At 64.1% G+C, this 109,286-nt stretch overlaps 10 protein-coding genes and 1 long non-coding RNA gene across 21 annotated transcripts; 7 read left to right on the plus strand and 4 right to left on the minus strand.

The window, feature by feature from the left end:
• The first annotated feature begins 3,984 nt into the window (after positions 1-3,984).
• REM1 (RRAD and GEM like GTPase 1) lies at positions 3,985-6,887 on the plus strand. The gene is made up of 4 exons (XM_086760650.1): positions 3,985-4,432; positions 4,649-4,731; positions 5,603-5,807; positions 5,991-6,887. The coding sequence occupies exons 1-4, from the start codon at positions 4,117-4,119 to the stop codon at positions 6,266-6,268; spliced, it is 882 nt and encodes a 293-aa protein (XP_086616776.1). The 5' UTR covers positions 3,985-4,116; the 3' UTR covers positions 6,269-6,887.
• A 3,018-nt stretch (positions 6,888-9,905) lies between these two features.
• Positions 9,906-21,795, plus strand: HM13 (histocompatibility minor 13). Of its 2 annotated transcripts, XM_086760735.1 has the most exons (13): positions 9,906-10,135; positions 11,526-11,624; positions 13,148-13,230; positions 13,648-13,736; positions 14,303-14,388; positions 14,531-14,656; positions 16,109-16,166; positions 16,723-16,806; positions 17,066-17,102; positions 18,124-18,226; positions 18,785-18,870; positions 20,932-21,121; positions 21,412-21,795. In XM_086760735.1, exons 1-12 carry the CDS (start codon positions 9,941-9,943, stop codon positions 21,080-21,082), a joined length of 1,197 nt encoding a protein of 398 aa, XP_086616861.1. In that variant the 5' UTR covers positions 9,906-9,940; the 3' UTR covers positions 21,083-21,121; positions 21,412-21,795. The 2 variants fall into 2 exon arrangements, with proteins under 2 accessions (XP_086616861.1, XP_086616862.1); XM_086760736.1 differs by lacking the exon at positions 20,932-21,121.
• A 4,477-nt stretch (positions 21,796-26,272) lies between these two features.
• ID1 (inhibitor of DNA binding 1) lies at positions 26,273-27,032 on the plus strand. Its single transcript, XM_086760841.1, has 2 exons — positions 26,273-26,654; positions 26,766-27,032. The coding sequence occupies exons 1-2, from the start codon at positions 26,313-26,315 to the stop codon at positions 26,805-26,807; spliced, it is 384 nt and encodes a 127-aa protein (XP_086616967.1). The 5' UTR covers positions 26,273-26,312; the 3' UTR covers positions 26,808-27,032.
• A 3,168-nt stretch (positions 27,033-30,200) lies between these two features.
• On the plus strand, positions 30,201-34,032 carry LOC147598749 (bactericidal permeability-increasing protein-like). The gene is made up of 15 exons (XM_086761077.1): positions 30,201-30,348; positions 30,534-30,648; positions 30,732-30,860; positions 30,936-31,091; positions 31,200-31,263; positions 31,392-31,452; positions 31,650-31,741; positions 31,830-32,027; positions 32,150-32,209; positions 32,671-32,838; positions 33,085-33,152; positions 33,320-33,362; positions 33,523-33,586; positions 33,662-33,738; positions 33,818-34,032. The coding sequence occupies exons 1-15, from the start codon at positions 30,201-30,203 to the stop codon at positions 33,857-33,859; spliced, it is 1,485 nt and encodes a 494-aa protein (XP_086617203.1). The 3' UTR covers positions 33,860-34,032.
• Positions 34,033-34,521: 489 nt separating this feature from the next.
• On the minus strand, positions 34,522-53,215 carry BCL2L1 (BCL2 like 1). 6 transcript variants are annotated; one of them, XM_086760761.1, is made up of 3 exons: positions 53,036-53,215; positions 51,331-51,991; positions 34,522-36,280 (listed from the first exon to the last, which is right to left on the minus strand). In XM_086760761.1, the coding sequence occupies exons 2-3, from the start codon at positions 51,883-51,885 to the stop codon at positions 36,143-36,145; spliced, it is 693 nt and encodes a 230-aa protein (XP_086616887.1). In that variant the 5' UTR covers positions 51,886-51,991; positions 53,036-53,215; the 3' UTR covers positions 34,522-36,142. The 6 variants fall into 6 exon arrangements, with proteins under 6 accessions (XP_086616887.1, XP_086616885.1, XP_086616884.1 ...); XM_086760759.1 differs by having other exon boundaries at positions 51,331-51,996; XM_086760758.1 differs by lacking the exon at positions 53,036-53,215 and adding an exon at positions 52,729-52,868 and having other exon boundaries at positions 51,331-51,996.
• Positions 53,216-57,958: 4,743 nt separating this feature from the next.
• TPX2 (TPX2 microtubule nucleation factor) lies at positions 57,959-67,364 on the plus strand. Of its 3 annotated transcripts, none has more exons than XM_086761050.1 (16): positions 57,959-58,927; positions 59,203-59,328; positions 59,513-59,633; positions 60,186-60,317; positions 60,991-61,113; positions 61,548-61,681; positions 62,007-62,164; positions 62,600-62,771; positions 62,923-63,061; positions 63,600-63,816; positions 64,033-64,131; positions 64,843-65,019; positions 65,160-65,306; positions 65,870-65,981; positions 66,633-66,820; positions 67,213-67,364. In XM_086761050.1, exons 1-16 carry the CDS (start codon positions 58,825-58,827, stop codon positions 67,321-67,323), a joined length of 2,259 nt encoding a protein of 752 aa, XP_086617176.1. In that variant the 5' UTR covers positions 57,959-58,824; the 3' UTR covers positions 67,324-67,364. The 3 variants fall into 3 exon arrangements, with proteins under 3 accessions (XP_086617176.1, XP_086617177.1, XP_086617178.1); XM_086761051.1 differs by having other exon boundaries at positions 66,654-66,820; XM_086761052.1 differs by lacking the exon at positions 67,213-67,364 and having other exon boundaries at positions 66,635-66,796.
• Positions 67,365-73,921: 6,557 nt separating this feature from the next.
• MYLK2 (myosin light chain kinase 2) lies at positions 73,922-81,792 on the plus strand. Its single transcript, XM_086760948.1, has 12 exons — positions 73,922-74,036; positions 74,932-76,517; positions 76,616-76,905; positions 77,162-77,267; positions 77,486-77,579; positions 77,701-77,810; positions 78,213-78,354; positions 78,475-78,545; positions 78,726-78,854; positions 79,131-79,283; positions 79,603-79,735; positions 80,171-81,792. The coding sequence occupies exons 2-12, from the start codon at positions 74,989-74,991 to the stop codon at positions 80,249-80,251; spliced, it is 2,838 nt and encodes a 945-aa protein (XP_086617074.1). The 5' UTR covers positions 73,922-74,036; positions 74,932-74,988; the 3' UTR covers positions 80,252-81,792.
• A 3,119-nt stretch (positions 81,793-84,911) lies between these two features.
• FOXS1 (forkhead box S1) lies at positions 84,912-86,360 on the minus strand. The gene has a single exon (XM_086760752.1). It carries the CDS (start codon positions 86,257-86,259, stop codon positions 84,964-84,966), a length of 1,296 nt encoding a protein of 431 aa, XP_086616878.1. The 5' UTR covers positions 86,260-86,360; the 3' UTR covers positions 84,912-84,963.
• Positions 86,361-86,905: 545 nt separating this feature from the next.
• Positions 86,906-90,260, minus strand: LOC147598752 (interferon regulatory factor 4-like). The gene is made up of 8 exons (XM_086760952.1): positions 90,087-90,260; positions 89,073-89,272; positions 88,846-88,906; positions 88,562-88,664; positions 88,220-88,321; positions 87,743-88,138; positions 87,493-87,611; positions 86,906-87,378 (listed from the first exon to the last, which is right to left on the minus strand). The coding sequence occupies exons 1-8, from the start codon at positions 90,258-90,260 to the stop codon at positions 87,238-87,240; spliced, it is 1,296 nt and encodes a 431-aa protein (XP_086617078.1). The 3' UTR covers positions 86,906-87,237.
• Positions 90,261-93,337: 3,077 nt separating this feature from the next.
• On the minus strand, positions 93,338-99,440 carry DUSP15 (dual specificity phosphatase 15). Its single transcript, XM_086760951.1, has 7 exons — positions 98,982-99,440; positions 97,436-97,469; positions 95,536-95,618; positions 95,138-95,187; positions 94,980-95,054; positions 94,323-94,494; positions 93,338-94,160 (listed from the first exon to the last, which is right to left on the minus strand). The coding sequence occupies exons 1-7, from the start codon at positions 99,000-99,002 to the stop codon at positions 93,948-93,950; spliced, it is 648 nt and encodes a 215-aa protein (XP_086617077.1). The 5' UTR covers positions 99,003-99,440; the 3' UTR covers positions 93,338-93,947.
• Positions 99,441-100,326: 886 nt separating this feature from the next.
• On the plus strand, positions 100,327-107,021 carry LOC147598753 (uncharacterized). 3 transcript variants are annotated; one of them, XR_015260364.1, is made up of 5 exons: positions 100,327-100,942; positions 101,085-101,270; positions 103,120-103,217; positions 104,557-104,794; positions 106,855-107,021. It is a non-coding gene; the product is annotated as an uncharacterized LOC147598753 (long non-coding RNA). The 3 variants fall into 3 exon arrangements; XR_015260363.1 differs by having other exon boundaries at positions 103,120-103,176; XR_015260365.1 differs by having other exon boundaries at positions 100,327-100,451; positions 103,120-103,176.
• Positions 107,022-109,286: the final 2,265 nt, after the last annotated feature.

The raw sequence follows: 109,286 nt of genomic DNA on the forward strand, positions 1-109,286 counted from the left end.
TGCTACTGCAAAGTGCTCCCAGAAGTATCGTTCGTTCAGGTTCTCAAGAACCTGGAGGAGATTGGTGGGCTGAAGAGAAGCGTCCAGACACACCAGAGTGCCAGAGACCCGAGCTTTGCTGGCGTGCTTCTCCGCAGATGAAAGTCCGGCTGCTCAGCGGGCACGCACAGCCCTTTTCCTGTGGCTTTGGGCCGCAGAGTCTGTGGCCCTGAGTGCCGATAACCTTACCCCACCGTTTCCAGGCATCGCTGTTAAACCTGCACCCGGGCCGGGCTGTAAACCCACGGTTACGTTGGGTTCTGCTCGGGCAGGCGGCTGCAGGGGCTCCAGGTCTTGCCTAAGAGCAGCTGGGAACTAGCACAACTCAAATACCCGTCCTGGGTCACATCGCGTCCCTCTTCGGGGCTCCCCTTTGTGCAGCCTGCAAGTGGAGACCATCGGCGGCCGCGGGCCGGGACAGGCGGGACCGCAGGGCTCTTCAAGGCCCTCGTGCCTACCCTGGCTCTGGCGTTGTTGCTGTTTTCACTTCGTGGCTGGGAAACAAAACCGAGGGAAGGGGGCAGGCTGGCGAGGAGCACCCCTGTCAAGGCAGGGCCTGCCCTTCTGGAGTCGCCGCGCTGGTTGTGTGAGGTGGCACAAGCGCTCTGTGAGAACAAGGACGGGCAGCCGTTTCCCTAATGTGTGAAAACAAAATGTGTCAGCAGCATTGGCTGGCAGCAAAAGGGCAAAACTTTGTTGTCTTTCTCACCGCTCTTTCCCTACCACGGTTCTCCGGTAGCTCATCACTTCCGTAATCCCCGCTCCTGCTTACCAGTGTGCGCTGCACTCATCCTGGGTGTGAGAATGACAAAGCGTAAGACGGGTCCTCGCTTGGCGGTGATGGGGAGAAGGCCCTGCTAGCCCCATCACCGGAAGACCGGGCTCTCCCTCCTTTCCGGGGACAGACCCAGACGGGCCACGGCCGTGGGCTGCAGCATTCCAGCAGCCGGCTGTGACAAGCTGGTTTCCGCCATACCCGCGTCAGGCTGAAGCGTCACGCTGCCCCTTGTCCCGTGACAGCGGCATCCTGCCTGGGACAGGACAAACCACAAAACCCACAAATTATTTAGAGCTGCCGAGCTGCCTCAGCCATCTGTGCTGTCCAAACCTGAGAAAAAATGGGTGAAATGTGTTTAAATCCCGAGTAGCTGCACCCGAGCCCCGCAGTTGTGCGCAGAACGGCGTGCACACGCGCGTTTATTTACGGCAGCTGCCTATACAAATTGTTCCTGGCGCGGAGGCGTCTGTTAACGCAGTCATTCCTTTGCAGCGCGTCCCGCTGCTGCAGGTGCAGGCCAGCCCCGCAGCACCTGTGCTTTCCGGGAAAACATCCCTTGGGAAGAGCAGACGCTTGCCCAGCAAACCAGCGGTGCTGGACATCGCGCCCCAGGGCCTGGGTTTTAGCTGGAAGCCAGGCACGGCCGCAGCGCGCGGAGGCACGAGCTGAAGCAGAGGAAAGCCCGGAACGTCTCGGGAGACCACGGGGGAGGCGAGCGGCTGCGGGAGGGATTTGTGCAACTTGACTTTTTTTTCCGATTAAACAAAAAATGATTTAAAAAGGGAATTCATTAGCCTCGGCAGCTGGAGGGGCTGGGGTGGCTGCGAGTGGCTGGGAGAAGAGTTAAAAATAGCAGGAGGGGCCAAGTGGAAAGTTTCTGTAACATCACAAGTCAGGCATTTGGTGCTTACCCGCCCTGACAGGCGGGAGCCCGTGCCAGAGCCCTCTCCGCGTCCCTCAGCCCTTTCCCACTGACCTCCCTGCGACTTTTCACACGACTTCACCAGCCCTTCGTTTTTTCTAAGTAACCCTTTAGTTCCAGGCGCTGGATTTGCTTCTTGAAAGAGCAAAATCAGGCTCGAGCTACGCGCGGCCTGGATGTGTAAGGGTGCGTGGGCGCTCAGGGCTGCTCGGCCCCCGCGTGCTGCTGGCAGCGCGTGGAGCCCAGAGGGGCTGTAACCGCCTGCGCATCCCTTCCCATCTGCATTTCAGTTTTCCCTCTTGAAAACTCCTCTTCCTCCAAGGCAGCCCGGGTAGATTTCACCAGCGGCTTCCAGCCCTGCGCTGGGCGTGCTCTGGATGCACAGTTTGTCCCGGGATGAGACGGAGATGGATGAGAGCGGCTCTGAGCAAGCCCAGCTCACTGTGCTTGTCCTCTCTCTGCGAGAAAGCAGATGTACCTGGCCGCTCCGATGGGCTTCCTCCGCCTCTGTTTGTCCCTCGGGATTGACGGCAAGGGGTGGCTGATTTCATTCCGTCTCCCTCTCAGAGCCCCGGGGGTTACATCTGGCTCTGCCTCTCAGGGAAGGGCAGCGAGCGCTGAGCTTGCTTGTCTTGCGGCTCAGCCGCAAACACGGCCTAAGAAAGGGCCGTGGAGCAGGGCTCAGCTTGGAGCTGGTTTCTTCTGTAGACGGAGCGGTTCGTGGCCGGGGTAGACCCGGAAGGGCGAGCCAAAAAGCAAATCAGTGCTGGGGTGAGCTGGAGGTGGGGCTGGGCTCTGGTTCCTCCTGAGCAGGGGCTGTGCACAGCCCAAATTTGGTTTTAAAGGGGTTTTCCCCCTGCTCCCCCAGCTGCCTGCTTTGCCCTGTGTCCCAGAACCAGTGCCTGGGCCCTCCCCACTGGAAACCAGTCCTGGACCCCGGGGACACAGAGGTGGCACCGCTAACACAAGGGAGAGTTCCCTCTGCCCGGCCCGGGGCTGCCGTGTAGGGGGCAGGACAGCTCCCAGCTCCGGGTGGGCTGCACTGGGCAGTCGCCCACCTCCCGTCCTTGCCTCGCAGGAGCTTCTCCTCGCACCCAGCCAGCCGAAGCACAGCACCTTATTCCCCCTCTTGGCTCCTCTCTCGCTCGGGTGCACGCTGGATACCGAGGTGCTCCGCAGCCTCCCCGCTCGGCTGACGCTCGGCTGCCTGCAGGCTCCCGTCCCGTGGGTGCTTCTTCCCAGCCCAGCTGCCCTGGGGACCCCCCGATGTGGTTACAGGGTGCAGTAAAGGTGTCACTGTCACCCCCGGCTTGCGTGGGCTGTGCCGCGCTCATGGGCCGCCGTCCTTTGGAAGGAGCACGGGCTGAGCCCCGTGCCGGCGAGGCATCGCCAGCCCTCCCGCACTCGCAGCCTGTGCCATCCCCTTCGTGCCGGTGCGATAACGCCGGAGGGGTTGAAGCCAAAAGGGGCCTCCCCGTCGCTGTGAGGGGTGTCCTGGGTCTGGTCCTGATGCTACGGGGCTCTGCCAGCGCATCCCAGTGCAGGTTGGACTGGTGTCCCAGTGCGGGGTTGGACCAGTGCCCACGTGGGGCCGGTGCCTGGGCGATTTGGTGCCAGTGTCAGCGGTGCGGCAGCACCCACGCGGCTCTCGGCCAACTGACGGGTTCAGAGAAAACCAACTGCTCTTCTTGCCGGTGCCGAGAGAGTCTATGGCCGCGCTTTCCATCGCCGGCTCCTGGCCATGGCGTCTGCCGAGCAGGGGCCGAGGTCCCGGCAAAGCGCAGCCCCACCGGGCACCGGGCACCGGGCGCTGGGCACCGGGCAGGACCGGCCGGGCTCGGTTCGCTCCTTAATTGGCGAAGCGGCGGAGCCGTGCTCTGCCCCGCTCCACCGCGAGATGGAGCCGGGCCGGGGCGGGGGCCGCGGGGAGCACGGCCCGGGGGGACCGGGGGGACCGGGGGGGGGACCCTGCCCACGCAGGACGGGGAACGCGGCGGAGCCACCGCCCCGCGGCAGCGCATCCTCCCCCGCGCCGCTCCCCGGGACCGAGGGGACGCGCCCCGGGGGGATTCACCGTGCCCCCGGCACCGGGAGCCCCAGGGGACCGAGGGGACCGGACGGAGCGGCCGGGGCCGGGACCGGGGCCGGTGCGGGCGGGGATGTGTCCGGCGAGGGAGGGACCGGGGGCGGCGAGGGGCTCCACCTCCCGGGGTTTAAAACCCGGGCCGGGCTGCGGAGAACTCGTCCCGGGGAAAGCCGTGCCCGAGCTACCGACGGCTCGGCCGGGCACCGGGAGCGGCACCGGGAGCGGCGCGGCCAGGGGCTGCCGGGGCCCCTCGGGGCGGCCTCTCCCAGCCCCCTGCCCTCGGTGCCGCCGATGACCCTGAACACGCAACGCGGGAGCAGGAGCCCGCTGCGCAGGAGGGCCAGCACCCCTCTGCCGCGGCCCGGGGTGCTGGGTGTCACCCCCCGGGACGAGCCCTGCCACCCTCAGCTGGGTCACTCGGCGTCCGAGCCGGGTGCCAGGGCTGCGGCACCCCGGGACAGCTGGTCCTCCGAGTCCTCGGGCTCCTCCGGCCCCTCGGAGCCCCTCTTCCGCGTGGTGCTGCTGGGCGACCCCGGCGTGGGCAAGACCAGCTTGGTCAACCTCTTCGCCGGCGTCCAGGAGCGGGACCTGCTGGAACAGCACGGAGGTGGGTGCCTGGCAGGGGGAGCGCTGGTTGGGGGTCCCTCTGCAGCGGGGTTGCCCACCGCGGGGCCCGGAGGACGCGGCGGGGCGGCAGCGTGTGTCTGGGTCCCGTGTTGGGAAAATCCCCGCGTGCAAGGCGGGGGAGAGCCTGGCGCCAGGAGCGGGGCTCAGCTGCCCCCCGGCAGCGCGGTGCCAACCGGGCTCTCCCGGCGTCTCGCAGAGGCCGCGTACGAGCGCACGCTGACCGTGGATGGCGAGGAGACCACGCTGCTGGTGATGGACACCTGGGAGCCGGAGCAGCGGGTACAGTGGGGCCAGGGCTGGGACGCGTGCGGGGCACGTTGTACGGGCACAGCCGCTGTGCGTGGGCACGGGGTGCCCCTCGCACGTGGAGCGGAAGGGGCAGTGGGGAAGGAGCGTGGCGGCAGCCTGCTTCGAAATACGTGGAAATGGTTTGGGTGCGGGGCTGAAGGCATCAACTGGGCAAATCCCCGTGCGATGGTGCCACCAGCCAGCATGCGTGCTTTAGCAAGCAGAGCCGCGGCCCCGAGAGCCTGGCACGGGGCATTCCTTCCGCCCCGCGCGCGGAGGCATGGCCTGGGCAGAAATGCCAGCGCCGCCGCCGCGGCTGCCTCCCCCCGTGCCGGGGCCTAGCATTCCTGCGGGTGCCACCGGGACCGATCCCCAGGAGCGGGGATGGAGCGGGTGCCCGGGCTGTAAACATGGGCGCAGCATCCGCGTGGGCTGGGGCTGCGTTCTGCAGGTACGGCTGCGCTGGCTGGAGATGCCCCAGCACCACAACACCCTTTATTTCCATGGTCGCTTGATCCCATCCTGCCCAGCAGGGACCAGCGCCTGCTTCACCCACGACGCCGGCACCGCGCGGCCGACGCCGGTGCCGGGAGGTGCGGCCTCAGCCCCCGAGCCAAGCTGAGCCCACAGCCCCAGTTTGTTGTCAGCAGAGGAGGAAACTCTCAAACGCTCCCCAAAATCGGGAGCTTTTAATCTGCATTTTATTAACAAGGCCACATGTCTGCTCCCCACCATGTGGGGGCTGGTGGGGTGGGCTGGCAGGTCCCGTCGGTGCCAGGGTGCTCCGCCGTCCCCCGGGAGCGGTCGGGGCTGCCACTAGCCCCCGTGGCGCGGTGACATCTTGTTCCGGGTGTGGTGGCAGGGCGAGGAGAGCTGGCGCCGCAGCCATTGCCTGCAGGTGGGGAACGCCTATGTCATCGTCTACTCCATCACCGACCGCGGCAGCTTCGAGAGCGCCTCGGAGCTGCGCATCCAGCTGCGCCGCGCGCGGCAGGCCGAGGACATCCCCATCATCCTGGTGGGGAACAAAACCGACCTGGTGCGGTGCCGTGAGGTCTCCGTCGAAGGTGAGTGGTGCCGGGGGCGGGAATCTGGCCGGTGGGGACCCTGCGCCCAGGCTCCCTGCCCAGCCGCTTGCCCCACGTCTGTCCCCTTGTCCCTGGAGGCGCAGCCCGCATGTGGCAGCGCCCGGGGCGCCAGCACCCGTGGTGCCAGCGGGGCCGTGCCACCTCCCCGCCTTTCCCTTGCAGAGGGCCGCGCTTGCGCCGTGGTGTTCGACTGCAAGTTCATCGAGACGTCGGCGGCTCTGCAGCACAACGTGGCCGAGCTCTTCGAGGGGGTGGTGCGGCAGATCCGCCTGCGCCGTGGCAGCAAGGAGGCCCGTGCGCACCCCGCGCCGGGCCAAAAGCGCAAGGAGAGCCTCACCAAGAGAGCCCGGCGCTTCCTCGACAGGCTGGTGGCCAGGAACAGCAGCAAAGTGGCCCTCAAAGTCCGCTCCAAGTCCTGCCACGACCTGTCCGTGCTCTGAGAGCCATCTGCCCCCCGACCGTCTGCACGCGCCGGCTGGGGACTCGCGCGCCGGCTGGGGACTCTCCTCTCTGCCGGCAGCGTGGCCGGCGGCTCCGCCGAGAGCCCAGACAGGGCTGGAGCGATGCTGAGGACGTGGAGCTGTTTTAACCGGTGCTGAGCGATGCCTGGGGCGCTCTGGATCCGGCCGCGTCCCCTCCAGGAGAGGGGACAAGTGGGGCCGGGTGCCCTGGGCAGCGGGTGGGATCCCTGCGCGTGGGGTGGTGAGGTCCTGGCTGCTAGGAAGCCGGGGGTGAGGGGTGGCCGTGCCGCGGTGCAGGGCTGCCTGCAGGGCCAGAGGCTGCCGGGAGCGTGGCCGGTCCTGCTCGCGGTGCCAGTCCCCCCCACCCTGCGAAGGTCCCTGCCACCCTGGGGCCTGGCTGGGGAGTGGAGCTGGGGGAGCACCGGCAGCGTCGCCTGGCACCCCCGGCCTCTCCACGCCAGCACCGCGCCAGGGCTGCGTGCCATGCCTCCCCGGCACCACTGCTTCTCGAAGCAAGTTCTTTTCTGTACTGGTGCAACGGGGAAAACCCTCGATCTGCAGAATAAACGGCATCAGGGAGGTGCCGGTCTCTGCTGGGTCCCTGCCGTGGGGAGCGGAGCGCTGGGGCTGCGTGGCCAGATTCAAGTCCGGTTCCTCGCTCGCAGCCCGGGCCAGCCAAAACACCTCAGGGCAGGGAGAACCTTCACCCGCCCCTGGCAGAGATCTCTGTTCCTCACCCAGCGGTCACGGCGTCATCCCCGGTGATGACAGAAGCCCCCAACCTTCCCTGCCGCTCCTGGCTCCCGGCCGGCTCTGGAAAAGCCTCTGGAAGGGCTGAGCTCTGCTGGGGTCTCAAGCCCCCGCGCCCCACGGGAGCTGCAGCCTGGGCAGGGAGCCGGGCGCTCGGTGGCTCCCGGTACGCCGGGAAAGGGCAGGGAGGCAGGAGCCGGGCAGCGCGGCAGCGGCCGCAGCGCGGCACAGCCGGGAAGGGACGTGCTTGGCCGCAGCGAGCAGCGAGTGACCCCAGGCACCCCGCGGAGGCGATGCTGGAGCCGCGTGGGCTCAGCCGGTTGTTTTTGGGCCACGTTGCCGGCGAGCAGCTGGGACGCCGCGGGGTAACCTGCTCAGCGGCCCCGGGCCCGGCGCCAGGGAGGATCAGCGGTGCCCTGGCTCCCCGGGTCAGGTCGGGAGTTTCCGCTCGATCTGCGGCTCGAGCGTGGGGAGCCGCCGGCCGTGGCCGGTGCGGTGCAGCCGGAGAGGGGGTCACAGCACAAAGGGGACACTGGGATGGGGCAGCGCCCTGTCCCTGCGGGAAAACAGTCTCTCCACAGGTGCAAACCCCACAGGGGGCTTCTCCCTGCCAGCTCCGTCCCCGGGACCAGGGAAGCCCGCTCGGGCTTTTCTCCGTGCTGCTCGGTGCCTCCCCAACCCGTAGGCGACAGCAGCATTGCCGCTTTCCCCTCGCCGCTGCTCGGGCTCGGGCTGCTGTGCCGGGCTCTGCCCTGGAGCTCCCCGCACCCCGGTTCCTGGCGCCGCTGGACGCGGTGCCGCGGTTCACACGGCGCCCATCAGCGGGGCCCGGGGCTGCGCGCCGGGGCTGGGGGCTCGGGGCTGCCGCCGATCCCTCCCGCAGCCGCAGCCGGTGTTTCCCTGCGTCAGGAGGCGACGGGGGGGGCCACGGGATGGAAAGTTGGCAGCCGGCAGAGAGGGGAGTGGAAAGAATGAGCTCAAACCCAGAAAAATGCGGCCGCGCTGGAGGGTGGGAGGAGAGGCCAGGAGGCCACGGCGAGGTGCTGGGAAACCAGGGGAGGAAGGAAGGAGGAGAGCCCCGAGGGCTGCTGCCCGGCCAGCTTCCGACCCCAGGGCAACGCGGAGATGGACGGTGGTGGTCCGGCCGCTGCCCCCTCCTCCGCTAGCCCCCCATCTGCTGCCGGTCCCGAGGGGACGGGGCCCTCAGCCGGAGCAGCCACCCCAGCGTGCGGGGGGTTCATCTTCTCACGGGGAGCGGCCGAGAAAAGCGGAGGGGAGGAGAGCGGCCACTGCCCGGCCGTGGGCAGCTCGGGCCCTCAGTCCCTGCAGGACGGTGGTGGCCGGGGGCGTTTTCGGGTTCTGGTTTAACCAAAACGTGAGGAGTGGCTCAGCCCCCACCAGCCATCGCTTCGGGCTCGCCCCAGCCCCAGGACGACGCTCCCGCCCCTGTTAACCTGGGTTTGGTGCAAAAAGAGCTGAAATGGACACCCCGACTCCCTGCACCGCCACGGCAGCGCCGGGGCCCCGCTGCTCCCCAGGGGATCACACGCTCCTGCTTCCTGGGGGCACAGGAGAAAGCAAGGGGAGCTGCCGCTCCTGCTCCTCAGGCAGCAACCAAAACCGAAGGCAAAGATTCGGGAGGTTCCTGGAGAGGGACTTCGCAGCCCCCACCCAGGGCAGCTTTTTGGGTTTGTGTCGCGGAGCCCAAAGCAGGGCAGGAGTTGCTGCAGGGCTGCGGCGCAGGGGGCTGAGCAGGGAGGGGAAGCGTCGCCCTTTGTCGAGGGCTCCCAAGCCAAGGGGGCGATTAGGGGGCGGGTGGGCACCCAGAGGGGTCCGTAGGGCGCCGGGTGAGGGGGTCCGTAAGGGGGTCGGCAGCCGCGCCGTGGCGGGCGGCGCAGGCAGCGGGGTGGGCAGCAGCGGGGCGGGCGCGGGCGCGGTGCCTGCGTGGCTGCCTGCCGCTGCCCTGGGTGCCTGTCCTTCTCCTTTGTGGGAGAAGCAGCGGCAGGAGAGCAGAGCGCCCGGGCAGGCGGCCAGCCCCGCGCAGGCACAGCCGCGCTCCCGGGAGGCCTTGCCGCTGCCCTCCGCCTCAGCCACCCGGCGATGAATCACCTCCGGTCCTGAAATAGATCCTTCTTTTTTTTAAAAAAAAAAAAAGAGGAAAACATTCTAAAAGAAATCCCAAACTTGCTTTTTAATCCCCGCCGCGCTCCCTCGCGCTGCCCGCGGCTCAGACCCGAACGCGGGGCAGCACCGTTTGGGTTTGCCCAGCCTTTGTCTCCGCTGGTGTCCTTGCTCCTGAGCGGGCTCTGGTCCCCGCACCGGTGCAGGGGAACTGGCGAGGAGGAGGAGGAGGAGGAGGAGGAGGAGGAGGAGGAGGGGGCCGGGTGGCACGGCCAGGCTGGCAGCGGTGGGAACATCTGTGAGGAAAACAGCCGTTTCAGCCCCGTTTCTCCCGGCCCGGCGGCGGGGAGCGTTCGGTGCCATTCACGAGGCGTTTTTAGGGAGGGAGCGCCGGCCGGGTGCCGCTCACGGCCGGCTCGGGCTGCCCTCACGGCCCGCGGCCCACCCCGCCCGGGGCACGGGCACCGCGCCGGGGCATTCCCTTCCACCACGGCCGGGCCCCGCGGGGAGGGAGCCAGCCTGGAGACCCGCCCGGAGCCGGGGGTGCGGGGGCGGCCGGACCGCAGGGCCGAGCCCAGGGGCGGCCGTGGGGCCGGGATCGGGGCCGGGGCCGGGATCGGGCCCAGCCGCGCTCGGTCTCCTAGCAACGCCAGCCCGGTTTGCGGCGGGGCGGGGGGGCGTGGCCGGCGTCACCGACGCGTGACGCGTTTCCGGTCCGGTAAGAGGACGTGTCCCTGGCGCGCGCCGGGCCGGAAGCGGACCGCGGTGGGAGCAGCCGCCATGGAGGAGGCCGCGGCGCACAACGGCAGCGCCGCCGGGGCCGGGGCCGGTTCCCCGGCCGGTCCCTCCGCCGCCGCCGCCCGCCCACCCGCCACCCCCGAGGGCATGGCGCTGGCTTACGGCAGCCTGGTCCTCATGGCGCTGCTGCCCATCTTCTTCGGGGCGCTGCGCTCCGTCAGCTGCGCCAAGAGCAAGGTACCCCCGCCGCGCCCGGGCCGCCCCCCCGCCGGGGCCGCCGCCCCCTCTGCGCCCGGGGGCTCCCCGCAGCCCGGGGCCCGCCAGCGGGGGCTGCCCCCCGGCCCTCCCGGGACACCCTCCGGCCGCCCCCCCCCCCTCCATCCCATCCTGTCCCGGGAAGGGCGGAGAGACCCGGAGGTGGAGGCGGGGGAGTCCCGGGGGGAGGTCTGGCTTCCCTCGGGGGCTTCTCCAGCCCGGTCCTCGGCTGTCCCGAGAAATTCAAGTGCTGCAAAGCTCCTCGCCGCCCCGCGCACCCCCGCAAGAGATGCGGCGTCGGGGCGAGGGGCTCGTGTGTGGCTTCGCTCCCCCGCCCCGCACCCCGGGGTGCCGCGGCGCTGCCCTGCAGCCCGTCCCGCTGCACTCTGCGTCTCGGGCAGCGTCCCAGAGAGACTCGCACCCCAGCCCTTCGGCTCCCGAAGCTCAGGAGCAGGGGCTGGTTCGCACAGCCTGGTTTTTAAAGCCCCTTGTCTGCCCTTATGCCCTCCCTCGGGCGCTTCAGCTGATTTTCGTGGGGTTCCTGGCAGCCCAGGCAGCTGCGCTCTGCGAGCAGGGCCTGGCTGTGCTTCCGAGGGGAGATGTCTTCTCCCTCACGCCGCAGGGAGCTGGCGGCTCCTCGGGCGCTTGCTTCTGTGCCGCCGAGCGCCGCACGGCAGCAGCTGCGCCCGGGATAAGCTGTTGTCGCTTTGCGTGAGGGCTTCCGCTAGCGTGCCCTCTGCCCGGCGCTGGCCGCAGGTGCCTGCGCGAGGTTAAATCTGCGAGCGGCAGCCAGCTGGGCAGCCCTGCCGCTCCGCTGCGCTCCGCCGGACGTCCCTCCTGGGAAACGGCTGGTGCAAAGATGTGCAAATCTGCAAAACCCCTTCGCAGAGGGCAAAAGGGGTTTAGAAATCCAGGGCTTTTGAGCGCAAGGAGCGTCCCCAGAGCGAGGTGAGGGATGAAAAGGTGACGTCGCTCAGAGCGCGATGGGCATATGGCGCGCGCAGATGGGGAGGCTGACGGGGACGGCCGGGCCTGGGCGGCGAGGGAGCCCGGCTCCCTCTGGGCACGGGGAGAAGGGAACAAGGCCAGCGCAGCAGGCGGGGTGATTTATTTATTTATTTATTTATTTATTTTCCCTTCTCCAAGAGGAAAAAAGCAGTAAATTGTGGCAGCCCTTGGAAAGACGAGTGTGAGGTTTGCTTTTTCCATCTCAGGCTCTGCCTGCGACACAGCCCCACCTCTGGGAACAGCGGGGGGCCAACGGGTGCCCTGCCCCTCTGGAAGCCGCTGCGGAGCCCCGCTCGTTGTGTCCGTGCAGGTAGGAAGCCGGAGCAGGGGCTGATCCGCTCCTGTCCTCTCCTTCTCTCCCCAGAACTCCTCGGAGATGCCGGAGACCATTACCAGCCGGGACGCTGCTCGCTTTCCCATCGTTGCCAGTTGCACCCTCCTGGGGCTCTACCTCTTCTTTAAAGTAAGTGAGCGACGCCGGCGGGCGCTGGAGCTGGTGCCTGCCGAACTCCCCGCTGCTCAGGAGCTCCCGCGGCGGGACTGGCTCGATTTTTGGCGTGCTCTAGTTGGGTGCCCTTAGTGTTGGGACAGAAAGCGTTGAAGGCTGCACGGCTCAGGCTCCTCAGTGCCACCACGCAGGAGGATGACAGTTCTCACTCGAATTGTAACAGCCTGGGCTCGTTCAGAGCCTGTTTGTGCGTGGGGTGCTTCTGGGGAGCTGCCCAGGGGTGAGTTCACCCCTGAGCTCTGCCCGGGCTGAGAGCGGCGGGTGCCGGGGCCGCTGGACTGCTGGCGCTGCTGTCTGCGTGCTGCGCTTCTGAAGCCGCCTCGGCTGCAGGCCTGGGCGATCGCTGCCCCGTGGGCGAGCCCCTGTGTGTTCAGGTGAGGTCTTTTAGACGTGCAGAGCCGGCAAGCGCAGCGAGGCGTCCGTTCCCGGGTCACGGATAGCACATCCCAGCAGCAGGTGCTTTCGGCTCTGCGGAGGAGGGCTCCTGGCTTGGAGCGCCTTTGGCTGCCCGCGCACGCCCGGCGTGCGGCTGAGCTCCGGAGAGGCCTGGAGAGCTGTGGGGCCGCCAGCGCAGGCCGGTCCTGTCGGCACCAGCGGCTTCCGGCTTTCCTGGGCCGCCTGCGAGGCGGAAGCGTGCTCCTGGCTGCCCAGGTGAGGTTTAAGGTGCAGAGTTGGGAATATTTCAGTTCAAAGTCCCTTTAAACTGAAATGTTCAGCTGATGGCTGCACTGTGCAGCAGTGCCGCTGGAAGAGCCCCTTGCAGCCCACCCCTTCCCCGTGGCCCACGTCTCGGGGTACTCCTCTGCCTCCTCGGGTGCCTTTTCTGCTGCTTGCTCCTGGCTGGGACGGAGAAGCCAGGAAAAGAAGTGCTGAACGTGCATCGTGGCGCCCGCTGAAGTCACTGCGTGATCGACAGCTCTTGCTTTTGGTATCTGTACCCCGCCGTGGGCGCTCGTGTTCCAGCATCCCCCTTCCAGCAGAGCACGGAGGACCCCGGGGTGCCCCCGCGCAGGGCTGTAGGGTGTGATTCAGCGGTAAGGCAGCGGATGTGTTGGAGGGCAGGAGCTCTAATAATACCTCGTTTAATTAGGGCAGGACGCGCTCTGCCCGCTGCGGTAGCGAAGCGGGGGTGCTGCTGCTCCCCTCCGCCGGGGCAGCCCCCGGGAGCGGCGCGGTGCCTCGCTCGCTCTGCAGGGGACGCGCGGGGGACGCTCTGTCCTCCTTTCTGCAGCGCACGAGTTCTCTTTTGACCCGAGCTCTTGCAGACGTGCGACAGCTCGCGAGCCCGTTGTGCTTGCTCTGCGAGCAGGCGGCTATTTTCACCGTGTTTCCCAGCAGCGGTGCGGGAATTCGGGTGATTCCAGCTATTCCTCTCGTCTCCCCGGAGCACCGACGCAGCGGCTGCCGACCGCAACGCCAAGTGATGCGGATGGGGAGGACGCTGCGGCAACTGACCCCTCTCTGGATTTATCTTGCAGATATTCTCACAGGAGTACATCAATCTGCTGCTGTCCATGTATTTCTTTGTGCTGGGGATCCTGGCCCTGTCCCACACCATCAGGTACGGCGGAGGGAGGGGTGTGGCTGGGGCAGGGTTGTCTGGCTCCACGAGACGTTGAGTTCATCGCGAGGGTTCTGGAGCACCGTTGCCTTGCAGCAGAGCCAAATCCCACACCCGGACAGCGTGTGGGGGGCTGCGGGGGGCACGGGGAGCCTGCCGGGGTCTGGGCTGGGTCCTGACGTCTCATGAGGTGATGCTCAGTGCCTGTGGTGCTAGGCATTTTGGGGACTGTCACGTACGGGCAGGTCAGACCTCTGGGGGGGATGAGGTCCTGTGAAGCTGGGGCTCCTGCCGGTCCCCGATGTGGCGAAACCTGGGGTTTCCCTGTCTCGGGCGGGGGCGTGGGCCGGCATGCGCGCTGCGACACCGCGTCCTGCGAGGTTTCTGTCACACTGCTCTCTGCACCTCTCGTTTCAGCCCCATGATGAACAGGTTCTTCCCTGCAAATTTCCCCAACAAGCAGTACCAGCTCCTCTTCACGCAGGGCTCTGGGGAGAGCAAGGAGGGTACGTTGGCTCGCCGGTTTCTCTGGGGGCTGAGTGGTTTCTGCCTTTACTGCTCTGTTTCTTGCTCGCTTGCTGTTTTGGCTTTCAGCCCACCGAAACAACCTGCTCAGAGGCTTGCCTCTTGCTCCCCGCTGCGCTTCTGTAGCCAGGGCGAGCCCTGTGCGCCCCTGCAGAGCTGGGGCTGCCGCGTGCGTCGTCGTGCGCTGGCAGGCGCTCTCCTTTGCTGCCTTTTCCCAGAAACGGGTCCCGGAGTGCTGTGGGAATGGAGCCACGGCCGCTATTAAATGCGCCGCCCGCATTTAAGCTCCTTGGGTAGTGCAGTACTGACTTTTCTGTGCTGCCTTGACTGCTCTGATTCAGATCTTTGTGCGGGCGGAAGATGCTTTGATAAGTATCCTGCCCAGTAGCGTTACTGGTAAGGGAATACTTCTTCCAGTGATCCCACCAGGAGTTAACTGGTGCAGGAAGAGGGAGAAGCTCTGCCTCTCCCTGCCAGAATCCACTTTCCTTGTTGACAGAAGGGTCACAGGTGCTGCCCAGAGTCTGACTTCTCTGTTTCATTGCAGAAATAGTGAATTACGAGTTTGACACCAAGGATCTCGTGTGCCTGGCCCTGAGCAGCGTTGTGGGCGTCTGGTACCTGCTGAGGAAGGTAAGTGAGCCGCAGCCGGGTTGTGGGGAGGCCAGGGACTGGGCTGGATCAGGCCCGGGCCCCTTTCCATGGCATCTGCAGGCCGAGGCTGTGGCTCGGCACGTGGAGTGGGACCCACATCTCCTTTTCCTGCCGTTCCCAGCACTGGATTGCCAACAATCTCTTCGGGCTGGCGTTCTCCCTCAACGGGGTGGAGCTGCTGCACCTGAACAACGTCAGCACTGGCTGCATCTTGCTTGGGGGCCTCTTCATCTACGATGTCTTCTGGGTAAACAGGAGCGTTCCCTGGGGTGGATGCGGGTCGCAGCCGTGGGCGGAAGGCGTGTGTGTGGCGTAACGCCTCTTCGGGGGCAGCACGCTGGCTGCACGCACGCTTGCAGTCAGGATTTCCACTTTCTCAGCCCAAAGGGGTGTGGTGGGGATGATGGCAGACGGTGGCTCAGCAAATGTGTGTTGTTTTGGTCTCTGGCTTAGAGAGCCCAGGGCTGGCAGGGCTCTCATCGGGGCTGTTGTGGGGTACCCGGGTGGGCGGCACGCCCGGTTCTGGTGACCTGTATTCCTGGCTGGGGTCTTCCCAGTGCCTGACAGAGCTGCTGGGCGGGCTGGAGGACGAGGCTGCTCTGGGGTGCCCTGATCTTGCAGTATGGGCTGGTGTTCTGTTTGCTGCCTTCGTTAGCGTCCTCCTCCCTTGCACAGAGGAACAGATACTGGAATGCCTCCGGTCTCTTTCCTTCAGCCGGTGCAGCGCCCCGACATCTGCATTGTGAGGTTTTCCTTATTTCTGCAATGGGCCTGGACCCCAGTTTCTCCTTGCCATATCCGATTTCCCCAGCCCTTCCTGCTGCCTCCGCCTTCTGAGTTACTGGGTTCCAAATGTCTGAGAGCCTTGTGTGCCTTGAGCTCTGTCCAGCAGCTCCGCAGCTGCCCAACTAATCCTCTGTTTAAGCCTGGCTACTGTGTGTTCTGTGGTACTTGGCCGGTGCTGCTCGTTTCGTAGGCTCGTTAACGGTCTCGGCTCTGTGGTTTGCGAGCCTGTGTGCCACTTCCTGCGCTGCTCTCAGCTGCCGAGGATTCAGCCTGCTGCTCGCGTGCCGCTCGGGGTGCGAGTGTCTTCCCGGTGCTGGGCGCTTGGCTCTTAGCACGGGTTTAATCACCGCGAGGCCCAAGGAGGGAGAACTGCTCCGTGGATCAGTGACGTTGCCCCCTGCGTAGTCTTGGGGTGAATTTCCGTGTGACGCTTTTCCCCGGTCCCAGTGTGGAGTCCTGTCACTCCCTGGCGATGCCCAGAGCTCGCTGCCCCTCAGGGATTTAATCTGATGCCCGGTGCTTGCTCTGAGGTTTCTCTTTCGCCCCGGCTCTAGGGTCTCGCTCACGCGGTGCCAGGCAGCTCCTGGTTTGTGTGCCTGCTGCTGGTGGAGCCGAGGCTGGCAGCCTAGAGGTGGAAAAGAACAGAAATGGGGGTGGCTGCCCTGTGTTTGCAGCCCGCCCCCAAACGATGCCAGTGTTTAAAGCTGATAGCGTGGTACCAATCGATCACCTGAGAGCGCGACGCAGCTGCTCTGGCCATTGCTGCGGTCCCCGCTGGCGCCAGCCCGCAGCTCAGCAGCTCTCTGGCTGTTTTCTGAGGCCGCTCCGGGCCCCGAGGTGACGCCGTGGCCGAGCGCCTGTGTCCCCCTGTGCGGCTGGTGTGGTCACCCCAGACTCCTCTGCTTGCCCCTAGGTCTTTGGCACCAATGTGATGGTGACAGTTGCCAAATCGTTCGAGGCCCCGATAAAACGTGAGTAGATCTTCCCCGCGCGCTGGAGGCGGGGCTGGCTGTCCTGCTGCGGTCGCTGCCCCGCGTACCCTCTGCCTGCTAGTGACCCCCGAACCGCTGTGTGGTGCCACGGACCTGCCGGGAGCTGGGCCAGGTCTCTGGACAGGGGTGGTTTGCAGAGCCCTGAGCTGGCTGAGTTGGTCTGCACGCCCAGAGCGGGATATTTTGCCTGGTCATAAAAAAAAAAGGGGGAGGAAAAAAAAAAAACAACCCTAGAGACCCCCAAAACCAGCAGGATGGGAGAACTTGTGCTGTTGTGGAGCACGTAGTGGTTTGGGTTCTGGGAGCTGGGGCTGAAACCTGTGCGTGGGGCTGGCTTTGAACCCCTCAGTTTCCCTCCTGTCCTGGTGCCCAGAGGTTTTGCAGAAGAAGAGGAGCTGCAGGGGAGGGCGAGACCGCGGGCAGGGACGCGGGGGCCTTGCCCTGCTCCGGTCCCTTTTTGCCAGGCACGGGGGTGCTGAGGTGCGCTCAGCGCGGATGCTGCCCCCCTCACCGTGCCCCTCTCTGCTCCTCGCAGTGGTTTTCCCTCAGGACCTGCTGGAGAAGGGGCTGGAGGCCGACAACTTTGCCATGCTGGGTCTGGGAGACATCGTCATTCCAGGTGAGGACAGAGCGGGAGGATGTGACTGGCACCGCCTGTCCGAAGGGGCTGCGGGGAGCCCAGCAGGTGCCTGGCTCTGCCGTTAGCCGCGGGGGGCTGCGTGGGCTGGGGTCTCGCCCCGGGTGCCGTCCCGGTGCCGTGTGCCACGAGAGGGCACTGTCAGCCCGGGCACGGCCCGCGGAGCCGCTGCGGGTCCTGTCCTGCCTCGCTCAGCCTTCCGCGCCACCTCCGTCCCCTCACCGTCCCCTTCTCCCCGCAGGGATCTTCATCGCCTTGCTGCTGCGCTTTGACATCAGGTGAGTGGGCGGCAGCGAGGGTCTCTGGCGCGTCGGGTCTTGCAGCATATTTGAGCTGCTTTGGTGGAGGAAAACGGGAAGAGGAAGCCAGGAGTGCAGTCGCGTGCTCCCCCGCCCCGGGGCTTGGCGTGGGAACCCGGGAGAGCGGCTGCGGTGGTGGGGGGTGCGAGGGGAAGCTCGTGGCGGAGTAGAGGTGAGCAGGGCTGGCTTCGTGGATAAGCCCTGAGCGCTGCGGGTGAGTTTCTGAGCTCGTGGGCAGCGTGTAACAGCCCCCCAGAGCCTCCCCAGCACCGAGGAGGAGAGCAGCGAGGGGAAACAGCAACGGCGTGGGAAAGAGCTGGGGGTGCTGGCGCCTCTGGGGAGTGCTCGCGTGGATGCAGATTGGTGCCTGGCAGCGCTGGCTGCCTCTGGGTTGCCGTTGACGTCGGGGGAAGCGGCTCCTTCCTGCGCAGGGAAGCTGCACGAGGGGTGGCTGTCAGCAGTTGCCTCGCCGTGGAGGTCTCTGGCAGGGGAGCTGCTGGGAACGGGCTGCTTCATGCGACTGTGGTGGTGTGGCCCCGCTCCTGCTGCTGTTGCCCAGGCCCTCTGGTCTCTGCCAGCTCTTCCAGGTGTTTCCACCCACATCTTGCCTGCACCTGCTGGGAATCCCAGTTCCTGCAGCCTGCCCTGTGATAAACCAGCACATGCTGAGAGCAGTGTGCCAGGGACCAGCCCTGCCTCCCCCGAGAAGGTGGGACCCCTTTCCTGGGTCCCAGCACCGATTCCTACTGCCCCCCCAGTAGCCATCCAGCAGCAGGATGGCCTGCCTCCTTCCCTTCCTTCCCCAGCCCCTCACCTGGGTGTCACCCCATCCAGCCCTGCGGTGCTGGTGGCAGGCTCTGCGCTGGCCCGAGAGCACGGGCAGAGCACAGCTCCCTGTGCCCCAGCACGGTGGGAGATGCTGTGAGCGCTGGGCCAGCTCTGTTTTGGCCACTGGCACCCCACACCCGAGGTCACGGGGCTCTGCTCCCTTTCCCTACAGCCTGAAGAAGAACACGCACACGTATTTCTACACCAGCTTCGTGGCCTACATCTTCGGGCTGGGCCTGACCATCTTCATCATGCACATCTTCAAGCACGCCCAGGTGAGCGGCGCCGTGCTGCCTTGCACGGAGGCACGTCCCGAGCGGGACATGCCAGTTTGGCCACGAGCTTCCTGCACCGTGCCAGGAAAAAGGAGATGTGTTCCTTCTCTTGGCTTTGCTTTTCCAGTGCTGGCCTGTACCTTTCCCCGCCCAAAGCCTGCGTGCCTGGCTGGAGCCGAGTCCTGCTTGGGGCAGGGCTGGTTCAGGCAGCTGCGTTCCCAAGAGCAGCCCTGTGTTTGCGGCTTTTTGCAACCGAGCTGCCCCTGGAGACCCACCCTGCACGCTGCAGAGGGGTCCTGGGAGCCCACACGCCGTGGGTGCTGTCGCCGGTCTGTGTGGGGGCCCTCGGTGTGTTCGTGGCCCAGTGGGACCCCACAGCGAGGGGTTTGTGCTGCTGCAGCTGTGACTTGGCTCTCGAAGCAGCTTTCTGCAGCATTAACCCCCTGTGCAGCGCTGTGACATGCCACGGGCGCGGAGGGGACAGGGCCGGCTCACCTCGCGCTCCTCCCGAGGGCTGATTCCGTGTTTTGATTTAACAGTTGTGTTTCACCCCAACAGCCTGCGCTGCTGTACCTGGTCCCCGCCTGCATCGGATTCCCCCTTCTCGTGGCCTTGGCAAAGGGAGAAGTGACCGAAATGTTCAGGTGAGCGGTAGCTGGAGACGGGGCTGTTTTGCCCGCGGTGCTGGAGCGCGCGGAGCGTGCAGCTGTTCCCACGCCCGGGCACAGCTGGAGGGACGGGTTCATCCGGGCACGCTCTGGGCGTGCGTGCGCACGTGCGTGGGTGGAGGCAGCGGGTCTGTGTTGGTACACGCCGGCCCTGGCTCCAGCCGCCTCCCCGTAGCTCTGCGAGAGCCTTGGTGCCGTACCAGCAGGCAGGCAGCATCTGGTATCGCTTTACGCCCCGGTGACAAACCCTTCCCGTGTGCTGGCAGGCAGCGGAGGGTGGGACCGCACACCTGGTGCTGAGATACTTGGTCATTGTGTCCCAGGGCCCATGGGTGGGGGAGAAGGGAGCCGGATCCGGCTGAGAGAGCACCCAGGGCTGGTTGGAGCACATCCCAGCCTCCCTGCTCGGTGAAGGGTCCTGGTTTGCCGCAGTCTCCCCTGCCCCGGGGACCGTCGGTGCAGCGAAGGGGGTCTGTGCTGCGCTGTCGCGCTCCGGCCCTTCTCTCAGCCTGCCTCGCTGCAGGCGTTTGCCTGTGTGCTGGCAGCGGGCAGGTTTGGTCTCCTGCCTGGACTGTGCCACGTGGAGCACGGCGCAGCCCTTCTGGGAGCTGGTTCTCTGCCGCGCGCAGCCGGTTGTGCTCGGGGGTGGCCCGGTGCGGTTGTTTGTCTGAGGACAGCTGAAGCAGAGGACGGAAGGGAACATCTGTCCCAAAGCAGGGCCCTGCACCCCCAGGCTCCTCCTGCCCCTGCGGGCCTGCCCAAGCCCCCAGCCCGCTCAGAGGGAAACCAGCACGCAGCTGGGGCGCAGTGGGGAGCCGGCTGCCCTCCCCTGCGAGACGCAGGTATGCGTGTTCCCACCGGGCTGTCAGCTGGGCCGGCTCCCCAGCCCTGCCGCACCTGCCTGGCCTTTGATGTTGGCTTCTGACGATCGCTGCTGCAGGCACCGAGTGTCCTGGGATCGTCCTTCCTGTGCACCTGGGATCCTGCAGCCGCTCTCCCCACTGCCGTGACTCACCAGCTGACAGCAGCACCACCTCCTGCGCCAGGAAACCGGGGAGAGACGAGCTGAGAGGCCGGCCGCCTGGCAGCCAGGCGTGAGGCTAACTCCGCCGCAGAGCGTTAGCGCGAGCCGCTCTAGCTGCCAAGCGCTGCTGGGGCAAGTGCGGGAGGCTGAGGGGTTGCCCTGGGGTCTGGCCCCCCATGACATCGCTCCAGGCGCAGGCAGAGGAAGTGGGACCGGAAGAGGCCGGGGCTCCCACCTCAGAAACCCCACCAGCCGTAGCTCCCACCGTGCAGTTTCGGTGCGCCCTGCTCCTCCCCGTGCTGAGGGCAGTCCGGAGCTGGCAGCTTCCCCCGATCTCTGCCGAGCAGCTGCCAGCACACGGAGTCTCGCAGCGGCTGCAGGCTGCCCTGGGAGAGGGCAACGAGGGTCGGATGCGGGGGCGAGCACGGGCAGCGCTGCGGGGAGGGTGGGAGCGGGCAGGGCTGCGCTGCGGACCTGCGGAAGGGGTGCTGACAGAGCAGAGGTGGGCACGTCGGGATCGGTTTCATGGCTCCCAGCCTCACCGAGCCTCCCTGGGCAGGCAGTGACCGTCGCTCTGCTGCTGTCAGCTGCGGGGCGCCCGTCCTGCCGCTCATGCCCGCAGCAGGCGCAGCGTCCTCAAGCAGCAGGAAAGGGCCTGTCACCTCGGTCTGCTGCCTGGGCCGCTCTGCCGCTGCCTGCCCGCTGCCCAGGCTTGCTCTCTCCCGTGGGCTGCGCCCGGAGCTGCCTTTTCCCCGGGTCTCAGCTCTCGCTTTTCCACGCTGCAGCCCTGCCCCGTGGCCTGCAGGCGAGGGGAGTGCAGGCAGGAGCCTGCCAGCACGGCCTCGGGGCCGCCCCAGCCGGGGCTAGCGAGTGCCGGAGGGGATGGCAGGCGGCCCGCGCAGGGTGGCGGGTTTGCAGCAGTCTCACTCCAAAACTCTTCTGCTTTTTCTCTCTCTCTCTCCTTTCTGTCCTGTCTCCCCCCTTTCCCCTCCTGCTTCCTCTCTCTCCTGCAGCTATGAATCCTCTGCTGAAATCTTGCCGCACACACCGCGACTTACCCACTTCCCCACCGTGTCCGGCTCGCCGGCCAGCCTTGCTGATTCCATGCAGCAGAAACTGTCCTGTCCCCGCCGACGCCGGCAGCAAAGCCCTAGTGCCATGTAGCGATCGCACGCGGTGCCCTTTCTCTGTCGCTCTGGCCAGGTACGGGCTGGTCCAGGCTCTCCCCGTTCCCCGGGCAGAGGCCGTAGCTGTCGCCTGGCTGCTGTGGGCCGGCGTCTCTCCGTCTGTGAGGGGAGACCGGGAAGAGCAGAGAGGGTTTGACGTCTCTGCCACCGTCTCATCCGCGCCTGGGCTCTGCCCCACCAGCCTTCCTGCACTGGGGGGGGCCGTGGCTGGAGCAGACCCCCAGCCCGCGGCTCCGGGCTGAGCTGTCCCAGCCTGGCATGGGTCTGTTCCTGCTCACTCCTCCCTCTTGTCCTTCTTGTCCCCAGCTACGAGGAGAGCTCTGCCCCCAAGGAGGTGCCGGGGGCCTCCAAGGAAGAGACGACAGAAGCCTCCAAGAAGGAGAAGTGACCTTGCCCGCGGGCTTTGCCCGGCGCCGCTGGGCTGGGGCCCTTCTAGACCCTCCGCCAGTGACAGACGACAAAACAATTGTGCAAGAGCATCGTGTTGTGTGTGTGGGAGCAGCCGCCCGGGTCCGGTATCGATGTACGCCGCATAGCCACCCCCGGCCGGCCCCCCGGGGCCGTGCCGCCGCCCCCCCGCCTGTTCATCTCCCACGAGGGTACGGGGCGGGTGGGGGGCAAACCACAGGCCGGTTTTTAAATTTTGTATTGTGCATTTGCTTTCTCTCATATTAAACCATGTCGAAGGAAGGAGCGCTGGGTCGCGCTGACAGCCCTCGCCTCAGACGCCGCTCCGGTTGCAGCCCCCGGCCGGCACTGGGATGGCCGTCCCGGCTCTCCGGCGGCCTTGTTCTCCCTGTGGGGCCCGTGGCCGTTGTCTGGCTGTTTCCAAGGGACCGTCCCCTCCCCCCTCCCCCTCCTCTGGTGCTCGGCTTGTCCCCGGCCCGCCTCAGCCTGGCTGCCCCGCTGCAGCACCCGCATTCAGCCCCTGACCCCCCCGGCCTGCGCGGTGGTGGGTTTGAGCCGGGGTCTGGCCCCGGAGCGGGGTGGCTGAGCGGGGATTGGGGGGTGGGAACCCAGCGGGATGGGGGTGTGCTCTGCCTCGGCTGTGCAGGGAGAGCGGGCATGCGAGGGAAAGAGCTGGGTGACCCCAAACCCAGCCCAGGCGTGGGGCGAAGGCAGCGGGGCCCGCAGCCCCGGGGTGTCCTCCCTGCCCGCCCTCGGGGCAGGCGTGCGGAGGATCCTGGAGGACCCTGCACCCCTCCGGCCATGCCCACTGCCAGAATAAACAGAAAGCGTTGCCGGCTTGGCAGCCCCTCCACAAAAGCCATATTGAACCATTATTCCCCCCTTCGGCTGCGAGCACTAAAAGTGGCGCCTCGCGTTCTGCCATCTAATGACCCTTCTCGTCTCCCGCAGATGTTTTCGATGACTCGCAGCTCCTTTTCCAACAGCCCGGTCCGCAGAAACAAGAGGGGCCGCTTTAATTCCCATTAAATACCTCCAGCTAAGCAAACAGCGTGCGGCAGGGCCCGGGCACGGCGCGGCCGCCAGACGCGGCCCACGGAGTCGCTGAGTCTAGACTCCAGATGTGATTTCGCCAGCCTCCAGTGTCCCCTGGAAAACCGCGCTGGCTCTGCCGCGGGGCGCAGCACCCTGCCCCAGCCGGGGCCCCGCTCACGGCTGCGGTGATGGCGTGGGTCCCCCGGTGCGGGTCCGGCAGCTCATCCCGCCGGGCTCTGCATCCTCCCCGGCTTCGTGTCCTGGGAGCCTGATGCCACGGCGACCTCACACCCGTCCCTCTGCATCCTCCGGAGCTCCCGAGCGTGCAGGAGCGGGCTGAGGGGTCACACACAGCACCCCCAGCCCCAGCATCGCCCTCCTGCCTGCCTGCTGCCCCGCGGAGCTCGGGGATGCTCGTGCCAGCAGTACGTGCGGCGGGAGCGCGGCAGCGAGCCAGGAGCTTTCCCAGGGCCGCGGGGAGCGGAAGGCCTGGGGAGAGGAGAGCCGCGTCGCCCCTCACCCTGCCCGGCCGATAAGCCGGGGCCGGGCTGGGAGGAAGGAAGCTCGCGGAGCCCTGCAAGGAGCCGGCGCCTCAGCGGCCCCGGGCTCGCCCGCTGCACCTGGGCCCTGCAGCACCTCCGCTCCCGGCACCGCCACGCTGTGCGGCTCCACGCTGTCTGGGCTGCCGCTGGGCTGCCTTCCCTTCGCCTTCCACCTGGTCCCTCCGGTTCTGGGGGGCTGCGGAAACGCGAAGGTGCTGGCTCCCACAGGAGACCTCCGTTCACTCAGCTGGAGCCAGCCTGCCCGGGTTTGGGGGGATCCCCCTTGCTCGGGACCCTCGTGCTAAGCTCCTGCCAGGGACTGCAGCAGGGCGGGACGGGCTGAGCTGGGGGCACCACTCGTCCCCAGAGCCCTGCAGAGCCTCCCCAGTGCGGCTGCTGGGATGCACGCTGGGTGCTGCCGTCCCCGGGAACTGGTGGTGGGAGCTGGGGTCCCGCGGGGTGGTGAGTGCCGGCGGTGGCGCCTGGCCAGCGGCCACGAGAGGGGAGAGGATGCAGCCAAGAGCGGCCCCGGTCCCAGCCAGCGAGGAGGGGCAGGAAACTGGAATAAATCCCAGGAAGGGCTGCCTGGCTCCAGCTGGTCTGGGCTGCAGCGGATGGAGCCAGGGACGGGAAAGGAGAAGGCGGGACGGGAACGCGCAGGGGCTTCCTCAGGCTTCAGCCGTGCTCCAGCTGTGCAGCGAGTGCCGGCAGCCCCGGCTCAGCACTGTCCTGTGGGCACGGGGGGCTGGAGTCTCCGCGCAGCCTTCGGGGCAGGGGTGTGCCCATCGCCAGGGCCGACTCACAGGTGGCATGGGGCAAGGGGACCCGGATGGAGCCGAGCCAGGGCAGGAGCAGCCCGGCTTTGGGGGTCCCGGTCACTGGGGGGGCCCCCAGCCTGGCCCGTGGTGCCCGCGCTGCCTTTCCTCCAACTCGCAGCCCTGCAGAGCCCCGCGCACCCCAGCACGGGGCTGAGGCGCCGGCCGGCCCCCCTGTCCCTGTTACTGCCGTGGCCCCTCGCCAGCCCGGCACGGCCGTGCCCTGTGTGGTCCTGGCGGGGCGGGGGGCGACCGGGGGCTTTGATGTCTTCGGCTGCTGGGCAACCCCTGCTCGGCGCGAAGCAGCCGGGGCCGAGCCCAGCCAGCGCCATATGGCCGGGGCCGCTGTTACCGCGCCACACGGCCCGTTCCCAGAATTGAGATGGAAATGAAGCCATCTATCTTGCCGGACAACGCCGGCCGCGCTGACCGGCACGCCGCGCTGGGACCCCGTGCCCAACTGTGGCCGCGCTGGCAGCCCTGACCCCAGGGCCGGGGCGAGGGTGTCCCGCAGCTGGGGGTGTCCCAGGGACCGGGGCCAGCGGCAGCCAGGGCGGCCGTGCCACGCACGCCGCAACACCCGCCACAGTGGCGATGGTCGTCCCGGTCCCCATGCCGCCTGGGGTGGCCAGTGCTGGCGGCTGCGGGCAAGGCGCTCACTGGGGCGCGGGGGCCCGCTCGCCCCGGCCGCGGCGCATTGTTGGCGGCACAGCTGGCGGCACCCGGCCGGCCGGCGGCACTGAAAGGCATTCCTGCGCACAATGTCCTCGGCCTCCCCGCCGTGGCCCGGCCGCCGCTGCCAGATGGGGGCTAATTAGCAGCTTTGAGAGCCGCGGTGGGAACCAGGCAGCACCGGCCCCTCCGCCGAGCCCTGAATGGAGGGGGCGACCCCAGCGCCGTGCCCACCCTGGGAACCGCCACTGCGCCGGGATGGGGGGCACGAGGAGGAGGGACAGGGGGCTGGGGAGACAGAGGGATGCAGCCCCCCCAGCCAAGCTGGTGGGGGTAAAATCCATCCACGCTCTCCGGGATTGCTGCCCCACTCAGGGGAGGAAGAGGAGGGGAGGCCTTCGGCTCCCTGCGCGCCTGGGGAGGCTGCAGCAGCCCCCAGTGTGGCCGGGCACGGGACGGTCTGGCCCCCAGCCCACCCCCACGAAGGGCCGGGCCCTGTGGCCCCCTGCACCCACAGGAGGGCTGGCCAGCGTGACGCGCTTGGGGTGTCCGCGCTGTCCCCGTGGCCGTGCCACCAGCCCGGCCTGGCCACCCCGTCCCTGGCGAGCGGGGGGCAGCTGAGCACGGGATGAGGTCAGGGTGCCCCGGCCCTGAGGCAGCGGAGCAGCTGGGCCCGCGGGGCGCACGGGGGGCGGCGGGGGGCTGCTGCGGCACCCGGCCACGCACAGCGGGGTGCAAGGCGGGTGGCAGCGGGAGTGCGCGGGTGTGGGGGGTGTGTGGCTGTACGTGCGTGCGTGTGCTCGGGGCCGTGTTTGTGCACGTGTGTGCACGCACAGGTCTGTGCACGTGCGTGGATCTCCCAGCGCACGAGCGTGTGTCCGTACATCTGTGCGCACACGTATGTGCACACATGCACCCATGTCCGTGTGCGCCCGTACACGCGTGTGCGCCCACCCGTGAGCGTGCGCAGCGACTGCCGGGGCCGCAGCTCCTGCTCGGCCCCCCCCCCCCGCTCCCCGCGGCACCGGGGGGCCCTTGTCAGCGCCCACCCCCCACGGACCCCACCCTGGGGACCCCCTGCCCCCCCTCTAGCCCCGGCAGCCGCCGCCTCCGCGGGGGTTTCGGCCCGGGGCCGAGGTGCGAGCGGGGCCACCCTGGGGCGGAGGTGCCCGCGTCCCCGTGGGGGTCCCGCTGCCCCCCCCGCCCCCGTCGCCATGGGCACCGCCCGCGAGGCGCCGCGCTGACAGCGCGCGGGGTTTTATGAATGGATGACGTCACGGCCCTGGCGTCGAACGGTCTGAGCCGCCGATGGGGGGGGAGTGCGGGGGGGGGGGGCTGGGAGCCCGCAGGGGCATCGGGGCTGCGGAGGGGCCCGGGCGGGTTGAGGGGAGGCGGGGGCTGCAGGGAGCTCCACATCGGGAGCCCGTGGGGGGCAAATCAGCCGCGTTACCGGCGGGGGGGTGTCGGGGCAGGCCGGCACCCCGCACCCCGCCGCCCCCCATGTCCCCCGCCCCACCGCCCATTTAAGGCGCTGCCCTTCGGGTGAGCATGAATGGGGCGGGCGGGGCCGGCCCCGCCCCCGCGGCGCCGCCATTGGCCGCGCCTCCCTCCTAGGCCCCGCCCCCTCCGCCGGCCGCGCTCTATAATTGGCGCGGCGGGGCGCGCGCTCGGCCGTCCGCCCGCAGGGTCCTGTCGCCCACCTCTCGTCCCTCTTCCCCCCACCCCCGCCTTCGCCATGAAGGTCGCCGCCGCCGCCCCCTCGCCGCTGCCCGCCGGTGCCGGCGGGGCGCTGAAGGCGGTGCGGCCCGGGGAGGCCGCTCGCTGCGGGCCGGGCCTGGGCCTGGGCGCGTCCCCGTCCCCGGGGGCGGCGGAGCAGGCGGCCGCCGCGCTGCTGTACGACATGAAGGGCTGCTACTCGCGGCTGCGGGCGCTGGTGCCCACGCTGCCGAGGCACCGGCGGGTCTCCAAGGTGGAGCTGCTGCAGCACGTCATCGACTACATCTGGGACCTGCAGCTGGCCCTGCAGCGCGGGCCCCCCCGGCCCCCCCCCGCCGCCGCCGCCGCCGACCCCCCCGAGGTGAGTGCGGACCCCCCGGCACCGCACCCGCACCGCCGGGCCGCACCGCTCCCGCACCGGGGATGCTCCTGCCCCTCCGGGACGCCCTGACCCCCCCCTGCTTTCCCGCAGGCTCCCTGCATCCCCGCTGCCGACCGGATCCTGTGCCGCTGAGATCGCTCCGGAGCCGCCACGGACGCCCCCGGGACCCCCGCGGCACGGCTGGGGGGGCGGCCCCCGGGGGTCCCCCCGCGAGCTGGGCCGGGGGCGCCGCCCCCCCGCCGCGGGCCGTATCCTTCTCAGATTGCTGAGAGCATTCCCGTATTGTATATTACAATGATGCTGCGGAATATTGTTCTACAATAGCTGGAGTTTTGTTATTAAACAAATGTCCACCGGGCACGCCTCCGCTTCCTCCCCCTCCCGGGGGTCTGGGGGTGAGGGGGGTCTCGGCCCCCGGGAGCATGGAACTGGGGGAGCGCATCCGGACCGGTGCGGGGTGGGCGGGTGCGCTCTGGGGTCCTGGGGCTGGCCCCCCGTGGTGGTGCTGGGGAAGGGGGGGTGTGGGTGTCTCTCGAACTGGATCCAGTTCCCGCCCTCCCCCCCCCCCCCGGCAGCCTGCTGCCGTGTCCCCGTCCCATCGCTGTCCCTACACAGCCACTCCCGGGGCCGGGTGGCTCCCGTGGGGTCCGTGTCCCGCTCCCCCCGCCCCTCTCCCGGGCTGGGACAGGCGAACGAGGAGAGCCGCTCCGCACCCCGATGTCTGCGGTGGGGAGATGCGGTGGCGCTGGGATGCGTTTTCCCCTGGACGGGCACCTCGATGGGACGATGACACTGGGAGCTCTGGGAGCCAGGTGGGGGGGGCTCTGCTGGAGCAGGGGGGTCCCCGCTCTCCCCGGACAGCAGCCGGTTCGCAGCCCAGGCCCTGCCCTCGCCCCGTTTCGCAGCAGGGCTGCCCGCAGCGTTCCCGGGCGCGATGGTGGGGCCGGTCCCACGAGGGAGAGTGGGTCCTAGCCCCGAGGGGGGGCCCCTGCCTGCGGTTCCGGCTCACCCTGGCGCAACCCCCGCTCCCGAGCGGCTTTTTGGGAGAAGGAAATCCGTGTCGGGGGTTGTGCAACCCCGCGGGCTGGGGCTGCCCCGTGACTCACGAGGGACACGCTACACCCCGCTGCGCCCCGCGGCAGGTGTGTGCAGGCCTTCCCAGCGCCTGGCAGGGGCAAACTGGGGTGCCTGGGGGGGGCTGCTGCTGCCCCAGCCGCCCCCAGGGCCGCCCTGGCAGGACCCTTCCTGTCCCCCTGCGGCCGGGCGCCTCTGGGGCTGGAAGGGGTTCACCGGCCCCCGCTGCGGGTGTGCACACGCGTGCACCTCTGTGTGAGCCCTCGTGTGTTTGTGGGCGCAGTCACAGCTCTGTGCCAGCGCGTGCACGCCCGTGGCCCCCCCGCCAGGCTGGTCCCCTGGGCGAGCAGGGGCGGGGGGCCTGGGGAAGCCCTGCCAGCCTTGTCCTGGCCATGACACAGCAGGGAGGTGGGGGGGGGGTGTCCATGAGCTCTGGGTCACCGTGGGTGAACCCGTCCGTCAGCCCTGGTGTCCCTTCTGTCACTGGATGTGTCCCGTCCCCGCTGGTGTCCCCTCTGTCACCTCCCAGGTCCACTTCATCATCCCCACTGGTGTCCCCCCTGTGACCCCCCCCGCATCTGCTCCAAGATCCCCACTGGTGTCCCTCCCGTGATCCGTCACGTCCTCCCCATCATCCCCACTGGTGTGTGTGTCCCCATCACTTCCCTGTCCCCTCCATCCCATCCCGGTCCCGGTGCTCCCGGGGCAGTGGGTCCCTCTCCCGGTGCTTGCTCGCACTGCACGGCCCGGCCCGGGACTGCCCTCCTGCAGGGTCCCGCGGCCTGGGGGCTCTGCTCAGGCCGGGGGCGGTGCGGGGGTCCTGGGGCTCTTCCCCACCACGCAGTGGTCTCATCTCTGCTGTGCCCCCTGGTTCGCTGCTCCGGCTGGAGGTGTGGGGACAGGGGCTCCGTGCGTGTGACGTGTCCGTGCCCCAAGCCCCGTGTGCCCCACGGCCGAGCCCTCGCCACGCGGCCCCGCCATCGTCCCCGGCACAGGGGACGTGACGCGGCACTGCCGTAGGGCTGTCACCACCGGGGTGCTGGCACTGCCGGGACAGTCGGAGAGCAGGGGCAGGGGCTGCGCGGGGCAGACCCGGGCCTGGGCGAGGGCTCAGAGCGGGGCTGGCAGGGGTGAGCCGCCTGCCACGTGCCGGGGTGCCGGATCCACGGTACTGGGATGCGCTGGAGAGCCCCAGGGAGCACCCAGCCCCGCGGGCACCCGCGCCCCCACGGGGCTCTGGTTGTTTTCGTGGGACCTGATTCATCCCGGAAGGGATTAGGGACCGGGAAGCGGGTGACGTTCTGGTCCGACCAGCCCGGCTGCCCCGGGATGGACACTGGCGTCAGAGCCGGTACCCGCTGGCACGCACAGCCCCGGGGACATGGCGGAGCGGGGACCCACGGCGGGATCCATGGCGTGTGGCATCACGGACGCCTGCGGTGGTGAGGCTTGGCACGGGGCGGGGGTGCATGGGGATGGAGGGGCTGTGATGGGCACGGGGCTGTGCTGGGCACAGCGCCGGGGGATGGCGCTGGGGGCTGCGGCCATCGCTGCGGCCATGGCTGGTGGCGCTGGGGGTCCCAGGCCAGTGGGCAGCTGCTCTCGCAGGGTCCGTAAAGCTCATGACGTGGGGCTGTGAGGGTGACCGTGGGCCCTGTGCTGGGACAGGGCTCTGGCAGCCACGGAAGGATCCCTGCTCCCCCATTGCTGTCCCCAGGCCGGATCCGGGTGGGCACAGCCCAATGCACTGGCTCACCCGGACCGGGGACGGTCCCGCCAGCAGTGGGTTTGGGAGCGTGGGCAGCTTCTTCCCTGCGGCTGGGGCTTTTCGGAGGGGATTGCACAGTTCTGCTCTCGCTCTGACTGTCCCGACCTTCCCATCACTTTGTGGGCCGGGGGGCTGCCGCCGTGCTCCGGCCACCCTGACCCCCACCGGGGTGCGGGTGCCCCCACACAGGGTCCCCAGAGCCCTGCCCAAATCTGGAACGGCTGCTGATCCCTGGTGCAGGCGGGCTGAACCCTGTCTCCTCCATGGTGCCCCCTGCCCCGTCCTGTGTCCCTCCGCTCCTCCATCGCCCTGGGCTGGGTGCAGCCAAAGCCCCTCGGGACCCCGGCCCAGCCGAGCCCCTGCATCTCCCCACATGCCGGCCACGTCCATGGGGAGCCCCAGCCAGTGCCCCCAGCTCCCGTGCACCCCCGGGGTGGGGGGCTGGCGGTGAGGCGGCACGGGACCCTGCCTTCCTCCGCTCCCACGATGAGCGCGAGTGGGGAACGACGGGGGAACGGCTTCCCCTTTGAGTCACGCGTTGGGCAAGGCTGGGCTTTCGGTGGCTGGAGCGCCGCGGTGGCCCCTGCATGTGCGCAGGAGGCTGATGTCACCCCCAGCCTCCCTGTCCCCAATATAAGTCCTGGCCGGGACGGGGTCTCCGCAGCGCTGGGCGTCCCGCAGCCATGGCCTTTGCTCCAGCCCGCAGGTCCTGGCTCCATCGCCAAGGCACGGCTGGGCTTTGCCTCCTGCTCCTGCTGCCCACCTGCGCGCCCACCACCACCACCAGCCCTGGCATCGAGGCGCGGCTGACCCGGAGGATGCTGGAGTTCGGTGAGTCTGCGCCCCTGACCGGGCAGGGGGTGGGGGGCACCGGTGGGGCACCCCGGGGATGATGCCCAGACTGCCCAGGACGGGGGTTGGAGGAGTCGCCCTGGATCCGGCTGCTCGTCCCCTGCAGCACCCCGGGACCCCAGCCCCTTCCTCGGAGCCAGCCCCAAATCCCCACTCTGCCGCAGGCCGGCGGTTCGGGCTGGAGCTGCTCCGGTCACTGCTGGAGAAGGAGCACGAGCTGGACCTGAGGGGGTCCCACAGCAGCCCAGTCCTGGGGACGCTCACCTACTCCGTGCCCCGGTAAGAGCCCCCCGCGGCGCCCCATCCCCATCCTGGCCGTGCCCCGGGCACAGCCCTGAGCCCAGGCCGCCCGTGTCACGCAGGGTCCACGTCCACGAGCTGCAGATGAACGACTCCTCCCTGGACTTTGCGGCCGACGTGGGGCTGAGGCTCTCGGTGCGGCGTGCCCGCGTCCGGCTCAGCGCCGACTGGGAAGCCCGGCTGGGCGCCATGTGAGTCCTCACCCGCGTGGGGACGGGGAGCTGGGGGCCCACTGCCGTCCCCGTGCTCACCCGCTCTGTCCCCAGCCAGGACAGGGGCTCGGTCGAGGTCCGCATGCGCGACTTGGCCGTAGAGGCGGTGCTGGGGCTGAGCGCGGACGGCGGCGGCCGCCCCAGAGTGTGGAGCGCCGGCTGCGACGCCAGCGGCACCGACCTGCACGTGGAGTTTCACAGCGGACACAGGTGATGCCAGGACTCCCACCCGGTTTCCCTCCTGTCCCCGGCACACGGGTGGGCTTGGGGGGGCGGGGGTGCCGTGGGGTGATGGCAGGACCCCTCTCTGCCCCACAGCTGGCTCTACAACCTGCTGGCACCGCTGCTGCAGAGCGCCCTGCGGCGGGAGCTGAACAAGCAGGTGGGTGCTCAGGCCCTGCTCCGTGGGGTGTCAGTGTCCCTGTCTCCCCCCCCCCGCCCACAGCAAGCCCAGCGAGCGGCTCGGGGACCCCTGTCCGTGGGGTCGCTGAGCCCCCGCTCTGCTTCCAGCTCTGCCTCGAGCTCCGCAGGGGCGTCCTCAGGCTGGAGGCTGTCCTGAAGCAGATGAAAGGTGGGTGAGGGGACGCCGGGACCGGGGCAGGAGGGGGCCGCGCAGGGTGGTCCGGAGGGGCCGCGCAGGGGGCTGGTGCCTGGTCTGCAGGACCCCACTGCGGGACTGGATCCCGTCAGCCCCAGTGTCGGCAGAGCCGGGGCCGCGGGAGGGTCCGGTGGTCCGACTGCCCCCAGCCCACCCCCGTGTCCCCGCAGTGTCCACCCAGCTGGACCGCTTTGCCGCCATCGACCTCTCACTGCTGGGGCGGCCGGCCATCACGGCGGAGCACGGGGACGTCGCCCTCAAGGTAACGCCGTCCCGGGGGTCCGTGGGCCAGCTCCGGGAACAGGGCGTGGGGGAGCCGGGCTGAGCCTCGCGTCCGTCCGTCTGCGCAGGGCGAGTTCTTCAGGGTGGGCGAGTGCCCGCGGAGACCCTCGGCGCCGCCCGCGGTGCTGCCTGTGGCCTGGCCCCCGGCGCTGCCCGCGGCGCGTGAGCCCGCGCTGCTGCTGGCCGTCACCGAGTTCGTCGGCAACTCAGCCGCCTTCGCCTACTTCTCGGCCGGGGCCCTGCGCAGGAACATCTCCGGCACCATGGTAGGGACAGCCCCAGGAGCGGCTGTGGGGCAGAGCCGCCCCCCGCGGGGTCCCGGTGGGGTGTCCCCGCACCCGCCTGCGCTTCGTGGCCCCAGCACCCCAACCCCGCTGCTGCCTTCCAGCTCCCGCGGCGATTCCCGCTCCAGCTGAGGACCAAGAGCATGGGGGTCTTCTCCCCAAAGGTGGGCGCGGGTGGGACGGGACCTGGGGAGAATGGGAGGCGGGTGGGACGGGACATGGACTGGGGTGCAGGAGGGAGAAGGCACAAGATGGGACAGAGGAGGGGTGGGACACAGGTGGAATGGGATGCAGGAGGGATGGAACGGGATGCAGAGTGGGACACAGGGTGACGTGCAGACGGGTGGGACACAGGAGGGGTGGGATGCAGGGGAGATGGGACACGGGATGGGACACTGGCAGGGTGGGACATGGGCAGGATGAGAAGCGGGATGGGATGTGGTCGGGATAGGACACAGGCAGGACTGGACACGGGCAGGTGGCCCGAGGGCAGAGCAGGGCACGTTGCCCACCCTGCCTGCACCCAGCCCGGGGCAGCGATGGGCGCACGGCCCCCGGAAGGTGGGGGGCCGGCTGGGAGCCTGTGCTGGTGCCCGTGGTGCCAGCCCGGCCCTCGCCCCCCCAGCTGCAGGAGCGCTACCCCGACCGGCCCGTGGAGCTGCACCTCTGGGCCCGCCGGCAGCCCCTGCTGTCCTGCCGCCCCGACGCCCTGCGCGGGGCCCTCTTCGCCTCCGCCGAGGCCTTCGTGGTGCTGCCCAACGCCACCCGCGTCCCCGCCTTTCTGCTGAACATCGTGAGTGCCTGGTGCTGCCCGAGCACGGCGTCCGAGGCGTCTGTGACGCTGAGGCTGGGCTGGGTGATGCTGGGGGGGTGCTGGGGCGACACTGGGCGATGCTGGGGTGATGCTGGGGGGAATGCTGGGGGATCCTGGGTGACGATGGGTGATGCTGGGGGGATGCTGGGTGATACTGGGCGATGCTGGGGGGATGCTGGGTTGCAGGCACTGCCCTAGTCCTTCCACCATCCCTTCCTGCCGCAGGACGCCAACGTGACGGGGAAGCCAACCATTATGGGGAACAGGCTCGGGGGCAGCGTGAGCCTGACGGGGTGAGTCCCCAGCCCCATGCTGGGTCCCCCCCCCGCCCAGGAGCTCCCTCCGGTCTCCCCCTCCGCTGTTTGCTCCCCAAACCCCGTGTCCCTTGCTTGGACCCTGGCCCTGGCTCTCACCAGGACCCCATCCTGGCCCTGGCTCTCACCCTGCTCTGTCCCTCCAGGCTCAGCGTGACGGAGGTGATGTCGCACGTGGGCCCGGTGGAGGTGAGCGGCTGGGCACGCGATGGGGTGGCTGAGGGGGCCCCTGGGCTCTGCAGCACCCTGGGAGTGGGATCTGGGGGTCCCGGGGGGGCTGTGGGCCCCTGCACCCCTGGCGCCGCGGCCCCTGCCCCATGCCGGGCTCAGGGAGCTGCCTGTCCCGCAGGTGAAGAAGCTGGAGACAACGCTGAAGTTTGGGCTGTGGCTTTTCGGGGTGCCCTGGGCAAACAGTGAGTGCTGTCCCCATCCTGTCCCCTTCCCCTGTCCCCGCTTCGCCCCATCTCACGGCTCTGCTCTCCCCGCAGAGCGGCTCCGGGCCGGCGTCCCCCTGCCCGCCCTGCACGGCCTCAGCCTGCTCAACGCCCGGCTCGCACTGCAGGAGGTGGGTGCCACCGCCGGCCCCTCACCCCGACGCCCCTCGGGTCCCCCATGTCCCCCCCCCTCACCCCGAATCTCCACAGGGCTTCGTGCTCATCGCCACGGACCTGCAGTACGAGCCGTGAGAGCAGCCGCTGCGTGGGAACCCCTCGCCCCCCCCCCCCCCGCGTGCCGTGTCCCCTCCACGGAGGGTCCGCTGCCATCAGGGTCGGGGGACCCACTGACCCCCCACCTCCTGGGACTCCTGGGCACGATCCCATTCCCGGGGGGCTGCATGGGGTCCCCCGGGCCAGGGGCTCCTGCAGACCCAGAAGGGTGGGGGGCTCTGGGGGGGCTGTGGTCAGGGCTGGTGGCTCTGAAGGATTGGGGGTCACCCCCAACCCCACGCGTGTGCTGGCCAGGCGCGTCCCCGTCGTCCCCCCCCCCCCAACCCCCGCGCTCAGCAGCGGCTGCAGCTTCCCCCATCGCCCACGGGATGGAGCTCGTGTCCGCGGGCTCGCACCCCGTCCCGCAGCCCCCAGCCCGCTGCCTCCCCGCGCTCCGGGTGCCCGAGGGGACTGGGGGTCGCGGGGAAATCAGGGAGCATTCCAAACAACCCCCCCCCAGCGTTTGTGGGGCCGCGATCACCCGCGTGGGGTGCGAACCCTCTCGGAACACCCCCCCAACGCAGCGACAGGACCCCGTTTCCGCTCCGTCCCTCCCCGCCAAGCAGCTCCCACCCAAAATCTGCCCCAAAACCCCCGGCGTTGGCCAAAAAAAAAAAAAAAAACAAAACCACAGCAGCGGCTCGAAGGACAAGAGTTTATTAGTGGGCTCACCTCCACCTGCAAACCGAAGCGTTCAACGGGATAATGCTAATCCTCGCGCTCCACGCGTAGGATCCGCGCACGGCGCGCAAGGCGCCGTGCGCGGATCCTACGCGTGCAGCGCGAGTCCGTGCTCGGCAGCCGAACGGGATCCCCGCCTCGGGCTCCGCAGGGAGCACGGCCCCGCACATAAATACAGACAGACGAGATATAACAAAAATAGCGTTAAGAGTATTCACAAAGGAATTAAAAACTACTCGGATCTGTACAGCACAGCGCGGGCGGGTACGTACGCAGCCAGCCCCGCGTGGGCAGCGGGGTCTGCCGGCGGCGGGCTCCCAAGGACCGGGGGGGTTGGTTTTGTTTTATTTTTTTTTATCGGAAGCTAATTTCCACTCGAAGCCCGGAGGTTTCTGTGCCCTGGCAGCAGCGGGAGCGGCGTGGGGTGGGGGTGAGGGGAAGCCAAGCACCTCTGTCACTGCACGCACCCGTCACAGCCACGCCACGGGGACAGGGATCTGCCTGCGCTACGGGGACGGGCGGCAACCGCGGCCGGCGGCTCCCGCTGGCCCTAAAGCGGCTTCCCGGTGGCCGGGACGGCTCTCAGCCCTCGCTCCCCACGGATCAGCCGCTGCGGGGCTGCTTCCCAGGGCTCTGCCTTCGCTCCCCGCTGCCCCCTCCACCTCTCCGCTGCTGCCCTCGCTGGGGGCCGCAGCCCCGCTCTCTGCAGAGCCCTCCCGGGGCCGGGGCAGGGGCTGGGGCGAGCGCTCTGCCCCTCGCCTGCCGCCCTCCTTCGCCAGCCCGGAGGAGCAGGCGTGGGGAGGGATGCGCAAAGCCCCACAGCGACCTACGTTCAGAGGGAGGAGGAGGAAGAGGAAGAAGATCCCTTCAAGCTGGGGACAGCCCCAGGCCCGACACACCGGCCTCACCCGCGATCGGCCGCAGCTCCCGGCAGCTGATGCTCGGGGACAGACAAAAGGGGTTGGGGGGGGCTCACTTGAGGGCAGAGCTCCTCGCCCCCCACCTCTGCCTCTTCCTCCCGGCTCCCCCTGCGCCACGGGGACAAGCCCTGGCTGGAGCAAGCGGGGACGGGACAGGGACGCTGCAGGGAAGCTCCGTCCCGCTCGGCAGCCTGCCTCTTCCCGGGCCCTGAGCAGGCCGGAGCCAGGGGCACGGAGCCGGGACCCTCGCTCTGGCTGGGGAACCTTACCTTAGTGACACGGCTACACACACGCACGCACTCACACATGCAAAAATGAGTCTGTTTATTCGCTTCCACGTGATCTAGAGGACCTGCAGGGCTGGGACACCTTCTAGCCAGCGCTCCTCCCGGCTGCCTGGATCTCCCCAGCACGGGGAGCCGCTGGCTGAAGTGCTGCAGTGGTCTCAGCGCCTTTAAAACACAACGGAACGGTCAGGAAGAGGGGCTACGGGAAAAGAGCTGGCGGCACGAGGGAGAAAGCTCCGCGGAGCGGGGCGCTCGCCGGGGAGGCGGAGGGGCCGAGCCCCCGCGCCGGTGAGGGTGCTCGGGAGCGGAGTGTAGTGGATGTGGCGGTGAAGGCGCAGCCGTCCCGGCGACTGGGGGGGGACTCGGCGGCGGGGTCACTTGCGGCTCAGCAGGGATCCCAGCAGAAGCACTCCTGCCACCGTCGCCCCGGTCAGGAGCCATTTGTTGAAGGTCTCCTGGCCCTTCCTCACCTCGGCAGCAGCATCGTTCCCGTAGAGGTCCACAAACCGCTCCTGCGGGAAGAGAGGGACAGTGAGGAGCGGTGGGAGCGCAGCGCAGGGACGGGAAGGGGCAGGGAGGCTGCCGGGCTCCTGCCAGCAGGAAAGCGGAGCTGGGGGCAGGCGGATGACAGACGCCGTACGCTTCCTTGCTCTGAATCACTCACAGAGGGTGGCGGGGAAGCACAGGATCAGTCATGAGAGAGGTGGATGCCAGAAAGGATTTGCAAGGAGAGTACCACGCGGCAGGGCAGGAGCCGCGTCACGTGCACCAGGCTCGCTAAAATTAGCACTGGAGTGTGATAAAATCACCGCAGCAGGAAAACGCTGGGCTTCATTCCCCGGCTGCGGCCTGGGGGAGCAGCAGCAGGGTGGGGGACCAGGGCTGCTGCAAAAGCCCACGACACGCGTCACCCTGCCGCCTTCGGGTCCCGCGTGCAGCCTGCCACTCCCTCTGCCCCCCCTGCATCCCGGGTGACATTACTCCGCAGCAGGCTCTGGATTTTGTGAGTCCCTGCGGCGAAGGCAGCCACAGCGAGTCACAGAACTCCTGCCTTCCCTGGGGCTTTGGGAGAGCGGGCCAAGCACGAGGCCTGGCCAGGAATGCAGTCACTCCGGCCTGGCCCGTCCAAGCCGGCTGCCTCCGGCCCTCCAGCTCCTCTTGGGGGTGGCGGTGGACGAGAAGCTCAACAGGAAGCAGCAACGTGTGCCCAGAAAGCCAACCGCATCCTGGGCTGCATCGGCAGGTGAGGGAGGGGATTCTGCCCCTCTGCTCCGCTCTCTAGAGACCCACCTGCAGCGCGGAGCCCCCAACATCAGAAGGATGTGGAGAGGGTCCAGAGGAGGCCACGGAGGTGCTGAGAGGGCTGGAGCAGCTCTGCTGTGAGGCCAGGCTGGGAGAGCTGGGGCTGTTCAGCCTGGAGAAGATGAGGCTCCGGGGAGACCTGAGAGCGGCTCCCAGTGCCCAAAGGGGGCTGCAGGAAAGGTGGGGAGGGATTTTTGACCAGGGCAGGCAGTGACAGGACAAGGGCTTTAAACTGGCAGAGAGTCGATATAGATCAGGTACAAGGAAGAAGTTCTTCCCCGTGAGGATGGTGAGGCGCTGGCCCAGGTTGCCCAGAGCAGCTGTGGGTGCCCCATCCCCGGCAGCGTCCAAGGCCAGGCTGGATGGGGCCGCGGGCGACCTGGGCTGGTGGGAGGGGTCCCTGCCCAGGGCAGGGGGATGGACTGGGTGATCTTTGAGGTCCCTTCCCACGCACACCACTCTGTGATCTCCAGGGGCAGATTTGAATGGTGCCACCAGGCAGCAAACTGCCGCAGCCCCTCTCCCTCCAAGGGAGGGTGTGACACGGCTGAGGACAGATGGCCACGGCCCGACTGGGGGAGGGCAGGGAGAGACAGCACAGGGCTGAATCACGCCCCAAACCAGGCTCCCAGAGAGTGCCCCTGTCCCCCTGCAGCACCCCCATGGCACGATGCCACCCCTCCTGCTCCCCTGGGCACCCAGGGACCTCCGTGAGGACAGGCACTGGCCCCACAGGGAAGGACGGGTCCACGGGGGGGCTACAAAAAGCAGGGAACTGGCTCCCAGGTTTATCAGGGCCGAGCAGGAGGCCCGGGGCTAGAGGGAGCCAGAGCTGTGAGCGCCGGGCTCGGGATCGCTGGCAGCGCGGAGAGTCAGGCAGCTCAGCGTCAGCAGGGACCCGACGCTGTCGCACCTCCAGCCCATCTTCCCAGTAAGTCCCCTGCTTCCCGATAAGTGAACGCAGTTCCAGTAATCCGGCTGCTCTGGGAAAGCAGAGATAAGGCCAGCTGACGCCGTGCTTGTGTCATGCCTCAGCACGGCCTCCCCAGAGGCAGGGCAGCATCCCTGCCCGCCCGGCTCTGGCAGCGCTGCCTGCAAGCTGCCTCCCACGCCCGCCCTCGGCCTGCGAGGAGCTGCGACGGCTGCCACAGGAGCTGCGGGGGTGGGTTCGGCGCCCGGACCACGGCTGGGATCGAGGTTCTTTAGGCAGGTGCCTCTCCGTCCCTCTTGGAGATGTGGTGCCAGTCCCCTGGCTCCCCCGAAACAGCCCCAGCACGGCCCCAGCTTGCAGGGTAGCTCCTCACCTCGCCACACGCACGATCGAGCTCATACACAGCTTTTCACGGCACAGCGTGCAACAGACGCACGCTCGCTCCCAGGGAGCCAGACCGTCCCTCTCCTCGGTCACAAGCCTGCCCCCACGCAGGACCAGGTACCTGAACCACCACCCAGGCGAGCCGTGCACCTCAGCACCACCTCTGCCCCACCGAAGCTCCTCCCTGCCTTTCACAGCCCCTCGAGCGCGAGGAGGCACCAGCAGACCCAGCGCTGGGACAACTGGGACGTTGCTAACTCACCCCGGGGCGCGTCACCGCTGCCACCTCGCTCAGAGTCCTCTTCAGGGATGTGACAACCAGGGATGGGAGAACCCAAACCCAGGGAGGGGATATTTTCAATTAGAGCACAGGAAATGCTTCTGCTGATAGGTGGTGACAGCACGGCAAGCGGCCGCAAAGCAGGCGCAGGCTGGCAGGGATGGAGGGCCAGGGGAAGGGGGCAGAAGGCACAGGCTTGTCCGAAAACATCAGCTGTGGAGTGCCTCCAGCACCCCTGCAACACCCCTCCGCCCCAGGGCCCTTGCGCCCCGGGGAAGGTCTGTCCCTCGGACACACGTCCCAGCCGCGCGCTCACAGCGCCCGACGCCGCAGGAGCGCTCAGCGGGAGGAAGGTATTCCCGACGCATTCCCCAGAAAACGCCACTTTGCTCAGGGATCCAGTAAGGCCTGCCCCACTGAGAGCCCCACACATCTCCACAGGCTCCTCCTGACCCACGGCAGGGCATGTCCCCGCTGTCCCCAAGTCACCCAGGCTCTCCGCGGGGCCGGCACCAGGAGAGGGGCCCCCGGCTGGGGCAGGGAGCCAGGAGGGCTGGCAGTCGAGCCCCCGCGCCACCTTCTCGGTGGTGTGCGCGGCCCAGCCTGGGGAAACGCAGTTCCAAGAAGCGCGTTTGAAGCCCTCGCTTCTAAGAAAAGGAAGTGTTTGCTGAAGAAGAGATAAACGGCACACGGTGAGCCCGGAGCTATCGGCTGCTACAGGCGGAGAGGAGCTCGCCACCAGCCCCGTGCGGGCAGGGGGGGGGGACGCAAGCCCCTCTCCTCCTCCCCGGAACGGAGCAGCAGCTGCTGGAGATGCAGCTGCGGGCTGCAGGGACGCGGGAGGAGAGAGGCTTGCCCTTCCTCAGGGAAACCGTCCCCAGGAGCTGTGATAGCCGAGCCCCTGCACAACTGCAGTCCCAGCTGTGTCCCCTGGGAACGGCGATCCCAGGGCAGGGGGAGTGGGAAAGCAGGCAGGAGCATTCTCCCTTCCATCCCGGCAGCGCGTCGAGGGTTGGGGAAAGGCGGCTTGCTTGGTTCCCACACCGCCCCGGGCCTCGGCCGCCCTGCACCTGAAGCCCAGCGCTCCCAGTACCGATTCCGACCTCCCTGGCCTGCTGTTTGGGATCTCAGGCTTGCCCAGACACGTCCAGATATTTCTGGCCTCCCTCAGTCACCTTTATCTGAGAGGAAATATTTGGAATTCCTGAGTCGATCACAAGGACTGTGGTAGCAACAGCACGTCAGTGCCTCAGCCGCCCTCTCGCGCGGCCGTGGGCCCCTCGCCCCAGAGAGGACAGGCTGTTCCAGCGAACACCCGTCACATCCCCTTCCCCGGGTGACGGACATGGCTGAGAGGAGGATGCTCTGGGGCAGGCAATGAGGAAGCAGCGAGAGGTTGTGCCGACGCAAAAGGCAATCCCCCGGCTTCGCCGCTCCTCCCCGGCGCTGGTGAAGGACGCGATGTTTTCTTCCCGGAGCCTCAACCAGCACTTGCTGGGGGGGAGCTTCCCTCCAGCGGCACATGCCGCTTGCAGGGGACGGAGGACCTGGAGATCCAGCCTCCAGCGGTGCCCCACCACCCCGCAGAGTGGGGCTTCGGCTATGCCACAGGCTCTCGAGACATCCGCCGTGCCCCAAACCGCAACCCACCGCTGGGGGGGCTGCAGCAGCCGTTTAAACGCTGCCCAGTGCCGATACACCAGACTGCGGCAGAGAAAAGAGGCGCGGGCCCGACCCGCAGCGCTCTGTCTCGGGTGGGAGAACAGGTGAATCAGACACGAGGTCTGGCCGAGACAGCGCTCACGTCCTAGCCCGGAAGCGGGAAGGGGAAGACCCAAAGTTTCGGCCTCACGCTGGCAGCCAGCCCCAGAGGTTCAGCCGGTCCCATTCACCAGCACCGCCCAGGCAGCTCCCCGCCGAGCCCAGGGAAAGCCGCTGCTAGATCCCATTCAGGGCGAGCGGAGCAGAGCGGTTCCTCTTTCAAGACAAGGCCCAGCACTGGGGGAAGGCGGATTGGGTAAGCGACCCCGGACCGCGAGGGCAGGTGAAGGAAGCAGATGTGAGCCATGGATCCCCCTCTTGCGCGCAGGGGCAGTGGGAAGGGGAGGGTGGCGGCTGCCGGGAGGGCAGAGTTTGGTTGCTCAAAGCTCCCCTCGCACTGGGAGGTGATGGGTGTCGGGGTCACCAAGACGCCAGCACGAAGCTCTGAAAACCAGCAGAGAAGAGCCAGGCTCAACCAGAGCTGGGTTCAGGGTGAACCAGCGGCACTCGGTCCAACTTTGAGGGGCCTGGTCTGGCGGGAGGTGTCCCTGCCCAGGGCAGGGGCCCGGCACGAGATGGTCTTTAAGGGCCCTTCCCACCCAAACCGTTCTGCGATTCAACCACAGAATCCTCCAGCGGGACCCAGCCAGCCCGCCCTGGAGACAGACGCCTGCAGCAGCCAGGTCCGCACATCCAAAGCCTTTCTCGCCCGCGGATCTTAGTGTGTTTCTATCAAAAATCAGCTGCTTCTCCAGAACCTCCCGCAGGACAAGCCGGCACCGCAGAAAGGTTTGCTCTGCCCAGAGTCGCGCGCAAGGCAGCGGCGTGAGCCACGGCACCTGACTCCCAGTGCAGGCGTCCTCGTCACGAGGCAGTGTTTCACCTGAAAACAAGGCTGTTTCTGCGGGACCTGTGCCGTCACTACGGCCGTGTCACCGCCCAGAGGTCTAACACCGACCGCCGGCCAGGAGCGGAGTCATCGGGGTGAGCAGACGTTCGTTAATGAGATGCCAGGAAGAGTTTTGTGCTGAGCAGCGAGACAAGCGTGGAAAAAGAAAGGCAGCAGCTCGGCGCAGACCACAACAAAGCCCTGCACCGACAGCAGCCGGCTCCCAGAGCCCCTCTGGGCTGCCAGCTCCCCGCAGGGGACCGGCATATGGAACCTGGAGGTGAGGCGCAGGGGGAAAGGCAGCTGAGAGCTCTCAGAAAAAAAGAAAACACAAGTATCCCCAACGGCTGCGGCTAGAATCCTGTAAACACCGCTCGGCCGGTCCCTGCGCACTAGGAAAGTGGAAGAGAGCTCCTGGAGGTCTGGGCACTCCCCCAGGCACCGCATCCACGCGTGGCCCCCACCCCTTTCTGAGGCCCAGGCCCGAAAGCAGGGCAAGCAGGGACCCCCAGTACAGCTCTGCCTGCAGTACGGGCGCTGGAGGGGAACGCGAGCCCCCGGCTCAGGAGCGTGCCAAGGAAACCTGCCATCCAAGGCAGAGCTCTGGGAGCTTCTCCAGATCCCCATCGCGGAGCTGATTCTCCAGCTCTCCAGCTTCACCCCGCTGGTCCCTGTCAGCACCCTGGGCAGGCTCGGGGTGGGGTGGGGATGGGGCTCTGGGTACACGGGGAGGGGACGGGGCTCTGGGGACCGCAGGCTGGCAGGTGCAAAGGCTCCAGAGACCCCGCTCCAACTGTTATGCAAATGGTGACCTGCAGGGAAGCAGCTGCCCATCTCCATGGCAATGGCAGGGAACGCCACCCGCCCGCCGCCCCTCCCGCATCCCGGGGTGCTGCGGGCGCCGGGGTGCTGCCCCTGCCCAAGCTCTGCTTCCAGAGAAACCCCTGCCTCGGAGGGACGCAGCCATTAACCCCAAAGGGTTAATTAAATAAGGACATCCACACCAAGCCGGGCTGCGCTGCAGGCTGCCTCTGGGGCCTCAGCCCGAAGCCCAACAAACCTGCGGGGGCTTCAGCCAGGGCTAGCTCTTTTCTAACCAGAAACAAACCCTCACCAGCACATTCCAGCCCTAATCCTTGCCGCCGCAGCCTCCTGTCGAACTGGTTTCATCACCAGCTCCGGGGAACCTGCAATAACCCCACACCATTCAGCGTACGTTCAGCCTTTTCCGAATACACGGAAGGGGCTGCAGTGACAGCTGTACCCCCCGTCCCCGCCCCGAGAGACCGCTGCGTGCAGCACGAGCTGGAGAGCGGGGAACCGCGCTCTCCGTTCCAGAAATCTGCTGAAACATTCATGTGTACTAAAGCAGGGACGGTGTGAGTGACTAATCCACTTGCATCCATCTTTCATCAGCGTCTCTCCCAGAACGACGCGGGCTGAGGGCTCCCAAGGTGCCGGAGCCCCGGCCGGCGTCGGGCGCGCTCGGCAGCGGCACGGCTGGCGGGCGAGGAGGCTCCGGGACAAAGGCACAGCGAAGAACACATTGGCTGAGCCGGATCCACTCAAGGGATTAGCACCTGCTGGGAATGGGATTGTTTTCCAAAGGGCATTAAGCGGAATGGTGGGAGGAAAGACGGTCTCTCTGATGCCTCTCCGCAGCGGACAGATGGTGTCTGAGCCCCGGCAGCAGAGCAGCCCGCCCGCCTTTGTGTGAGGGGCGCGCTCGGGGGGCAGGGGAACGCTCCCGCTTCCATTTCACGGTTATCTGCTGCCTGCGGCGCCGCGGCCGCCTCGCTGCGCCGGACAAGCGCCCGGCAGGGTCCCCCGCCGCCGGGGGACGAAGCTCAGCCTTCACCTTGTCGCTGCCCTTCCCAGACGTCACAGCTCCTGTGCAATCGCGCCCTTGTGCAACTGGGGGGAAACCTGTGCCGAGGAGACGCGCCACGGGGCCGCGTCCCTTCCTCTCCGGGGGCCGAGTCGTGCGACGCCGATGGCTCTCCCTGGCCCTCGGCCGCACCGCGAGCCGTGCCCCAGACCCACTCTGCAGGGAAGGGCAGCGGTACCAGAGCCCAGGGGAGCAGGGCTGGGTGCGGGGACGGTCCCCAGGGGAGAGGGGTCCCAGGGAGGGGCCGCCTGGATCTCCCACCTCCAGCACCCCGGAGGAGCGCCAGCCAAGCCCCGCCGCTTCCCACTTCAGCCCCAGCCCCTCACGAGGCTGCTGTGATCCCTACACGGCACTTGAATGGAAAAGGGGAAAGGGTGGAGGTGCAGGAAGAGGAGGAAGATGTGCTCATTCTGTTTTCACTTCCTGTTAGCCCACATGAAATCTCAAATGATTCAGGCCACAAAGTCCCTTTCAGCAAAATCCTTGCTGACTTGAGGGCAGGAAGCAGAGTAGGGAGCTGATGCAGCAAACGCGGGGAGCGTGCCGTGGCGCAGGGAGACTTTCTGCTCTGCCCTGGGCTCCTCCATACGTGCTGTTGCATGAAATAACCACTGGCTGCTGCACTGGAAGCTTCTAAATGAGGTCAGTTGCTCTAATGAACGACATTAGCTCTCCAGCAGTTTAACATGGTGAGCCACACCATTACAGGATGGAAGCCCTTGCAACACAGCCACGACGGCCGATTTGCAGGTAGCAACACGGCATTTTCTCCGTACGTAAGTCATACATCACCCAGAAACCACCCAGGGCCACACACACGCCCAGTTCCCACATCCCAGCCCAGAGCCCGCGCCAGCTCGCCACACAGAGCAACGCCACGTTCTGCCGCCAGCCGTGCCCCCCACACGGCGCTCGCGGCGTCCCAGCCCGCCCCAGCCCACAGAGGGGCCCACGGGACCGGCATCGCTCGGAGAACTGACGGAGCGATGCCGACAGCCGTCCCGCTCCATCCGAGCGTGGCGTTACCAGCTCTCTGCCGGCCCAGGCCTCTTCTCCGGGCTTCCCAAAGAGCCCTTCACCCTCCAGCAGAGAAGAAAACCCTTCCGTGCTCCTCTGGGAAGCAGCCAGCTCCAGCAGCTCCCTCCGCGCAGCCGACAGGTCCCCGCACGGCCCTGCCCCTCGCGGTGTGAGCCCTGCCTGCCGCCAAGGTGTCACGTTTTGGAGTGTTTGACTTCAGGCTCAAGAGCACCTGGCTGGCAGCGGCACCGGCAGGGAGAACCTGCCTGCTCTTTGTTCTCAGCCCCGCGGAGCACAGACACCTGCCTCGGTTTCCCCCCAAGCTCAGGACGGGGCTGCAGGCCGGGGGAGCTCCGGGGCTGTCCCAAATCCCGAGCCGGGGCAGAAAGGCTGCGCCCGGCCCCACTCCCGCTGGAGGCTCCGCATCCCCAGGGCTCCTCTCCCCCAGCAGGATGCTGACGCCAGAAGCTAGCTACTAATTGGATCTACTTAAATCAGAAGCTACGACTGCAGACGCAGCTGAAACACAAGCCTGAGCAGGAAGGAGGATAATGCAATAAATCCCAGCAGCTCTCCCCACGGGAATCGCGCAGACCCCTGAAACTTCCCTCTCCGCAGACACAGCCCATTGCCCTTCCCCAGGGCGCGGGGGCTGCGGCAGCGCTCAGCGCCTCCTGAAGCGCCAGGCTCGCCCAGCTCCCCGCTCCCAGCCGCGGGAAGGCAGCCCAGTTAGCAGCACCGCGTTCAAGCGGCTCCCGCGGCCGTGGCAGCCTCTCCGGTTAACGCTCCCAACCCCGCTCCTCGCTCCCTCGCTACCCCGCGGGCAGCAGCTGAGCGTGCTGGGTTTCCCATTAAAGAGATCCTGAGAGACAGCACTGGGCTGGTACACGTGAGCACGCGGCCGAGAGAGGACGCGGGCGGCTGGAGAGACGCTGGCTGCGCCCCGGAGATGCAGCGGGCGTTCCCGCCCGCAGGCAGCCCTTCCCAGCACCGCGCAGCCCTCGGATTCTTTTCCTTTTTTGCTAACTAAATTAAACATGAGGATAAAATAAGCAAAATACTTAAAAATTATTTTAAAACTGAACCGAGCATTTCTACAGCACAAGTAGGTCACAGCTCCTCGGCATGTACATCACGGCAGCCGCGGCTCAGCCCTCGAGCCTCTCGGGTTCCAAACTGTCGTCTCTCTTACGAGGCTGCCTCCCGAAACCCACACCTGCTCCCCGGTGAGCCCAGCTGGAGCCATCTGCTAACGGCTCTGCCTCCCAGCAGCCCTCTGCTGCCTCGCTCCGCCGGGCTCTTCTGCTTCTGCGGCAAAGCAGAAAACCCTTCTCCCCACCTGAACGCGGCGAGGGCCGGCGCCCAGCAAAGCCCTCGCATCCCCCTCCTCTCGCACACCTCCAGAAAGCACGTCCCCTAACTTAAGCCCTTGGCATCCCAAGGATGACGGAGCGGGACCTCAGAGAGATCCTGCACCAAACGGCTCTCCGCAGTCCCTCCAGGTGGGAGCAGGGAGGAGGAACGGTTTCCCTGTCCAAGGCCAGGGCAGCGCACGAAGGAGTGCCCTGGCACGGAGCAACACCGCTTCCCTTTCATGCCTCCATTATCTCCGTTAATCTTTAGTTGCTCAGAACAATAGCGTTTGAGGGAAACATCCCTCTTGGGAGGACGGAGGAGGAGAGCGTGGCTGCGTTCCTGCAGGGCAAAGGCAGAGCCACCCCGCACGGCGTACCTCGGCTCCGAATCGGCCAGCGGCTACCGGGGTCGCCAGCGGGGAGAGAGCGGCCGCCTCCAGCCCCTCGCTGCTCCCACGGCAGGAGCCACCATTAATCCCTCGTCTCTCGGTTCAGCAGGTCTGCAACGCTCCTACAACCGACGCCCGCGCCTTCCCTCCCCCAGCTCCTCCTGGGAACGCTCCAGCTTCACAGCTAGCGGGGAAAGAGCTGCCAGAGAAATACTCCGTGTAACAGCGGGACGGGACCGCGCTTACCGCCGTCACCGCTTGGTAACAACCGGAGGAGAGAAGCCTACGCAAAGGCCTCGAAGCACCGCGCCGCCATCCGGCCCGCACCGGCGCGGGCTGCGGGCGTATCGCCGCTCCCAGGGGCAAACCACCCACACAAACGCCGCAGGAGCTCCACGGAAATCGGGTGCAGCACCCCAGACACGTACAGAAAGCTGCAGCTTCCATAGGGTAAAAAAAAAAAAAAAAAAAAAAAAAGAGTACATTGCTCCCGCTCAGCCCATCTGCTGTGGCTGGAGACCGAAATGGGGAGAGAACCCAGGCAGCGCTCAGGGGGACCCAGCTCCAGCTTCAGACAGGAGCAGGACGGTCAGGGAGGCTGACGTTACCGAGAGCAGCTGCGAACACAGAGCAGCAGGAAACAGTTTGTTAATTATTTCACGGGTCTTTTTAAAGCAATACTTCATTCTTTGGATTAAAGAACCTCAGAGCGCTTTACAAATCTGAGTTCCCAGTGCCTCCCCCGGGAGGAAAGGAAACGCTCTCCCCTTTGCCGAAAGAGCGCGGGGTTAAGTGAGCTGCTCTGAGCCAGGCCGGTGCCGGGCAGGAGCTTTGCCTTCCAGGTGCCTGCTCTGATCACGGATCTGAGGAACGCAGGCGGGCTGCGCCGCACGCGGAGGCGGCAAGGAAAACAGGCAGGGCCCCAGAGAAGGAGAACCGAGCAAACGGGGCAAAGAGCAAAGCTCAGAAAACTGGCCTCCGCGTCGCTCTCGGTCTAGCGGCAGGAATGCTGCTGCGGGCCGGGCAGGAAGCTGCAGTGGAAGTCATTCCAATGGCATTTCCTGGAGAGCACTGCAGAACAGCCTCCCAGGTCGCAGGCAGGGCCGAGGAGCTGCCAGGGATCCGCGCTCTGCGCCCAGATCCCCGGCCGCCAGCGAGGACACCGCTACCCGGGACAGCCGCGCCAGGCGGGACAGCGCGAGCCAGGACCCTGCGCGCAGCCACCGTCGGGCTCCCGCAGCCAGAGAACAGCCCGTACCGCGCAGGGGCGCGAGGGGACTCGGGCAGGGGAAGAGTATTTCTTCTCATCCCAAGCAGGTGACGACAATGGAGGCTTGGTCCCAGCTCCAAGGGGTCCAGACCTTAAAACGACCAACAGGGGACAAAGGGGAAAGCGACAGCCCAGCTAGGCTCCGCAGCCCGCTGCGCGGGACCCATCTCTAAGCCAGCGAAGCGTGGCCTCGGCTGCCCGCAGCCAGCTCTGCAGCGTGTCGGCCAGCATGTGAAACCGACGGCTGCCACCTCAAACGGGATGAGCAGGCGGGGTATCCCCAAACCCGACCTGTTAACGCTCGAAGCGGCAGAGCTCTGGCAAAGGGCGCTCGCTCCTTCCACGCGTGCCGTGCACACCTAGCAGCGCTCCTCTCCGAGTCTCAGGGCGCAACGGCAGCAGAATTCAACCTTGCCCTGATCTCACGCTGCCCAGAAAGCTCGGACTGACCAAGCGCGAGGACCCTGGGGCACCCGGGATCAGCCGCAGAACGCAGCGGCTGCGGGGAAGGCTTGTGCAGGATACCTGGGTGAGGGCACGGGGCCAAAAAGCGTTTCTGAAGAGCTGAGAATCGAAGGCCAGCCCTCAGCCTGAAACCATTGAGAAGGCTGGAGCAAGAGCACAGGGCGAAATCCCAGCTGCGCTCTGTCATATGACACAGGCTGAGTCATTTCCTATCATTCAAGAAAAAAATTAAAAGGATAGAAAATGAGTTTGCTACATTGACATCTTCTAAGGGTTTTCCCCAAACAGAACCACAAGCTTCCAGTCCACCGCAGAGCGACACAACACGTATGTTCCAGCACACGGAGTCCTGTGCAGCCCGGGCCAGCTGAGAGCCCGGGACGCGCAGAGGCAGCGTGGGGAGCAGTCCGTCCTCCTCCCGCCTCGCCCAGTTTGTCGGGATTCAGGTGTCACAGATGCTGTTCGCTTTCAGTCCCGGCCTGACACAGCCCCTTTGTGCTGGTCCCACCACCGCCCCGCAAACAGGAAACCCCTTCCCTCCGTGCCCACAGATCTCCCTCCAAGCCCCGCACAACGCCCTCTTTAAATCCCACTCTGAACGCAGACCCGGCCTCGAAAGAAAAGCTGCCACCCGCTGCAGGTCACGGCCAGGCAGGAACCGCTGCTCACTTTCCCTTCTCAAACAGATTAAGCGCGGTCAGTACACCTCTGCCTGCCAGGCTCTCTCCCGCTCTCCCTGCGCTTCCCCGTCCGGCATTCCCACTCACTGGATTTCTCCCCCCACTACTCCCAGTCCACACTGGGATCACTGTTTGAACTCCACAGCTAGCGGAGCCTGGTCCTGGCCGAAGCCACTGCCCTAGAAAGCCTCCTGTGTGGTTGCGAGGGCTCGCCGAGGCAGCAGCTCTCTCTGGCTGGGTATTAAATGCCCCCTCGGGTTGTCCTCGTCTGTTTGCTCCCTCAGTGCCAGATCAAGAGAGCAAACCAAGGCAGAGCCAGCAAACATGGGAAAATGCACCCACGTTCACACTGCGTAGCGAGATTACCATTTCCCCTTCGCCTCAAAAGACGGTTTCTCAAGAGAACTGCTGCAGCCCAGCACACAGCAGCCCCTCCAAAGGCAACCCGCACCCCGCAGCCACCCCACGCGTGCCTTTGTTCCACTGCTGGGGAATGAAACCCAGCTTCCTACGCACCGGGGCTGCGCGACACTTGCGACGGAGCCGCTGCGCTCCTTCCCTCTTTCAGAGGGGCTTTCCAGGAAGAGAAGCGCTGCAGCGCTCCAGCACGCAAACCACCTGGTCCCCGCCAAGCAGGCCTGCCGGAACTTGCATCCCGCTCCCCGGGCCCTGCCTGCCGCCCCTCTCGGGAGAGCTTTGTTTGCACGGGGCAGGCTCCAACAGCTCCGATTCACCGAACAGGCCCCCTGCGCAAACAGGGTGGCGGGAGAGGGACCGCTCCAACGCAGCGAGGGTGAGGTGGCACTCTCTTCTTGCAGGGAGAGCTGGCAGCAGGCCAGCAGTTTTCTCCCTGCAGCTGGAGTCGTGCGAGAGCAAAGCCGAGCGTCCCCACGCACGCCCCTACGTGTAAGGCACTCGGGAGCTCTCACGGCCCCGGCGCTGCCGCTGCGCCGTGCCCCCCCGAGAAGGGACGCGGTGAAACCTGAGCGCGGAGGAAAGCTACAGCCGAGACGTCAAACAAGCACCCACCGCGTCGGGGTTCGCAACAGGCTGGCAGCAGTCACGCTGCCCAGGCCTTTTTTTGGTGGCTGGTGGGGTAGGATCGCCCCCGCTGCGGCCTTTACCGCCCCGCCTGGCCCCGCTTCAGCCACGGGCACAGCCCGGGCAGCGAAGCCAGAAGCCCCGTTCAAGGTTAGAAGAAGGGGGAAAGGCTGCTGCTCCCTTGGGTGGGAAGCACGGCTAACGGCAATCTTCAAAGCAAGAGCTGGTGGGCGGGTCAGAGAGAGGAATCCTGACCCTTCCGCAATCTGTTGAACAAATATTTGCTCCAAACAACAAATTTACAGACAGACACAAAAAACCTGAAGAGTCTTAACCACGTTGGTTGGGGGTGGAGAACGGAGGGAGGAGGTATTTCATTCCCTGCAAGCAGGGACCAGTGATTTTCCACCAGTGATTTAATCTAAATCCCCCAGTGAGTTCATTTACAAAAAACCAGATTGCATTATCGCCTAGGTCTCCAGGATACAGCCCAATCCGTCACCAACAGCAACAGCCACACTAGCTTGGAAACCTCCATTTGATCGCTCCATTCCAAGCCTAATCTGTGGCTCTGAAAGCCAGAGGCAGAGGGAGGGGGAAGGACCCCAGCTTTTGGCCCGGGTTATCTGCCATGAGAGCGCTAATGGGCCAGACGCAGCCTGACTACGCCAGCAGATCCCGGGTTATTCATCGAAACCAAGCTCCTCTGCCCGAGCAGCCCCGCCCAGGCAGTGCCCCAGGGCGGCCGCATTCCTGGAATTCCTGCACCCTGGGTGAACCACGGCTCCCTCTCCCCGGGGTGCACCGGCTCCCCCTCTTCTCCGGGGTCCCTGGCGTTGCCGGCCAGGCGCGAGGCGCTGGGGAGCTCCGCGGGGCTGCGGGGCCTCTGCTCCGTTAGGAGGGCGCAGAGCACAGCGCTGGGCTCACAGGTTCCTGCCTTCTCCCGCTGGCGGGCTACGAGACGACCAGGGCTGAAAGGCCTCGGCTCACCAGCACGCCAAGGAGGCCATTCCCCGCCGTTTGGATGCTAACGCCTGCCAGCGTGAGCTCTTTCCAGTGGGCACCAGTAAAGGTTACACCAGCAGGGAATCACTAAGATGCAGAAGCATAAAGAAAACTCAGACATCTGTAGGTCATATACCTCCCGCCGGCAGTCCCAGGCAGCTCCGCACAGCCGGAGCCGGCATTTCAGGAATGCTTCCTGAAGAAATGCTTATTCATGTTAATACCTCACCACCAAACGCTCACGGGGTTTGCTGCCGGGAGCGTTGCTCCCTGCCAAGTACGAAGCAGCTGCGGGTTCAGCAGCTCCCCAGCACAGAGGTTGCCCCCAGCGCAGCCCTGGCTCCCAGCGCAGCAGCTCGGGCTGGCCCAGCAGCCCTGGCTCACCCACCCGGCGAGATCCGCTGCGGGATTCGCTGCACCGCGAGCACGGCGGAAAGCAAAGCCCCGTCTCCAGAATGAAGAAGTAGCTGTTGCCCTGGCAGACCACAGGCCGGCCTGCCGGAGCGCTGCGCTTGGAGAGGAGGAAGCTCCACTCCCTGCTGTTAAACGACACCAGGAACACGCCCGAGAGCAACGGCTCCGGCTTGAAGAACAAGCTTGGATGACACTAGATTTCCAAAGGCTCTTGGAAAACAGGTCTTTTACGTAACGTCCAGGGAGAAGGAGAAGAAACAGGGATGGAGAAGAACAGGTCTGAGCATGAACTGTGTCACGGCGGTGGACTGACCCTCCCAGGGCAGAGCAGAGGGAAAGGCCACACGCCCCTTTGTCTCCCTGCGAGGGCTAGGACACGCGCGAGCTCGAACACCGCAGGGAGCTGGCGCTCTGGTCTGACCGGCACCGCTGCCGGCCTGCGGCGAGGGAGGACGCGGGCAGCCAGCCCCACCGGGGAGAGGAGTTCTTACCCATCCGCCATTCTCCTGGATCCAGGGATCTAGGTGGTCGGTCAAGTACGTGGTCATCCAAGAGACAATGCGTCCCACCAGTACCCGCATCTCCTTGTCAACGCTCTCCACGCACAGGGCTCCTCCGAAGGAGAAGAAAGCCACGATGCGACCCCAGTTCACTCCGTCGCGGAAGAGTTCGTTCACTACCTGCTCAAAGCTCTGATAGGCCGTGCCGGGGGTGATGTGGAGCTGGGAAGTGAGGTCGCTGAAAGCCCGCCGGTACCTCAGCTCAAACTCGTCCCCCGCCTCTCTCAGCGCCTGCCTGACGTCGGCTGCTCGAACGATTTCATGGACCTCGAGGCTGCTCCGGTGCACGGCGGCTCCGTTCACTACGTGGCTGGCAGGCGGGTGCCAGGAGGGGCTCCCGTTGAGGACGCCGTCCATCTCGGCTTCCTCCCCTGCAAAGTCAGTCCTGTTCTCATCCTCCTCCTCCAGCTGGCTCCAGCTGTATCCCTTCTGCGAGAGCTTGTAGGAAACAAAGTCAATCACTAACTCCCGGTTGCTGCTGGACATTTTCACACCTGGGGTGCCCTCAATGAGTCCATGGTCCGGAGCACAAGCAGATCACCACTTAGCAGGTCCCGGCTCCACTCCTCTTCTTCACGACCGATGGGAACATCTGACCTTTGCACGGACAAGCACCACAAGAGGAGAGAGGCAAAGAAACGGTTAACGCCACAGCTTTTACCTGCAGCCGTGCCACAAACACCGACAGCTTATCGCCAGACTGAGATCATCCCGCAGCTTCATGCCGAGACTCGGGGCCACCGGATTGAAGCCGCACGGAGAACCGACTGCAACACCCCCCTCCCGGGAAACCAACCCCGAGCCCCAGGGCCCCCCCCCGCCCCGGCTCGCTCCGAGCACACCCGCCCCCCAGCCCCGGGATCTCACCGGCTGCAGGCACCGCCGGGCTGCGGGCCGGGCCGGGGCGGAGGCGGCTTTCGCTCTGCTGGATCTGCGGGCCGGCCCGGCCGCGCTCCGCCAGTCCCGGAGCGCCGCGGGGGCGGAGGCAGCACCGCCCCCCCCCCCCCCCCCGCCGCCGCAGCCCCGCCCGTTAAAGGGCCCGGCCCTCCCCGCCCCCCTCCGCCGGCGTTGCCCAACGGCGGAAGCGGGCGGGCAGCGTTGCCCAAGGGTTTCGGCGGGCCCGTTCGGGGCCCGGTTTAACGGCAGCAGCCGCCGCGCAGCCTCCCCCGCCCCGGGGCTCAGCCCGGTCGGGCGCGCCGCCGCGCACACCCACCACCCCCTCCCCCCCCGCCCGCCCGAAGCCCCTCGCTCCCCGCAGGCGGAGGGGAACCGGGGGGATAAAAGGCGGAAGACCGGCGAGTCCTCGGCGCCAGGGCCCTGCGTTCTTACGGGAGCGATTGCGGTCGCCCGCTCCGGTTAGCAAGGCGCTGCCGCCGGGCCGCGGGAGGGCCGCAGGGGGCGGCCTGCCCCCCCCCCCCCCCCCCGCCCCGGCCACCGTACGCCCCTCGCGGCCACCGTACCCGCGCGGGGCGGGCCGGCGAGCACGGGGCTCGCGCACGAGGGCGGACACAGCGCCCGCCCCTTAACAGCCAGCCAATCACCCGCCGGGAGAGCCCCGCGGGGCGGGGCCCGGAAGCGGGCTCTCCCATTGGCTAAGCCGCACGTCGCTCACGGCCTGCCCCACTCCGCCCCTCACCTCGGCGGCCGGTGGAGGGTCCGGGTCCTTCCCGCCCCTGCCCCGCGGGCCCGGCTGGCAGCGACGCCGGGGGTCGCCGGGAGCCCTGGCGGGCCTCGGCCCACTCAGCAGTCCCCGGGCTCCTTCCGCATCGCCCGTCAAGCGGCCGCCGCGCTCCTGGGCCGCGCCGGGGGGGTGCGGTAGGGTGGGAGGGGGCAGGAGGGGGCGGTGCGCATGCGTACGGCGCCGCGAGGCTGGGCGGCGAACGGCGCGCATGCGCGGAGGCGGGAGCGTCGGTTAGAAGGAGGGGAGGACGCCTGCGCGGAGCCGTTGGTGCCAGTGCGCAGGCGCGAAGGCGACGGGCGGAGATCTGGCGCCCCCTGTCGGCAGCGCTGGGGCCGTTGGCAGCTCCGGTGACCGGACACCTCCGGCCTCTGCCACGCCGGGACGGCCCAGCCTTGGTGCCGCGGCGGCTCGGGCTTAACGTGTGAATGATTTTGTGTCTCCTCAGGGAGCCCGCGCCCGCGGTGGGGCTGTGAGAAGGGAAGGCTGATACGGGCGGAGCGTCGGGGCGGCGGAAGGCAGTTGCGGGTCGGCCCTCCCGTCGGCAGAGCTCTCCCTGTTAGCGGGGCCTGCGCGCTCCTGCCCGGGCGGCGCGGCCCGCCTCGCTCCCCGCGCTCCTGGGCCCGGCGAGGTGCGGGTACCGGCTCTGCTCGGGGGACCCGCCTACCGGCAGCTGATAGGCCGTCTCTGTACGACACTCAAAGCGGCCCCTCACCTGATTGGTCGGGCGTGCCCCGCGCTACGCCTTGTGGGAGTTGTGGTTCGAGGCTGGCTTCTGTGAGAGGCGCTATGCGCGCGGGCACTACCTTTCCCGTCAGCCTTTGCGGGCAGGGCACGACTCTGGCGGGCGCGGTTTGCTCATCCGGGGTCTCGTAACGGCCCGCCCAATCGGCACGTACCGAGGGCGAGCCCTGGCCGTTGATTGGTCGGTTCGGACCGACGAGCCCTGTTTGAAATCCGTTAACGGCGGCGGGCCGAGGCGCCGTGTAGGGCGGCTGCGGCGCTGAGGTGAGCGGGAGCGGGCGGGGGCCACCGGGCATCAGCCGGTTCCCCACACCTCGGGGGCGGCTGTTGGCTTCGCTTCGCCTTCCCCACTTCCCCGGCAGCCGCCGTCCGGTAACGGCGGCCTGGGCCGTAGTCCTTCCCCGGGGTCCGGTCGGGTCCCTCCGGCTGTGCCGTGGGCCCGCTCCGAGCCCGGGCATCGGTAACACGGCCCCGGCTCCTCGCAGCACCGCGGGGCCGGGAAAGGGAGGCGGAAAGCGGCTGGAGGGCGGCGGGGTCGCATCCCCAGCCCCGCGGCGTGGGCCCGAGTCCCCGAGAGCTACCGGTAACCCGCTCGTGTCCGTGGGGCTGAGGGAGCCGGGGCCAGCCCGTGGCGAGGGGCTGCCTCCCTTGAAATGGCTTGGCAGGCTGAAATAAGCCTTGCGATGGGCTGGCCGCTTCCTGAGCGGAACAAAACCGCGAGCTGAGAGGTGAGCGGTCAGGCAGTCACCAAATCCGATGCGCGGTGTGCGCCTTTCGCGATGAAACGTCGCGCTTTTCTTAAGCTGGAGGAGCTTCAACTTAATCTAACAGCAAGTTGGGGTTCTACTGGCTAAAAATAACTTTCTTTTCCTTGAACAGCTATTCTTAGAATGTCCCATCTTCACATCTTCTAAAACTTGGGGGATCTCACTTACGGAGCGTGAGATGTCAGGGTTTATTTTGGGCTGTTGGACGGGGAGGTGGGCCTGGGCTGCGGCGAGCAGAGCAAAGGCTGCTCGGGAGAGGAGCTGCCGCTCAGCACTTCGCTGCCCCTTTGCTGAGGGCGGCAGGACGGGCTGCTCTGCGGAGCTCTCTGCGCTTGTCCCTCGCCTGTGCCGAGGTAAAGGCTGTGTCTCCCAGTTTGAGTATTATGAGGTGGAACAGCACCGTTGGCTCTCTTCTGTGCTGGGGATGATGCATTCAGTGCTGGTTCTGCGCTGCGGAAAGGCACGCGTGGGCTTTGAGTGAGGAGCACCGGAGAGGAAGGAGAAGCTGTGGATGCAGAATCTGTTAAAGGTGTTTCGTTAACTCAGGGAAAAGCAAGGCTGACTTCTGTTAGTGATTGCTGGCATCCTGCTGAAGGCATTCCCGTGACAGCTTCCTAGGAGGCTGTGGAGACAGGACCGTGTCTCTAGAGAGACAGCTTCCAGCCCTTTGCAATCGCCCCATTTCCATATGAACCCCTGAAAAGCCTCCGGGAACTCTGTCCGGATCCTCCTCCGTATAAAAGGGGAGGAAGGCTTTGGGTTGCAGGACAACAAAGAAGCTGCCAGGCTGAATTTAAAAAGTTCCCTGGTTAGTGCAGCGTCCTGCGTCTAAAGAGCAGTTGGTGTTGAGTGCGCAGCAGAAGGGTTACAGCAGCGTGTCGCTGTGCCGCTTCCTCGGCCTTGGGGAAGCTTCTCCTGCTCGTTCCTGATTGCCCATCGTGGGTTTTGAGGCATGTGGGTCAGCTGGCTTCACGTTTATCTGCTAAGATAATTTGGAATATCCTTTTTGTGTGTCTGCTGCTATTTTTCTCTGCTTCCTGATCCTGTTAGGATTTGGCGTGAGTATCAGCTGTAGCTTGTGAGGCTCCTGTGGGCGTTGTGATTAAGGTGCTGTCGCAGGTTGGCCAGGGGTTTATCTAATCGCATTGCAAGGCGGCAAGAAAGAGCGTGTCTTCTCTGCACCCTCCTTCCCTCCCTCGCTGCTGCCCCCAACCCAAACTGCCCCGTTCCCTCTCCTTCTGACCCCTGATTTCTCATCTTGAACTCTGCTTCCTCCCCCCGACACAAAGGCCGGCGCGGTGGGGGCGTCCGGTGTCGTGGGCAGCGGGTGCTGTTGCCGTATTGCCTGGTGACCCCCAGTCCGCACTGGGCTGCGGCTCTGGAGAGAAGAGGTTCTCTCTGGTTAGGCTGTACTTGTGAAACGCTCCCTGATGGCGTGCTTGGTGCGGAGTTTCACGTACTGCAGCTAGGCCGGTGCTCCGCAGGCCTTGTTGGAGTCACTTCTCTCCAGCCTGAATGTTTTTGGCAAGAAATAAATGACGACGCTGAGGAAAAGACGCTGAGCACCTCTGTGATGGGATCGTGTCAGCATTTTGAAGCTAATTTGGATTAGAGCGAGGTGTGAAGTTATTCCGAAATAGCCATCGCACTTGCTGTTGGATCAGTCTTATTCTGGGACAGGAATGCTTGTTCCAATTTAGTTTAATCCTCCTTCAATGCTAACTAATCTGAACCAGGCCAAGGCACTCTTCTGCGTCGTGCCAAAGTGTAGTTAGTCAGGAGAAACCTCGTTTGTGCAGGAACTCGTCGTCTGCTCCTCTGTGGATACAGTTGTGCTGCTCTGTGTGGAACTATGGCGCCGTGGCTGTGCAGCACGTTTAGGTCCGTGAGGGAATGGAACTAGAAAGAGAACAAAGGTTTTAGTTGGGCAGTCCCTTTTATCAGGGGAATGTGGGCTGTTTTTGAAAGCTGACCCCGCAGAGCAGGGACGAGGGTTCCCTGGCTTGCTGCGAATACGCGTGTTGACGCAGAGCTGAGGGGTGTGCGGGAGAGCAGGGTTAAGCTTCACATTTGTGCTGTGGTTGTGTGGTTACAGGCACACTGTAATCCTACGGCCTGGTGAATGCACACAGTGCCTGCTAATTAGGAAATGTCCCCATTAATGAGAAGAAAATTCTGCACCTCACTTCTGGTGGAAGAGAGAATTTTGCCTCCTGTCTTTAAAGAAAAGATTGAGATGATGGTGGTTCTGCCACCAAGATCGTGATCGGGTGTTTTGAAACGGCTCAAGGGAGAGGGCAGCAGGCTTGGCGCCGTCCTTGGCTGAGCCTTTCGATCGCAGCGGGCGTATCGCCGTGATCAATCACCGTAACGTTCCTCCCTGACGGGAGCTTGGTCCCAAGCTGCGTCGACGATGGAGGAGCGAGATGCCTTTCGGTGAACTGCTGCTCCACAGTAAATCCTGCGCTGCACGGGGCTCGGAGGGTCCGCAGGGATTGGAGAAGCGGGTGCCGTGAGCGCATCTGGCTGAAACGGGCCCTCTGGGGCTCAGTCACTGTTACTGCTGCCTTCCACTGGCTCCTTCAAGAAGCGTGGTGTAAAGCTGTGCCATTGGTGCACTCCCTGTCTTTTCGTGGCTGACTGTTTGCTTCCATCTGGGTGGGGAGAGAGAAGGGGTCGGTGATGGGCGCTGACACCGCGAAAAGTATGGACTTCACACAGGAAAAATTTGGAAACTGCAGCCGCGTGGCAGCGGACACAAGTAGCTGTGAAACATGACGCTCGGAGCTCCGACTGGATGGGCTGCCTGGGGAGGGTGAGGGGAGAATGCAGATGACGCACTTGATTTTTAAAAAAGTGGATAGTGCTGACAGAAACTCTATCTTGATGAAGGGCGGTAGGAAAGCATTCGATTCCCGCCGTGTCTTGAGCTCCGTTACAGTTGATCTTGGCTCTGGTTCTTCAGTTTGCCTTCTTTGGGTCCTGCCCTGACATCTCCGCGGCCGTGGAGCCAGGGATTCTCTAATAACATTCTTCCCTTTAACTGTCGCGGTTCTGCGCTGGCTTCTCGGAGCAGCCGTCCTCGGGGGGGAGGGCCGGCGACCTGAGCAGCAGTGGTACCTCCTGAGCGCCGCTTTGGTTTCCTCGTGAACGCGTTCCCGTTTACGGAGCGTGCTGGCCGGTTCAACTGTGTGTGGTCTGCCCCGCAGACGGTTTTGGGCTGAGGCGTTGAGAACGCGCTGCGTTAGAGTTGGCTGGACGCAAAAAAAAGCAAAGTTCAAGTGATTTCCTGGGGGAGCCTTTTATAACGCATCCGCGTGAGCTTTGCCTCGCAGCTGTGAGAGGCATCATGAAAGCGTGTAAACACCTCTGAAAAAGTTTATATTACAGTTTCAAGGTGTATAGCTTTGTTGCTGGCTTTATTCCTGTTCTGCTGAGTTTAACATCCCCGGCTGACACAGGGACTTCTGCTGTCAGTGCTGCGCTAATTGACTGCCGGGACTGTTCTTGACACAGCCGCGGTGCCGGGTTTGTTTGCAGCCTGGCCAGCAGCGGGGCAGCGCCGTGGAACACAGCGAGCATCCTGTGCTGCCCTTCTGCCTACTTTTTGCCCAGTAACAACGCTCTACAGAGCTCTCTTCCTGCTTTGGAAATGGATTTGCTCTGTAGAAGAGCGCGTTTGTGTCGTCACTTCTTGTCTGCGGCCCTTCAGAGGGAGACGGGCTGCGCCTTGCAGGGCTCTGGAGCCGGCCTCGTCGTCAGCCTCGTAAATCCGTGCCCTGGGAAGGGCGAGAGCTCTTCTTCGCAGTGTGTGGTGAGGGAGGGACAGGCCGATGAGCCGCTCTCTGAAAAAGCTTTCTACTTTACTTCCTTTAAAAAAATACAATTCTAGCACCGACAAGCGCAAAGAAAACTTCCAAAACTTCATCTTTTTGAGAGTTTTGAACATGCAAGTGTCAACAGACGTAAAATCTCCTTAACTTTGCCAACCAGCAGTAGAGTGAAAAAACCTGACTCGCTTATGAGGCGTTTTGTCCAAAGGCTGTGGATCATGAGAGGAAAACGTTGCGAAGGCTGTCCGCGCAGCTCTCCGCAAACCGTGCGCAGATAGAGAGGTGGAGAGCGATTTAGCTGCCGCCTGCGTTGGGCTCTGGTGTAACAGGTGACCAACACTTGTTGTCTAAAGGGCGGTAGCGGCGCAAGCGGAGGCCTCGTGGGGACGGCGGGGAGGTGAAGATGTCTCGCCCGGAATCTCGCTATTCCTTTGATGTCCCAAACCCTTGCCTCAACTTTGCGACTCTGAGCGATGATGATGTGCACAACGCAGACTCCTGGTTTGGTAAGTCGCTTCCGGCTCCTTCGTTTGTTTTCTCGTTGGGTGAGGGCTTGGCATGATGCTTATTTTGGGCCCAGCTTCTGCGCCGGTGGATTAATCGTGTTGCTAACCGCATCATTCATCGTGCACGGGTGGCTTTTTGTTTTGTTTTTGTGTATAAACTTTGATTGTCATCTGTAACTTGACAGATTACTTCGTTAACATTGTGGTGAGATTCTGAGGTATTGCTAAAAATTCCTAACGTGGCATGTCTGGTGAAAGTCTCTCTCTCCTCACAGACCAAAAAGCCAATCTGGAGAATGTCCCTCCTGCAGAAAATCTGGCTGAGGTCTTGCAGAACAGCCCTGCTTTTTCAAAGCCTGATATTATTCTGTCTTCTGTCACATCACAAGAAATAACAATGAGTAAGTTGGCATGGTGTGGGTGGGAGAGAATCAATTTTACCTGCTTTTCACTGGCAAAAGGGAAAGGCCTCTGTGGCTTTTGTGCGACCGTATTCATACATTGCTGTCTAGCAAGGTCTGCTGTGGTTTCTCTGTAGCGTTCCTCCGTGTGTGTATTTGAGCTGGCATTTGTCACTGTTCTCAGGTGAAAGCCACGGTGAAGAGGACGGTGAAGCAGAATGCGAGCAGGCCAGCGTGGTTCCTCAGAATATCGTTGGATCCCTGACGAGCTGGAGAGCTGCTGCTCCCGCTGAGGCCTCTCAAAGGTGAAACACTTGTATTCAGTTAGCGTGAAGAGCGATGACGGCGTAACTAAGCAGGCCCTTGCCCTCAGGATCCCAGTTCTAACAGGTCTTGGGCCATCCTGTGGGTCTGAAGTTCTCCAGCACAGAGATCGTGTGTTGGGACAGCTGATCTGCTTGCTAAGCTGGAGGGCTGGTCTCTAGGGGTGGAAATGTAATGCAGTGTCTGACATACTTGTCAAATGAGACTCGGTAGCACTCGGAGCTTCTGCAATGCGAGGATATCTGAACCTGAAGTGTTGTATAAAGTTTCTTTGTTTATATCTGCTTGAGCCGGGCAGAACTCGTTCTCGATATGAATGCAAGGGGCTCTTCGTGGTCCTGTATACCAAAGAATGTTAAGTGTATGGCTTGTTAAACAACAATTCCTGCTGCAGTTGGGTTGTTGTGTTAAACACACAATTGGCACGGGGCATGTTGGAGTTGGGTGAGGCACTGGTGTAAAAAGCGTTCTACAGATCGCGTGTCTTCTCAGGCCCGTGAGAAAACTGACGTCCACTTTCTGTTCTGCTCTAGAGCGGGTAGAAGACAGGCCACAAAGCAGAGGAAAACACAGCAACGCAAACAGCCAGCTAGGATCAAAGTGGAGAGAAATGCTGATGCCTTAGTTAATAAGGAAGAGGCTCCGCCCCTGAAAAAAATGAGAATGTACGTCATCAAAGTCCTTCTATTTGGGGCTGGGAAGGGGGATACAACTGTTTCTCTGGAAAGGATTTCCACTTGGCCGAGAGGGTTCTCACAGGAAGGTTAGGAGGAGGTGACTGAAACCTGATTCCTGTTACTGGTTTCATAAACAAGAAATGGCTGTGGGACCTGAAGGAAATGCTCTGTTTGCAGGTAGAGATGTGAATGAGATAAGCTTGAGTTTCTTAAGCTTCTTGCTCCATACTCAGTGTCTGTCAGCTAGCTTTAAATTTGGCTTAACTTGTTCATCAGGAAGTCATAAGCTATCAGTCACAGCTGAAATATTTCTCAAATTAGCTTAACTGCTACGATATCACACGGTGATAAGCTTGAGGCCAGGAAGTCAAAGTGTGATCTTCCCAATGCTGCTGCACCTAGATGAACTCAGTGCACCTGCCTCCTCAAGAAAAGCCTGAGTTCCAAAACCTCAGTAATTAACCTTCCCTTCTGCAGCCGTAGCATACCAGGGAAAACTAGGCGATCTATACCTGGGCCTGTGGTGAGGTAAGACCGGTCTGGCGTACCTTAGCGCGCACCGGGTGCTGGGAAGCTGTGCACAGTGGTGAGGGGTGCGGGTGACCTTTCCCTTAGAGCGCAGTTCATCTGAGTGCTTTGCCATAACAACGTGTTGCTTCAGTTCTAGCGGCAGAGAGAAGCTGACAGAAGTATCCACGCAGAGAGAGCCCCTGCAGAATCCTGACCTCTCCCCACGGAGAGGGAAGAGCAAGCTGACCATGCCCTCCACGCCAACAATGTTAAAGTACGTGGCTCGCTTGTGACTTGTCTTTGCTAATCGTGGTTGATTTAGGTGACAGCCCTGGCTAGAGTGGTTTCAGCTTCAGCTCAGCATGTGATGGTATCACATTCAGTAAACGCTGGATCAAGACAGCAATATTAGGATGAAATGTACTTCAATGGAACGTGGGCGAAGGAAAGCTTTTGTGTTTAGTTGGAGGAAAAGGCTGTTCTTGCTAATAAGGGATGAAGTGTGCATACAGCAAATGTGTGTGCAGGATAGCAGTTAGCCGCAAGCTTTCTTGGGCAAACAAAATCCAAACAGGTCTTTTTTTAAGAGTATACTTTTTTTATAAAGAGTGATGCTCCGCAATGAAGTCAGAGACAAACGTGCTCCTTGCACTGACACAATGCTGTGAGGCAGGAAGGCCTATCTCAGGCCTTAACATGCGTTTGCAGGAGGACCAATCTTCCTGGCAAGCTGAAGAGTACCGAGGAGCAGGAGCTGGAGAAGATGCAGCAGTTGCAGCGGGAGGTTATGGAGCTGCGGAAGAAGAACGAGGAGTCTCTGAAAGCAGCTATCGCTGGAGCAGGTGGGCTCTACCTCAACTACAAACTGGAACTGTACTGGGCTCAGCTGGAGAGTGCTGCATAAAGCTGTACAAGTACCTTTAAAAACAAACATTCCAGACTTTGTAATAAGGATTAGTATTAGGTGCCTTTTAATGTAGATCAGCCCCTAAACTGCCTGGAAACAGGTCTGTTTGCTTTGTATCATGTTTTGAGAGGTTATAGGTGAGTTCTCCAAACAGGTTATTAGAAAGTAAAAATAAATATAAAAAAAGGGGTTTTTTTTCTCCCTCCAAATCCTCCCCCACCCCAAAAGGCTTCTGGACCTTACATGCTCTTTTTCTTTAGGACAACCTGTGAAGAGAACCGTTGGTCAAGTAACAAAGCCAATTGACTTCCACTTCTGCACGGAGAATAGAATTAAACAGCATGGGGAAAGTCAGCCTGGGAACGAGTACAAGGAACTGGATTTTGCAGCAGTTCTGAGAAAGCATCCTCCGTCTCCGGTGAGAACCAGAGCAGTGCCAGCAGTCAGCTGGCTAATTCTTGGTATCACCTTCTTTCTCCTTTTGCAACACATGCTGCTGGTAATCCACAAAGAGGGTTACCATAGGAGAGGCGAGCGTTGTGCAAACGTAACTGTTAGCGCACTGCATACCTGCTTTGCTGCAGGACTCTAAAGGATCCTTTTGAAAAGGGTCCTTTAATCTCATGTCTTCTGATCGTTACGCTTCATGCTTTAGTCTTCCACTCCGGCCAGTTTCCCAATATGACCAGCTTGTGCGTATTCAGACAGCTAACACTTAATGTTACACGTAAGCCTTCCCTTCTATTTGATAAGGGGAAGAGCCAGATCCTGCGAATCGGTGGGGAAAGGAAATGGCATCGAAGCACCCTGTGTTAAACGGCCATAATGACTGTGGGGTTTTTTTTGTCTCCAGGAGCGAATGCCAAAGGGACCCACTGTCCCCAAGCCTTTCAATCTGTCCCAGGGAAACAAAAGAAAACTCGAAGAAACCACGTCAGAATATGTGTCCCTTGCTGAGCAGGTAGAAGCATTCCAAAAACGCACACCCTCTCGTTACCATTTGAGGAGCCGAAAATCTGATGAAGGTGAGTGGTTCTGGCTGACTCCGGCCGGGAGGCGGGCCGCAGATGAGGTGGTAGAGCCAGAACGATGCTTTGACTACGCTACTGAGCAAATGGCCCGTATCTGTTGCAAGCTTTGCCGTTAACTGCTGGTCTCTGTGACTTGCATTTATAGGCCCAGTTCCAGGAAAGCTGGTGAAGGCTCGGCCTACGAACCCTAAAACGCCAGTGCTTCTAACAAAGCAGCGCTTCAGACCTGCCACCTGCAAAACTACAGCAGAGATAGAAGCAGAGGAAATTGAGAAAATTCAACAGTAAGTAAAGGCTGGCTGTAGTCCTCCAAGAGAGAAGGCGTACGGCACTGGAAGCATTTTTCAGATGCCAAAATACCGCTTCTCAGGAATACCCTTTTTTGTGTAAAAGAATGAGTAGCATGAAAACACTGAGATTCTCTTAGCTTGTGCATAATCCTGTGGCTCTGATTGTGGGGGTGCGAAAAGCAACCAGTTCGTCTTGAAGAAAGTGCTCTTAGGAGAGCTGATCTTGTGTTCAGTACAGCTTATGACTAGTAAAGCAAACCCAGTTCAGCAGTACAGCCTGTGTACACTTCAAAACTCTCCGTGGACAAAGTTTTGGATTTCCAAGAAAGTGATCCATAAGGTTTTCCTTAATATCTTGCGGTTTCAAAAGCAACAGGAGTTGCTAACTAGAGCCGCACACTATGTAATGCCTGTGTGGCACAACTGCCTCTATAGCTGACTATTGCTCTCTTATGCTTTGAGAGAAGCCTTTTGCTAGGAGCTGCGCCTTGCCACGTACAAGATGTCAGTGACTGTCTCCATCTTTGTGCAGGTACAAATTCAAAGCACGAGAACTTGATCACAAAATCTTTGAGGGTGGACCACTCCTGCCTAAGAAACCCCCTGTGAAGGAGCTCACGCAACCCATTGGCTTTGAGTTAGAAATAGAAAAAAGGATTCAGGAGCGCGAGAGTAAGAAGCAGCAAGAGAAAGAGCACTTTGAATTCCATTCCAGGCCGTGTCCAACAAAAATCCTGGAGGACGTTGTGGTAAGAAATTTAGTACTACCCAGACCTGGTAATTAGGACTGAGGTGGCAATTAGCTTCAAAATGTCTGTAGCTGTGATGCATTGTGTATTTAATCATCCTCAGTGAACGCTGTGTCATTAGGTAAGAACTGCAGGGAGTACGTACCGTGCTATGGCGGGGTGTCTTGGTGCTGTTTCTTGGCGCGTAGGTAACTCCTTACTGTCTCTTCTCAACAGGGTGTCCCAGAGAAGAAAGTGCTTCCTGTTACAGTCCCCAAGTCTCCAGTCTTCACCTTGAAAAGCAGAACCCGAATGCCTGGCAGGGATGAAGAGAAGGTAACTGTTGTGAATGCGCTGTAGCCAACCCTTCTGGTCCCGCCACGGGGACTGCCTCGGCCGCTGTGCCGTACCTCTGCCAGCTGGCTGTGATGGTCTGGCTCAGGCAGCCCCTTCCCTCCGGTTCAGCAGTTCCTGCAGTGGGCATCTTTCTCTGTACCGTTCCCTTCTAATGATCCAGTTACTCATCTTACAGAAACGGAATTCTCATACAAAATGAAATAACTCAGTTTAAACGTGAGGGTGCTGACTGGAGTTTGAGCTGTTGCTGCTACGAACGAGGAAAGCAGACTGCTGAGGTTTCTGAAGGACATTGCCCTTCCCTGTCCTGTTATGGAGAGGGGCAGATGTTGCACATGACCTTTCTTCTCCCTGCAGTCGCTCTGGATCCTTGGAGGTGGGGAGCGGGACTCAGAATGCATCGTGTCCTTCCTCCTTTCCCTCTTGTCAAGGGAATGATACAGTCTAGTTTGGATGAGTACTAGAAAGGATAGTGGTTTGGAAAGATTAAGGTTCAGGATGCCGGTAAACTGGCACTTCTTGGATTACTAGTTTCTACAGTGTCCAGAGTGTCTGCTTGATGCTGTTGTGACCCTCACTGAAGGAAATCTGGTATTCATGGCTTTGTTTGGCAGGAGTTGTAGTGTTTCTACAAAAATAAAAAAAAACAACCTGATGTTGTATCAGATCCTAACACTAATCTTGCTTTAGGAAAAAGAGGTGGTCCCTGTGATCAAAGCCAACCCTATGCCACATTACGGAGTGCCTTTCAAACCTAAAATGCCAGAGCAGAGGCATGTGGAAGTTTGCCCCTTCTCTTTCGATGCCCGTGACAGAGAGCGGCAAATACAAAAAGAGAAAAAAATAGAAGAATTGCAGAAGGAAGAGGTAAGAACTAAAAGCTACTTTGGATTCTGCTCCTGAAGTAAAAGGTGTGGCAGGACTTGCCTCCTGCTTTGGCTGTTAAACTTCCAAAGCTTCGTGCCTTTGAGGAAAGGGCAAGAAATATCTCAAATTGTTTCTTTCAGGTGCCAAAGTTCAAAGCGCTACCTCTGCCTTACTTTGACCACGTTAAGCTGCCAGAAAAGAAGGTCAAAAACCCCACTCAGCCCGAGCCGTTCAATCTGCAGGTTGATGAACGGGGAGCTGCCAAGCTGCAGAGCTGGAAGCAGCAGGTGGGATGGAAGGGATAACGGGTGTGACCAGGCAGAAAGCAGCTGCTGCAGTTGTGATCAACTTCACAGAGCGTCCAGCTTGAGTTGAATCAGGGTCTGAGTCTGAGCAATGAATTATCCTGTCCTTGGCGTCAGACTTGTGCTGAGGGTTAAGGATTGGTAAATTTGGGGTGGGTTTTTTTTTCCTCCCTTCGTGGTAAGTGACGGGATTTACCCCAACTGCATGAACAGCTCTGGGGTATTTTCTAAGCTGGATCCCTTTGCCCATCTCTGTGCTTGGCATTTATTGACATATAAAATACTTTTTTTTTTTTTTTTTTTTTCTTTCCCTTCCCATCACGTGAAATCTGTAGTAGACACCTGAAATTTTCTTCAGGCTATTTTTGGCAACAGTAGCTGACAGCCAACAAGTGACACAACTTCTTGGCTTTAATATAATTTTCTATGCAAATGGTTTGAGCTAAGTCAAGCTGGCTTTTCTGGTGTTGGGAGTGCTGAAGCCTACGGGGGCAGGGAGATGGTCTTGTTATGCCTGGCCCTTGATGGGCTCTCTTCTCTCGCAGCTTGAAGAAGACAAGAAAAGGCAGAAGGAGGCAGCATGTTTTAAAGCTCGTCCCAACACAGTGGTGTACCAGGAGCCTTTTGTGCCTAAAAAGGAAAATAAACTGCTATCAGGTGGGGTTACAAGTACTTGCTAGGCAGGCTTGGCTCATAACTCAGAACTGATGCAATTAAATGATGTTTAGACTGGCTGTTGCCTCTTCTCTATCAGCACAGCCAATAGTGCCTTGCACTTAATCAACTAATTCCCTACCAGCTCGTGTCCCCAGGGAGCGGGGGAGTTTCCTCTCCACTGCCTCCTGTCCTGCGCTAACATGGCAGCTGTATCTAACAGCTCTGCTGCAATTGGCAGATGATTGATGTGCGCTAGCTCGGGATAAGGGTAAACAGCACACAGGGAGCTCCCTGCACAGACAGCTGGCGTTTCGCAGCAGCTGCCACTCTTTTCCTCCCATTTCTAATGAGACGAAGGCATCTACAGCTTGGGGTAGGCTAAGCTTTGTGGGGTGTAGGACCAGCCAAAACCTGTTTGTACTAACAATTGTGTGCTTGCTCCCTCCTATGAGAACACCCGTGACGGGGTAACCTCTGCATTAATGCTGCTCGCCCTTGGGCGTAAGGTGTTCTCTTTTCCCGAGGCCTGGAGGTATCTACTAACCTTGCGAAGCGAAGCGCTCCAGAGGGAGCCTTCTGTTTGACACTAGTGCTGCTTGGCTTACCTGACTGTCTTTGCACCAATGTTATCTCCTCTATTTCCAAACTTAGAGAGCCTTTCTGGTTCCATAGTTCCTGAAAGCTTTGAGCTGGCAACAGAAAAACGAGCTAAAGAGCGGCAAGAATTTGAAAAAAGATTGGCAGATATAGAAGCCATAAAGGAGAGGCATCAAGAGCAGGTCAGACAGCAACAAGAGGAGCGTGAAAAGGAAGAAGTCGCTAAGCTAAGACAAGAACTGGTGAGTGAGCTGTTTCTGAACAGGGGCTGCAGAGTAACCCAGCGGGATGTGTGGAGGTACTAACTGAGGTCGTGTCAATGCTGAGCTGCGTTCAGACTGAATTTTCAAGTTTCCCCGTGGCAGACTGAGTCCTCATTAACTTGACAGCCAGTCTGCTGCTGACATGGCTGACTTTTGGAGCTTGTACACGTGCAGTCGTTGGAGCAGGAGGATCTCTGTAAAATCCACAACCCCGGAGCGTGCCTTGCGTGTTCCTGGTGGCTCACCGCAGTGCCCTAGGCGGTGTGGCAGTCCTTCCAGACAGATGCCTGCCTTCATCCCAGCGATGGCTCACCTGCAACTATTTGCTTCATTTTGCCCATGATTTATTTATTTGTTTGTTTGTTTTACAGGTTCACAAGGCAAACCCAATACGCAAATACCGCAGCGTCGAAGTGAAGCCCAGTGATCAGCCACTGACCATGCCAAAGTCTCCCAACTTTTCGGATAGGTTCCGGTGCTGATATCCATCCACCTGGTAGGAGGAGGGAGATCCCATCCCTCTGCACTCGTTGTTTTTACGTGACTGCTCAGTCTTGACTCCTGCGCTTGGTTCCATTATTGTTCCGTTGAGTAGTTTAACTCTGCCTGAGGCACGTGTACAGGTGGTGCCATATGGCCTCGTTTCACATCTACACGTCTTGTTCTCTAAAGACTAAACTAGGTTTTGATAATTGTATACAAATACTGTGTACCTGAACTAAATAAAAATTCCTAATCAGATTGTTATCTTTTGCTAGCGGGCTGAGTCCTTTTCCCCCAGAGGAGTTTTTGCTGGAGGGCGCTTGGTGAACACACAGGGATGTGCGCGTCTGGAAGAGCTGGCTTGTCTTTGTACATCGAAGTACTGGTTTCAAGTGCCCGTTTCTTTGGCTTTTAGTATGTACCAAGCTTGAATTGTGTTGAGTAACGCAGCTTCTGCAAGGTCTGACATTTCGTCTCGATGTTTAGAGGAGTGCTAATATGAATCTTGCCCACCCTTTAAAGCAGTTCTCTGTGTATATAGGAGCATTAAACCTTCTGCTGGTTTGTAGCTGCAGTCATTCTATTTGGGGAACCACTTAACTGGCCAATGACTGGCTGTAAGCTGCCTCCCCGCTCCTGCCAGCGCCGTTCCCTTGGCCGAAGGCACCCCAGCTCCCAGCCAGCCTCACGCAGCTCGCGGGGCTAAATATAGACCGAGCGCTCTGATGGGCTGGAGGACAAAGCTTCCAGCACTGTGAAGAGGTGATGAAATTTAGATTAAAATTTGCTAAGGATGGTTTATTACCTTAGCATTGTGGTATGATTTCTTACCTCGGAAGATTGAGTTTAGGCCTTTCCTTGGATTCGTCTTAACCAGAAAGGTAACGCACAAAAAGCTGTGTGGGAGCAAGAAGAGGGCGGGGATGCACCTGCACCGGGATGATGCTCTCGGACGCCCCTACTGCCCGCTGGCGTGCCTGGGCCGCTGTTACCTGCTCTGCTAGCAGAGGGGATTGTGTGGTGCTGTTTCCTGAGCCGAAAGGGAACTTGCAGAGAAAGGCTGGTGTGGCTGGAGCCGTGCTTGAAGACGTTGGCAGAAAGGATGGGAGCAAGCAAGCCCTCTGGGCTGGCCTGGCGTCTCGCGGCTGTAAGGACGTGGAGGCTTTGCCTCTGCCGTGCTCATGGGCCTCTTACCTGTATCGCTTGCTGGAACCAGTGTGGGCTGCACGCTGGTGTTGTGCTGCTTTGAACACGGGAAATACGGGAAACTCGGACTTAACATGTGCGGGTAGGACAAACTGTTCCTGCTCGGGGGTTATGGCAAACGCTTGCTTTTGTTTCCTCTGAATGTGGGCGCCATTGGAGCAGTATTTGCGGAGTGTGTGGCCTTTTAATCAGATTTTAATTTGGATGAAGAGAAGGGAGTTCAAACCTGGTAGGTATCGGACTCGAACCGAGGCGTACAGTCCATTGTCCTTTCCAAAGCGAATCAAGCAATCACCAGTGGTTTACTCCTAATCTGAGAGGTGACAGAGGCAGAAAGTCCCAAGAGGTGAAGCCAGATAAATATTTATCATCCCTGAGGATGATCCCGGCAGGAATTCTAGCACATGCAGTGCTTGAGGGATGTTGCAGAACAGCAGCTGGAGCCTGCAGTGAGCAAGTATTTGGGTGTGCTGAGCTTCAGCGCTTCAGAAAGCGCCAGCCTCAACCTTGTGCTCCGCTTGGACTGAAAGAGAGGAAAAGTCCCCCTCACGGAAACGCAAGGGTTTTGTCTTTTCTTTCCTTTCTCCTGAGGGTCTTTATGCGGCTGTGGCAGTTGACCCAGTCGTACAGGATCCCTTCAGCTGCGTTTTGCTGACTGCCGACAGCCCCGTGTCGCCAAGCTGAGGGTGCCAGCGGGGCGCTCGGCACAGCCTGGCCCAAAGGCTGCTTGTCGCAGGCGCACAGCTTCCAGGAACAGCTGGAGCAAGAGGGAAGTCGTCTTGAAAACGAAGATCTGTGTGGACTGACCAAAGGCCTGCGGCTTTTCCCTCGGTCTGCCTTAACCTCATTTCTGTCGCAGTGGAGCTGTTCCCTGCGCTCTGCCAGACGGGGACATCGCAGGACCTCAAATGTGCACTCAAGGAAACTTCTGTGGCCTGGAGCGCAGGCTCCTTTGGAGCACGCAGCCTGTGGGCAGCAGGAGCAGCAAATATTTACGGTGAGTCAGAGGAAAGCCTGAAGGATGATGAGCTGGGAAAGAACGCAAAGGCAGGCGAGACAACGAGGCTGCTGAGCTGGAGCAGATATCGATCCCTGAGGATGCAGCAGCGCGGTTTCCGTGCTGGCCTTACATGGCCGCTGCTTCGGGCCTGAGGAAGGGTTTGTGTGCCTGACAGCTTGTCATTTTTTTCCCGACGGTATCGTTGGGTCTAATAAAAGACATTACCTCTTCCCACAAACGCGGCCTCTTCCGTTCCTCACACGCTGCAAGCTTGGTGAAAGGGAGCCCGGGGCGGCGGTGCCCTACGAGGGTGTCGGGTGTTTGGGGGAGATGTGGGGAGTCACCCAGTGGGTTCTCTCAGACTGGTGGGTGGCAGGGGGTTTGTGTCACCTGTCCCCTTCACGGGAGGTGGTGACGTGCTGGAAAAACTGCTCCAGTCTAGAAAATGTGTGAAAGATGGGCGTCCCGGGGGAGCTGAATGTCAGTGGGATGGGGTTTGGTTAAGGCTTTGACAGCAGGTGCTTCTCCCAGTCCCAGCAGATGAGAAGTGAGAGAATAAAGTCACAGGGCTGGAGCAGGAGCCCGGGATTAAAGAGTGCTGTCTCACGCCTGCCTTGAGAGTCAGGGCAGGCTGACGAACCGATGTGAAATCTGTGTTCCTGTTGTGTGGATCTCTGCAAAATCTTGTGTTCAAGAACTCAAACCCGGGCAGCAAGTGGGGCTGGAAGGAGGGGTGATCAAGGAGAGCTGGAGCCGGGTGGAAAAATCTTTGCTGCGCGTTTCTGGTTGACTTGTTAGCAAAGTAATCTGCTGCTCTCAGAGCTGGAGCTAAAAGGCAGCCAATGGTTCCCGGGGATCTTATGTGGAAGGGCAGCTGTGAACCGCAAGATCCTATTAGCTGGTGGGTGCGATTCTTACGGAAAGGCTTGAGGGTTCTCCCAACACCGGCAAGCCGGCACGGGCACCTGCGTCTGGGCAGGTTCTGGTGTTGCTGCTGGCAGCCACCTCACTGTCCTCCAGCTGCTGCGTCGCTCTGGAAGCTCTCTTGATGCTGTTGGGCTTTCTCCTTGTCTTTCCCCATCACCTTGACGGGACCTGTCACGACGCGCGGGCAGCTCGGCCGGGGAAGTCCTGGGTGCTGATGGAAGCCGTTAGGCTGCTGACCACGTGCCCGGTCGGTCCCCACCGGGACAGGCGGGCCGCCGGGCTTGTGTTACAGCGGCGTGGCCGGGATTCAGGTGGGGATGTTGTTCTCGCCTGCCCCGCTGCTCGATTTAGACGGGGTGTAGGGTTTCCTGGAGAACGGGCAGGGCTGGACGGTGCAGAGCCTCCCTTACCCGTGGAAAGCGTAAAGGTTAAAGTGTGCTGCCGAAGTTGTGACAACCGCGTCGCTAGGGAACCGGCGTGCTTGGTGCTTCGCCAGATACCCCAGGACAGGCTGTTTTCCAGCTGTAGCCAATGCAGACTCTGGCTTAAGCTCCTGAATGGGGATGAAAAAAAAAAACAACCCAGCCTGAGAAACCTTGGTGGTGGTTGGTTTGCTTCCGTGTTCTGCAGGGACCCGGAGCACCGTGCTGCTCGTTGCGGTGTGGGGTTTTGGATCGAGGCGTCTCAAGTCCTGGCGTGCAGCAGCTATCGCCCTTCAACGCTACAAATCATTTTTTTTTTTTTTTTTTTTGTGAGGGGACAGTTTTCAGCTTATTTCCCTTTGCCCACCAGTTAATTTTGACTGGTACAGTGCCCAAGCGTGGGACGCTCATCCTCTGCGCGCCTCCTTTGGAGAACAATTTCTCTGGCTCCCCAGCAGCGCAGTGCCCGCTCTCGGAGCTTTGCTTCCTCACCTTGGCCCAAGGCTTCGCACCGGGACACCGACCCTGACTCGCGTGAGTGTGTAAGGTTGCAGGCGCCCCAGGAAGGCTGGAGGGCTTCCAGGAAGGCGCTGCTGCTCTCCTTGGAGAATGTCATCCCAGCTTCCACTGGACCAGGGGGCTGTGGAGCGTGGCTGCGGTGCGCGGGCTCCCGCTCCCCTGCATGGTGAGGGATGGGCTCCTTCCACCCAGGGCTCGTCAGGAGGCGCAGAGCCGAAGGCCGGCGGAGCGGTGGCGGCGCGTGCCTCAAAGTGACATTGGTGGCCTCCAGGTACTTGTCAGCCCTTGGCCAGAGGAGAGGAGAGACAATTCCAAACTGTACGTTGGCGATGACAGTCGGTGGGCAGAGTCCCCGCTGCCCAAGCCGCGACGTCTCGCCAGTTCTTCCTGCCAGCGTGCTCTGCAGAGGCCGTGCTGGGGGGACTCCCGCTCTCCGTGGCAGCGGTGGCCGTGGTCCCTGAGACCTGTGGATGCCGGTGATGCTCCAGCCTCTGCACGTACGTGACTGCATCGGCACTGTGTGCCTGCTCCCACCTGACCCTCTCGGTTCTCGTCACGTTCCAGGCCCTGTCTCTGATCCCGGGAAGAGGGAGGCTCTCGGCAGAGCCGGGCTCGCTGGAGCCGTCAGTCTGAGCTGCGAGGGCCGGAGCGGGAGAGTGGCTCTTGCGTTGGGGAGGTGCTGGTTGGCATCTGGGATGCTGCTGCCTCCGTGCTAGCGCTGAGGGGCTGCCTGCCATGCTGGCAGGGCTGAGTGGCCTCCGCAGGAGCCCCAGCTGCTGGTTTTGCTTTTTCCTTTTCTTGAACCTCGCCTGTGTGGCAGGAGAGCAGCACCCCTGGGACAGGACGACGGCCGCATCCCCATCTTGGTGCCGTGTGTGAACCACGGCTCTTCTGGCAAACCTTGACCCCGGCACGTGGTGCACAGTTGGGTGGCTCCCTGAGAGCTGGGATTTGACAACATGGAGCTGCCTTGTCCCTTCCACTTCTCCCTTTGTGCCGGTGTTGCACCCTCCTGCGAGGTGCCACAAGTGAGTGCCCCTCCCGGGATGCTGCTGCCCGTGTTGGTGGCCGTGGCTCAGCTTGGCCGTGCGCGAGTCCCCTGTGGCAACAGCCGGGCGCGGGGTCTGGCAGCGCTTGAGCTCCACGTGGCTGCAGGATGGAGATCTCCGGAGGAGACACCCGGCCGTCAGCTGGCAGGGGCCGAGGCCGGAGGAGCCCGTGGTAACCTCAGCCTCCCGGGGGGATTCCAGCCGGCCCCGCTCGGCCCTTTGCTGCCCCGTCCCGCTCGCCGGCAGAGCCCCGTGGAGCAGCCGGGTGCCCGTGCCCAGCTGGGGTGGCGAGGAGCGATGGGGAAGGGGCCAGAAGGATGCCTGGAGTGGGCAGCTCTGGGGGCAGCAGCCGCACCACCAGCAGCCCCTGCTGCCTCTTTTGCTGCGGCCTCCCCTGTCCCCCCAAAGCAGCACCCGCTGCGGGCGAGGGCCCGAGCCCTCCCTCCTGCGCTGCGCTGGCGTTCCCGCTGCCCTGACATGATAAATGGATGTTCTGGGTTTTTAATAGCTGGTACCGTTGGAGTGCTTTCGCCTGGCACTGGTTGGTATTATTGGAGTGCTTTCGCTGGCCGGGGAGGGCTGGGTCCGGTTACTGGGGGTTCCTCCTGCACCCCCCTGCCCCCCTCTCAGTTACCAGGGCTTCGCTCCTTGGCCAGCGAGGTTTTCCTGCCCTTAAGGTTCAAGGATTTAAAATAAACGGGGCTCTGCTGAGTCGGAGAGCCAGGCAGAAACTTGGCACAGCCCTTGGGCACCAACCAGCCTCCGGACCCTGCCGTGCCCTTGCCCAGCTCCGCTCGCAGCCTCCACAGCCCCCGGCACGGCGCAGCCCCCCGTGCCCCTCTCCCCAGGGATTTTCCGTGCCCGGGTTCAGCCCTGTGCAGCCCCTCAGCCTGTGCCCCGGGGTGCAGCCCCCCGGCAGCACGCCTTGCGCCCTCGGCAGGGGCTGTGCTCAGCCTGACCCCTCCGGCCAAACCCCCAGCTCCTTCGTTTCTCCCCCGAGCCCCAAAACACTTCGTTTTGCAAAAACTGGCGTATTTTAACAGTTCCCGGAGGCGGCTGTCGCTTTTCCTCCAGGGCCCAGCAGCGGTGCCCGAGCCAGCCGTGCCCCCAGCTGCCACGCCGCGCTTGCGGAGAGCGGGGCCCTTCGCAACTGGTGCCAGTGGGCACTGTCACCGGCTGCTCCCAGCCACCGTCCCCATGGGGCGGCCAGTGGCCACCTTGTGTCACCCGTGGGCACCTTGGAAGCACACGGCCGCTTGGGCCACGTCCAGCGTGGCCAGGCCACCCCTGCGGGACGTTCCTGGGGCGCTGCGGTGGCGGGGCAGGAGGCAGCTCCGTCCCCGTCCCCTGTGCCGCGCCTGCGTGTCCCCGGGCGCAGGGGACAGGGAAGAGTGGCGTGTCCTTTGAACGGGCTCCAGCAGCGACAGGTGCTGGGAAAGGCGAAGCGGGACGCTCCGCCGCTGTAAGGGATCCTCCTCTGCCCGCACTAATCCGGCTCCCTCACGCCCGGGGTAGAAGAGGCTGCTCCCCGCGGGCGCTGCCGCAGTGCGGATGCTGCCCTCCTGACCGCGCTCTGCGCCGGGACCCAGGTACGGGGCTGGGGGGGTCCCCGTGGCCGCCTGCTTGGGGCAGGGCAGTGGGGGGTCCCGGGGAGCCCCCCTCCCTCGGACGAATGCCTCCGTCCCCAGGGCCTCCCCGTGCTGAGCTGTGGGACAGCTCGGCTGGGAACCGACTGCTTATAGCTCCCGTCCCAGTAAGACCAGCAAGTGACTCCCCTGTTACTGGGACGATCACTGGTGGGTTTATTCTGGAGCTGGGCTGTCCCAGCCTCCAGATGGCTGCACGGGAGAGTGTTTGGGACAGGGTGAGGGGAGGGGGACAGGCAGCGGAGAATGGGTAGAGTGGGGATTTGGGGAACGGGTGCTGGGCAGGAGGGGACAGGATGGCAGCCAGTGTGGGCACCAACAGGTCCCCTTGGTGGGGGCGGCTGGGTCAGGAGCTGTGGTCACCGCCGGGCAGCAGGACGGCCGCTGCGGCCACCGAGCAGACAGAGCTTTGGCTGAGGCCACCTGGGCTGGTAGGGCTGTACCGGGGATGCTCGCCTGGCCGGATCCCCACCCCGACACCCAGGGCCGGAGCTGCCGTCTCCTGCCCCGCCGTGGGGGGATGTGGCCTGAAATTGGCACCCCGGCTGCTCTGCGCCGGCTGTTTGCACGCTGGAGGCCCCGTGGCAGCGACAGGTGCCAGCGCCGGGGCCATCGATCCGTCACCGCGTGGCAGACACCGGGGCACAATGGGACGGTGCCGGGACTGGGGGCCACGTGGCTCAGTGCCACCGGCCGGGTGGCGGGGGCACGGTTCCCGACTGGGTGGCAGCAGCTTGTCCCTCTTCCGCAGGAGCAGAGCTGCCGCCCGCGCCCCGCCGTACCCCTCTGCGGGGCATCGGCTCCGAGAACCCCTCAGTTTCTGCCCTCTCTCCTGCAGGTGCCTCGCCGAGCCCGGAGCACCGCAGCGCAGCCGCCTCCGGCCCCGAGAGTCCCCATGGAGCAGGGCAGCGGGGCGGGCAGCATGCCCAGCACTGGGGGGACCGGTGGCACGGTCCCCTCTGAAGCGGACGGCAGCACGACCCAACCGGTGCCAGCAGCTCCGCAGGCTGCCCAAGGTGGGAAGGCGGCACCCATGGAGGGGACGGTGCCGGCTGCCACCCGGGCACCGGACGGAGGGAAGGAGAAGGCTCCGGCCGCTGCTGCGGCTCAGGACGGGTGCCAGGCAGAGCCTGGGACGGAGAAGGCTGCGGGAGAGGCTGAGCCAGCACAGGAGACAACCTCAACCGCTCCAGAGCCCCAGGATGGAGGGAAGGCAGCGCCGGCGGACGAGGCTTCAGCCACTCAGGGCGACCGAGGGCAGGCAGCATCCGCGGAGGAGAAGGTGCCGGCTGCCACTGAGGCTCAGTGTGGAGCGAAGGACGGGCCTGGGAAGGAGAAGGCTCCGGCTGCGGGAGAGCCTGAGGGAGGGAAGGCAGTGCCCATGGAGGGCAAGGCTCCGGGTCCTCCCGCAGCTCCGGAGGGAGGGAAGGATGAGCCCAGGGAGGAGAAGGCTCTGGCTCCGGGGGAGCCCGATGGCGGAAAGGGCCTGGCTGTAGCGGGGGCTCGGGATGGAGGGAAGGACGAGCTCAGGAGGGAGCAAGCTCCCGGTGGGTCAGAGGCTGAGGGTGGCGGGAAAGCAGCGCCCGCGGAGGAGAAAGTTCCGGCTGCGGCGGAGGCTGAAGGAGGGAAGGCAAAGCCCACAGGGGAGACGCGGGTGGCAGCGCAGGCTCGGGACGGAGGCAAAGAGCAGCCCGCGAAGGAGAAAACCACGGCTGCCGCGAAGGAAAAGGCCCCGGCTGCAGCAAAGGCTCCGGATGGAGGGAAGAAAGCTGCAAAGGCAGAGAAAACCCCCGCTGATAAAAAGCCTGCGACGGAGAAGGCTCCAGCTGCTGTGAAGGCTCAGGACAGAGACAATAAAGGGGCAAAAGCAGAAAAAGCCCCCGCTGCAAAAAAGGCTCCAGACGGAGGCAAAGAGGAGCCTGCGAAGGAGAAAGCCCCAGCTCCCGCAAAGGAGAAGGCGCCGGCTGCTGCCAAGGCTCAGGATGGAGCGAAGGCAGCAGCCAAGGCGGAGAAAACCCCCGCTGCGCAGAAGGCTCGGGATGGAAGCAAAGAGCCTGCAAAGGAGAAAGCCCCGGCTGCTGCAAAAGTGCAGGATGGAGGGAAGAAAGCTGGAAAGGTGGAAAAGACCCCGGTCGCAGCAAAGGCTGAGGATGGAGGCAAAGAGCAGCCTGCGAAGGAGAAGGCCCCAGCTCAGGATGGAGGGAAGGAAGCCGCGAAGGTGGAACATCCCCCAGCTGCAGCGGAGGCCGGGGCTGGGGGCAAGGAGCCCACAGAAGCAGCGGCCACGGCTGCGGCGAAGGCTCAGGGTGGAGGGGAGAAGGCGGCGAAGGCGGAGGAGAAGGATGGGCAGCAGCAGGCGAGGGGTCCTGAGCCCCCACGCCCCGTTCTGCTGCAGAGCCTGAGCTGCCCGGCCACCTGCCAAAGGTACCCGCGCCCCTCCAGGACCGGGTGCTGCTCCCTGGAGAGTGGGGGTCCCTCCGGGGCGGAGCTGGGTCCTGCTCACCTCCCGCTTCTGCTTCCAGGGAGGAGCAGCCCCGGGCGGAGGCGATGGAGGCGATACCGGAGGAGACGGCGGCGGCAGAGCCAAGTGAGGGTCCTGCCCCGCCAGCCCCCGGGGAGCTGCAGCCCCCGGAGCCCCCCGGCACCCCCCAGGAGAGGACATTGCCCGGTGCCACGGAGCAGCCCCCGCGTCCCACCGGGGCCGCAGAACCGCCCGGCCCTGCGGGGCAACCGTCCTCGATGGAGGGAGAGCCGCCCCCCAGCCCCTACCTCACCCCCGATTTTGGGAAGGAAGACCCTTTCGAGATACTGGGTAAGGCTGCGTGCTGCCTGCCTTGTCTTCCCATCCCGGGACCCTCTGCGGGGTGGCACCCCGGGGTCCCCCGCAGCCCTGCGTCCGCTGCCAGCCCACGCTCCCTGCTCCTCGCCCGCCCGGGAGGAAGAGGAGCCCGGGGAGCCGCTGCCTGCTCGGGGGCGCCGTCCCAGCCCAGGGCGCCCCGGGGTGCCCAGCAGTGCGGTCCCCCGGCCGGCCAGCTCCCTTTCTCACCCCAGCCCTCCTCTCTCTGCAGACGACGTCCCTCCACCACCGGCGCCCTTCACGCACCGCATTGTCACCCTGCGGTCCGCCAGCGTCAGCTCCCAGTTCAACCTCAGCGCCAAGGACATCCTGGGGGGGTAAGGAGGGCGCAGGACACCCCGCTTTCCCCCAGCGCTGCCCCTCGCTGCCGTCCAGCCATGGGGAACGGTCCCAGCTCGATGGGACTTCGCTGGCCACTATGGGTTGGTGCCTCAGGCAGGATGGGTGTGGAGGGGAGCGGTGGGCAGCACAGCGTGGGGGTCCCCAGCAGCCTGGGTGACTGGTGCCACTGGCGTCTCTTTTTCTCCCTCCCCAGGGGCAAGTTTGGCGAGGTGCACACGTGCACGGAGAAGCAGACCGGGCTGAAGCTGGCGGCCAAAGTGATCCGCAAGCAGGGTGCCAAGGACAAGGTCTGACCGACGCTGCTGGGGTGGGGGGCTCCTCCTTGCCGCGGGGGTGGGTGGCAGGGTCGTGCCGCCCGTGGCCCGGCCAGGACTGACACCCTGCGCTGCCGTGGGGCTCCTTCTGCAGGAGATGGTGCTGCTGGAGATCGACGTGATGAACCAGCTGAACCACCGCAACCTCATCCAGCTCTACGACGCCATCGAGACGCCCCGGGAGATCATCCTTTTCATGGAGTTGTGAGTGCCGAGCAGCGCCGGGACAGGCACCGCTGCCGGGGCTGCTCCGGAGATGGAGCCGATGTGCTGGGCCCTGGCCGAGGAGCAGGGGTTGGCCCCAGGGAATGTCCCTCACCTCGCCCGGTCCCCCTCGGGCACCTTGGAGATGTTCTGGGGCTGTTCTGCTCTGCAAAGCCCCGGGGAGCTGGGGTGTTTTGGGGTAACTCCCCCTGCCCACACCCACCCGGCAGCGGGAGTCTGATCCCAGCATACATGCGTCCCACCCTGGCTCTGCTCAGCCTCTGCACCAGCATCTCCACCACAGGACTGGGCTGGGGGTCCCCGGGGCGGGCGGGGGGCTCTGCAGGAGGGCGCATGGGGCAGGTGGGGCCCCAGGTGACCCCGCGTCCCGTCCCGGCGCAGTGTGGAGGGCGGTGAGCTGTTCGAGAGGATCGTTGACGACGACTACCACCTGACGGAAGTGGACTGCATGGTGTTCGTCCGGCAGATCTGCGAGGGCATCCGCTTCATGCACCACATGCGCGTGCTCCACCTCGACCTCAAGGTGCGGGGCCGGGGGGGACGGCGGGGGGCAGGGGAGGCCGGGGGGCTGCAGGCATTCGCAGCCACCGAAGCGGGGGACATCCCCCTTTGGTGGTGGGGCAGCGTCTCCCTGTCCCCACAGCCCGAGAACATCCTCTGTGTCACTGCCACGGGGCACATGGTGAAGATCATCGACTTCGGGCTGGCTCGAAGGTGCCTTCTCCCCCCATCCCCTTCCCACTTTCTGTCCCCGCACCCCCTTGGGGTGCTGCGAGCCCTGGGACCCGCTCCGGGCTGTGTCGTTGGCCCCGGTTCTTTCTCGCTGGTGCGGGACAACAGCGATTTGAGGAGCAGCCTGTCCCCCTCCTGCTGACTCCCCCCACTTTGCCGCAGGTACAACCCCCAGGAGAAGCTGAAGGTGAACTTCGGCACCCCCGAATTCCTCTCCCCGGAGGTGGTCAACTACGAGCAGGTCTCCTACTCCACGGACATGTGGAGCATGGGCGTCATCACCTACATGCTGTACGTCGGGGCTGCCAGCCCCGCGCGGAGCCATCCCCAAGCTGTCCCAGTGCCCTGGGCGCCCAGAGGCTTGGTGGGCTGGTGGGGGGAGCTGGGCAGGGAGCTGGGCAGGGGGGCTGGGGGCTGAGGGGCAGAGCAGCACAGTCCCAGCAGCTGCGTGCCGCCCTCCTTCTCGGGGCCACCCTGCTGCGCTTTCCCTGGTTTGCTCCATTCTGGGGAGTTTTAGGGGTGCCACAGCCTGAGGGCACCCGGCTCCTCACCTCCCTGCACCCCCAGGCTCAGCGGCCTCTCCCCCTTCCTGGGTGACAACGACACCGAGACGCTCAACAACGTCCTGGCTGCCAACTGGTACTTCGACGAGGAGACCTTCGAGAGCGTCTCCGAGGAGGCCAAGGACTTCGTCTCCAACCTCATCATCAAGGAGAAGAGGTGCGAGGCCAGCAGCGGCCGCGGGGGTCCTGGGGGTCCCTGGGGTGGGGATCCCCGGGTACCAGGTGCGACCTCTACGCCGGGACCAGCTGTGTCCCCCGATGTTCTGTCCCAAATGAGCCTCAGGGCCCTGCCCTGGCCACCAGCTGTCCCCAGCAGGGCCCCGCGTCCCTCCAGGGTCTCCTGCCCCATGCAGGGGGGCAGCCCAAGTCCCTGGGCACATCCCTGCAGCTGGTTTGGGGGATTTGGGGGCTGGAGAAGGGGAGGGCTGGGGGAGAGGAGCTCGAGCGGGGGTGACCTGGTCTCCCCTTGCCCCCAGCGCCCGGATGAGCGCCGGGAAGTGCCTGCAGCATCCCTGGCTCAACAACCTGGCAGAAAAAGCCAAGCGCTGCAACCGCCGGCTCAAGTCCCAGGTGCTGCTGAAGAAATACGTCATGCGGCGGCGCTGGAAGGTGCGCGGGGCCGGGAACAGGGTCAACAGCAACTGGGGGGGGGAGCTGGTGGGGGGCTGCCAGCCTCTGCCCGTCCTGGCGGGTGGCATCGGGATGGCTCTGTCTCACCGCACTGCTGGCAGGCGGGGCGCAAGGGCTGGGGAGCGCTGAGCCTGGGGAAGGGCTCCCAGCACCGCGGTCCTTGTGTGGGTGCCCCCGCAGTGGGTGGCGGTCTCCCCTGCGCTGGTCCCAAGAGCAGCTTTTAGGGGCAGGAGTGGTGTTGGGACAGAGAACGGGGGATGATCCCCAGCGTCATCCCTGTGCTCCTGGCCCACGCGGATGCTCGGGCGGCGGCCCCGCTCCTCACCAGCCCCGGGCGCAGGGTCTGGCTCAGCCTCCGGAGCTGCAGCCCTCGCTGTAGGGTGACCATCTCTCCTCTTTCCCCCCCCTTTACAGAAAAACTTCATCGGCGTGTGTGCCGCCAACCGCTTCAAGAAGATCACCAGCTCGGGGTCGCTGACGGCGCTGGGCGTCTGAGCGGGGGCTCGGGGGAGCCTAAGCCGCGTGCGCATCGAGGCCAGCGAGGAGCCGCTTGAGAGGGTCCCACGCCGGCCTTGCTCCTGGATGGCAGCAGGATCTCACCGGGGCCAGCCCCTGCCCGCTTCCCATCGCAGGGGCTGGGGAGCCGGAGCCCCCTCCCCGCCCGCGCTGCTGCCAAACGACTGCCCGGACCCTGCACCCCTGCTCCGCACCGCCGCCACCATGGGTCCTGCTCTGCCGCATCGCGGGGGGCTGCCGCCCTGCCCTGGCACCCAGCGGCTGCGGGACTGCTCGGGGGCCAGGACCCCGCCGGGCTCCTCGCCCGCTCCCGCCGCTGCTCTGAGCTCGTCCCACCCAGGTGGCATCGTGGGGACCCGCTGCTCCAGCGCGCTCCGGGCTCCCTGTGCCCATCCCGCCAACGCTCCCATCCGGGTTTCCTCGGACAGCGAGGCTGCTCCTGATCCCTCGTTTCCGATCTCATCCCTGGCCCTGCTGCGCCATGCCCGCCCCGCAACGCCTCCGCTCCGCCTGCACTTCCTTCCCGCGGCCCCGCAGGAGAAAGGCCGGCCCGGAGCGAGCCACCCCGCGCGCTCACCGCTGCCTCGGACCCAAGAGTTGTGCGCTCTGCTTGTAAATGCCGCGGCCCTGCCTTCGCCACCGCTGGATTCCGCGCTGCCCGGCCTCCCTTCCCGGCGCGGTGGCTTGGCGTGGGGATGGCGGAGGGCGCGCCTGGACCCTCGCCCTCGCGCCTTGGCACCAGAGCCGGGGCCGAAGCACCTCTTCCCCTGCGCGCGGGAGCGGAGCTGGCCCCGAACCGCTGCTCGCACAGGAAGGGAGGAAGCGGCCAGCACGCTTCCAGCGCATCCCCAGCTGGGAGGTGGCGAGGGAAGAAGGAGGCTTTGTGTTCCTGCTGCCCTCCCTGCCCTCCGGCCCTGCCAGCGGGGGGAAAACACAACCTCCGCTTCACCCGGCCCCGCCGGAGCGGGACGAGCGAGGCCGCCTAATGCGGAGCAGCTGGGCCGCGCTCCTGCCGAGCATCGCTCCCGCCCGACCACCAACGCACAGGAACTGCCGGACGGCGGCCGCCAGCTCCCCCCGCCGCGGGCGGGGGCTCCCCGGCACCGGCCGGGCTGGGGGTTTGGGGCGCTACCCCCACTCCTCCGCCTTGCCCCAACCCCCTTCCCTCAGCCCACTCCCCTCGGGGGTCCCCGGAGGACAGGTGTCCCCCCAGCCTCGCAGCTGCCAGCCTCGCCTGCCGCGGGAGGGGACGGGGGGCTGGCGGGGGGGCCCGGGCTCCCCCTGCCCTCCAGCTTTGGCTTTTGCTGTGACTGAGCCCCCCCAGCCAGGGCTGCGTGTTCTCTCTGGGGCTGCCCATGCCCTCTGCGCCCGCTGGAAACACCCCGGGGAGAGACGGGGGGGACACTGGACCCCCACCCTGCCGCTGCAGCAAGCGGAGGGGCTTCAGGCTCGTCCCCACCCAACGCCCGAGCCCTGCCTGGCTCTCGCCTTCTTGTAAATAAATGTACAGGTCTGCCCATCGCCTGCCCCGCGTCCCCCCTCCCGGCCCCCTCCCCAGGCCGCTGCTCGCACCCGCGTGGGCTGTGCAGCCGCAGATAAGGAGGGGACGGGAAGCGGTGCCTTGTCCCTGCGGCGGAGGGGATGGAGAGGGAGCCTGGCCGCGCTGGGGATGGGGACCACCCGGTGCAGCCCAGGCAGGGTCGTACGGCCCGCGGTGCCGGGGTGGGGGTCTGGTGTCTACACCCCGTGCCTGGCTCTGAGCACCCCGGGGTGCTGGGTAAAGGGGGGAGGGATGGATGGGAGGATTGATGGGTGGATGGATGGGCAGAGGTGTCGTCACGGCTTCAGCATCCTCCCAAACGCAGTGGGATGCCCAGGCAAGAGCTGGTGGGGGGCCAGTTCCCCTCTGCCCTGTGGGGCTACAGCCGCCCCCGAAGCAGGGTCCGGATGCCGGCTCCCGCCGCGGGCGTCCCTCCCGGCCGCTTCCTGCCGCCAGCCCTTGACCGGTTCCTGTCGGTGACCACCCTGCGGGCCTGGAAGCCGGCGCGGCCCCATCTGGTTTGAGTTACGCTCCGCGGCGGTGACGTCTCCTTCCTGTCTGGCCCCAGGAGCCGCGCATCGCCCTGGCCCCGGCAGGCCACGGGGGCTGCAGGGCCCCGGCACAGGGTGGCTTGCGGGGCTGCTGGCTGGACCGTCGCCCCCGGATGCTCCTGACCCCCTGAGCCGTGCCAGGGGATCGGTTCCAGGATGTAACTCCGCGTGGCTGTGGCGTGGGGACACGTGGGCACCAGTACCCCAAGCCCAGGATGAGGACCCTCACCTCGCAGCCCCTTTTGGCTCCTCCAGCCCCCTCCTCTCCTGCCCTGGGACGACAAGGGGGCACCCATCACACCTCTGCCAGGGCCGGAGGAGTGGGTCAGTGGGGCCAGCACCCGTGGGAGCAGCGGTGACCCTGGGCAGGATGGGGCTCAGGAGCCCCCAAAGCCCCCAGGAGGGGACCTGTCCTGCCGGGGCCAATGGGCACGGGGACAGGGCTGGTGCGGGCCACGGCAGCCGGCGTCACCCCTGGTGTGAGGGGTCGCCGTCACCCCCACAGACGCGTGGCGCGGTCTCGGGGGTCCACAGCATCCATCCCTGCAGCCCCGGGCGCTCGCACCCATTCCCCTGTCCCGCCTGCACCCCACCCACGGTGCCCGCACGGGCGAGGGGCCGGCAGGGAGGGAAGGGGAGCGGGCAGACCTTCGGTGCCGACCCCCGCGGCAGGGATCGGGTGCAGCCCGGTCCCCGGGCGCCGCAGGGCCCGTGCCGGGAGCGGCAGAGCGGGCTGGGGGCCAGGCCACCCACCGCGAGCCGGCCGTGAGCTGGGAAGGGCCGTGGCTGGGACCCACGGTGGGCACGGCGAAGGGGTGCGCCGGGAGGGGGGGTCTGCCCCGGTCTGCGCGCCCGGGGCGATTGGAGGCAGCCGGGCTCTGCGGGATGGGGGGTCCCCATCCCCGGGGGCTGCGGCCGGGGGGGGGGGACGACGGCATGTGCCACGCCACGCTGCTCCCAGCCCCGGACCCCCGCGCGTTCCCAGGCGGCGGTGGGAGCCGGAGTGGGCGGCGGGCCCGGCCGCGCTGCGTGGGAACCAGACGGCCCCTGGGCACGGCTGCGGCTCCCGCTTCCTCCCGCGCCCCCGGGGACCGCGCGAAGGAGGGGGCTGAGGTCAGCGCGCTCGCCGCCGGCCGCTCCGGAGACGCCAGCATGATCTAGGCGCTCAAATATTGTTTTCCACCGGGGAGGGAGAACAAAAAAAAAAAAAAAAAAAAAATAGGGAGAAAAGAGAGGCCAGGGGCTGCGTGGCCGTCCCCGCTCCGCGGATGACGAGGGGCAGCCCCCTCCTCGCCGTGGGACGGGGCCGGGAGGCGGCCGCGGGCCAGCAGCGGCCGTCGGGGGGGCTGATAACGGGGCTGCCGCGGCTGCCGTGCCCCGCTCCCCGAGCGATGCCAGCGCGGCCCCCGCAGAGACCCCCGGCACTGGCCGAGCGGGGGTTCCGCTGGCCTTGGGGGGCTGGGGGGGCCTCTGCCGCACACCCCCTGCCTGCGGCAGCACAGACAGCCCCCGCCAAACCAGCGTCCTCCCCCCGCGCTGGGGCTGCCTGTGCCGTGGGGTCCAGGTGCTGCCGCTCCTGGGGTGCCCCCTGTCCCAGCCTGGGGTGACAGGACGGGGGCGTGGGCCCCCACTTTGCCCACGTCGCTCCGGCCCCGCCGAGGGGACGCTGGCCTGGGTGTGCCGGCAGCGCGTGGGACGGGGCTGGTGGCCAGATCTCGGCTGTGCGGCAACCCCTGCCCGCCCCGTGCCCCCCAGCTCGCCCCCCGTGCCCGGCCCGGTGCCGGCAGCGGTGACTCAGCCGGTGCCTCCTCGCCGCCCGCCGCCCGCCGTGATTCAGGTCGGAGGAATCTGCTTTCCGTAACCCTTCCCATGGCAGCCGCAGCCCTTGGCACAGCCCGGCTCCGGGGGTGCCCTGGCCTTGGGGTGCGTCCAGGGACCTGCCGGGACCCCTGCCAGGCACCGGCACGGCCCCGAGCGGGGACACAGAGGGGAGGGGAACCCGGAGCAGAGCCCCCCGCACCGTGCCACTGCTCCACGCTCCTCCCTGGCATCTCTCCTGAGCTGCACGGATGCACAAGTGGGGCCACGTGCTGAGGCCGGTGCTGGTTGTGACATGTGCGGCACCCCGGGCAAAACCGGGTGCTCTGAGCAGTGCAGGGTGTGGGGAGGCGGCAGTGGGGCTCTGCGGGGGCTCGGTCCTGCTGCAGTGAGTCCCCCTGCCCCTCATGGGTGAGGCTCCCTCTTGCCACCTCAGGATGGGGCTTCAGGGGCTCCTGGCCCCATGTGGCAGCAGGACCCCGTCCCCAGCACCTCCCAGGGACGCAGGACCTGGACACGGGTGCCCTGACCTAGGCCATGCCCCGTCCCCCCCGGCCTCACCATCCAGCTGCTGAGCACCAACAGAGGGGCCAGAGGGGACGAGGGCAGCGCCGGGTGGGCTCAGGGACATGCGTCCCTCCAGCTGGCGCCCAGGCTGGGGCAGAGGGTCCCCAGCTCGCCCCTGCCCGCTGCCCACCCCGAGCGGGGCGCAGAGACGACAGAGGCGGCATTGGGGAACGTGCTTTATTTGGTGCCGGGGGGCGGCCTGGGGGTCCGGTCCCTCACTCGAAGAAGAACATGCCAGACGTCCGGTAGAGGCAGGGGGGCAGCCCCAGGGGGTAGCCGTTGCCCCCCTGCAGCGGGATCGCGGCCCCCGGCCCCCATGGCTCCTTCTGCTCATCGGGCCGCAGCCCCACGGTCCCAAAGGGTGGCTGGCGGGGGGCGGCGGGGGCCGGGGGGGCCGCAGCCAAGAGATGCTCCAGTGCCGTGCTGCACGGCCGCTCCTTCATGCAGAAGCTCAGCGCCTGCACCCGGCACTGGTAGCTGCCCCCCAGCGCCTCGGGCCCCGGCCGGCCGAAGGAGCCGAAAACGGGCAGAGGGGGCTGCGCGTAGCCCTCCGCCTCCAGGAAGCAGGACGGAGGGGGCTTGCTCGTGCCCAGGAGGGTGCCCGGGAAGGCAGGGGGCACCTGCCCGAAGGGCTGACCTGGCCCCGGCCCGGGGGCAGCTGGCTCCTCACCCTCCAGCTGCCCCGGGGGGGTGCCCGGGGGGGCCGGGGAGTCCTGCGGGGGGTCCCTGAGCTGGGCAGGCAGCAGGGTGGGCAGCAGGGCAGGGTGCGGGCGCTCGCCGGGCGGGGGGTACTGACCTGGCCGGGACAGCTGCGGTGCTGCCGAGAGCCCCCCGAAGACAGTCTCCTTGGGCGGGTGGCTCTCGGGGGGTGCGAAGAACGGCCCCCGGGGCTGTGGGGCATCCGGCGGGTACCCGCAGGGCTGCCTGGCCTTGGGCGGCTGCCGCTGGCCGCAGGGCTGGCCGCACCCTGGCACCCCAGTGCCCTCGGAAGGTGCGTAGCCCCCCTCCGCCTTCCCCTCCTCGGGCAGTGGGGCGGCTGGCGGACCCCGCACCCTCTGCCGGGAGGGCTTCCCGCGCCCCTCGTCCCCCTCGGCGCCTGGCACGTCCCGGAGGCCCCTCTTCCTGGTGAAGCGCCGGCGGCGCCGCAAGAAGCTGCCGTTCTCGAACATGTTGTAGCAGTCGGGGTCCAGGGTCCAGTAGTTGCCCTTGCCCGGCTTCTTGTCGCCGCGCGGCACCTTGACGAAGCACTCGTTGAGGGACAGGTTGTGGCGGATGCTGTTCTGCCAGCCCTGCTTGTTCTCGCGGTAGAAGGTGAAGCGGCCCATGATGTAGCGGTAGATGCCGCTGAGCGTGATGCGCTTCTCGGGCGCGCTCTGGATGGCCATGGCGATGAGGGCGATGTAGCTGTAGGGCGGCTTGGTGGCCTCGGGGCCGGGGAAGGGGCTGCTGGCCGGCTCGGAGGCCGGCGGGCTGCGCAGCGCTGTGTCGCCGACGGGGACGTCCGGCTGCATCCTGCCGGCTGGCCGCGGCCCTCCCACGCTGCTGTCGCTCCCGCTCTGCCGCTCAGCCCTGGTGCGGTCCGTTAAAACCCGCCGGCAGCCCGGCCTCCCGCGTCCCGGTGTGGGGGCGGTGGGCCCCTCCTCTCCGGGGCCGCCCAGGGCGGAGCGGGGCGCCGTGTCCAGCGCTGGTCCCTGCGGACAGACGGACGGACGGACGGACGCGCTGCCAAGGCCTGTGGCCAGCAGCCAGCAGCCCTGGGGCTGGCACGGCCGCAGCCTCCCTGGGGCAAGGGTGGGCAGCGGCCCCAGCCGTGGCCCCCGGCCCCTCTTCCCACGGGAGATTCCCACGGCCTGGGTCTCATCCTGCCCTGCCCACGGCGCCCAGCCAGGCCCCACAGGGCTGAGCGGGGCGATGCTGGCAGGGCTGGGGCAGCTGCCCCCTGGCCCCCTGCCCACCCCCGGCCCCAGCCCCGCGTTCTGCCGGATCCTCCGCACCGCTCCGGATCCCTGCTCTGCGCCGGGTCCCAGCGCCCTGGGTGCAGCAGAGCCCCCGCCTCACCCCGCTGACCGGGGGAAACTGAGGCACGGGCAGCGAGTGCTTTCAGGACTGAGTGCCCGTGCCCCCCTTGGAGCGGCGCCAGCCCCCCATGCCCGAGGCGGCGGTACCGAAACACAACCTTTATTCCTGAGGGTCCCCAGCTGCGAGCCTGGGCGGTGCAAGGCGCGGGGCTGGAGCTGGCTCTGCCCCAGCCCACCAAAAAAGCACACAGCAAATCCCACCCGGGCGGGCTGCCGGCGAATAAATACAGCATCCTGCGTGGGGGCGGCCGCCCACCACCCACCCTGGCCAGCGCCTGCCCGTGGCCGGCCCTGCAGCGCTCATCGTCCCGTCCACGCCGGCTCGGGTCCTGCGGCCGGAGCGGGGCCGTGGGGCGGCCGAGCATCCCGCTCGCGGGCGTCGTCGCAACTGGGCTCTCCTCCCGCCCGAGCTCAGGGCTGGCAGAGCTGTTTGAGGACGCAGACGATGTGGCTGGAGGTGCCGGGGGCGCAGGGCTGGGGGCCGTCGCGGAGCAGCGTGGGCCCCATGCGCTGGGCGTGGTGGAAGAGCTCCCGCGCAAACACCGGCTCCACCTGCGGAGACACACAGCCGACGGAGCACGGGCGCGCGGCCGGGCGTCCCGACACCACGACGGCCACGGAGCCCGGCTCGGCGAAGCAGCGAGCGCCGGCCGCGGGTGTACTCACGTGGGCCATGATGAGCTTCTGGAAGGGGTGCCCGGCGCCGGTGGGGTACTCCTCCCCGAAGCACAGGTGGATCTGGTACTGCGGCGCGGGCTGCCCGCGGCTCAGGTACCCCCGCAGCTCTGCAAGGCACCCGCCCCGTCAGGGGACACGGGGACCCCGGAGAGCCTGCAGCGGGGCAGGACCCATCCCCGTCCCCAAGGGGGTGGGGGTCTCCCGGGGCAGGGGCCAGCGGCGCTGTGCGGGCACTTACGCTGCAGGAACTGCTGCGTGTCCAGCAGCTTGTAGGTCTTCTCCCGCTCCAGCTTGTTGGGCCAGGCCCGGTGCGGGGCCAGCGGCCCGTTCCAGTACACCCTGCCCTGGCACTGCCGCTTCATGAAGACCCCCTCGGGCGCTACCCACAGCAGCACGCCGCGCTCCAGGTGGGGCAGGAGCCGCTCCAGCACGTCGGTCATGCCGGCCACGCGGCCACCGCCGCCGAGCACCCGCGGCGGGGGGAACTCAATCTGCTCCATGCAGGACGGGCCGTAGATGCGCTCGCTGTCGGCCAGCACGGCGCGCGCGGTGATGCGGCAGCCCTCGGCCGTGCGAGTGGTCACCTCCTTCACCAGCACGTCGCAGTAGTAGAGGCGGACGTGGAGCCAGCAGTCTGGGGCGAGAGGAGGGTCAGCTCGCGGGCAGCCCGCCCGGGGGTCCGCCCAAGGCGCTGCCCCGCCACCACCAACCCTACCTGAGTGGTTGGCGTCCTCCACGGGGAGGTAGGACGGGGGTCCGGGCAGGAGGGGGCCGTGGGTCGGGTTCCAGCCATAGAATACTCCCCTTACATGGTACCCTGGGCCAGGGCAGAGAGGAGGTGGCAAAGGGGCGCGGGGTGCCCCCGAGGGCCCCCAGGTGCTGTCCTGGTCCCGGCAGGAAGCAGGGTCCTTCCCACCGCTGCTGCTCGTTACCGGCCTCGTTAAGGCTCCGGAGCACATGTCCAGGGGGCCTCGCTCTTGGGAAGGGAGGGACCCCCCAGCCTGGGTCCCCGTCCCCAAGCCCCCCGGCCCCCTCCCACTGCCGGGACCCCCCTCACCTCTGTCGGCCGGGTGGGCAGGCAGCAGGGGTGGCAGGGGTGCGTGGCAGGTCTCCATCGCGCCCTTCTGCCTCTCCTCCTCCAGACTCCTCGCCGTGCCACCCTGGGGAGGAAAGTGGCTGCGCTCAGCTCTGCGCCGGCAGCGGGGGGCCTCGCGCCAGCCCCTGCCCCCCGCCACCAACGCCGAGTGCCGGCAGAGCCCCGTGGGTGCGGGGGACCCGCAGAGATGCCCAGGGTGAGGGGGGTCCGGGGCTGCGGACGCACGGGGCGGGGGGCTGGCTCACCTGCAGCTCCTCGCCGGCCACGGACCGCGTGTCACCGTCCTCTGCAGAGAGCAAGAAAAACCTGCCGAGCCCCTGCCAACGCGCCAACGGCAGGAACAGTGCCCGGGAAGGCACCCGGCCGTCGGAGAGGCCCAGGGAGGAAGAGGAACGGGGAGGAAGGGTGACATGTGCGGGACGCGGGGCTGCTACAGGCACAGGGTGGGCATCAGCGCCAGGAGGAGGGCGGCAGGGCCGTACCGGTGTCCCGGGCGCCGTCGGACACGATCTGGTACACCTTGTAGGGCTCGGAGATGTCCAGCTGGCTCCGCTCGGGCACCTCCTGGAAGTCGGTGCTCTTGTTGAGGGCGCAGCGCAGACGGGTCTTCCAGGTGGAGGGGTCGGCCTTGTCCGTCCCCTCGTGGTACTTCCCCTTGTAGACGGCCCACGCCTGCCGGGAGAAGGGTGCCCTGCGCTGCGGGGGCTGCCCACGCCCCGGCTCCCCCGCTCTGCTGTCTGGGGGCACCCACCGGGGTACGAGTCCACCGGGGCTGAGTGGGGGGCAGCGGGGAGCCGGGGCTGTCTGCCCGGGGCGGGGCTGCGGGGTCTGGGTGGTGGGGGGTCTCAGGAGAGTGCACAGAGCTGGGCAATGGGGAGCCCCGGGGGTCCCCGGGGGTGCGCATGGAGCCGAGTGGGTGGTCCCGGGGGTGTGCGCAGGGTTGGGCAATGCGGAGCCCCGGGGGTGCACATGGAGCTGAGTGGGGGGGTTGCAAGGGAGCGCACAGAGCCAGGTGAGGGGTCCTGGGGGGGTTCTGGGCGTGCACACAGAGCCGGGCAATGCGGAGCCCCAGGGATGCACACGGAACCAGGCAGGGGGTCCCAAGGGTGCACATGGAGCCAGGCAACGGGTTTGGGGGGAGTGCCTGGAGTCGGGCAATGGGGTGCACATGGGGCTGGGTGGGGGTTCCAGGGGAGCACACGGAACCAGGCAGTGGGGATCCCAGGGGTGTGCACGGAGCCGGGCGAGGGGTTTTGGGGGAGTGTCTAGAGCCAGGCAACGAGGACCCCCGGGGGTGCGCACGGAGCTGGGTGGGGGTCCCAGGGGTGCTCATGAAGCGAGGTGAGGGGTCCTGGGGGTGCGCACGGAGCCGGGCAATGGGTTTTGCGGGAGCGCCCAGAGCCGGGCACTGAGGCGGACACGGAGCTGGGCGGGGGTCCCGGGGATGCTCCCGGCGGCGGGCGGGGGTCCCGGGGAGCCCCGGTACCTTGAAGAGCGCGGCGTCCTGCTGCTGCCGGTAATCCTGCTTGGCCGCGTGCTTCCAGGGGATGCGGAAGAGCGTGCGGTGCCGGTTCTCCCAGCGCAGCCCCGGGTACCGGCCGCTGTCGATCTGCGCGATCAGCCACTCCTTCAGCCGCATGGGCGACCCCGGCTCCGCCATGGCGGCCCCGCGCCCCCCGCCCCGCCGCCGCGCGCCGCCGCCCCGAAAGCGAAAGCACCGCCCGGCTTTCACTTTCCCTTTCCCGCGCGCAGGGGTGGGGGGGGGGGGCAGCCGCGGGAGAGGGGACACCCACTTCGCACCCACGGGAGAAGGGACGGGGAAACCCACGAGGGAGAAGAAGGGGCAACCAACGGGAAAGGGGACAGGGCCAAGCGTGGGAGAGGGGACACCCCACCTCGCACCCACGGGAGAGGGAACAGGGCAACCCACAGAAGAGGCGACAAGGCAGCCCATGGGAATGGGGACATGGCCACCCACGGGACAGGGGACGGGGCACCGGAAACCACAGAGGACTCCCCTGCACCCCTGCACCCCACCCTGGTGCCTCCTCTCAGACTGGGAGGACTCCTGCATGCGCAGGGGACAAGGGACCCTGCTCCCCCGTCCTGCTGCTCTGGGGACCAGGACATCTCCCGCCCCAGGGGCTGTGTCTTCCCATGGGACCAGCGTTTTGGCCCAGGGGTGCGGGAGCTGTGGGAGCAGGTGCGGGGTTTCCAGGCTGGCACGAGCAGGGACGTTGCCCGGTTTCTTGATCTCCACCCTGACGCTTGCCTCTGCCTGGCAGGGCTCCGGGTGCAGAGTCGCAGGGGAAGCAGGTGGGAAGGGCCGAGATGAGCTGTGCCGAGGGCTGCGGGGGCCAGCGAGGGAGCCTGACTCATCCCGCGCCCGCTCCCCGCCGACCCCGGGGTTCCTGGCAGAAGCCAGCCCCGCCGAGGAGGTGCTATGCCTGGCCACGGTGCTCCGGGCACCAGCCTTCCCACGCGCCGGGAAATGGCTCCCCATGCCTGTGCTGCTCTGCGGGGAGGTGGGTGCACGTGCTGGTGTGCACCGGGTGAGACGGGCACCGGCGCTGGGAGAGCGCTGGGCCCAGCACAGGGTCCTTGGCCGGCTACCGCGCGTCCCTCCTGAGTGCGGCTGCTGCCAGGGGGCCTGGCCCTCCCTGCAGCAAGGAGGCCGGCTCAGCCGTGCTTTCTGTTGGAATTGGGATTTCATCCCTTGGAGGGCAGGGATGGAGCTGGCTGGCCACAGGCAGCGCCTGGCTGGACTTGCTGGAGCGGGGCTGGGGGGGGGGGTGCAGGTGGGCTTTACTGGGCGGCTGTGGTACCAGTGTCAGCTCTTCCATCGCTGCTGCAGAGCCACGTGTCACTGTACGGGGAAAACCCAGCTCCTCAGCCTGGCCAGCTCTCCCTTCCCAGCCCGAGGGGTTTTCTTTCCAGCTCTGAGTCAGAGAAAGTCACTTCTTGCGGGGAGGAGAGACAAAGCTCTCGAGAACCGGCCGACTGCTCGGGGCGGCAAAGCCTCGGAATGAATGAGCAGCAGCGCAGCACCCAGCGCTGGGCTTTCCCGCAGGGCACGGGGGCACAGCCGCCTGGCACAGAGGGCACGTGGAGCCGACCGGGCTGGAGGAGGCGATGGTGCCAGCACTGAGCGCCAGGAGCTGGGGGGGTCCCGGTTTGTGGAGAGGGAGAAGGGCGGTAGGTAGGACCCCCTGGCCCAGCCGGCGTTGGGCTGCGCTCGCGGTGCCGCCGCGGCCGGGCTGGCATCCCGCCACGCTCGGGGCAGCGCAGGAAGCCGCTCTGCTCTTCGCACCGCACCAGCGAGGAGGGGATTTCCAACCGGCTGCGCCTCTGCCAGGGCAGCGCCCTGGCCTCCCCCGTGCCCTTCGCCTGGGGTCGGGGACCGTGTTCTGGGAAAAGGGCCCAGGACCAACGGAGGATCCTCATCTCCCCTCTGTGCCCTGGGAAGCGGGGCGATGGCGAGGGGTCATTCCACAGCTTCTTGTCGTCTTGCACGGGTTATGTCCAAGGCTGGGAGATAATCAGAGCTGCCGGCTCGTTAGCCAGCCCTGCCCACCAAGATAAGCCGTTATCAGACGGGGATTTCATCTCATGCGACAGCCACGCCGTGACACGCGGGACGTGCGGGATCTGATTGCCCCAGTGTCAGCGAGGATGCTCTGGAGCTGGTTTCCCTGCTGCGCTGCTCCCTGCACAGGGAAGGCAAAGCTGCTAAACCCTTCGACTTGTTACGCTGAAATGGGCTTCAGAAGGAGTCAAACATTAACCCGCAGCTAACCCTGCCCTCCCCCGGGTTTTTCCAGTTGTGCAAACCAGATCTGCCAAAACAAATACATTTTGCTGTGCTGTGGAGCTGGGCTGGAGGCGTTCACCTTGCTGCGGGTTTAGAGCATGAAAAGGGAAAACCCGGGTGTAAAAACCTCGGCACGGCGTGTCCCAGCGTGGGGCTGACGGGAGGGTGCAGCCATGCACCTGGAACAGGAGTGAATGCGTGGGTCTGGCTGGGGGGCGTTCACACGGGAACCTCCGGGCTCTGTCAGCAGCGGTTGCTGCAGCAGCCCCCTCCATCGCCCCCCGTGCCCCTCTGCTGTCTCCCAGAACAGCCCCTGCTCCCCGGGAAGCTCCTTCCCTCTGGCACCCCATCAAAGGCAGAGCTGGAGACCCAGGGGAAAGCTGGAAATGCAGAGCAGGTGCCTGTCCCTGTCCCTGTCCCTGTCGGGCTCCTGGGGGACCCTCTGCCCCCCGGGATGAAGGGGACCCCAGACACACGTGCTGGCTCCCAGCAGGGAAGATGCTGATGGCCCAGCTGGGCTCCCCCAGCATCCTCCCCACCTGGTTCTGCCCAGGGAATGGTGTAAACAGGTGGGGGCTGGGGAGGAGCTGGGGCTTGTGATGCCCAGTTGGGGCCAGGCTCCCAGTGCTCCCAGCAGGCTCCTGGACCCGGTGCTCCCAGACCTGGGAGAGAAGAGGCTGCAGTGAAGCAGGCTCCACGTGAGTGGCCAACTTGGTGCAGACCCTGTCCCTGCCGGGAGCTCAGGCTCCTGGCCTCCCTCGTACCCTTCCCCCAGGGTGGTCCCTGGCCGGGCACCCCCAGCCCCCCGCGGCTCCCTGGGCTGCAGAGAGCTGCCAGCAGCAGCCTGCAGACCTGCTCTGCGCTGGGACCATCAGTGTCCCCCTCCTGATCTGGCCACCGCAGGGGAGTCAGGCTGTGCCCGGGCAGATGGTGGAGCATAGGTGTTTATTACCAGGGGTGTAGAAAGTCTTTAAGCAAAATGGCTTAAGGCTCTGCTTTGGTGAGGTGCGGCCAGGTTAAACGCTGGGCTCCCACCTTCTAAAGATTGTGCCCTGGGATGGGTGGGAACGGGGTGCAGCGGGGTCCCAAAGCTGCAGTGCTCGCTCAGGGCTGGTCAGCGGCTGGGCTGGAGCCGGAGCCTTGCCCGGGAGCCGGTGCGGTGGCATCACCTGCGAATGCACCCGTGCGTCCCTGCTGCGCAGCCGCTCGGCCCCGGGAGCTCGTGCTCTAAGGGGAGCAGCAGCTCTCCCGTGCCCCGTGCGCCCCAAGGCCCGCGTGGCGCGTACCCGCGTGCTAAAGCTGCTGTCGGCGTCGCCTGGGTGCTGGCCCCGCAGCAGGAGGGACCCTTCTGTTGCTCGGCCCCGAGCGAGAGCCTGGGGTGAGCGGGGGGCCGTCGGCTGCCCTTTCACCAGGCGTCCCCTACGCGCTGGACGCCACGAGGCTGAGCCCACCAAGCGCGAATCCCGCCCCGACAGCTGAAAGCCTGCAGTTCCTTCGCCGCTGCCGGGTGATCCCTGCTGCTCTCCCGTGGCTGGGTCACTTCAGACAAGCCGGGATGCAGGAGAACGTCCTCTTCACCCGCAGCAGGAAGGGAGTCGTGCTCCTGATGTCTCTGGCTCTTGGGACCAGTCCCTGATGAGCTCCCTCCGTCCTGGATGCTCCTGCTCTCCCCGCCGGCAGCAGGGCCTTTATTTCTTCCTCGTCATTGAACGGGGACATCCCGTACCTCTGCCTCAGGTGCCTGCGGACCTGGGAAGCAGGGAGAAGCAAAGTAAGGTGCCTGTTTCCGAGGGCAGGTCTGAGCCTGCGGGAAAGCAGGGAAAGCAACCTGGTCCCCTGGGAACTCCATGCGCAGGCTCAGCTGCGGAGCAGAGCAGAGGTGGTGGAGGCTGGTCCCCTCCTCGTGCCCACCTTGCGAGCTGCACCACCGCCGAACTCGGCCAGCTGCTGCTTGAAGCCAGGGTTGGGGTTGGCAACGGGCCGGACGGTGCGGACGGCCTCCAGCACCTCCTGGCAGCTCAGCTCCGTGACGGCCATGACGTAGGCGACGACCACGGTGGTACTGCGGGAGATGCCGGCGAGGCTGCCAAGAGAAAGAGCGGAAGCGTGGCTGTCGGCGGCGCACCCTGACCCCACGTTCGCCCCTTCCTCCACCCCCCTGCTTCGGCTATTTCAGTTCCTCTTCTCTGAGAACTCGCTTTCTGGGTGCCCGAGCCCTTCCACGCTCCTCTCCATCCGTGCCTATAAATACCCGCTCCTTCCCGGGGCAGCGAGAGCCGCAGCCGCTGCCTGGCCGCCTGCCCCGATCCCCGCTCCTCCCGCTCTCTCCGCTCCAGCAAACAGCTGCCCCGTTTCCCCGCCTGCCTGGGTCCCGCTGGGTTTGCGGCACAAGCCACAGCCGAGGGTGGATCCTGGGTGGATCCGTGGGCGTGGAGCCCTCTGGCACAGGCTGGCTTTGATCAGGAGTCTGCAGCCAAATTTGTCAGGGGATGAGGGCCGGATGTCTATTTTTTGGGGCTCTGCTGTGCCGGGGGGACACGGCACTGGGCACGGGGAAAGAGGCGTTACCAGTGGACGAGGCAGTTCCCTCCGTGCAGGCGACACTGGTGGATGAAACTGATGCATTCCTTGAAGTGCCTCTTGCTAGCAGGAAAAAGAAACCAGACAGAATAAGCCCTCGCCCCCCATCGCCCGCCTGCCCCAAGCCGGCCCCCCCGGGTACTCACATGTTGGCCTCCGGGGTGTCGGGCAGGGGGATGCGGAGGTAGGTGATGTTCTGCAAGACACAAAGGGAAGAGGAGAAACTCGGGCGCTGTGGTCGGGGTGTCGTGGGTGCTCGCAGCCGGTCCCCAACACCGCAGGGATGGGGCTGCTCCCTCCCCGGGCAGCGGGGACAGGCGGCTCGTGGGGACGGGGTGGGAAACAAGATGAGGCTGGAGAGCTGGAAACGGTTTCCCGTCAGCGTTCAAGGCCAGGTTATAAACACAAGAGGCCGGTTCCCCATGCCGTGGGGGCTGCCCGGCTCCTCTGGGACTGCTGACTGGAGAGAGGGGCGCGTGCCGTGGGATGCTTGGGGGGAGGAAGACGCTGGATCTACACGGTGGTGCCAGGCGCGGGACCCTACCTGCAGCAAGGGCTGGGGAGATTCATGGATCGAGACGATGTGGGTGATCTTGTTCCGGCTCAGCTGCTCCAGGTCTTTGGCATCTAGAGGACAAAACCGGATATTGGTGTGTGCTCGTTTCTTACCCCTCCTCAGGAGCACAGCTGCTGCGCTCCCGCAGACAGCCCAGCACGGAAAGCCCGGCTCTGGAGGATGGGCTGCATTGCAGCCTCCGCGTGCGGCGGCGCAGACACGGGCAAAAACACAAACGCACCCTGGAAACACGGGAACGCAAACCCCGTGATACTGCACCAGCTTCCTCCACCCTGCGTGATACCGCACGCAGCCTTGCTCCTTGTGTTGGGGTGAGCGTTTGCTCCCGCCTGGAAAAACTCCCTCCTTGGGCAGAGGGAGCTTCCCGCCGGCCCGTACTTGTCCCCAGCTTGGGGAGGGGACGCGCGCTCTGCCCGTGTCTCCCCTGTGCACGCGCGCACGGGGCTGTCTGAGCTCCTCTCTAGCACTCCTCTGCAGAAAACACCTGGAGGGCCATTCGCAGCCCCCCACGTGTCCCCGCGGTACCACACGCAGGTATCCCCAGCTTCCCGGGGCCGTGACTTGGTTCTCACTGATGCTCCAGCATCCCTGCCCGCACTCCCAGTCACTGCTCCAGCTGTTACACCAGGAGCGGAGCGCGCCCGTCCCGCTGGCTGAGTGGCGTTGGAGCCGTCTCCCCTTCGCGCCACGGCTGGCGGGTGCTGTGTGAGCTGCCAGAGAGGAGCACTAACGCTCTCCCATCTCCTGGCTTTGGGCTTCCGAACTTCCACGTGGTGCAAAATCTTGGCTCGGGAATCCAGATCGTGGCGTGCTAATGGCACGATGTGCATTTTAATAGGAACGAGCCTCAGCAGAGAGGCTCCGCGGGTGCACCAACCCCTGTGTGTGGGAAGGGAGGGACGCGGGGACTCGCACAGCACCCACCACCTCTGGCAGAGTGATGGCCGTTAGTGACAAGCGTGCCAAGGCTTACACCGGCTGGAAAAGGTCTCAGTGGGAGAAAACGTCTCTGCAAGCAGTCAGAGCTTAACTCAGCAGGCCTGAAACCTCCGCCATCGCCTCGGATCTCTCGGTAGAGCGATGCTCGGGCAGCATCGGGCCAAGACCCCACATCACTGGTTACCCCTGTGACGGACCTGGGCGCCCCGGGTGCCCTTGCCCCTCAGCCCCCTTAGCAATTCCCACCGGGGGTTTTAAACCTTCTCAGCACCTACAGCAGGAATCAACCTGCCCGATGAGACATCAGGGAGGCAGGAGCACTAATAAATGCTGCTTTGTCATGGCAGGTGCCAGTACTTGGTCATGAATTGTCCCCTGGCAATGGAAATCTCTTAAAATAGTGAACTGGTGTGAGAATTGCCTTCCCCCATCTGTCCCAAGAGCTCAGGACAGCCGTTAAATAAGGAAACCAAAGTGAGGGCAGAGGGTTTCTGCCTTGCGTTTCCCCCGGTGCCTCGGCTGCTGCCAATGCGAACCCAGCAGCAGAGCAGTGCATGCGGTGGGCAGGGCAGCGCCTGCGGGCGGGGAGGCGCGAGTGCGGCATGAACAGGCGCGCTGTGGGGTTTGCACCGCGGTGGGCGAGGTTTGCGCAGGAAAATCAGGGAGCAGGATGGGCTGGAGAGCAGCTCTCATCCACCAGATGGAAGACGAGGCTCCATGTGCTCAGGCACCAGGAGAGCCTCCAAACCGTCCCGCTGCGGCTGGAGAAGCTGGGTGCCCGTTGCTGACCCCCTGATGCAGCCCACCCGAGGGCAGCTCCGGAGAGGGCGCGTGGGCAGGGAGCTCCCCTGTGGCACCGAACCGTGGGCCGGGGCGAGCCCAGCTCCCCGGCTGGAGGATGTCTCTGCGGCGGCGGGGCTCCGCTTACCGATGAAGTTCCCAAGGTAGAGGCCGGGGAGGATCTGCGGGACACAAGGAGAAGAGGCAGCATGAGCGGTGACCTTGTGCTGTGGTACCCACCGCGCCGGGACCCCCCAGGGAAGCAGCAGCTCGGTCGGAAAGGCCAAAGTTCTGCCGTGAGCGTGACCACCACCAGCGCCGGGGCAGGAGCGGCACCAGTGCAGCAACCCCAACCTGCGCAACTGCCCGGTGCGGCGCCCTCGCGGGCTCTGGGAGCCGGCCACAGCGCTTCTATGGCTCGTCCTGTTTCTTAGCAAGAAATTCTTTGTCTGAAAATAGGAATTTGTGGTGTTTCCCCCCTCCCAGCCCCAAGCTCTGCTCCCCTCGCCCCGTGCTGCAGGGAGCTCGTTGCTAACAGCCCAGGAACAGCTCTGGACATCGCGTCTTCATCTTATTTCCCTTGTGAAATTCCACTTTTCATGATTAAATGATAATGACTTGACAATGCCTCTGTGAATAGCGCTGCAGACGCAGAAGTGGGATACTTTGCATCCCTTCCAACCTGGAGCTGGTTTACATTTATTTTCCCTTTCTCCCAGCCTCAGCAGCCAGGCTCTGCTCCTCTCGCCCACCCTGTCCAGCTGGTTCCCCTCTGGCTTCTCCCTGCTGCAGCGTCTGGCACCCAGGACCCGGGCAGGCGGAGGAGATTTCTACCAGCACAGCTCAGCTCGCACTTACTGCACTGCCCGCGTTCAGAAACGTTTGTCTTGGCCAAACAGCTTAAAGAGGGGTGTTGTTTTTTTTTTAATGATTCCTGAGATTTTAAATCAATTTTCTAGCTACAGAGCGCCTTTCACTTGCAGCTGCGGCACTGAAACGAGCTGCTAGGAGAGCACCAGGTAGCAAGGGCAGCTCCCAAGGGCAGGACGCCGACCCGGGAATAACGGCGCGTTCCCGCCCCCAGAACCCGCCCGACCCCCTCATGGCTGGGGAAAAGGGGGCGGCACAGCCCCGGCCGCAGCGCTGGGCGCTTCCCTGGGTAACGACCGGTTATGGGGGGGGATGTTTAAAGCTTAGGAGCTGGAGATTCTTACAGGGAAGCGTCTCCGCTCACCCGCGACAAGGGGACGCTAAAATGACCGTGAAATAGCGTCCGTCCTCTCCGACCGGGGACGCCGAGCCCCACGCACAGCCCGGCCCCGCTGAGCAGGGGGTGCGGGACCGCCGGGCTCGGGGTCGCACACGGCTCCCGGCGCGCGCCCGGGAGCTGGCGCCTTGGTTTGAGAGGCGTTGGGAACGGATCCCCCCTCCCTCGGAGGGGCTTGCTGCCACCCCTGCCCTCCGCACCCCCCGGGTGGCTGTTGGGACCAGCCCCTTCCCCGGTTTGGCTCAGCCAGCGGGTAAACAAGCTGCCCGAGAGCCGAGCCCCGTGCCGGCTGCGGTGCCGGCAGGTGAAAGGCCGCCTGGTGCGGCAGAGCGAGCCAGCCCGCAATCGTGTCCCACCTCCAGCGCCGGGACAAGCCGCCCCGGCACGGCCGGCCCCGCGGAGCAGCCGCCCCAGCGCTCCCCGGTACCTGGCTCATGCCGTTTCCCATGGCCGGCAGCGAGCGCTGCGGGGGGGGGGCACGGGCCGTGGGTGTCCTTGTCCCCAATGCTGCCGCCCTCCCCGTCCCCAGGCACGGCCGCCGTCCCCGCTCCGGACGCTGCCTGGTCGGGTTTCCGTCATGAAGAGCGTGGCTCCCTCGGGATGGCTGCCGGCCGCACGCTCGTTCCCAGCGAGGCCGAGCCGGTGGCGGCGGCTGTGCCGGGGCGGAGAGGGGACCTTGGCCGCCGTCCTCCGCGGGCTCCTGCCAAGGCCGTTCCCCGGCTGCTCCGGCGGCCGCTGCGCACCGGCTGCCGCTTCACCGGGAGCAGACAAAGGAGGAGAAGCTCCCCCTCCGCGCCGTGCGCGGGGGCCGCGCTGGCTGCCGCCTGTCGCCGCTGCCCGCCGCGGCCGCACAAGGCTGCAGTGTTGGGAGAAGAACAAAACCTTTGTCCCGCTCCATCAACGCGGGGGGGGGGTGGGGGGGTGGGGGGGGGCTGTGCGGCGGAGCGCCCGGCGGCGCGCCCACCCCCGCCCGAGCCGTGCCCGCCCCGGCCCCGCGCACCTCGGGGCTGCCCGTGGGGTGCCCGCCTCTGCCCGGGGGGTCTGCTCGCGTGTCCCGGGGGCTTCCGAGTCGGGCAGCACCCCGGTCAGGGGAGCACAGGGTGGGTGGGGGCTGCCTGTCCCCTGCCGCCCTGGACCCCCGCTCCCCCCGCAGAGTGACGTCCTGGGCCTGATTTTAGAGGATTTTACACCTGGTCGCTGTCCCCCCCTGCCACCGGCCCCAGCAGCCGCGCGCACCTTACTGGGCTCACTGGGACTGGGGAAGGGCTGGTGCCCGTCCCTGCCCGGCAGCGGGACGGCGGCAGAGCCGGGGGTCAGGGGACCCCCACCCCTCCGCTCCGCGGGGCGACGGGCTGCGACCTCCCATGGGGCTGGGGGTGCAGGTGGGAGGACACGAGGTGGGGGACCCCGGAGCACGGGGTGGGGGGGGCACAGAGTGGAGAACTTGGGGGCACGGGGCTGGATGAGAGGGGACGGGGGGGCACGGGGTGCCGGGGGCACACGGTGGGGGACTCTGAGGGGACTGGGGGAGCGGAGGTGACCGGGACACGGCGGCGACGGAAGTCCGGGGGAGGGGAGGCGGCTGAGGTGACCCATCTGTGGCGCGGGGTGGGCGGCCCGGGGGGGTCCCGGCCCGGGGGGCGGGATCAGGGCGGGGGGGGGGGGGCTGGCCGGTCGTTCCGGCCCCGCGGGCGCCCCCTGCTGCCCAGCGGCGCGGTTGCCATGGGGACGGGCGCGGCCTGGCGGGCGCAGGCGCAGGCTCGGGCCCAGGCCGCGGCCAAAGGCGGGCGGGGGGTGGCAGCCGAGAGCGGGGTCTCGGGTGGGCTCACGGCGCTCCGTGCCCGGTTCCCCCGCATCTCCGCGGCAGCACCTTGAACCCCGGCCGCTCCCTGTGCGGGTGAGGGCGAGCACAGGCGCAGGGGCCTGCCGGGCCCGGGGCCCGCGGCCTGCCCTGCAAGAGGAGCCTTTCCCTGGAAGGATGGCGCGTTGCAGCGGGTGCTCCGGCACGGCTGCGGCTCGGGGGGGTCCTGCTGGTATCTGTGGGCAGGTTTAGCCGCGGCAGGTGGAACTCTTACCGCCTGGGAGGCTGCCCTGGCCCCTCCGGGGTGTTGCCTCCGCTGCAGCACGGCGTGCCCCGGCTCTGGGCCCGCTGAGCTGGCGCAGCGGGGTGCTGGTGGTTTGCAGCGCAGGCCGTGACCCCGCGGCCCTGTGCCCGCAGAGGTGGTGCGGGCTGGTCAGCGCTGCCCGTCCCGGACAGGAGTGTGGTGACGGCGCAGGGAGGCCGCAGCATGCGGGCTGTGAGACCTGCTCTGTTCTAGCATCCCCTGCTTGCGCAGAGGTACGGAAAACCAGGCCTTCTCCTCCGCAAAGAAAAAGCAGCACTCAATGGTATCCGTATTTATTTTTCTCCTTGGAGTATGTGGTGTGGTTTATTCCCAGGTGTCACCAGAAACTTCTTGAGGGCAATTAAAGCAAGTCAGGCTGCGGGAGCATTTGTTGCGCTGAACTTTATATTTCTCTTTTTACTCAGCTGAGTCAGTAGAACGGCTTTGTGAAGAATCTGAAGAGGTTTCGGAAGCAGTTGGAAAGAGAAGCAGGAAAGCTGGAGGCAACAAAATGTGCCTTTGTTGCGGAGACCTTCAAAATGCCTTCAGAGTACCACTTGTTTGGGGAAGAATTTAGCAAGAATCCTGGCATCGCTTGGATTATGAAACCGGTAAGTGTTTGCTCTCCCAAGGAAAGTGAGGCAGATGAATAAATGTCTTCATTCGGCAATGGGAGAGGAAAATATGCAGGAAATCCACAGGAGGAACCGGGCAGAGCAAGGTGGCTAGGAGCAGCGGTGCTCCTGGCCGGTGTCCTGGTCAACACGTAGCAGCAAAACACCACTTCTGATGTAACACTTTATTTCAGCAGTCCAGAGACAGCTCAGTTTATTTGTAGAGCCAAAGTTAACTCAGTGGTGAAGGTATAAAGTGCAGGGCTCTTGTGTGGAGGAGCGGATTGTGCCCCCAGGGATCCTCGCTGTGGGGTTACGGCCATGGTCATGCTCTGAACAGCTGCAGGTGTGCAACAGGTGGGTGTGTGTGCGTGTTCAGGATGGCTGGGCTGCTGGTTAAGCAGTGTTCCAGGGCAGCCCCTGAAGCTGGAGCTATGAAAACACGTTTGGTTTTAAAGAAATCCTTAGATGCCAGCTGGTGTAAGTCCAGCCAAGTTACTGAGTGGACTTCCACCCTGAGAATGTGAAGAGATTGCAGGAGACTCCACGAGCAGCCTGGAGTGCAAGCTGGGGTGGATTTGGTTGGCGTTAGCTTCTCTGCTCTGGGGTTAGAGACCTGAAGGCTGACCTCATGCTCTGAATCGCATTTCTCCCCCCAAATGTGTGGCTACCTGGAGCTGTGCTGAACGCAGCAACTCCCACTGTCCCCGGGACCAAGGAAAAATGTATTTCCTTTAGAAATCACGATGATACGATACGATGCTGAGAAGCGCCTTGCTTCTGCCAGATGATTCAAGCCGTTTAACATCGCGAGTATCATCCGTGGTGCATAATTAAAAACGTACCCATCTGTGAAACCTGCAAGCGAGCAGTCGCGTCGCTTTGCAGAGCAGCTCTGGTGAGGAGGCTGAGGCAGGAGGACGCGCCTTCCCCTGCGAGTCGGCCGTGGGTAAGGGCAGGCTTGTGAGCAGGGAATGGGAGGTAATTATGCAAACTAACTCGTGAATTACAGCCAGGAGGATAGCAGCTAGTGATTATCTAACTCTACAAATGGGAACGTGTTAATTGCCAACAAGAAACCCTTATATTAAGCTGATTTTATACCCACAACCTCAATTAACATGGTAAATAACTAGAACACAGTAAACAAGGGTATATGAAAAGCCCGTGATTACTGAGATTATACCAACAACTTAAATGAAATGGTTTGTGGCTGACCTCAAAACATGCAGATAAGTAAAAATAAACTCCGTGTTACTCTTCCTGTCAGTCGGGGCTCTTGAACGGCCCCGTGTTGTGGCATCTCAGGTGGCCTGCTCCCACACTCAGGAGAAGGGTGGGACGTGCACAGTGCCACGTCCTGGGGCTCCGGACTCTGGGCCTCCTTGAGGAGGGGCCCTGGGGTCCCTATCTGGGTGTCTTCAGGATTGTTCCGCTCTTGCTTGCCGTAGCTCTCTGCCATCTTTCATGACTTTCCTGTTTAAGTTCTTCTAGAACGTGCACAAATTTAAAATGTGACCTAACAAAATTCCCGGTGACGTATGTTGTGCTGTTATATTTCTGTAAGCGTGTGACGAGTTTGTTTGTTGGGTACTGTGGAACTTCCCCACAGGCTGCCTGCCCTGCCCTTTCCTCCGGGAATCCTCTGAACGCTCCCCAGTCTGAGCTTTTTGCACTAGAGAGCTGTTGTTGGATCCCCCTGCCCCATAACCTTAACTGAACGTGCTTGCATACAGACAGATGATCAGTCAGACCATGCGGGGTGTCTACACTGAAATTCTGGGAAAGAGCGGGGAATGCTGACACTAAAGCCAGTAACTCTGCTCTTCCGTCCCTGTGTCGGCAGGTCACAAGGTGAAGGAGTTTTCCTGTTCTGAAAACTGAAGGATGTCATTGACTGAAGGTGAGAGCGACTCTGCCTGCTCCTTGGGGAATACCCAACAGGTATTCTGGTTTTTTGCTCTCATTCCATCCTCTGCTGCTGGTGACTTGTTCTGTTCTCCTGTAACACTCCTTCACCATTCCCAAGGGCAACAACAAAGTTTCTTACCGTGGCTTTTCCCCAGTGACCCAATACTTTATTTGGGATCTGACTTACACGTTGTGTGCGTATTTGTGTGTATTCCCCTGATGTTAGGCAGCTCTAGCACCCGGCAGCAATGTCGGCGCCACTGTTATATTGCACATTTCTCTGCACTTCATGGGTTGAAAGTTTGACCGGAGAGTTTATGTCCTAGCGGCGTCTGTAGGTGCAGACACCATTATTGTGCCAGAAAAGGATTTCCTTGCCTTAAGGCCCGGTTGCTCCTTTCCTCTTCTCCCAGTACATCCTGCTGGAGGCCTGGTTGTCCAGAGGTGGGCTTGTTCACTTTTCTAATACGCGATTTACTCTGAACGGCAGAGATGATCGCTCTGTCCTACCTGTCTGTGTGTGCCGTAAAGAAGGGTGAGAAAAGGCAGGTATGATTCTGCTGCGTGGTTTTGGATTCATCAGATGAACCTTGTCACTTCTGGCTCCTGCAGACACCTAGAGGATTCGGCTCTCCTGTCGCTGCCGCTGTCACTCTGTCTCTCTCCTGTCTTTTTTCATTGGGAAACTGGTGTCACCAGATCACTGGAAATATCAGTTTGACAAATCAGCTAGGGCCGAAGCTGAAATGTCAGTCCTGGTTTTACTGTTTGTGGTTGAATGCTGGCAGCCTTTCTTCTTCCTTAGCTTCACGGAATGTAAGGGCAGGGTGATTCATGGGAGAGAACTATTTGATTTCCTGTGTGTCACACTTGCCACTGGATTGAGTTTGATAGCTTTCATTTGATTAACACATCTTCCCAAAAGGTATCCCACCTCAATTTGATGGCTTAGGAGACAGGAAAATCCATCACTTCTCCCCGTGAAAGTTCAGCAGAGTTCGTGCCTGCTCTGAATGATCAAAAGCCTCTCAGGGTGAGGGTACAGCAGGCGGCCTTGGGTGGCGGTGCGCTGGGGCTTGGAGACAGGCTGACGTGAGGAGCTTCATGCCAGCCATGAGGTACGGTACTAGCTCAGGGCAGTCACTCTTCCATTTTCAAGATACCACTCTTGATCACTTCTGATTTTTAGTTATTTTCCTGCCATTTTTAGTAAGATATCCTTGTGCGGTATTGGATTGGAGCTCAGGTGGCTGAAGCCTGTGATTACAGAAGATAATTAATTGGCACTGAAGAGGACTGTGAAGAGTGAGAATTCCATATTTGCTTGTTCAGTATCTGTTTGTCTCTGCTCCTTATCTGTACTTTGTTCCAGATGTTCATCTCACAAATGTGGCAGAGACTATGATCCCGGGAAGGCGAGGGACGCGCGCTGTCTGCAGACTGTCCCCCCGCTGCCTGCCCCTGGGGCTCTTTGGGCAGATGCAGGCCAGCTGACCTCATCCTGCCAGCCGCCGGGCCGGGGCCGCGCGCTGCAGCCGCTGAACTGCTGCCTCCTCTCCTGACGCCCATAAATGTGATTTCGTTGATGGCAGCTTCAGGAGGGAGGCTGGGTGAGTGTGCTGCTTTGCAGCTGTCTGCGCATCTCTAAGGCTGATCTTTTTGACTTTAAACTTAATAACTTTCTGCTTAGTGCTCTTCTGAGATGTAGATATCTCACAGCTTAGCCCTTCGCTTTGAACAACAAGTGGTACAAGAAGATTGACGTTGCTGCTTGCAACTGTCACTGTTAAGCTTCTCTCAAGAGGTGGCAGCTGAGAGAAAGAGGGAGAGACGGGGGGGAATCTTAAACGGGATATCAGATTCCTTGGGAATTTGAGGTGAGGGTCAGCGTTTGAGAGTGGTAGAGGATGGTGTTGAACTTCCCAATTTGTAGGCTGCTCCCTTCTATAAATCTCTGTCCCTATGGAAGGGAGAGTCTTTGCAGCACCCTGATAGGAGATAAGATGTCGATTGCTATTAGTGAACTTCAGATGGGGACCTGGGGATGTGTCTTTTTTCCTTATAGCTGTACAGTTGTCAAGCTGGAAGAGTTTGACTGCATTGTGGGGCTGGTGGCCCCTGCCTTCTGGTCTCTGGGATTTTATGAAGAATTCTTGCTGGGCTGTGGAGACTGTAGAGTGATGACTTTAAAAAAAAAAAAAAAAAAAAAAAAAAAAAGATGGAGGGAGCTGCCATCTGGAAGGATACGGCTGCTTTTGCTCGGAGTGTCGGGGTTTATTAGCTGGGTGCAGCACCCTGTAACTCTCTGTAGGATCTCTAGCGCTGCGTTGCGAAACCCTGCCAGTTTGGCTATTTCTGGAGTATGTTCCCCTGACATGTTACCGGCATATCACAAATACCGCAGCACTTGCCAGGGAGGGAGGGTTACCACCGTCTCTTGTCCCGCTTAGGTACGCTCCAGCGGTGCCGTTTACCTGCCGGCACTGAGCGCAACCCGTGTCTGGGGTACGCTGGCTGAAAGACAGGCCCCAGTCGAAAGAGGTCCCTCCTGCTAATTAGGGAGAAAAGGACAAGGATTGGGGGTATTTAAAACAAAACACAGAAACCCCCCATAAAACATAATTTGACTCTGGGTTATTTTGGTTTTAATACAGCTTTTCTCACTTGCTAAGTGAAAAACACGTATCATTAAAGTTCAGCTGAAATTCTCGGAATTTTATCTGCTCCATACGCAACCCGAGTCTTGCGACGGCAGGAGCCCGAGAGTGCAGTCGGCTTGTCATTACGGGAGCTGAGAAAAACAGAAACAGCAAACAGTGCTTCAGAAATGACAAGCAGATAGGATTATTGCTCTTTCAGCCTTAATCATGTAAAGTGCAAGCAGTACTGTAAGGAAATTTCCCTTAGATGTGATTTATGTTGACTGTACTCTCCTACAAAGTGTCTTCTCTAATGTATTTTTTTTAACGCTTCCCTCTAATGAGACATGGTAGCTGATACACCTGTTAGCGCCCCGTGCCCTGTCAGCGTCAGTCCAATATTTCACGTGGTGCCACCGGGGACAGCTTTATTTCAAACGAGCAAAGAAACGCAGCTCAGCCGTGGTGCTGGATGGCTCTAATTTGCACAGTCTGCTCAGTTCATAGCCTCAGACCAAATTACTGCCTGGGCAGCCTGCGCACGAAGAGCTGGAGTGACTGAAGTTGGTCAGGAAGCAAATGAATTGAACTGGGAGTCCTTGGTGTCGTCGCGGTGCTGAGGGAGCGGTGCCGGGCTCGCGCAGGAGAGCTGTTAGAGCAGAGTTGTGTGAGGAACTGTTCCCAGGAGACATCCGCATTCCGCCACTGAAAAGGGTTCACGCTCATTCTGTGAATTCTGCTCAGCGTTTACCGCCTCAGCCAGACTCTGGTTTTCACTTGTCTGTCTTTCTGGAAGCTAGAGGGATTTTTTTTTTTCATTAGCACCGTCGAGAACAGGAATAGAAACTTTGCAATAAGCTCAGAATGTTCTTTGGCTCTGTGCACGGGAAAGAGATTTGGGGTTGGATTTCCTATTGCTTCACACTTACTCCTGCCTGCTAGCAGGATTTTGTGGACAGGCTTTTCTCTTAAACGAACCATTGGCCAGACTGCCTGCTTCTCCCTAAATTAGTGTTGTCGTATCTCCTCAGCTGGCTTCTGGAGGCGAGCGCTTCACCTCCCCTCACTGCCGGTAGCCAGGAAGACTGCGAATTCAAGCGTCGTCTACTCAAAGACACTGCACGTTGTGGAGAGGAGAGCGGGCGGGTGAAGATGTTTATTGCCTTCTAAGGGGCCTCATTAAAATGTTTGGAATGGATGGTCTGGTTCCATGTCTGTCTTGGCAACTGATCGTAACGCTCTAACCTTTACAGCGATTAAACGGTGGATTTCCAGAGGCGAGCAAGCGTGCTGCCACTTCAGAGTGGGAAAACAAGGCAGCACGGGGCCGCAAAGGGAACAGGGTCCGTGCCAGAGCTGGGACTTGCACAGGAGCTCCCTTTCAGGGGCCTTCGGCATTGTGCCTCCCACACTTGCCGCTTCTGGAGCGCTCTGTTCCAGGCAGCTTGTCTTGCAGCATTTGCTGATCGACTCTGCAACTGTGCTACCCTCAGGTATTAATAGGAGAAAGGCGTCCCCTGCTTTCAGCTGTCCCGCTTTGTCTCTGGTTGTCAGGGAGTTTCTTCCCCTGCGCAGACAGATAATCGTCATGGCTCAGGTACCTCAGGGCGCGTGTTTGATGTTGTGGGCTGACGGGGAAGGAGAAGCTTTGACCCAAGAGGGCAGGATGGGCCTGCCAGCAGAGGGGAAGCCTGCGTGTCCTGGTGAGTGAGAATGCCATGGCGCGCATCTAGGTGCGCACTTAGCGGGTGCTGGCAGTGTGCCCGGAGCTATCTGCACATCGGCAAGAGGAGGGCGCACACCTTTCCCTCCAGAATAAAAGAACAGGAACGGGCTTGTGGGCCTTTACGGGATTAAGAGACCAAGAGGAGCAAACGCTTTCCAAAAGTGGGTGTCAGCCACCAGGCTGCTGGGGCACCGTGAACAAACACGTGAGCGTCGTGGGAACAGTCTTGTTTATAGCCCCGCTTTTTAAGTCACAGCAGAGCTCTTCATCTGCCAGCTTCGCTGCAAAAGCTGCTCTGCAGTTACTGTGGTGACGGTTTACTGGGCGCGTTCCCGAAGCTCGTTGTGTGTTTTACTGTTGGGAAGTAGTACTGGGGTTCTGAAGTTGTACTTTCGAGAGGCTGACACGTATTGTAACTTTATTTGGCAGTACGCAGCTCGCTGCGCCTACGCTGATCCCTGCTCTAGTTTCTGAGTAACAAAGCAGGAGTACAGCTTCACCTGAAAGTGGGCCACTACCTCACCCCTCTGCAGGAAGGTGACATGTCACTCCCCTGTTCGCGTTTTCGGCGCAGGCTGCCACGATGACAGGAAGAAACAACTGAAGCAGCTTTTCAGGAATCTCCCCGCCCAGCGGAAAGCGTAACGCTGATCCTGAGCTCGGGTTCACTCTCTCTTCCTCATGACGTGCAGTGGCCGTTCCTGCTTCACCCTGGACACTGCTGGCTCAGCGCAAAGCGCTGGCCTTCTGCTTCTGAAGGTTCCTCAGTTTGGAAGCTCGAATGAGATATTTCCCAGTGGCTGACACAAGGGATGCTGGCTTCTCAGCTGCCCACCCGCACTTGCACAGCTGAGTTCTGTACCGTGTAAGAAAATAAAGGGGCTGAACACTCCCTGCGCCGCAAAACAAAGCTTTTGGGGAGGGCAGGCACCCGATCCTCCTCCTGCTACTACTATGGAAACATGTCAGAGCAGAAAACCTGTTGCCACGAGACTGTAAAAATAACCTCGCCATCACGTTACAGAGCCGCTGACTGGCTGTACGACACGGGTTATGTAAGAGCGCGGCTGACACAGGGGCTTGGCGCGGTACTGCCGCTCGCTTCCAGAAGAGAGGCAATTTTCTGAAAGCGCTCCCGGCAAGAGAGCTCAGGTAACAAGTCGATGTTGTTTTTCACCTGCGTCCCTGCAACGCAAGCCTAAAGCAGGCAGCCTCACCTCTCGCAGGTGTACGTTTAGGGTACGTGGTGTTAGCTACAGAATTTTAAAATGTAGATCACGCAATGGTAGCTGGCTTCTTAGATTTACAGAAATCACTCCTCAGTTTAAGGAGTCTGAAACGGTATTTTTGGAACTCTGCATAATTCGAAGAGTGTGTGGAACCAGGCGAGGCAGCGCCGGGCTGCCTGGAGCAGGCGCCTCTGCCCCGGTGGGCAGGAAGGCGGTCAGGGAGCGCGGAGAACAGTGGTGCTGTGGGTAGTCCTGCGCGGCTGCGCAGAAGGGGAGAGAGCGCAGGATCAGGCCCGGCTCTGTGTTACGTGTGCGAGGTTTGACAGAACGTGAGCCGGAGAAACAAGGACAACCGCTGTGTTTAACATTTTTAACTTCTATCCAGAAATATCTTTATGGAAGTTTGAAAAAGAAAGGACCCAGAGACTTTCCTGTACACAGAAAACATCAAACTCGTTCTCCATTACTAACTACGAATAATTTTTTAAAAATTTTCTTATCGTCTTAA

Source organism: Chlamydotis macqueenii, chromosome 16 (genome assembly GCF_036417535.1).
Source record: "Chlamydotis macqueenii isolate bChlMac1 chromosome 16, bChlMac1.mat, whole genome shotgun sequence".
NCBI lineage: Eukaryota > Metazoa > Chordata > Aves > Otidiformes > Otididae > Chlamydotis > Chlamydotis macqueenii.

Coding starts and splice junctions, on each gene's coding strand:
- REM1 (XM_086760650.1), top strand. CDS start 4,117: ATGACCCTGAACACGCAACGCGGGAGCAGGAGCCCGCTGCGCAGGAGG. Junction 4,732..5,602: donor CCTGGGAGCCGGAGCAGCGG/GTACAGTGGGGC, acceptor GTGTGGTGGCAG/GGCGAGGAGAGCTGGCGCCG. Junction 5,808..5,990: donor CCGTGAGGTCTCCGTCGAAG/GTGAGTGGTGCC, acceptor TTTCCCTTGCAG/AGGGCCGCGCTTGCGCCGTG.
- HM13 (XM_086760735.1), top strand. CDS start 9,941: ATGGAGGAGGCCGCGGCGCACAACGGCAGCGCCGCCGGGGCCGGGGCC. Junction 17,103..18,123: donor CTGCTGCGCTTTGACATCAG/GTGAGTGGGCGG, acceptor CTTTCCCTACAG/CCTGAAGAAGAACACGCACA. Junction 18,227..18,784: donor ACATCTTCAAGCACGCCCAG/GTGAGCGGCGCC, acceptor TCACCCCAACAG/CCTGCGCTGCTGTACCTGGT.
- ID1 (XM_086760841.1), top strand. CDS start 26,313: ATGAAGGTCGCCGCCGCCGCCCCCTCGCCGCTGCCCGCCGGTGCCGGC. Junction 26,655..26,765: donor CCGCCGCCGACCCCCCCGAG/GTGAGTGCGGAC, acceptor GCTTTCCCGCAG/GCTCCCTGCATCCCCGCTGC.
- LOC147598749 (XM_086761077.1), top strand. CDS start 30,201: ATGGCCTTTGCTCCAGCCCGCAGGTCCTGGCTCCATCGCCAAGGCACG. Junction 32,028..32,149: donor GGAACATCTCCGGCACCATG/GTAGGGACAGCC, acceptor GCTGCCTTCCAG/CTCCCGCGGCGATTCCCGCT. Junction 33,153..33,319: donor GGCAGCGTGAGCCTGACGGG/GTGAGTCCCCAG, acceptor CTGTCCCTCCAG/GCTCAGCGTGACGGAGGTGA.
- BCL2L1 (XM_086760761.1), bottom strand. CDS start 51,885: ATGTCCAGCAGCAACCGGGAGTTAGTGATTGACTTTGTTTCCTACAAG. Junction 36,281..51,330: donor TCCAGGAGAATGGCGGATGG/GTAAGAACTCCT, acceptor CTCTTCCCGCAG/GAGCGGTTTGTGGACCTCTA.
- TPX2 (XM_086761050.1), top strand. CDS start 58,825: ATGTCTCGCCCGGAATCTCGCTATTCCTTTGATGTCCCAAACCCTTGC. Junction 60,318..60,990: donor CCCCTGAAAAAAATGAGAAT/GTACGTCATCAA, acceptor GTGTTGCTTCAG/TTCTAGCGGCAGAGAGAAGC. Junction 64,132..64,842: donor CTGGCAGGGATGAAGAGAAG/GTAACTGTTGTG, acceptor ATCTTGCTTTAG/GAAAAAGAGGTGGTCCCTGT.
- MYLK2 (XM_086760948.1), top strand. CDS start 74,989: ATGGAGCAGGGCAGCGGGGCGGGCAGCATGCCCAGCACTGGGGGGACC. Junction 79,284..79,602: donor CTCATCATCAAGGAGAAGAG/GTGCGAGGCCAG, acceptor CCTTGCCCCCAG/CGCCCGGATGAGCGCCGGGA. Junction 79,736..80,170: donor TCATGCGGCGGCGCTGGAAG/GTGCGCGGGGCC, acceptor CCCCCTTTACAG/AAAAACTTCATCGGCGTGTG.
- FOXS1 (XM_086760752.1), bottom strand. CDS start 86,259: ATGCAGCCGGACGTCCCCGTCGGCGACACAGCGCTGCGCAGCCCGCCG.
- LOC147598752 (XM_086760952.1), bottom strand. CDS start 90,260: ATGGCGGAGCCGGGGTCGCCCATGCGGCTGAAGGAGTGGCTGATCGCG. Junction 88,322..88,561: donor TGCCCACCCGGCCGACAGAG/GTGAGGGGGGTC, acceptor GCCCTGGCCCAG/GGTACCATGTAAGGGGAGTA. Junction 87,612..87,742: donor CACGCAGCAGTTCCTGCAGC/GTAAGTGCCCGC, acceptor GGTGCCTTGCAG/AGCTGCGGGGGTACCTGAGC.
- DUSP15 (XM_086760951.1), bottom strand. CDS start 99,002: ATGGGAAACGGCATGAGCCAG. Junction 95,619..97,435: donor CTACCTTGGGAACTTCATCG/GTAAGCGGAGCC, acceptor TTTGTCCTCTAG/ATGCCAAAGACCTGGAGCAG. Junction 94,161..94,322: donor GCGGTGGTGCAGCTCGCAAG/GTGGGCACGAGG, acceptor CCTGCTTCCCAG/GTCCGCAGGCACCTGAGGCA.